General features: G+C 42.9%; 7 protein-coding genes and 1 long non-coding RNA gene across 28 annotated transcripts; 3 read left to right on the plus strand and 5 right to left on the minus strand.

Annotated features, from left to right (window-relative positions):
• Positions 1-3,028: 3,028 nt before the first annotated feature.
• LOC134164369 (uncharacterized) lies at positions 3,029-5,209 on the minus strand. The gene is made up of 2 exons (XR_009965118.1): positions 5,087-5,209; positions 3,029-4,622 (listed from the first exon to the last, which is right to left on the minus strand). It is a non-coding gene; the product is annotated as an uncharacterized LOC134164369 (long non-coding RNA).
• A 1,252-nt stretch (positions 5,210-6,461) lies between these two features.
• LOC134164409 (uncharacterized) lies at positions 6,462-9,716 on the minus strand. The gene is made up of 3 exons (XM_062620110.1): positions 9,684-9,716; positions 7,256-8,238; positions 6,462-7,018 (listed from the first exon to the last, which is right to left on the minus strand). The coding sequence occupies exons 1-2, from the start codon at positions 9,714-9,716 to the stop codon at positions 7,528-7,530; spliced, it is 744 nt and encodes a 247-aa protein (XP_062476094.1). The 3' UTR covers positions 6,462-7,018; positions 7,256-7,527.
• NADK (NAD kinase) lies at positions 7,693-28,045 on the plus strand. 6 transcript variants are annotated; one of them, XM_062620002.1, is made up of 12 exons: positions 7,693-7,833; positions 11,795-12,008; positions 15,741-15,824; positions 18,765-18,894; positions 19,425-19,533; positions 19,769-19,854; positions 20,143-20,245; positions 21,015-21,166; positions 21,690-21,789; positions 22,313-22,470; positions 23,644-23,726; positions 24,766-28,045. In XM_062620002.1, exons 2-12 carry the CDS (start codon positions 11,836-11,838, stop codon positions 24,911-24,913), a joined length of 1,326 nt encoding a protein of 441 aa, XP_062475986.1. In that variant the 5' UTR covers positions 7,693-7,833; positions 11,795-11,835; the 3' UTR covers positions 24,914-28,045. The 6 variants fall into 6 exon arrangements, with proteins under 6 accessions (XP_062475986.1, XP_062475988.1, XP_062475987.1 ...); XM_062620004.1 differs by lacking the exon at positions 7,693-7,833 and adding an exon at positions 8,074-8,270; XM_062620003.1 differs by lacking the exon at positions 7,693-7,833 and adding an exon at positions 10,370-10,392.
• A 1,457-nt stretch (positions 28,046-29,502) lies between these two features.
• Positions 29,503-40,469, minus strand: LOC134164368 (uncharacterized). Of its 3 annotated transcripts, none has more exons than XM_062620013.1 (9): positions 40,187-40,461; positions 39,473-39,545; positions 38,812-38,965; positions 35,844-35,989; positions 35,409-35,585; positions 35,150-35,263; positions 32,505-32,591; positions 30,775-30,922; positions 29,503-30,347 (listed from the first exon to the last, which is right to left on the minus strand). In XM_062620013.1, exons 1-9 carry the CDS (start codon positions 40,372-40,374, stop codon positions 30,316-30,318), a joined length of 1,119 nt encoding a protein of 372 aa, XP_062475997.1. In that variant the 5' UTR covers positions 40,375-40,461; the 3' UTR covers positions 29,503-30,315. The 3 variants fall into 3 exon arrangements, with proteins under 3 accessions (XP_062475997.1, XP_062475998.1, XP_062475999.1); XM_062620014.1 differs by having other exon boundaries at positions 39,839-40,329; XM_062620015.1 differs by lacking the exon at positions 35,409-35,585 and having other exon boundaries at positions 40,187-40,469.
• Positions 39,705-48,899, plus strand: SLC35E2B (solute carrier family 35 member E2B). Of its 4 annotated transcripts, none has more exons than XM_062620010.1 (10): positions 39,705-39,874; positions 41,230-41,455; positions 43,018-43,546; positions 43,886-44,021; positions 44,164-44,291; positions 44,760-44,880; positions 45,205-45,258; positions 45,863-45,935; positions 46,113-46,258; positions 46,887-48,899. In XM_062620010.1, the coding sequence occupies exons 3-10, from the start codon at positions 43,222-43,224 to the stop codon at positions 47,131-47,133; spliced, it is 1,230 nt and encodes a 409-aa protein (XP_062475994.1). In that variant the 5' UTR covers positions 39,705-39,874; positions 41,230-41,455; positions 43,018-43,221; the 3' UTR covers positions 47,134-48,899. The 4 variants fall into 4 exon arrangements, with proteins under 4 accessions (XP_062475994.1, XP_062475995.1, XP_062475996.1 ...); XM_062620011.1 differs by having other exon boundaries at positions 41,237-41,455; XM_062620012.1 differs by having other exon boundaries at positions 39,705-39,868; positions 42,030-43,546.
• A 1,097-nt stretch (positions 48,900-49,996) lies between these two features.
• LOC134164374 (cyclin-dependent kinase 11B) lies at positions 49,997-64,738 on the plus strand. 7 transcript variants are annotated; one of them, XM_062620024.1, is made up of 20 exons: positions 49,997-50,007; positions 50,544-50,678; positions 50,823-50,938; positions 51,467-51,591; positions 52,184-52,322; positions 52,881-53,011; positions 54,197-54,319; positions 55,453-55,551; positions 55,662-55,790; positions 56,514-56,579; positions 56,922-57,097; positions 57,799-57,889; positions 59,193-59,314; positions 59,619-59,724; positions 60,249-60,370; positions 61,235-61,342; positions 62,104-62,220; positions 62,498-62,646; positions 63,804-63,993; positions 64,282-64,738. In XM_062620024.1, exons 2-20 carry the CDS (start codon positions 50,568-50,570, stop codon positions 64,372-64,374), a joined length of 2,313 nt encoding a protein of 770 aa, XP_062476008.1. In that variant the 5' UTR covers positions 49,997-50,007; positions 50,544-50,567; the 3' UTR covers positions 64,375-64,738. The 7 variants fall into 7 exon arrangements, with proteins under 7 accessions (XP_062476008.1, XP_062476010.1, XP_062476009.1 ...); XM_062620026.1 differs by having other exon boundaries at positions 56,928-57,097; XM_062620025.1 differs by having other exon boundaries at positions 55,456-55,551.
• Positions 64,739-65,127: 389 nt separating this feature from the next.
• MMP23B (matrix metallopeptidase 23B) lies at positions 65,128-83,210 on the minus strand. Of its 3 annotated transcripts, XM_062620033.1 has the most exons (9): positions 81,741-81,791; positions 76,848-78,840; positions 73,828-73,973; positions 72,515-72,654; positions 70,927-71,094; positions 68,919-69,083; positions 68,194-68,304; positions 67,523-67,649; positions 65,128-66,897 (listed from the first exon to the last, which is right to left on the minus strand). In XM_062620033.1, the coding sequence occupies exons 2-9, from the start codon at positions 77,016-77,018 to the stop codon at positions 66,723-66,725; spliced, it is 1,203 nt and encodes a 400-aa protein (XP_062476017.1). In that variant the 5' UTR covers positions 77,019-78,840; positions 81,741-81,791; the 3' UTR covers positions 65,128-66,722. The 3 variants fall into 3 exon arrangements, with proteins under 3 accessions (XP_062476017.1, XP_062476018.1, XP_062476016.1); XM_062620034.1 differs by lacking the exon at positions 76,848-78,840 and having other exon boundaries at positions 81,741-83,210; XM_062620032.1 differs by lacking the exon at positions 81,741-81,791 and having other exon boundaries at positions 76,848-80,152.
• A 111-nt stretch (positions 83,211-83,321) lies between these two features.
• Positions 83,322-120,022, minus strand: MIB2 (MIB E3 ubiquitin protein ligase 2). Of its 3 annotated transcripts, none has more exons than XM_062620022.1 (20): positions 119,889-120,022; positions 119,333-119,451; positions 109,178-109,465; positions 108,572-108,743; positions 102,390-102,496; positions 99,979-100,173; positions 99,055-99,197; positions 97,267-97,374; positions 95,950-96,054; positions 95,055-95,217; positions 94,061-94,194; positions 92,011-92,159; positions 91,243-91,399; positions 90,387-90,541; positions 89,686-89,812; positions 89,348-89,578; positions 87,811-87,989; positions 86,664-86,848; positions 85,931-85,996; positions 83,322-84,519 (listed from the first exon to the last, which is right to left on the minus strand). In XM_062620022.1, the coding sequence occupies exons 3-20, from the start codon at positions 109,422-109,424 to the stop codon at positions 84,278-84,280; spliced, it is 2,865 nt and encodes a 954-aa protein (XP_062476006.1). In that variant the 5' UTR covers positions 109,425-109,465; positions 119,333-119,451; positions 119,889-120,022; the 3' UTR covers positions 83,322-84,277. The 3 variants fall into 3 exon arrangements, with proteins under 3 accessions (XP_062476006.1, XP_062476005.1, XP_062476007.1); XM_062620021.1 differs by having other exon boundaries at positions 109,178-109,526; XM_062620023.1 differs by lacking the exon at positions 95,950-96,054 and having other exon boundaries at positions 109,178-109,526.
• Positions 120,023-127,065: the final 7,043 nt, after the last annotated feature.

The following is a 127,065-nucleotide window of genomic DNA, read 5'->3' on the forward strand; positions in this document are numbered from 1 at the left end:
TGGGGGACGGGAAGCTTCAAGCCCCCGGTGCAGCCGCTCCCGGTCTGCTGGAGGCGGGGCGGGTCACGGCAGCCCCAGGGAGTTACCTGGGAGCCGGCAGGAGGGAAGAGGGGAAGGAGGCGGCACCCCCCAGCGCTGCCCCTGAGCCTGCCCTGGCCGTGCTCACCGTGTGCAGCAGCCGCAGCTCCTGTATCCCGTGTTCTCCCCCTACTTCCCAGGAGCCTTTTCCTTTGCTCCAGGCCTCCCCCAACCCCCGAGGTGATGGCAGCGAGGTGTCTGAGGCCCCAGTGGGAAAGGGCCTCTGGCCAGAGGTAATGTGCACTAATAGTGGTCACTGCTTCTTCCCTTCTCCCAGAGGCCACGCAGAGATCGTGGGTGTCCGTTCCAGGATGCTGTTGGCTGCGCCCACCTCAGGCGCACATGGGCCCTCCCTTCCTAGCCTCACTCTGCTTATGATGTGGTGGCAGAGGGAGCACTCACTGGCTGCGGATGGGAGCTGTTGGGGCTGAAGCTGGAGAGGCCAAAGGAAGGTAAAGAAATTGGACGCTATCCATCTGGCAGCACCCTACTGCTGCAGGCAAGACAGAACCTGTGTCTCTGGGTGTGGAAGGATCCCTCCCCATAGCTCAGAGTAGGCCGGAGCGCTGAGGGGTGTGTATGTGTTGCCTACGGCCATGCGGGACATGCAGGCGTGTCTGGGAAGAGCTGTGGGACACCCGTGTATCCTCTTAGGTGGAGGACAGCACAGTGACAGAAGCCATAGGAGAGCTTTGAGAACTGACTGCTTAGAGCTTACCCTTTAGGAACAGGATCCATTGGTGAAACAGTCTGCAAGCAGTTCTGATTCATTTCCTACCCTTTCCAGAATGGCGCCCTGCCCTACTGCTGACTGCAGTCAAGAGAACTGTGATCCCCACAGGAAGCATGTGCATTAAGAACCATTCACAGGAGTGCCGTGCATTATTTAGGAACTTTACCTGCATGACTGATCGCCTGCAGACTCTTCAGCTGCTGGGAACTGAAGATTATGCTATATGCAAACACTAAATACCCCCTTTCTAGGCTTGTATGACACTTGGGGTCTCGCTTCTGACCTTACAGTCATAACTGTGTAATTAACTATCATGTTACTTCAGTAGTTTGATTTCAGGTCGCATGTTGAAATTTGAAACGTTGGTTTCAATGTGATGTTCGACAGAATGTGCATGAATTTCATGCTGTATTTCATGAAATGGAACAAATATAAGAGATGCCAGGGCATGACCCCCTGAGCTTCCTCAGAAGCTTTTTAGCTATGAATTTTGATGACCTAAAATATTACTTGCAGGGAACTGTCTGGGAGAAACACCAAAATGAGTTACTTCTGGCTGATGGCCAGCCTGCTGTCACAGGCTGTGTAAGCAGCATTACTGAGCTTGGTTAAAAAGTTCACCTTTTGTGCTTGAACCCTTTTGAGCGGTTCAGTTAAGGACTTTGCAGCATCCCACAGACGCTAGAGGGCACTGCTGCAGCTTTTAAAGCAGCTGTTCCCTGGATTCTGGGGTTTAATGCTCCCTGCTCCCCTCTGTGCAGGCTCTGGAGCAGGGTGGATAGGAACAGCAGCAAATGCACCTTCTGCCACTACCTTTGTCACAGACTTGCTTGGATACTCCTAGGGGCAAAGACAGCTGCTTCTGTCCTCAAGTGACAGTCCCACATCACAGTGTATAGAATCCCAGACTGGTTTGTGTTGGAAGGGACCTTAAAGCTCACCCAGGTCCAACCCCCTGCCATGGGCAGGGACACTTTCCACCAGAGCAGGTTGCTCCAAGCCCCTGTGTCCAGCCTGGCCTTGAACACTGTCAGGGATGGGGCAGCCACAGCTTCGTAGCCTGTTAAGAACATAACTTATGGATAGAGTAAAAGGTAAAGAGTTCAGAATGTATCAAGGAGGTTTTGCATTAGAATAGCTTTAATGTAAAAGTCAGGAGTAGCACTGGACTAAGTAGCCTTAAGTTGCTGTAGTGTTTCTACCATTAGCAAACCTAAAGAACTGTTTTGGTAGATGTCTGCTAGATGTGACATGGATAGACTTGCTCCTGCCTTGGGGCAGACAAATGTATGGCCTGTTGAGGTATCACCAAGTCCTGTTTTCCTGTTGTTAGGAGTTGTTTAGTAATAGACTTAAAAGCATTATGTTGCTTACCTGGTTACTGAGATGTTTTGTGGATGACCAATTTGCCGTTTCGAAATAGGTGAATACTTGAGACAAAACAGGAAGTGAAAAAGTAATTTGGGGTCAGCCATGCTTACTGGGCATCTCTGAACGTTAGTGAGGATCACTGCCAGAACTGGAGATGCTGGAAGGCTTGTCCTCTAGCAGTAGAGGAAGAAATCAGCAAACAGGAAACTAAGATGTGTCTTGAAAAGAAAACGCAGTCTTTAAAAAGAAAACACTTATCTTTAAGGAAAAGATAGTTACCTGGTGGAAGAAGGTGGAGCCATAGGGCTGGTGGGAGATGGCAATATGCATGGATGATATCTTGATGGTTTTTTAAATATATATAGCTGCCTGACCACAGAATTGTGAAACTCATGTGTGAATGAAGAAGGAAGGTAAACCGGTGCCTAAGGGTAGCTAGTTAGTAATCATGAGACATGAATATGCTTCATTCTGGTACTTTTTCTAGAGAAAATGTCTCAGGGAAAGAATGGGTTTCACTGGGGTCCACAGTCGCTGTAAGCCTCTGCCTGAGGTGGAAGGACCAGTAAGTTCACTCAAGCTATTGTAAGTGCAGGTGCAGATCTCCTGAGTGTGGCATTCTTTGATCTGAAAAATTACCTTCCTCTTTTCTATGAAGGATCATTTAACTATAGTGTAGGCTGTTATTTCAATATGGGGTGTTTGCACAAAAGAAAATATACCTCCCAAAGGAAAAGGGTATCTTCATCACCTTTCTTTGGCTTTCTGTGAACTAGAACAAAGGTTCTGAATGGGAAGGTTTTCAAATGCATCTGTGATCTGAGCATCTGCAAAACACAAGCTGAATACATGAAAAGGAGAACATTAATAATGCTGGGGTATAGAGAATTCTGATGCAAATGAAGCAGCAGTTGGCAGAGACTAGTGTCATTTCTGGTTTTGACAGTTAGAAGGGTGTGATGTAAGGCTTATATTCTGACTTAATACAATCATACATTGAAGCTTTTGGACTCCAGACTGGTTTCCTCTTCATTTGTGTTGTACTGATCACATCAGCTGGTTTTATATGTTTCTGCTGTCTGGAATATATTTAAGTTTTCCCTTTGCATACAGTTTTGCAAGCATTAACTCTGTCTCTGCAAGTCCAGGTTGTGCTGGCATCAACCCTAGATTGGCTCACATCTTGGTGAAATTACCTTCCTCAGCAAATCAGCATCCAGACACTTTGTTTTGAAGTTCTTCTATCAAGATTTTAGGTTTATCAACACACAAAAAAAAACCCCAAAAAATCCCAAAGAACCCAACAACCAAAAAACAAGTGTCATGGTGATAACAAGTCACTTCCTTGTGCTATTAGATAATTCCTAGGACAGCACAAACCTAAAGGTCAGAGGAACAAAGAGCCTCAATTACAAGAAAAAAAAAGAGGAAGAGTAACTTTTTAATCTAGGGACTGATTTGTGTTGTTTTGGTTTTAACAGTGTTTAATACAAGAGTACACTGTCTGATAAGCCAACCATTGCAAAGGAGTGCTGACTTCCAGGGACTTTAGAACTACATAGTAAGATGATGTGAGTACCTTTGCTGATGGTGGACATGAAAGCTCTTGGACTTGCAACTGGGCTGGAAGGACATTTTTCTTCATGAGCAAGCTGCACATTGGCTCCCTTCTGACTTCCAGAGCAGAAATGTGTTAACTCACGATGAGTTAACAATCACCATCTGCATCGAAGTCATGATTGTGTGTGTTTGCACACATATCATATGACTACTTGGTGCTTACTGCAATCACCTGGGATGTGATAAGGTTTTGTTGTGGTAATCTAGGTAGAAGAATGAGTTTTCCATCTACATTGGAACAAGAGCATGGTATTTCATACCTGTACAACACTTAAGCAGGAAAAGCCTGCAGTGATAATTCTTTCACTTGTTAACCCTTGCTAGTGACAAGAACAGGGTTTGGCCACTTTACTTTCCATGTCACTTGTTCAACTTGTGCCTCCTGCTATTTAAAATCATTCTGTGGCTGCATAACAGTCTTTAGATGTCAATGTGATTTATAATACAAGATAACAAACAGGAATCAAATGTAAAGGAACCATCTTACTGTTTCTTTGCTGCTGCTCATCAAACTGTTTTCAAAGTTTGGGCAGTTCTGAAAGCTTGTGACCCAACTTCCTCCTTTATTGCAACAGGGTGTTCATGTTACTCATTTGACTTGGGTGGCTTCTGGCAAGTAAAGGACTAGGAACAACCAGCTCCCCCATTATCAAGAGCCAACTAGCAGCTAAAGTTGCAATTTCAATATCTTTTAACTGTTTGTTATGGTGATGAGGTGTGTTCCCATGTTAGCCTAGGGGATACAAATAAAGCAGATTCCTTTAAACACTGAGAGAACGAGAATTCTATAAGGCTGGATTCTGACATCTCTTCTATGTTCCTGTCATAAATCATAGAATAGTTAGGGTTGGAAAGGACCTCAATATTGTATAGTTCCAACCCCCCTCTCATGGGCAGGGAAACCCCCCATATATTCCAGTGTTGGACCATAAATGCTGGACAGTGCTGCAGCAGTGTCCTTCTAATTCCTCTGGAGTAACTGGAGCAACTAGAAGCTTTTAAATGTTCCAATTCATAAAGCTGCTTTCTTAAAAATAATCAATGTCTCCTGTGAATCAAGGTCTTTCCTAAAAAGAATCACCAGGTTTCCTGTGAACAGTAAAATAGTGTAATAAATAGACCTGTTTTTTAATTCTTATTTGTATTAGGGTAGCAACTGGAAATGCATAAAATAAGGACTGTGTGTGCTCCTTGCGTGTGTGCCAAGAGGCATTTCCTGTATCACTCCTGTGTAGTGAGATCACAGTATTGACAAGATTGATAGAAGTAAGTAATTATTTTTACCTGTTTTGAAGGCAGATAAACAGAATCCCTTAGTCATGCAAGGAGAGACAGGAACATCTCCCAGAACACCCCAAGCTGTATCCCAAGCTATTCTCCTTAGGTCTGTCTCTTCTCCGAATTCTGCTATGAGATAGGAGGTAAATCCTGGGAGCTACTCCTTGATACAGACAGTTGGTATTACTCTTCACATGTTAGATTTCTCCAAAATCTCCCCACTCCCTATTACCTAAGATTTCTTTACTGGCTTCCAATAGCTTTCAATCATCATCTGACATTATCAAAGAAGATCTGTATTGTCAAGTGGATTGAGTGTGGGGCTACATGCCAACATTCCTGATGGCTTATCTCAGCTGTGCCCAGCACAAATTCCTTAACCCTTGTGCAAGTCAGTTAATCCAGTTCAGTCTTTAAAATTGGGATAATGATATTTATGTAACGACTAGAGATGTTTGTAATTGGCCCGAATAATGCAATGCTATAGCATATATTTCTCTGCCTTTATGTCAGTGGCTTTGTAGTTTGTGGCCATTGATAAATAGCTCATTCGTCATGCTCATGTGCCACCATTTTGACAAGAATTTAACCTCTGTGTTCCATTTTTACTCCTTGTGATTCCTCAGGAATTCTGAATCACCACAGATTGAAAGGAAGTTTGAGAGGTAAGAACTATGTTCATCAACCTTCTTAGGTGCTAATAGAGACAATCTGATAATTGTTTCCTGTTCAACGGAAATACCTTCTGCTGAATAGGCTTGAGTTGTAGATGGAGGCTGAGCAGAGCCTCTCTCTATCAGGCCCCAGTCTTCTGTCCAACTGGTCAAACAAACAACGTTTTTATAGTTATCTTTTTTATTAATCTAAAGCCAGTCAAATTATATTTCACAAAACTGAGAGCCTTAGTAGAAAAATGCAGTGTGGTTTTTATGCTTATTTTTCAGTGTTTCTGCCAACATTTCTCTTTATTTTTGTCCAGTGTCTTCCCTGAAAGAAAGGCAGCACAACCTGGGATAGAGTGCTGAGCTACACTGTTCTGATCATGCTGTTAAGGAGAACATGCTCAAAAGCAATTTAAGACTCCTCTCTTTCTCATGGCACTTCAGTTTGTGGAGGACAGAAGAGATGTTACCAGTCTGCCTCTTACATTTGTCCACACCAGCAAACAGAACTTCCAAGGTCACTGCTGAACCTGGACAGCTCAGATTTGCTGTTATAACTGTAGCTCTTTTATAAATAGGATAGGCTCAGCTGATTAGTAGCCTTATCTCCACTGATTAATGAGGATAAGTGTTCATTATGTCACAGTTCATGCCTCTTGCAAAATGTTAAGCAACTGCATGAAGTTTCTGTGTGTGGGAAAAAAACCCTCCCATAACAGCCAATATACATCCTTCAGGAAAATGGCTTTGGTGGTGATTTCTCACTTTCATCTTAATGAATTTGGAAAAATCCATCCCAAGAGCCAACTCGAATGAAAATTTACTCTTTGGTTAGCTTCTGTAGTCAGTAATTGGGTATGGACAGTTAACACAGGCACTGTGTTCCTCTTTGCTGGAACATGTTTTACTGCAGCTCTTAAGATGAGTGCTTTGAATCTGTAAAACTTACTGCTATATTCCTTCCTCATGTTGTGTTGTCCCTTTATGGTTTGAGTATCACTTTCAGCACGTGAAAGCCATTTGAGTCTCCAGGATATCATTAACTGCAAAAACCTGTGTATTGTTTCCTTAATTCCTTGTAGACCGGGCTTTTAGCACTGTCTGGAAGGAGGATTAAAGAGAAACTGGGACTGAAAATACTTCAGTTAGAAAGTGGTGTAGCATTGCTACGGTATTTCCCCACATGTAGCAACTGCTTCCTCTTTTTCAGGTTTGTCGTGTCATTTATTGACTGTCACTTCTTGGCAGCTCCCCAGTTTCCTGAAAACATGAATTTCTACATAAAGGAAGAAGGAAAAAAAAAATAATCCCAAATTGCCACACTGTCAAATGGTGTGACTTGTTCTCACTTTGTGGGTTTCTCCTGATCTACAATCCAGCGAGCTACACATGTATGATCTCTTTAAAGTGCTATTGGTTGAAAACGTAATTGAGAAATTAGAAAACCTGAGTGGATTTGGTACCTGTGCAGGATTTTTTTCTTGTTGGCATCTATATCGGGCCCTCAGCCTACCTCTGCTGAAGTTTGTGACAAGTTCTTGGTGATTTCGAGATCCAGTGACTGCTCGGCCTTGAGTGTGTTTGAGGCCGGTGCATCCGCTTCTCCTCAGCAAGACCACCACCCGTCAGTGCTGTTACGGTGCATTTTGTGTTGGATGTTTGAGGGGGGTTGCCCTTTTCTTCGCGTTTCTTGCTCCTTTTATTGCGATTTTCTGCTGAGCTCTAATTCTAGCCCCACATAATTTATAATTAAAAGTAAAAGCAGAGGGGAAAGGAGAACCCGCCTCACACAAACCCCTCGCCACAAGCATCACGCATGCGCAGCTGCTCGCTCGTACCCTCCGCGCTGCGCAGGGGCGGGCCGCCGGTCCGCGAGCAGCGCTGTGGCGCATGCGCATTGCCCCGCCTGCGGGCCCGACGCTGCCGAGGAGGCGGGGAGAGGACGATGGAGGCGCGCAGGGTCCGCCGGCCCCGCTCACTGCCCACGAGCCGCCGCGGCCGCCGCCACCAGCACGGTCGGGGCCGACTCGCCGGCCTCTGAGAGGGCAGCAGGGGGACGCTCCGCCGGGCCGGGCAGCAGCCGAGGGCGCGGTGAGTTCGGCGCGCAGGGCGGGGTGTTGCGCTGAAGGGGCAGCCCCCGGAGAAGCCCGGCCGGGCCAAGCGGCCTCCAGCTGGGGCTTGGCCGCTGCGTGTCCCCCGGTTCGTGTCCCCGCGGGGGGCGGCGCGGCGACGGCCGGTCCCTGGAGCCAGCGCGGGCGGGCGGGAGCTGCGGCGGTCCTGTGGCCGGTGATAGCCGGAGAGCTGCTGCTGCCGGTGTCTCGCTTGCAGCCCCGGGAGGAGGCTGCAGCGGGACTGTACCCTCCGTGCCGCTGTTACCGTGAGCGGCGAGCAGCCCTGAGCTGGGACACGTTCCCGAAAGGGTAAAGCGTCAAACCGCGTAGTGTCTGCCCCGCGGTCTTTGGTCACACATGAGGTGTGTGCGTTCCGGCTCCTCGCCTGTTTAACACACGCACATTGCTGGCTACGGGGTGAGTTTCGGGGAATTAAAGCTTATTCTTTGGTATTGTCGGTGCGTGTGTTGGTGTTTGAAGCGGCAGGGCTAACAAATGATCTTGTTTTCCCCGGGTATTGAACACGTGATGGTCATACTGCCCGGTTTTTAGTAGAAATAGCACTGGAGTATGTCATCAAAAAACACGCTGCTAAATTTCAGCCGCTGTCAGACCGCTGCACTTCAATAGGGAGCGTTACTTTGCCGGTTTTCCTGTGCGCACACTGGAATATGAAGTTATAAACTACACCAAAAAGGAAGTTTTGCCTACCCGCTTGCAGTTGTTTCTTCTTTTGGGGGTGAGAAGGGGGGGGAGGTTAGTGCCTTAGGGGTGGAGTTACAGGCAGATAACCTCTATTGGAGTTCTTTCTGCAGCAGAATACAATAATAAAGAAACTTCTCCGCAGAATTAAGTGATGAAGCAAACAGGGATCTGTAGTAATAGGGCATGTGGTTTCATTTCTGGATATAACATTGTTCTCTTATGCCCTAACACAAGGTTGATAAATAATGTACAAAAGGGGAAGTGCTGAATGGTTGGTATAATTCCTAAGAAACTAGAACTGCTGCAGTCCTGAAGATGCGTAAAAAGTGATGTGAGCATCATATAAGAGAGAAGAAGAGTTTTTGACATGTGAGCACACATACCTCTTACCACCTGCGTGTGGATTATGTGTATATGGAAGCTTAGCAGAATTGTTCCAGATTTCCTTTGTACTTAACACTTGCAGCTGACCTGGAGAGCGATTCCTTAATGACAGTTGAGCAGTGAAGTAAAGCCTGGGGGATGTTACGGTGCTGTCTCCTTTTACATAAAGATGGTTTGATGAAAGCTCTGTGAGGTTCATTTATAATGACAGAGAAGTTGAAGGTGGGAAACTGCAGTGAAAGGTTGGGTATCTGGCTACTTTATGTCACTATCACAGACATTTAATGCTAAATGTTAATGCTTCCTCAGTTGTCCTTTGTCCTGTAATGCTGAACATCTAAGTCCTTTTATTTTGTTCTTTAGATTTTGGACATGATTTAGACCAGAGCAGCCTTTTTGCTAGTTTGTTGACATGTGCTTAAAGTTTTTGGATCCAATCCTGGGAGCTGTTCAGTGATAGCTTTGTCCTTATGTCAAGTCTGCTTATTTAATAAAGGTCTTGTGAGGGAATGTTAATAAAACAATTGTAGTTAAAACATCCTGAATTGGAAGGAATTACATAGAAAGAATATCAAGTTCTTAGGTTGTATTTAGTAGGTTTGTACACCTCCTTACTTCCAGTTTTGTGCTAATCTGATTTTCTTTATGGACAGCATCTGTCAGGTTAACATACTTCAAAGTCACCTGGAAACGTACCTTATTTATTGCTTACTGTATAAATTATTGTTCTCTGCACCTCACAGTTATGGTGATGATGTGGAACAGGACACACATGCATCAGCTGTTAAGTTACTGAGCACCAATTCTCCATAAACTGCATTCACAGACGTTGTATTTCCCTATACTTGGTTAATGGTTGTAATTTTTATTTTCCTAGGCCCAGATCAAGCTCTCAGTGTTAGGATATAAAGGAATGAGGTGTTCATAACCTGTGGGGTGGTAAAGCAAAGGCAAATTACGTAGTGTGGACTTGCGCATTTTTGTGTGTGCTCATTTTGCTGTGCAGATTTAGTGCAGAAATAATTACTTGTAATTCTGACTTTAGTGAGTGGATGCCTAGTGTGCACATGTGTATGTGGATACATGAATATCCTTGAGAAACATGCAGGTTGGGATAGAGAGGAGGTGATGAGAGATTGCTCACTACTTATTGTCACCTTCAATACTTCTGAAACGCTTTAGCAGCAGTCTAACTTGATATAGATAAACCCAACTGTTTTGTATGATTTTCTAGGGTAGTTCTGTGAGGATGGGGTTTCTTTTGGAAATACCCAGTTTCTAAGTCTTGTTCAAGTTTCTAGGCTTGTTCAGGCCTGTTTGGGACCTGTGAAGTAAAAAAGGTGGGCTAATTTAGATTATGATTTAAAGAACAGAGTAAGAACTTTCTTCATACGCACACAGATGCTGAAAGACCCTTTCTGTTCAGCGATACTGAATATCTCATTTTAAAGTGACTTCTTTTCTGAAGCTCAGTTACCTAAACATCTTGTTTTGTGTAGCTGGTTCAGAAACAACCAGCCAGAGATCCATTCCTGAAGCTTGGTGAGGTTGTGATAAAAGGTAATTCAAATTAAAATCTACTAAAGATAACTTGCGTTGTTTGAGTCAGAGTTTAGTCTGTTTCACATCTGTGCCTGCCCCATCAGGGTAATTGTGTGCATAAATCAACTAACTGGCACAAAATTTATACTGAGCTTAAAGTAGTCTAAAAATGGAGTTAGATTTTTCAAATTTTAATTGTAAAAATACCCATCAATGTGTTGAAATGACCGTTTCCCAAGTAACGGGCAGGAGCAATGAGTGATCAACAGCTACACATTGATATCTTTACAAGTGCAGGAGCTTACAAATTATTAATGGATGCCAGTAATTGTACCTCTTTGTAGTGGTGTTCTCTCAGGGTAAGTGTAATCGACAGTAGGAGCAAAAGTATTTTTTAATTTGGTTAGGTGGTGGTTCTGTCTAATTTAGTAATGAGTCAGTGCTCATTCTGAAATTACAGCTTCACTTCATTGATGCTTTTGTTATCTGGAAGCTGGGATGCTGTGAAACATGAAACTTGTGAAATTGTGGCCATTATCATCCTCTGGTAACTTTACACCCAAATATCTTTTGGGGGATAGTTAAATAACTTTTGGGGAGGATGGTTAGTTAAAGTTTGGGGTTTGGGGTTTTTTACGTTGCAAAATTGCTGTCTAGCCAGCTGTTTATCTTTTATTTGTGCTGCTCATTCATGGAAGTGAAATCCTTCACATTTGTCCTTCTTTCATTGTATTTGTTTTGGACCATCTCCCCAGTTTGTCCCAGATAGTGTAAGAACTTTGGTGTCGTTCTCCAACTTGTTTTGGCCTCTGGTCAGCATGGAAATAACTTATATTTCTGAAGAACTAAAGGTTATTAAGGTTATCTCTGTTGCATTATTTTTTGCTTACTTTGACAGGGTTTTTTCTGCTATAGCTTAGGGTATTGTAGTTTTATTTGTTGAAGATATATATCATGTAATAGGAGACTAGCTTTTCCTAAGTCTTAATTCCTTGTCAAATACTTAAAGCTTTCCTTCCTCTTCAGTATCTAAAATAAATTTATCTTATCCCATTTGTAACTGGAGATGTGAATCTGTGCTGGTCTTGAAACAGCTTTGTTTTGAGCCTCTTAAGAATCTGAGAACATGTGTTTTAATTCCCATTGCTTCAGATTACCTTGAAGAACTTCTCAATTGCCCAGATCCTTTTGAGAAGTTTTTATCCAAGTGTATAAACTCAGTGTTTAATACTTACTGTATTAGTTTTGCTAATACTGAGGGGTTTTTTCTCTTTCCTCCCTGTCCCCTTTCTCCTGGTGTTTTTCCACAGGAATTGAATTTCTCTCTCACTGAGGTTACTTCACTTCCAGTATGGAGATGAATCGAGAAAAACTGTGTACCAGTAAGGCTGATGTGAGCTCAGAGTCTGCTTATCATTGCTCAACGTGTCACGATGATGAGGAGTGGAGCAACACGAGCCGAGGACGAGCCAAGTCACGAAGTTTGTCTGCTTCACCAGCCTTGGGAAGCACCAAAGAATTCCGGTATGGCTCCTGGCTCTTCCTTTTGTTGCTCCCTTTAAGAAAAATGACAAAACAACTACAGTCTGGGAGCTGTAGCAAGTGATAATGAAATAAAAATAGTGTTTTGTTGTAATACGTAGAGAGGGAGATGATCAGTGAACCGTCCTGTTGTGGGCCAAGCTGTGGAAAGAACTTGATTTTCTGTAGTAATGACCATGTAGGTGATCAGTTCTAAACTGATGTTCATGTAAATAAGCTCTGGCTGCTTCTGGCCTGTCTCTTGTTTCAGTGTTTCTTGGAAGATCTTAAATTGCTTTTTCTAGATACTTCAGCAACGTTCTCCATGTGCATATACAGCTTCAGCAAGACAGCACGTTACTGATTTGCTTTGTATATGCCATTTAAAGGCTGTCTGAGCCTGGATTCAATAAAGTGTTTGCATTTCGAAATGGGTATGTGAAATGTAATAGATCTTTTTGTTTTGAAGACAAACTGTACATAAAACTGTTATTTGTAGTGTCCTGTATTGATAGCATTTCCTAGTAAGGAGGTTAGTTAAGAAAGTATGGGTTTATTTCCAGCTAGGGGAAGTTCTTAAAGTTTAAAAGCTTTGAAAGTTACTGTTTATGCGCAGATGAACACAAAATACTAATTCTAAATTTGAGGAACCCACTGTGGCCAAGTACTTCCAGGGTTTGGGGGTAGATTTGAACTTTAAATACTGTGATATTTGTCATATTTCAGCCTAGCTTCAGAAGTCTTTAAGTACCTTCCAGAAAGAACATACAAATGCATCTGTACTGAGCTATGTTAACTCATAGATCGATAGTAGCTCAGGTCACAAGAAAGAACAGTTTTGTCCTTTGTTCCAGATCTTTAATTAGTAGGGAGCACTTTACCACTTGCTCAACAAGTTGCTTTTAAGGGATTCTTAAAATGCACTTCAGAAGGTTGTTAGTCCAGAATGAAGGCAGGAAATTAATGGTGGGGGGTAGACGAAGAGCAGACCTGTAATCAAAATGCCATGGCTGTCAAAAGAGGTATCTGTGGAGTTCATAGCCTCAAAGAAGAACCAGTCAACAGTAGAGATGCTTCTGCAGACTTCTACTAACGCTCTAGCACTGCGTATTAAAAACTTCTGTGAGTATTTGGGTTATATGATAACATGGGGCAGCACAAAGTAAGTTTGAGCTTGCAGATTGTTTGTTTCACAGCAGTGAGAAATGCCCATTTTTACTTTGAGCCAAATTTCTAATCTATTTGCAAGGCTCTTGTCATGTGGACGGCTTGCATGGAACTTTAGATTTTGTGATCTTTGGACCTATTGCAGATACTGAATAACACGGTGTGGTAGCAGCCTGTCATGATCTGTGGGAAGTGTTAGCAGAATTTTACCTTACTTACAGTGAGGTCAGAATTTACGGACGAAATCATGGAGGAGTTACTCCACAGATGAAATTCTCTTCCAGAGTTACTGCTTTGCTGGTAGGAATGCTCTTGCAAGGCAGAGCATACATGGGTGAGGCTGAAGATCATAGGGGAAAGCTTTACGGTGAAGGGAGGCATAAAAGCGTTTATCTGAAGAGGCTAAAAGGTTAGGGAAATTCTTATCGTTGTATGTAGTTCAGAAAGTCAGTGTACTTGAATGCTTTTGGAAATGCTCACAGAGGATTGTGCTCTGATTGTACTGTTCTAGCTACTATGTTGTGTGCCATAGTCAATATGTAAGGCTTTAGGTTGAAAGTGTGCTGTAAAACCGGTGATTTTTACCTAATCAACTTAAACCTCCAAGAATGTAGACTTCAGACAGCCTGTGTAAAAGTCCATGTTGGCTAAATTTTTGTGTATTATTATCTTCTACCTCAATAACTGCTTTTTCTCTTGTGCACTAGAAATGGTCTTTGTAGATCTTACCCATTGTGGGTTTGAATTAGGGTTATTGTTTACAAGGTTATTTTCTTTTTCCATTAAGCTGCTGTGCATTCATTCACTAGCTGCCTTCAATTCAGTGCAGAATTGTCACAAGACGTTTTGCAGGATGTCAGAAAATGAGCTCAGGCTTGCTGTGTAATATTCAGGTTGAAGTAGTTGCCTGTCTGCTTTGAACTGACACATATATTTACCTAAAAGATGTGTAAGTTCCAGTGCGTCGCTGCTTATTCTTAGCAAAGGCAGTCTTATAACAAGTAACTTTAAATCCTGTTCACTCATTTTGCCTTCTGTTGATTGAATAGTGCATAAACTGAATACTAATAAAACCAGGTAAAATCTTAATGAAAATATATGCCAGTTATTAATTAGAACTTGCAAAGAAATGTTGGAATGTCATGAATGTCATGTGCCTATTTTAGGTAATGGTTGGACTTAAAAATGGAAAACAGTATATGTGAAAAACAAAAATCACTTCTGTGTGTTAGATATAGGAAATTAAACACTCATTTTCATTACTGGAATTCAACTCTTACGTGTATTTTACTAGACATAGAACAAAGATGTTGCTGTTACTCCTTAATTATATTTTTTTTAATCTGTCATCTGGTTTTGACGTTTATTAGATTTCTGAGGGTTTTTTTAGTACTAAAAGTGAATCTTGAGGCTGGTCTGAGTTATTTTATGATACACACAATAGAAGGCAGTGCAGGAATGATTTGTTACCACCAAGCAATAGGTTATTTTCCAATTCCTGTGTTAATTGAATTAAGCACAGGAAAGGCATATTTCCTCCTTCCTTTTAACTGGATAATTCTAATAGCATTTACCTAGTATTTCAACAGTTCCATGACTTGAGCAAGTTTTACTCCTGCTTACAGATTGGCTGGAGGAGGTGGGAGGGAAGTAAGGCGGAACAGTTCTGACTTGCTCCAGATAATCTCATTCTAGGGCTAGGAGTAATCCTGTGTTCTGGCTGGGATTTATGTTTGGGGATAAATGACATTTCAGAGCTCCTGTTTATTTGAAGACCAAGATCGTGTTAGATAAATAAATGATAAAAGTTAGCATTTTTTCCTGTCTGTTCAAAACTAAGGCCTGGAGCTGCAGATGCATATCTCCATATACCTTAGAATTGAAGGATATGCATTTTATTAAGTGCAAAGATTTAAACAACCAGAAAAAGCATGTACATGATCAGGACACCATTAGTGTGACTGGCTAAAACATCTGAAGGAGTTGTTTTGCTTTTGGAGATTGTAAATGCTTGGCAAGACTTACACTGGGAAACCTAATTTATCTACATGTTTTTGTGGTCTCTGAGAGATGCATGTACTGTTCTGTACTGAGTGTCCAGAAGAGCTGAAACTAAATAGAACCTTGACATGAATTTGCAGAACCAACTCGAGAAAACTTGACCATACCTTCTCTGAGGCTGTGATGCTTCCTTTGTGCAAAGTGAAGATGAAACAAATACAAGAATATGCCTGGAACTAATATTTAGGAAGTGATTACTCAGTCTGTGGAGGGGGTGTAAACTGTGGGGCTTCAATTAAATTCACTCTCAAGGAGTAGGAATGGGAGGTAAATGTTAGATTTGAAATGTGTGAGTTATTATGTGTAAAATTACCTTGCCTGGTCAACCACAAATGTAGGTTTAAGATGTGCTTAGCCCTATATTGCTTAATGTGGCTTTTTTCAAAGAAGTTGGAGATTTCAAAGAAGTTGGAGGATTTGGCTTGGTGACTGGGGAGCTAATTATACCCAGTTTGCCATCACATTTCTTTTACTTACTGATTATCTTTTTTGCATATGTATCTGCAGGAGAACACGTTCCTTGCACGGACCATGCCCAGTGACCACATTTGGACCAAAGGCCTGTATGCTGCAAAATCCTAAAACGATTATGTAAGTAATCAAATGAATGGCCTCATGCTTATTCTGTGTGAAAGAGAAAAGCTTGCTTTTACACTATTCACCCCCTAATTAGCATGTTTGTGTTTTACCTGTTTTCATGTTGCTTGATTGCCAGCTGGATTGCATTGCCAAAATTGGCAGTTTATCACACATTGACCCTTTAACAAGTCAGTCTAAGAGCAGAATGGGTAGCACTGCTAACTGTACTCTCAAGTAACACCCCGTTAGATCTGCGTTAGCTTCATCTGCTGGCTGAAAAGTATAATAAAGGTTTGAATATCATCGGGTACTTTTCCTCCCAAGGGATGATGGGACATAAGCAGTGTTTCTCTGTATGGATTTGTAGTGGTTTTGCCAGCTGGAATATTTCCTGCAGGGTAACAGACATAAAAGGAAATTAATTTTGCTGGTTTTACATTACTAATTCATGTGGTGTTCTTATGCCCACTGTTCTACCTAAACAGTATCTCTATTTTGGAAGAAAAAATAATAACCATTTCACACACAAGCACTGCAGGGCATGTGAATAGTGCTGGTAGTTTGAATTTGTGTATTCGAGCTATGGCACTTTTGCCATATGAATATCGTCAAGGTAAGTTTGCCTTTAGACTGCTGATAAATTTAATGTGAGAATAAGGGTTGCTTTCTGCTTGGCAGGCATATAAACATTTTAATCTTGTAGTTGGGTGGCATAAAAGTGTTGCTTTTTACACCATGTATTTATAGTTAATAAATGGTGTCTTGGTCAGGTGAGATATGTCGGGTTTCTACAGATTGAGCAAGTTAGTGGTCCCTACTAGGATGTATTTCATTGTTCTTCCAGTTAAATACAAAGTATTTAAGTATCTATTTGCCTAAATCCTTACCTAGCTGGTAGCAGTCTTCCTCCAAACAGGTTGGTGGTAGCCCAGCTTTTCCTCTGAAGGTGTGGCAGAAATCATGCAGTGTGAAGTAACTCTGGGCTTCCTCGTTCTTTCTGTCTGTTCTGAAGTCAGGGCTTGGAGTGCTGCGGTTCATCTGAAACCCCAGCTTGCCTCACGCGTTCGCCCGTCTGATTCCATGTGGATGCTCCTCCCCACAGGGTGGGTCAGGCTGGTACAATAAAATGATAGTATCAAGATCAGTTGAGCGCAGAGGCTGCGAGCAGTACTCGTGCACACTCCCTGCCAGGGAAAGGACTACTTAAGCAGTGTTCAGAAGCTTAAGCTGGGGAGTAGAGGATGATCTCAGATCACTGAAGGAAAGAATTGCTTGAAGACCAAGTTGTGAATTATTCTTACCACAGCTAAGGGCTTTTTTCTTGTGGCTTCTAAAAGCTTTTTGTTTGGGTTTTTATTCTCTACAGACAGTAATATTATTAAACTCTCTTCACTGGAGAGATATTTTTTAATAGAAAATTCAGGTTTTATGTACAGGTGTAAGTTAGTGAAGGTCTTGATGTCTCTTTTAAGGTCTCGATGATTGTATTGAAAAGCCTGCTTTCAGAAGATTGTTCTGTAGGATGACCAGGTGAATTGAATGACTAGCCAGTGAAAACAGAGTCAAGTGCTTGTGTTCTTGAGGAGGGGGGAGGTCAAATGCCTGTTTTTAAGTTCTTCCTGGAAATGGAATTTTTCTTATGAAATCTTGCCTCTGAAGATCTGTAATAAACATTTTATACAGGATTTTCCTGTAGGGCCTCACAACTTTTTATTGGGAATGACTGAAATATTTAACTAGGAAGAAAAAAGATTTTCAGAGAGAAATGTTTCCTTCTGAGGTAGCACTTTATTAATACGTGAAAAGCCTTTTTTTTTCTTTCCTTGGAGCTGTTACATTTGCCTAACTCCTGGAAGGAAACATGAAGATCTTAAAGCATGTTATGAATAATCTTTCATTTAGTAGAACTACGGGGAATTGGTAAGTACAGTTGGAGTAGGCAGAGTGTTCTGTTTGAACGGAGAGGTAGCATTGTTCCATAGTAAATGTTATTGGTAGTAACTACTTCATTAGCCTGCAGTTTCTGCTGTATTTATATGTAGAATATAGGAGGTTTGGAAACTAAAATGAACTGTTTTTTCCATCTCTGGCATCATCATCTGTTTTATTTTAACCCTTGCAGTGCAAAATCCAAATCTCTGTAAATTTGCCTTTCTCAGCATTTAAACTAGTGTGCTTTGCTTTTATGGGCTGTATCTGCACTGTGTAGAAAATGGTGGGATGCTTGTTATACGTGAGATACAACTGTGAAATTAGGTAGCTTAGAAATAGATACCAAAAAAAAAGGGAAAATACAGCAGGGTATTCCTAAAGCAACTAAGTGTGTTATAGAACAACTTGAGGGTGCTGTTACTGAACTCTTTTGAAAGCTGCAAAATTACTTGTTTAGTTCTTGAGCTTCTCAAGTCTTAGAAAGCTGTCTGACAACAGGCAGACAGTAGCCTTAAAATACTTTTTAAAGTTAATTATTTATTTTTTAAAACATTTAAAGTAGTTGTTGTGCTACTTTAAGCGGATAAACTCCTTTTGGGATCAGTACTAAAATCTTCATTGTTTGCCCTTCTCCTGTGTTAGTTGGGAAAATCTGTAGAATTTGGGTCTACATGTACAGGCTTCAAAAGGCATTGAGAAGACTGTGAAGATCCAAGAGCTTTTGTAGTGCTTCTGTTAACAGCCCTTTTTGCATGTGCTGTTAGCATGGTAGCAGTTACCAGAATGGACACCTTAATACTGTGTTACTGTCTTAACAAAGTAAAGCATTGATTGGTTTCATGGGGGAAGAAACATCATTACAATGATTACTGCATTCAGATGCTTATTGCATACAAGCTACTGCATTCTTCTTTCTGTCCTAGGACTGCAGGCAATTAGACTGAAAGAGAGATTCTTAACAGACCAGAATGTTGTCAAAGCAAACTGTAGTAACATTGTCTTTATTTTTCTGTTCTCTAGGCACATTCAGGATCCAGCAAGCCAGCGGTTGACATGGAACAAACCTCCCAAGAGCGTCCTTGTTATTAAAAAGATCCGTGATGCCAGTCTGCTGCAGCCTTTTAAAGAGCTTTGTGTATATCTTACTGAGGTAATAAAATGTAAATTCCATTTTTGCTGTACTTTAAAGCCTAAACTGGTTTCAGTTACTGATTTTGTTGAATATGGAATGAACAGAATTGCACGGTACAAACAATCTTTATACTCACTCGCACTGAAAGTAGTAAAACTTGTTTCAGAGTTTAAGATCAATACTTAAGTACTTTAGGTAAAGAGCTTAAGGGGGAAAAAAAAGTAAAGTAAAAACTTTCCTTCGTTCTATTTTCAGTTCTGAGTTGCAGGGAAAGGGATATAAAAAGCTTAATCCTTTAAGCCCTGAACAAACATAGCAACGTTACTGTATCATGTAATCTGTGTTCCAAAGTTTAATTAGGTGATTTGTGTGCTGCAAAACTCTCATTAGAATTGACCACTCATTAGAAATAAAACCCCAACCAGCAGATGCAGACCTCTCCTGTCAAATATTATTTATATGTTTGAAACTAATGGAAATTACAGGGAGAGTCAAAATATTTTATCATTTTAAGAGGTTATTAACAAGCTTCTTTTACTTTTCTTAAGGAGAACAATATGATAGTGTATGTAGAAAAAAAAGTATTGGAAGACCCTGCTATAGCTAATGATGAGAATTTTGGACCAGTGAAGAAGAAATTTTGCACCTTCAGAGAAGGTATAGTAATGATTTCTTGAAAGTAGAGCTGAAGTATGGTGCTTATTTGTCTTTATTTCCTTACTGGTTGGGTTAAGTTTGTTAAACTGAAGTGTCTTGCGGTCTGCTATTATTAGTTTCAGTTGGGTTTTTTTATACTTGAGTGAATGTTGGCATGCTGCACTTAATTTATGGTAGGAAATTACGACTGTTGATAAAACTTAATTAAGAACTTGGATTTCAATGTTGCTTCTAGATTATGATGATATCTCCAATCAGATAGACTTTATCATATGCCTGGGAGGAGATGGGACCTTGCTTTACGCTTCTTCACTTTTCCAGGTTAGTCTTTTTGGGAAATAGACTTAAAGATCTCTTTTCTTCTTGAAGTATTTGAAAGTTGTTGGGGTTTTTGTTTGGGGATTTTTTTGAGTTCGGATTTGTCCCTTGCTATTCATTCCGTTTTTTAATCAAGCCTGGTTTACCCTATATATTCTGAAAATAATATATGTACTGTGTTGTTTCTATTATGCACAGTTGAAGTTACATCGATAGAATATTAACAGGCAATTAGTTGAAGTATGAAATGCTTTTATTCAGAGGCTTTTAAATTCTTTTCTTTATTGATAGGGTAGTGTACCTCCAGTTATGGCTTTTCATCTGGGATCCCTTGGATTTCTTACTCCATTTAATTTTGAGAATTTTCAGTCCCAAGTCACTCAGGTTATAGAAGGTAAATTGAAGGGGACAAGTTGTGGTGTTTGTTTGTTATGTTTTCTGGAGCTTTTCCCAAGGCTAGTAAATTTTCTTAACTAACTCATTTAGGTTGTCCCATAAGACTGAATCTCAAGAAATATATATTAAACTGACAGAAGTATTGCATTGACTTATCCAGTGCTGCTTTCCATACTATTCTGTAATGGAAAATGGCTAAGAAATTACTTTGTTGTTTGTGGGGGAAATGAGTATAAGGTAGTGCAGAACTTACCTTAAATTGCAGCTAAACATACAAATAGAGGATAACTATGAAGTCTGTTCACTGAGAAGTGGGGCAAATAAAATACTTGAGTCAAAAAATACTTCATTTCTTCAATACTGAGTTGAATCCAAACTGGGTTCCTGAGAAGAGATAGAAAATTCTCACATTGCTAGAATATTGTCTTTTAATAGGTATTGTTAATGCATTTTCTTTAAGCTTAGCTTTTGTCTTGGTGAAGGTCATGTAAGCTTAACATTGTTTTCCAATCTTGATCGTGTCCACATAAAACTTTCAAGAGGAAAGGGAAGAAAGACTTGAGTTCAAATTTGACGTTCATTCTGTTCATTAATACTAAAAAATAGTTTAGAGCTTTAACCAAGTGTAGACAATTATCTTGCAAATGAAACTGGGAATGTTGGGCAATGGGTGATGGCATTTCATACAGTTTGTTAGTCATTACAGGGTTATATTTATTGTACCAGCCTATTGGTTTTGTGTACTTTTTCCTCTCTTTCACTTCTAGGCAATGCAGCCCTTGTTCTACGAAGCAGGCTGAAAGTGAAAGTAGTTAAAGAGCACAGAGAGAAAATGACAGTACAAAATGGCATAGAAGAAAATGGAGTAGTGTCTACAAATATAGAGAAAGAAGTGGGCAAGCAAGTTATGCAATATCAGGTCAGAGGGGAAAACAGGCAAAAGAACTAATGAAGTGTTTGTAAATTGCTTTGTACTTGTTTTATTACAGCCTTCTCCCTTTCAATAATTTACTTACATTAGCTCAGTGGTGTTGGACTGATCCATGTTGCTCTGATTCAAAATATGGGCACTAAATAATGAGGAAGTGGTGTACATTGCTACTTTCTGCAGTCATAAGCGCTAATATTGTATTTTCCTGGAGTAATACTTTCCTTCTATTTTGTAAACAAAGTAGGAGTTCTAAAATGGGATATTCTAAAGATTTGTGTAGGTGGAAAGAAAAACCCTGCACATTGTTGGTAACCAGCTTCTGGAAATAAATCTTGACATCTAAAAACTTCAGCTGGCACTTGATAAGGCAGAGGTGTAAAGAGAGTCTAATTTGGCAAGGACTAAATCAGCATGATTCTTTCAAAGATCTGGAAAGCATGTTTCAGTTTGTTATTTTTTATATTGCCAAGTCAGCAATAATGGACTGGTGTAATGTTTGATGTCATGGCAGGTCCTAAATGAAGTTGTAGTGGATCGTGGTCCTTCATCTTACCTTTCCAACGTAGATGTCTTTCTTGATGGGCACCTGATAACAACAGTGCAAGGAGATGGTGAGTCTGCTTCTTGAGTTAAATTGCTTAACAGTTCATGTGTGGACTGTTGCTATTTTACTGGAGGATTTTCTCACATGGAAACAAAGTCTGAAGCTTCAGTTCTCTGGTGACAGAAATCAGTGTGCAATGAATAGGTGTGTGTATTCACTGGTAGCATTCCACAACGAAGTGTTGTAAGCTTTGTTTATGGACTTGTGAAGGCAAGCAACAGTTTAATGAAATACAAAATCTGTTCTTTAGAACTCTTACCCTGAAAGCAAATGAATGTCACTGTTACAAAGTTACGTAACCTGAGATCTAGATGTTTATGCAACTTATATGAAGCCATAGAACCAACCTGCTTTGTCGGGATTAGAGGAGAGCTGCTGACTTTTTGAATGTTAGGCTGCAATTCTCCTGTGAAATACAAGTTGATATGTTCTGTGCTTCTTTTTCATAACAGTGCTATTTCTTAGTTATCTTCCAAAGTAACACATTGATTGTAATGCTGATCTAAGTGAAATTTTTGCTCCTTTCACAGGAGTCATTGTCTCCACGCCGACTGGTAGCACTGCGTACGCAGCTGCAGCAGGAGCTTCTATGATTCATCCCAATGTTCCTGCAATAATGATCACCCCGATCTGCCCTCACTCATTGTCTTTCAGACCTATTGTTGTTCCTGCTGGAGTGGAACTCAAGGTTAGCTTCTGTTACGTTATGTCTCTTCCTAAGTTAAAAACTTCTGTAATAACTGCATGAACCAGGCCAAAGCAGAAGAGGTCAGGAAATGCCGTGTATCTCCCACATTCTTTCATTTGTAGGAGGATCAGATCAAGTCTGGTTGAAGAATGCATCTTTGTTTAAAACAATATACCCACTAGCAGAATACTTCACACTGCTTCCTACTGGACTGCAGTTGTGTAACATTCTGCAAAATGGGAGTGCATACGTTAGCATGCTGACCGTAAAAATTTTATGTCATTTCAGCTAACGTGTATGTAAATGAGCATTTAAGGGAATGAAGATTTCTACTTTCATGGCTAAACCAGCAAATATTGCAGATTTTGAGTATATTGGTAGAGTTATCTGTAATTGATTAATTATTTTTAATGCTGTCTTGCAGAAAAAAAGGCATATATTACCTGAATATGAAATGGACTTAATGTGTGTTTTTAACAAATACCTATGTGTAAGAAAGAAACCTTTGCTGCTGCTTGGATCTGTTACAAGCCTTCAGTCAACTTAAATAGTTGGAAGAGAGGTAGTGTGCTTAGAAGCACTCCTCTAGGGATATTAGAAGATTAGCATTAAGAAACAAGTGTGCACTGGGGCTTTACAACATAAATCAACTGTTTATTCATGGCACTGCTCTGTCTGCAATTACTTTCATGTCAGTGGGTGATACTGGCCCATATTAGTCAATTCTTTTCTCTTCCTGGGCATGTATATTAAATATGAGCAAAACTTCCTGAATTTGGCAGGTTTGGATTCATTATGGACTAAACTGTATTTTTCTGGATTAACCTTCTTATTTTTGTTGAAAGAGATGCTAAATTATCTCGTGCAACTGCATTAAAGTGTGCACTGGTTATAACTGAAAGGTTTTTCTGGTTTATGACCTTGTACTTATAAAAGGAGGTTTATTGCATGTAGAAAACTTATGTATATATATACCAAACATAAAATGAAGATTTAGAACTTGTGTGGCATGTCACTGTACATTTATTATGGACAGATTACCAATATCAGTGCAACTGTAATGTTATGGAGAGTCAGTTCTCCACTGAAGAGAGAGGATGGTGGAGCTTTTTGTTCCTTGCCCCTGAAAAATAGGGTTTGGACCTGAAGTTTAGTTCTTTTTCTCTTTTTCAGATTATGCTCTCCCCAGATGCCAGGAATACAGCGTGGGTTTCATTTGATGGAAGGAAGAGGCAGGAAATATGCCATGGAGACAGGTCAGGCTTTTTTTTTTTTTTTTGATTGTAGCATTTCTCTAGAAGTATATAAAATAATGATTCATGCACTTCTCTCATTGCCTAACATGTCAAAAGTGTTGCTGACAGTGAAGAAACAAGCTTTTATAAACCCTAACACCTCTTACAGCAGAAACCGCACGAAAAGTATTTCATTTCTAACAAATTTTTTAGATCTGCCTATGAAAGCAAGTGAAGTGTTAAGATAAAAGCACATAAACATTGCGTGCTTAGCAAGGAAGATGACATGTCTTCAGAATATTCTGTATACTTAACATGAGGTGTAAACCAACAGGAGTTGCATTGTAAGCAGTGGCTCTGAATAATGCCACATGGCTTGAACTGTGTGAACTTAGTGAATGGTTGTGGTCACTTGGGATGCTATTGCCTTGAGTGAGCAGAATGCAGTGGGTGACGTTTCCTCAGTTTTTATGTGCAAAATATGGTGGCTTATCCTAATAGGAGGTGATTTAGGGCAACTGAGTTGTGATGTAGACTTGCTGTTCAGGATGACTTGTTGTTCTTGGTCCATACAAGTTGCTAGAAAGGAAAATGTATAGCTGGCGTGACACCCCATCTTGAGCTGTTTGTATTTCCTCTGATGTTGAAAGACCTATAGATCAGGAGACTAGAAACGATTTAAACATGAGCTCTGTCCCTTTGGTAGGTGTTAGACTTCATGCTGTTGCTTTTAGTGGAAACGTAAAGGCTGTGGTGGCAACATACATTTTTCCTTTGTCCCTGTATTGTTGGTGTAAAGACCAGCAAGAGACTGCAGGATGTCATGGAGTGGGTTCAGTATTCTCACTGTGTGAAAGAATGCTGTCCACGGTGCATCTGTTAACCATTTTAAGCTCTTTAGATGAGGCTGCAGGCTTAGTTATTGCTTGATTATGGAAACTTGCTGCTTTACCAACTTGGCTGAGCCTAGCACTGTGTTAGCTAGTGACTTGAAGATTATTTTTTGAACAAATGCTATTGATTGCCCTTGACTGACTGGGGTGTTCCTGTGTTGTTGCAGTATTAGCATCACTACCTCTTGCTATCCCCTTCCTTCGATCTGTTTCCGAGATCCTGTGAGCGACTGGTTTGAAAGCTTGGCTGAGTGTTTACACTGGAATGTTCGGAAGAAGCAAAATAACTTTGCTGTTGAAGAAGAAGAATTTTGAGTGTCTACATCTAACAAGACTCATGGGAATGGAAAGTGGCAGTATCCCTTCTATATGCTTGGATCTTAAAGTTTTTGCCTAACAAGTGTGGTCACCATCTCAGACATATATAGTGATTATAGTTTATATTGGTCTAATCTGCTGATGGCTGGAAATTATTGTGCTACTCCTGTCCACCAAGAGTAGAAATGGAAGAAATTAGGCTCTGATTGTTGTAATCCAGTGTGAATTTCCTTCAAATGAGCAATCTGAAGATTGATTCTTTCTGATTGGTATTGACAACTGCATCTGTAGATTTGATTGTAACCTGTAACTTACCAGTAACATGGTAGGTTGAATGTAGATACATAATAGAAAAGTGGCAGTAGAAAAGTGGCATTAAAATACTCTGTTTCATTTGGTACATTCATAATTCTATTTAAGAGTGCTATGCATATAAAGGCTCTAAGAAATTTTCTTGAAGAGAAAAAAGAAACTCCTCTTTGTTAGCTTAAATACATCTTGCCCAGAACAGCTCCCCATCAACACAGTGCTTAAAATACTTTCTCCTTACCTGCAAATGTGACACACTGTGAAGAAACACCCATGAAGAATGCTTTTTTTTATTAATAGATGGAATTAGTTAAGTAAAAAAAAAAAGTATTTTTTTTTTAATATATATACATATGTGTTTCTTCCATTTGAACAGAGTGTGACCCTGGGCTGCCCACAAATAGCATGGGCAAGCATTAGTGTGAGCTGAGTTGATGATTACAGTGATCTCCATTTCTGTAGCTGAGCTAGTTTATAGCTCTGCAGTTCCTGTTGGTGGGAATCATCAATGTGTTGGTTTTTCTTAACGTTGTTTGATTCTCTGGAATACATAGCAGCATCAGAGACTATAAAATCACAAAACCCCAATTCTCCAAATGTTCAAGAAGAATCTGGACTTCAATTACTACTATGTTATCTGGTTTCACTACTGTCTTAAATAAAGAGTATCCTATACTAGGCCCTGAATGCCCTCAACTTCCATAGATACCTTCCAGCTCTTGGTGCTGAGTAATAGAGAAAGGGATGCTGCATTGATAGGCAGGTAGATAAATGAGAGGACACATTCCCAGTAGAGTAGCAACGGTGCCTTCAGCACACTCAAGATATTCGAAGTCTCGTATTTACTTTTATAAGATGCTTTCAAATGTTTCTAACTTCTCCATGTACATATTTTATTGTATGTGCTTTTATGAAAGAAAAAACCCAACAAAAAATCTAGTTGGGAATAAAGGGTTTGTACTGTACTATAACTGAAAAACATCAAACCCAACTATAATGTTTACATTTATGTTCTCTGTTGGTGGAGTCTTATGATCATACTATTCAAACTTCAGCATTTTCAACGTCTTGCTGCATTGGTCATTAAAGGAATGGACATTATCTGTTAAATCTAAGCCTGTGGCATGATACTGTGGAGGAATTAATTTACTGATTAAGGTGGGATTTCCTTGAAAGTGGAGTGAGAACTTTTCATGATTGTCTTACGTTGTTCATGTGGTCCAAAGTGGTAATGGGAAATGTATTCATTTCCAAACTCTGCCTAACCTGCTGTCCTCTGATGGTTTAAATAATGTCTCTTCCATTTTGGATGCTGCCCCAGTTTGTCTGATTTTGCTAAATCCAGGTGAGAGCACTTTTCCATAAAAGAGAAACAAAACTCTCCATTAACGATACAAATCACAATGAAAAATATGTTAATATAAATGAATACTCAGTTTGTAAATTTTGTAAAATAGAATATTGGTTTGATTGGGTCTAAATAGATGAATTCTGTGCTATCTTGGAAGAATATCCAGATAGCTTTTGGGATTTCTCTTTCACTTGAATCTGCAGTCATTGTTTTATCACTGTTTTGAAGCTGCTTACGGGTTTCCTAGGTGAAGTATTCAGTTACTAAATAACTGTTTACTTTTTGAACTATAGAAGTGTCAGACTTTTTGCTTTGAAACTATTTTATTTAAACATGCAATAATTGAGAAAAGGAACAGGGTATGGTGGCTAGGTAGAGGTATTGTTAAGTGGGATAGCAGGCACGCTAGGAAGTGGAAATCATTTTGCGGAGGTGAGGCGAAATGGTTAATGAGCCTTATCTAGTATTTTTTTAAAGATAAAATTATATTCAGCACTTTTTATTTATGCTTTTTATAATAGTAAAGCTATTATTGACTAAATTGCCGAACTTTGATTTTCAGAGTGCATACTTCATGAAATCTGTAATCACAACTTACCTAACTATTTTCTCTAGATTAGATCTAGATTAGGAGTTGTCTTTAAATTTATCGTGTACTGCAATTGCATCACTGGCTTTGAGGCTTCTGCAGTTTTGCTTGTACAACTCTTCCTGCTCGATAGCAATGTTATTTGGATCATTGATCCGCCAAGCAGAGAGCTACAGTCGCCCACTAAAGGAAAGAAAGTCACATGATGACTTTAGTCTTTGCTTTTTCTTCAAAAAGCTGTGTTGATTCTAATTGTACTAGCTGCTTTATATCAAAACACAACCCAAATTGTGTTAATACATTACAGATTTATCTAACTAACTGTACAAAGTCCCTTTTTGAGGCCTTTAATCTGCAAACCAGCAGCTCACAAGCAGGCTAGTGGGGTTTAAACAGCACCCAAGTTGTGCATATTGAACTGCTTAAAGTGTGAGTAACGTCTGTGCAAACCACAGCACAACCAGGAAAAAAAACAGCTGTAATGCAGACTTGGTTATATTGGCAATAAAAGCTCATTTTGCAGATGTAGCTTACTCAAAGTAACTTGTTTAAACTGTACTGGTAACATAGGGTTTGCTGATTAAGAGCTGTGTTTCTAAAGGTTTGTAAATGTCACTATACCTGCAAATCCTTTCCAGTCTACAAAGGGTCAAAGTGGAAGCTGGGAAAATAATTTGGGGTTTCTTCCCTTTAAGAAGTTATTCTCTACTAGAGAGTTTCAGAAGTTACTAACAACTGATGTAGTGTGGAATAAAGCAGTGTACTGAATTTTTAAGAGGTAAAATTCCTGTTACATATTGTTAATGCTTTGAAAACTTGTTTTAAATATTGTTGAAAACAAATATTTTTCAATCCTTTCAATAAAATCTTTTTGTAAAGTTGGATTTGTAAAGCAGCACTTTGACTGTTGAGAGTGTAAAATGAGGGAATTACTTGCTTGGAAGGGAAACGTGGGGGGGGGTGGTACATTGCCTCGGGGGAGAGGAGCTTTTGTTTTCTAGGAATACACCTAAGGCTTTTTGAATGTTCATGTCTGATACCAGTCTTTTCTCCAAAGTTTCAAAATAAAAGCTGGATTTGCTGTGCCAGCTAACCCAAATCTTCTGTATAACCAGCTGGGCTACCCTAACTGCTTGTTTGAAGGCCCAAGAGCAGAAAAAAGAGGAAAGAAAGAGGTAAGGGCGGTAATCTGCAATAATCTTTTGAATATTTGGATGCCCAGTATTTTAAGATTGAAACCAGAATTTAAATGCCCACTGTAACCCTTGCCTCTGCACATTGTGACCAAGTTCTAGACACTTCTTCCATGAAACTTCTGGCTAACGATTGTGATTGAGTCTTCTTATGAGTCTTCTGATTTTCTTAATAGAAAATGTGAAGTTGGTTGCTTGAACCAGTTGCTTTAATGACTGTGTACATCTAGCATTAGAGTGGCTGAACAAAAAATCAAGTGCTTTAATTCAGAGTAGGCCAAAGATACTGTGTGCATGTTGTGTATCAGGAAGCTTTAACAGATTGAGCCTAGTAGCTCTTATCTGCAGAAGTGTTAAAGTCAGGACCTTGTGAAAAGAACAGGCAGATTTCCACAGGAACTAAACAAGGCTTTAGTCAGGAGTAAGAATACTTCTCTGTGAAGATAGGAAGGTTAATTCTTCAAGATGTAACAATCCATTTCTGCTTTTGAGGAGATAAATGTTTGAATGTAATCTCAACCTTCTTCCTTTTAATGATTGTTTCTGACATCTCTTTACTATGAAGATAAAAAGCGTAGCACAACCTTGCTTTCTTCAGCTAATTTTGGCTAAATACAGGCTTACTACAAGATCAAAGTGTTCCCTTACTGGTCCTGCTCTAGGGAAGACACGTTTGCTTGCTTTGGACAAGGACTGACTATACTTTTAATTGCATTCCTTCATTTCAGTAACAATTCATAGTCACATTTTGATTTGTGGAATGAAGTCACAGTCATTAGCTGGTGCTCTGGTGCTTTCTTTTGACATCAGCAGTGTGCAGCCTGACCATAGACATTTAACCTCTTCACACCTCCACTGTGCTCTCTATAAAGTAGATCTGTTTCAGGTTTAGAGACACGGATGAGAAAAATACTTTCTTAATAGAAATTTTGAGATAATCCTTGTAAATTTCCTTAATAAACTGCAATCAACTATTTGAACTACTTTTTGCAGTGTACAGGTATCTGCAAAGTAAAGCTGTATGTGAAGAGGAATGTGATGGCAGTGTTCAATGTCAATTGCTGTTCCATCCTCTTCCACACCCAGTTTGTAAAGAGGCTTCCCACTGAACTCACGCTGTTGATAGGAGATACAATTATCCATGTGCAAACTGTGCTTATACTTTATTAAAAAATAGACAGCCAGTAAGTAGCTAAAGGTTCAAATGAATAAAATACCAAACTTTTAAATTACAATATTAAAGGCTTATTTTAACAGTCACAGTGGTGAACGAAATGGCACGTTGGTTAGATACACTATAGGGAGGCATGAGATTACATTGGGTAGTTTTCAGGTGTAACTGGTATTTAAGAAAAATAAGTTAAGTATTCTGAAGTCAGATGAGGAAGAAGAGCCCCAGCCATTCTGTTGGGGTTAAGCCATCACACAACTGTGGAGTCAGGGAATACAGCTGCCACCAAAGCAGCTTTGGGGCTTGACTTCTGCTCAGCAACAGATCTGAGGTAAGAAATGATGGTAGGATGATCCACTTCCAGACTCAGGTCTGTTAGATGGTGTGCAAATTATTTTCATTATGTTTGTGTATATCCAGAAAACAGCATTTATATTAACATCAGTCTCTACTCACATGCATGTTGTGAACCTCCTGTGGTTACAAAGCAACGTCAGGAAAACAAGGAGTGAAAGATGCATTGTCCTGTCAGCAGAACTCGCTGAATTGAGAGGATTAGTGTTAATTTCCCGAGAGCACTTTGCTTTTTAAACTAAGTTACCAGCTGCACTGTTAAAGTTCCATAGCACAATATGAACCAAGAAATGTATAGACATTTTTCTGAGCAACTTCCTCTATCTCTGTGAAAGAGACCCATTGTCTTACATCCCAAATGCAAGTACTTGATCAGACCTTCCCCTGTGATTTCACTCTGTAAGAGCTGCAGATAGGACACAAGGGGGATGCTCAGGAGTCGATCCTTCCATAGGAAGAAAACACTGTGGGAAGAAGGAAGATCAGTCAAGAACCAGTGCCTAGCAGCATTTATGTCCTTCATGTAAAAGGTTTGTGTAGTTTAATAGTGGATTTCTAGGTCACTTTACTATCTCTCTTTTCATTATTGTAAGGCAGTTAATTTTACAGCGTTATAAAGAAGAAAAATTATATATATCTTACATAGAAGAGATTTTTCCACACAGGTCTTTTTTTCCTGGTTAGCAGCAGTTCTTGCATAGGTTGACTATACCAGTTTTCTTCAGGGAGAAATCACATATATTTCATCCAAGCTTCTGAACTTTGTCACACCAGTAAATTTTAAGGCTGCACTAGTAACTGATATTAGGGATCTGCCTTGTTGCGATTATTTTCCTGGCTCAACAAGCTCTACTTAATCTTCATAGTGAAGTGAAACTTTTAAGTACTTACTTCTTTCTCTCAGCCCCTGCCCAAAGCTGCGGTAGACATGAACCAATGCCCAAAACAAAACGGATTTTATTGCAACAGAAATGAAAGAGCCGATAATGAAAGCAGCTTCTAGGGTGTAAGAATTCCCTTTGCCCCACTCTCTTATCACCTGCAGGAAAACAGAGACATACAGTAGTTAACACCTAGTGCCACAAAACCTTGAAGCCATAAAATGTGATCAACCCTAAATCTGTGAAAGGAGTCACTAGATAGTATCTGGGCAGGGGGGGAAACCCAATCACTTTTAAACCATCTTGCTTTCCTGATGACATGATTCCCTGGCTGCAAACCGGCAGGCTAAATGCATTATACCTCTGCATCACTGAAGTCATATGAAACAGTATTGTGCCCAGATTGAACAAGCAATTAAACTGGAGATAAAGAAACCAGACTTCGTCTTACATCTCAGTTTGTTTCTGCTGTAAAATACAGAATGGAGTTATGTTCCCTGGCTGTCATTGTACTATTATTGTCATGTGTGTCTGGGGTGGAAAGCTTCATGATCCCGTTTTCATTCCCTGCTGGCCTGATTACTGTGCTTATGATGTTAGTAATTGCCTCACCTGTGATCCAACACAGAGAAAATGGCAAATTTTAATTAAAAGCAACAATATTTATATCCTGCAGCTATCTGCTGCATTGAAGAAGGATCACTGCTCCAACAGGGTTAGTGATTATCAGGATGAGATTTTAAAAAAAACCCAGTTCTGACTCCTTTGATCTGTTAGCAAACCTAACAGTGTACCCCAAATCAAGATGCTAAAATAACTGGGTTTGGAGAAGTGACTATATTACAGATCTAGCACAGAGAAGTATTGCATTGCATGTCCATGTCCTCATTTGCTGGTCACTCTTGTGTGTTCATTATCATGCAAAAAAGGAAGGAGACTGAGCTACTTTCAAGTTGTTATGTTATTCTTACATCAGAAGCCATCCTCTGTACTTTTCTTCCTAACTGCAGTACATATATAGCCATCAAAGACAGAGTGTGGTCCTTTTGTGCTTTGCTAGATCAAACAGGCGCATGAGTAATTGGAAGAGCCTGATTTGACTACATCCTTCAATAAATAAAACCCCAAGGACTGGATGGACTTTTATCAGTATCTGGAGATTATTTCTGTGAAGAATGAAAAACATTGGCTCCTCTCAGCACTCAAATCCTTGCCATAATGAACAATCTGCCTTGTCCTTGCCCTTTTTCCTTACCTCCTTTCCTATGTGCTGTGGGAGGTGCTGGGGTGTCCTAATGATAAGTGCTTTATCACTAATACAGTGCCAAAAAAATGCCTAACACTGGAGTTTGTTTGGCTTACACTGTCTTTTGTTTTGGCTACAATCAGGATGGAGAACTGGAGATGCTGCCTAAGAAATTCTTTCAAATATAATGACTTGAGGCCCTGCAGATGGTCAGATGCTCTGGCACCACTTCAGACCTCTTGTGAAGGAGAGGAGGCGTTTTTTAGGAGCTATGTATCTTCTACTGGAAGATTTTGTGGTATCTTTCCCTAATCATTCTGGACACTTTGCCAGTTGCAGAGACTTCCAGAGCCTCTCCCTCTGACTAATCTGTTCAAGAGCACTTTGGCCTGGTTCCTGTGTTGAAAAGTTGATCCTGAAGAGGTAGAACATGCAGTAATGAAGAGGCCTGAGCCTTGCTTCTCATTATTGAGCAAGTAAGTTGGATGAATTACCGTGTAAAGCAGGTAGATGAGAAAAGCTACTTCAGGTATGTTCTGAGTCAGAAAAATCCACACTAGAGGCTTCAGTTCTTTTAAAATCTGTAAAATAAGATGAGGTACATACAGGTTTATAACTTGCTATATGCTCTATAAGGCTACATATAGTTGATTTTTCAATAGCATTTGAAGTGTTGGTCTAGCTGAGCTCTCAGTTACAACTTTGCTCTCCACTTGCCTTCTCTACCTATGTTTGCAGCAGGAAATGTGGTCTCTGTTTTCCACTGATGTACTCTTTATTTGGATTTGCTCAGACTTCAACAAACTAACATTTTCATAGCTAACAGACTGAAAGTCCTCTATGACTTTTTTCTCCACCTTTGTTTCTACCACAGAGAAGTCACTGAGAACCAAATGTGGGAGAAGCAAGAGGATTTAACTGTCAGGAAAACTTTGTTTCACAACAAAGCTTGGGACCTTCCTGCAGGTAGCAGCTTGCAGCTCTCCTAAACTGGAAGGGCAAGTCTGAACAAAGGAAAGAAAACCAGCTGAGTCACTGGGAATGAAAGCAGTGACAGCACCACTGCTATAAGATTTGATGTATCTGATCAATCACAGATTCCCCCCTAGACCAGTACAGATTCTTCTGCAATGGTCAAGATGCAAACGTCTACAAAAGCATCAAGGGAATTATCCCTCCCATAAAGAAGTTTGTTCTCTGCCACCTCTACTACTATTTCCCATTTTCTGTGGTACTGCATAGTGCTCCTCTTAGGATAAGACCAAAAGGGAAAGTAAAAAAAAGGCTGAGAAACAAGAGGAGGAAAGAGAGAATTAGTAATTAATAGGAGAAGAAAGAGAAATAATGGAGATAGGAAAATCCACTAACGTAAATGGGCAAGCACATACATAAATAGAATTAAAAATATTAAATAATCCACTTGTGAAATGGCATCAACCCAGAAATCAGGGCACATGAGGTTTAGCTCTGCTTTCAGGTACTGCAGGTACCAGAAACAACTGGGTATGAGGCATTCCCAGGTTTTCCCTTCTGTTATGCTTATATTTTCTGGTGGATTATGTATATGTCCATAACTTTCTTACCCAATAACCTCACAGCAGGTGCAGCTTCTGAGAGCACCAAAATAGACCACAATGTGTGTTTCTTTACTGCTGCATCACCTGCAAGGAGCTAATTGTGGAAAACTTGTCTGAACAGGGTAAGGAAAAGGAGTTCTTATTGTCACCCCTCTGTCAAGCTGTCTACATTCTCTAGTCTGAGACAGAATCTTTTTTACCTTGGCTGCTAAGCTACTAGACTTTCATGAAAGTCATGAAGTTGCTGCTGCCCTGCGGCGCTGCCACTAATTTAATGCTGTATTTAATAATTATGCACTTCCTATTTCTAATTAGACATGAAGCTGTTAACTTCTTCCAGAAGATAAATGAGTAATGTACCTAGACAGGGTAAAAAGTAGCTTTCAAGTGGTTCTAACATGGGCAGTTTTGAGCAAAGGGCAAGAACATGTACTTATGCCTAGGACATTTACTACTTGAACTATTAAGAAATATGTTTCCTATTGCATAAGGAATATCTAATATGTTAAAACAGAAGACTACGTAACTAAAGCACCTCTTTCTTTAAAGAAAGTGTCTCTTTTAATACCTAAAAGCAAATCAAGGCAAAGCAAAGAGTTTGTGAATAGCAACTGGTCAGATCAACTTTGTTTCTGATGGTGGAAAAAAAGTAGCTGAAAGGTTTACATTTTAATCCTAGCAGGAAAATAGACCTGGTTCTGATTCCTCCCTTCTTTCCACACATGCTACAATTTAACTGAAAGCAAAGCTCCAGTACTTCACAAAAGTATACAAGGAGCCTAACGTTACCAACGTATTTGAAAAGCTCAGTGCTTGGTACTATCTCCATTTTTAGCAAGAAAAGCCATCAAAGTCAGCAATTTACCTGAATGGTTAAAGCAAATACTCCAGGAGCCTAAAACAAACCAACAAACCCCCAGTCCCCCTAAACTCCTTCCTGGTAATAAAAGACTGACATATCTGATGTACTTTGCCCCTGCTTCTGCAATCACTCTTGGAACAGAGTTCTCAAGGTATCAGAGGAAGTTGTCTGACTGGCAGAAGAAATCCTTATGTTAACCTGAAAACTGTCACTGACCTTGAAAGAAGCTGCCCCAGTAAAAGACCACTCATCTTTTTGATCAGGTTTCCTAAGGATGTAAGGCCTGTGCAGTCTCACTGTGTCTGTATATCCATCTTCTTAACAACTTGGAGGAGTGTTGGCAGTTTCACCTAATCTTGTCAGACAGGTAGAAATATTGAAGACACTGTGATCCCACAGGTTTCATTAAAGTAGGTGATCAAGGACTGAGAATAAAACAATGTCCCTGAGAAAGGAATGATGACAGTGTGATCTTTCAGCCTGTATGCTTACGTGAGAGAAACAGATTTATAAGAAACCTGACTTCATTATTGTTGGTGCTCTTGTTTTCTGCTGGGATCCATTCTGCAGCCCTTCCAGTTAGCAGTGTTATGTAGAATGGGATGGCTGTGCCTTCCCAGCCTGTGATAATTGCTCAGGGTGTAGCAGTCTCAGGAGCTGACTGTTGACTTGCTAGTGTTGCTGTTAGCTTAACACTTACTGCGATGATGCTGATGGACACCTTCAGGCAGGCCCAAAGAACCCCTGTTGCTGAGATGATGTTATGTAGAAGGGTGATCTCATGCAGGCTTATCAGAAGAACACACAAGCAGAGCTGAAGGAGAAGAGGCAAGGATTTGGTAAAATTACTGGTTTGAGACCATACAGCCCACCAAAAAATATCTGACACAAACTAGGCAGTCTTAAGATATTCTCAACAGGAGAGAAAAGAAGAGAACCCGGGGGAGAGAGATCTGTACCTGTGCCTGAAGATCAAAGGTCAACATAGAAAAGCAGAGGTTCATCATGAAGTATTGTGACTGTAGGCTTTCTAGAGCACCCCCTACTCGAAAGGCCATCATGCTTTGACTCTGGATGAGGATGATGGCACAGATCACATCAAAGGAGCCAACCAGGAGGATCAGAATGAAGCGGGCCTTATGGGAGAGACAAATAAGGATGTGACTGGCCATGCAGTGAGTAAATTATTTGACATTTATGCTACTTTCAGATACTGTCATAAAGAAGCCCATAGAATAGATCAGAGAAACAGAGTTGCAATTGTGGGAGTGCACATTTTGTTACTCAGTGATAGGAATAATTCAGCCTGATTTTTGTATTATCAGGTATCTCGCTTTTCTAAGATTTTCAAACCCAGAAAGTGGAGAAAAGTTAATTGAAAGAAGGAGACTAACCAGGAGTTTTGGCTTTTGCTCAGCAGAGAGAACTGTGAAGTTGACAATGGACCGAAACATCACTAGCAGGATGGAAAGAACAAAGACGATGAGCTCCTGGCGATTCTCCTGCAGGATTCCTCTAGTCACATAGTATACACAGAACACTGGGAAGAAGAAAGGGCAGTAGTTACCAGGTGAACACAGACTGCACGTGGTGCAATTTTTCAATGTGCTCAATCCAGATGACAAAATGGAAGTATTAAAACTGTAACTTGGGCTTCTCAGGCAAGAGTGTCATTATTCTTACCAAGGAGCCTGAATCACATATTTAAAATGAGGACTCCCCTGTGTTTAGCATGCAAAAAAAGCCATCTGTGCTATCCAAACTGGCAGCTATGGGATGTTACTCTTAATACTCTATTGAACATTGTGTTGAATAGTGTATTTGAATTAAATGAAGCAACAGCATTTTTATTAAGAACTGTAATTGCATAATCCTCCCAGTGAGAGTAATTCAAGTGACTAACAAGCAATTTATTACTCATACACGTACCTTTACAGCATTGTTTGTGTGGTTCTGACCACTGTAAATGGCTTGTGTGTTGAATTGAACTTAAACTGGATTCTTAACAGTGTATTTCTATTGTGGAAGTTTTGAAACACCCCACCTGCAAGCTATAGTCCAGAAAAGAACTGGTTCAGGAAAGTTCTGAGTTATGTTTTTGTAAAATACATTGCTATCATTGCTGAAGTCCACATTGTTTTGAGAAAGCTTAAATAAGGAAAAGGCTTTCCTTTCATAAAAGCAGGAATCAGTTCTTTGTTCTTATCTAGGATGCTCCTGCAAACACTAGTTAATTCTTACCGTAAAGAAAGTAACAATAGATTTATTTTTTCCACAGGGTTACTTCCTTAATTCTACACATCAATTTCCTTTTGCTAGGCTGGGACAAAGTATTGTAGAGGTTTTCAAGGTAACATCATAATGTCAGTCTCTCTAAACAAACCTTCCAGTGAAAGAACTTCCTTTTGGGTTCTTTTCACTTTTATTAGCAGCAATTGAGAAAACTGCAAATGATTGGGAAATCATAAAGCGAATCATGGGATTTTTTGGCATGCTTATGACTTCAGGAAGATTTAAGTCAATATTCCATTGTTTTGCAAATTCAGCTCCTAAATCAGAGGAAGACTGTACAAGTAATTGGAAAATTCAACTTTTAATGAGCATTAAGTTTTTTTAAAGACAGCAAATGCACATTTCTGAAGTCAAGGACATCCCCTTGGGTTTAGTAAGTGAACAGTTTTCAACAAATTAAATCCCAAACCCTCTTTAAAGTAAATATCTCAAGTGGTAAATCCAAGAAACAGCCAGGGCCTCTATTTTTCCTTAAAGAGCTATCATCAGTTCTGTCAGTCTGTCTGCCCCACAGAAAACATGGGGTTTGCATGCTTATGGAGGTTAACTTACACATCTCAAAATCTCAAGGTAGGGAAATCATAGTTTTAACATGTTCAATGAATGATATTATCTTTACTGACTAAAATGTTGAAACAACTTCAGTTTACATTAAAGCTTTGAAATCTGAAGCAGTGTGTTAAAAACACACATTAAATCTTTTTCCTGATTTAAACCAGAGGTTTGTGAGAGGGGTGCATGTCCTCCTGCCTGTGCATTGCAGCATAAAATACCAATCAGTGGAAGGTAGGAGGGGGAAAAACAGACTAGCAAGCATGCTTTCAACTTGCCCATTTATAACATCACAGGATTCATCTGGTTTATTACAAAGGTTCTTCATTTTCCTTTGAAGCCCAAAACAGTGGTTGCTAACAAAACCAGCATGTGAGAGGGGAAGCACCAATGCTCTGTTCTAATGTAGCAATTTGTGTTGGTAGGCTGAGTCCTGTGTGAAAAGCTGTTAATCAAAATGGTGTTTTAGGATAAAAGTATTGTTTGGATGTGGCTAATTACAGAATCTAGAACAAATCTATTGTCTTTGTTCCCTCTGGATGAAAGCTGGGAAGCAATGACTGATGATGATGAGTGTGCCCTGCTCCTTCCTACACTCCCAGTGTAGGAAGTACTCCCACAGTCTATTCTTTTCTACACTGTTTTGGCCAGCAAGCCAACAGCCAAGAACTCCTAAAGCCATTGAAGAAGACTCCCAAAAATACTTATAGATGTACTTATTTTAGTGTTAAGTTTCATTTCTACTTAATGCAAATGGAGCCAGGAATATGAACATCCGTTTCTATTGAAGCTCTAATGGGAAATACCGAAGGAAGTTTGGCTTTTGTTTCCAGTGGGACAATAATGATCAGACAAAAAGAGTGCTTTAAAAAACCAAGGTCCTTATTCTCTTTTATTGAAATACTTCAGGTGAAGCGACATCCTTGCAGGAACTTAACGCAGAGAGATGCCTTGATGTTTTCTTTTTCAGATCAAGCTATGTATGTTTGGTTTCTTGCCATTTAAGAAGGTGCCGTGAAGCTAACTACAACTCAGTATAAGCATGGCTCATGTTGGAAGATGTATGCTCTATGACAAGCCTTGGAGCTTGAATATCTCTGAATTCCCCAGCATATTATGGCACAGACATTAAGATGGAAAATGGTAAACTCTGAACATTCAGTATGTTTTACGTGAAGTGTCAGTGGTCTGAAAGCAAAATCATTGCCACATCTGCCTGAGGAAAGGCCAATGAGAAAGCAAATTATAGGAGAGCTTCCTAAAACCTGAGTATCTCTTCATACTATTCACACATGAATCTACTGTGAATGACACCACATCTATTAATGGTCCTTTCACTAAAATACCACTGGGAAAAGCCACAGTGGGAAAAGCATCTAGCTTCTTAGCACTGAGCTATAGAAGATTCTATGTGGAATGCATCAGGGCAAATGGACTGAGATAAGAAACTTCAGTTGCTTAGTTACTACCCTGGGGGAAAATGTATTTGTTTTAAAATACAAACAGTGTGTTTCTTACCAACTCCAATTAACTGAATAAGAGAAATGGTGAAATCTTCCTCAGTCTGTCGAACAAGTGTCTCTATGGTTAGCCCTATGACACTCAGCAGAGACAAGATAGTGACACAGAAGTAGATCTTCACAGGAAATGAGAGCTCTGAACAAGGCTTTATCTGTAAAGGAAGAACATTCTTAAACATGTAATGCAGTACAAACTAGTGGCTGTTCCTAAAAAGATGGCACCAGGTCAGCAATGCCTGCTTCGCTTCCATGTGGGATTGGCAGTGACAGGAAAAAGGCACTGGAGTTGCTGGGAGCTTGGGCTGAGTTCCCGCTCCATTGGGATCATGCAGCATTGGATGGCCCTGCTTTTCATGGACATCAGGAATGCTGCTTTCTGCATATGCAGGAGCTTTTGATGAGTTGCGTGTTGGCTACTGGAACCCACAGGTTTATCGTCATTGTTAAACAGGTTTATTTAAGTAAAACCAGCTGGTTTTGAGAACACGGCAGTGCTCGAGTCACTGCACGGTCAGACCGAGGCACCAACAGCCCCGTGCCTGTTTGATAACACAGTTTTAACGGGCATCAACCCCGTTTGCCCTCACGTCCCCGACTTCTTTCGGACTCTCAGGTTGCCTTTACCGGGGAAAGCAGTCACCGCGGGACGGTGTACTCACTGGGCCACAGGGCGTGGGGATGAGCTGCCGGTGCCGGGGGGTGAGGTTCGGCTGGGGGGCGGCTGCGCTGCCGCTGCAAAGGAGAGAAAATGGGAACGGGAATGGGAATGGGAAAGGGAATAGGAACGGGAACGATCACCGGAACCGCCCGCCCCGCCGGCAGGGACCACTTGCGCCCTCACAAGTGGGCCGTACCAACCGGAGGAGGGGGCGGAGAAGCAGCCCAGGCCCCTCCCCTCTCCGGCCCACGCCCTCCCGGGTAACGGGGCGGGAGAGAGCCGAGAGCCACCCTCCCCTCAGCGCTTGGTTCCGCCCGGCCTCCCCTCCCGCCGCCGCCGATGGCGCTCCGCGAGCTCCCGCCGCTACCTGTCCTCGGCGCCCTCCATGGCCGCTCCGGTAACGGTAACGGGACCTACATGGCTGCGGCGGCCAAGCGCGGGTTCCGGGCAGCGCCTGCACTTCCGGGGCAGGCCGGGCGAGCGCGGGACGTCACTTCCCCGTCCCGGGTAGCGGGATGCGCCGCTCCGTTGTGCCCCACGCTTCGGAGCCCTCCTCGGGCGGAGCGGCCGCGTCAGGGGCAGGCGGGCCGGTGCTTCTCGTCCGGCTCGGTGTGAGGGGCAGGCCTCGAGTGAAGCGCCTGGCGGAGCCGTGTGTGGGCTCAAGCGGCTGCCCCCGGAGCTGCGTCCCCTGTAACCTCCCTTCCTTTGTGCTTACTGTTCTTTTGTGGTGGTTTTCTCCCCAAAATGGCGCCCCGTTGTCCGCACGTCGCGACAGGGCAACAAACGGGTGCTGTGACAAAGGGGCCCGGGCCCCGGCTCCGCTCCCGGCGAAGGGCGGCCGCCGGCGAGGCGCTTTGCCCGCCGGGGGCTGTTGGCTCCCGGGAGCGCGCCCGCTCCATCCATCACCCATCCCCGCAGCTCGGCCCTGGGGGCGCTGCGCGGCGGAGGCGCTGCCCGAGGCTGGGGGAGCTCCGCCCGGTGCGACCGGGAGCGCCGGGGCTTTGGCAGCGGGAGGGAGCGCCGGGGCCGGGCTGTGCTGCAGGGGGAGATCCGCCCGCCCGGAGGAGGTGGGCGGGGATCGGTGCTGCTTCATGCAAAGGAGGTGCGCTCTGCAGAGGAAAGTCGGGTGTGAAGGTCGAGGTACAGCGCCGCTCCCGGGACGGGATCTGAACCTCCGTGAAGCCGCTCTCCCATTCGGGATGCTCGGCCGATCCCCAAGGCTGCGGGATGCGGAACACCCGCGGGTCTGCCCGGTACCCGGTCCGGTGAGGGCAGGGAAGGGTTTAGGACTGACTGGAAGTACAGCTGGACTGCGAGAAATACTGGGCTATTTCCATCTTATTTATCACTTTAAGATCTGTTGTAGTGACAAGATAATGGGGAATGGCATTAAACTGACAGAGGGGAGATTTAGATTAGTTATTAGGAAGAAGCTCTTCCCTGTGAGGGTGCTGAGGCGCTGGCACAGGGTGCCCAGAGAAGCTGTGGCTGCCCCATCCCTGGCAGTGTTCAAGGCCAGGTTGGACACGGGGGCTTGGAGCAAGCTGCTCCAGTGGAAGGGGTCCCTGCCCGTGGCAGGGGTTGGGAATGGAGGAGCCTCTTAATTTTCGATAATTTCTTTTAAAACAGGGTTAAAAATTGACATGTGTCAGTGATAATCACATTGACGCAATTCAATATTGAGTTGGGTTTATCTCTTGCCAAGCTTATTCTCTGTATTTTTCCACCTTTAACGCAACATTCTTATTGCTAACATAGTTAAAAGTTGGAGAAGATACAAGGAAGAGTGCAAAACACGCTGCACGCTGTTCTTCTGAGCTGCAAGACTGATTCTATGTGTCATCCAGGAACCAACCACTGCCACGTTTTCGTCTATTGGTAAACATCAGCTGCGGGTTGGTCTTAAGGGAGGATGACGGAATTGGTTCCAGATGGAGAACTCTTTCAGCTCATTTAAGATCTTCCAGTTGATGTCAGACAGCAGGTCAGTAATTTAAGTGTGTAGTGTTGTTCTTTTTTGCTGTTGTGCTTCCTGCCATGTGTGGTATCAGTGCTATCAAATGCGATGCCAGTGCTGCTGAGGGTGGGAGTTTCATTGTGCATAAGTGCTTTTGGTTTTAATTGAGTAGCAGAAACAGAAAAAGTATTACAAAGTTGTGATAACTGTTCTGAATGTGGAGGGCTTTTAATACAAGTATATGGTTTTAACATGAGTGTGTCAGAGGGGCTTGTGCCTCAGCATGCTGCTGGCTTGATTTCCTGGTAAAATGGCAAGAAATTAAGGGGAGGGGGTGGAAACCTTCTGTGCATGGCTGGAATACCAGAAACAGAACCAGAGGGATGGAAAATTTCAGTGTAAAGTAGCTGCTGTTTAGGAAATCAAAAGTGAAGCACTATGTTTAACTCTTTAGGACATATTTATGATTTATTTCGAGATGCTATATCCTGTTCACATGCTGACAAAATCAGCAGCAGCTCTCGCTATAGCTCTTGGTTTTTTGCTTGCCATTGATTATTTCTTGTGCTGCCACTGTTATGATGCTATGATCTCATTTCAGGCAGGTTTTTCCAGACGTCCAGTGATCCCCCTCCAGTGATTACTTTTTAACTGCATAACATTCTCCATCTTGTTTATCCAGCAAATTTCCTTCTGGATAAAAGTATTTCAAGTGTAGTTTCTCCTAGTGTGTGTTTGTTGAGGAGCAGAAGAGGTCCTGTCCATCCATTCTCATCTGACTCGTCCTGTTTTCTTCTGCTCTGAAAACACAGACTGCAAAATAGGAAGCAGGAAAGCCAATGGTGTGTTTTAGTGTTGTAGATAAGCTGCTCACATGCAATTTCTTTCTTTCTTAATATGGACTTTGAATCTGTTAGCATTATGATACCAACTAACATTACATGACTTAAGAGTAAAGGTCACTGTACATTTTTGTTAGTCCCTGTACTCTTCTACTGTAACTGGTCATACTTCAGGTAATTTACAAAAGGAGAAACCCATGGTTGCAAGTGATTTGATGCCTTTTCCTGTCAGATCTTTTAAAAAGGCTTTAAGAATTATTGCGAATACTAATATTGAATTGCAAGCTCACATTTACCAGGATAACTGTGGTTAGGATTACTAGAACTTACAGTCCTTGATTATTGACTCCAGTTGATAACAGGTCAGTTAGTGCTAAGGGAACAGGCTCCTGCCCAGATCTTCTGGGCTGTGAAGATTTTTCTTGTAAGAAGACCTTAGACTGAGATCAAAGAAACTGTAGAATCTTGAAGAGGAGCTCATTGTAATTGAAAAGGCTGTGTTGACATGTGAGCTCTTCTGTGTTTGTGCATGCTGTTTTAGATCTCCCTTATCTAAGTTCGTGCTTAGTCTTGGGATCATATTAGGAGTGCAAACTCCAGTGTGACAGACAAGCTACTGAAGTCTTTTTTTAGCTTTTGTAAACTGCAGGTGAAATGTGGTATCTTTGCTGCATCAGGGATTTCAGATGTCACTATGTTCAGAGCTACATGCTTTTTTACTTCTTTCTCTATTTTTTTTCATTCTAGGCAGAAAAAATGGAATAGACCACACAAAGCAGGAGGTGAAGCTCATCTTTATGCAAGATGTAATTTGGAGGACCAAGTACACTTCTTCAGGCCATGGGAGACGAAACACTGAGCACATGATAGTTTTGTTTCATCCAAGTGCCGTTCTGTGCTAAGTCAATGTTGGTTTGTGTTAAGGACAAGTACTGATTTCTTCAGGTCAGCATGTCGACTGTGACAAGTGCTCAGACACCAGAGGAACCCAATCCTCCCCCCCTTGAAGAAAAACCAAAGGGAAAATCACTATTTCATTTGGGTTCACTCTTTGCTAACAGGAGTGAGAAGTTTGTAATTGCTAGGAGTGACAGTGTGCCAGAGGAGAACGTGCTGAAAATAACCATCACAGAGACCACGGTCATTGAGTCGGACTTGGGCATCTGGAATTCTCATGCTCTCATCTACCTCACTTTGTGGTTTTTCTTCAGCTTTTGCACCCTTTTTCTTAACAAATACATCCTTTCATTACTGGAAGGAGAGCCCAGCATGCTAGGTAACCAGATCTCTGTTACACTTTAATTCCAGTAAGATGTTTGACAATACCACTTCCTCCAATATAAAATTGACAGACAAAATGGTTCAACTGAAGTGAAAAAGACCTAGTTAGGAGGTTTGGGTTGGATCTCGGGGCTGGGAACTCAAGAGTTGTGATCTCAGCCTGTGAAGGGGAATCTGACACTGTCCTTTCCTCCGCTTCCTGAAAGGTGGTGTCTGAGAGCTAAGAGCCATAGAGCAAAATGCACTTCTTTTTCTGTGTTGGAGGGTAGTGTGGGTTTTCACAGAAAATAAAATCGTGTGATTTATGCTGTTTTTCCCTCTCATCTTTCTTTAGGTGCTGTTCAGATGCTTTCAACCACCTTCATCGGCTGTATCAAAATGTTTGTTCCATGCTGCTTATATCAACACAAAACACGCATCTCTTATCCACCCAATTTCATCATGATAATGCTGTTTGTTGGATTAATGAGGTAAGTGGGTAAATAATTGCTAGAGATCATTCTTCTGAACCTAAAGAAATTATAATGCAATTCTTTTTTTATTCTAGATGTCAAAGAGTAGCTCTTAAAGCATTGTTCTTTCTGCTTCATTTCCTGTGGTGTTCCACTGCAGATTTGCAACAGTTGTCTTGGGTCTTGTCAGCTTGAAGAATGTGGCAGTTTCATTTGCAGAAACTGTGAAAAGCTCTGCACCTATTTTTACTGTTATCATGTCTCGGATGATACTGGGGGAATACACTGGTGAGTACTTCACATTGAGATGTGATTTCCACTTGCACTCTCATGCTCTTTGCTTGAAGAGATTTTGCATCTTACAAGATGTAAGCCATAGAAGTAATACAGAAGCCACGTATAGATTGCTTTGTGATGCAAATGGCAGAAGGCTGGAATGAGCCAGAGGAAGAAGAGTTAATTCAGTCACAGAATAAGCAGGGAGATTATATTCTTTTCCTGTCATTTGGTGAAAAAAGATCCTTTTCTTTCTCCAAGGGAGATTTATCAGTAAGCACATGTCCCATATTGTTTGCAAGAGCACCCTGCTCTTGGCTAAGATCTCTGTGCTTTAAAATTCAGTCACATAAGTTGCTCGCTCTTTCAACTAAAGAAATTAAGGTGGAATTTAAGCTTTCAAAAAACTACAGTATGTGGTACCTGTAACTGGAGGTACAGGAATTAAACTCAGATTTCAATTTTTCCTTTCCCTTGCAGGATTGCTGGTTAATCTCTCCCTGATTCCTGTTATGGGTGGGCTAGCTCTGTGTACAGCTACTGAAATCAGTTTCAACATTCTAGGTTTCTCGGCAGCTTTATCTACTAACATCATGGACTGGTAAGGCAGTGACAGTTTCACAATGTAGAATAAAAGATATTTTTTAGATAGAAGACAGTTGTTGCTTGTAGTTGGGTTTGTACACTACCTTAAAGTGATGGTATTTAAAGTTATTTTAACAGAAGATAGAGTTTCTCTATCATATCTGCTAGCGTTAATGCGATTAAAAAATAGTTCAACTCTTAGTTTAAAGGAGTTAGACCAAACTTCTTTCTGTAGTTGTATAATGTGTGGCAAACTTATCTACCCATCTATGGGAAACAGCTTTCTGATTATTTGTCCTAGCTAAAATACAGGTAAATGGTGTTTGTTTGTGTTTTCCAGTTTGCAGAACGTCTTTTCCAAAAAACTACTCAGTGGAGATAAATACAGATTTTCGTAAGTATTAAAAATATTTCAGGGTTGCTTATAGATGGAATCTGGGCTGCGTAAGAAACCATGTCTTTATGATTATGGTGCACCAAGATTTTCTTAGACTGTTTACTTAGATCATTTTATCAGGGAAAGAAAACTCCCCTATCCTCAGATCCCACTGCAGCAGGTTTGAGTTTCATAGCTGACTAAAACTCTTAGCATACCCACAGTGAGTTATCTTTGCACAGAAATAACTCAGTACTCTGTTACCGTAAACCATCCGTTAATGTTTTTAGGCATGTAGAAATGATCTTAAGAACTCACTTCATGTTTTAACTATGAGCCAGGGGTCAAAAACTTGTGGTAACATACACCTATAGCTGTGTGCATGTACTTTAACACAGGATAAAGTGCTAGTCTTGGTCTGGAAGGCCTGTGCCTTTTATCTTCATCTCGGCCAACACAAAAAGCAAAACACTATCTTTGCAGGAGACTGCTAAATTGATTATCCCCAAAGCTTGGTAAATGGCATTTATTACTTTTGATACCTGTAAATACAATAATGATGCAGCTTTCTTCAGCTCTAAGAAAAAGGAAGCATTTAATCATTGTTTCTTTCCCTTTGCAGAGCCCCAGAGCTTCAGTTCTACACAAGTGCTGCTGCAGTGGTTATGCTTATTCCAGCCTGGATATTTTTCATGGTAACATAGATTTACGTTTTCTTTTTTTACTTGTGAGCAGAATGTGCAACTGGGGTTAGGTTTTGTTTTGCTGATATTTAACTGTAAAACTCTCTGCTTATAATGAGTTGAATGGGAAATCACTTTTAGATTTGCTTATAAACTAAACTCTTGAATACCTCTTTTTTTGTTGTTCAGGATGTGCCTGTGATTGGGAAAAGTGGGAGGAGTTTCAGCTACAACCAAGATATTGTCATACTTCTCTTAATAGACGGAGTCTTGTTCCACCTACAAAGTGTTACAGCCTATGCCCTGATGGGAAAAATTTCTCCTGTGACTTTCAGGTAAAACTGTTCCTGTGTCAGGAACACTGTTTTATTTTCTCTTTTTCTTGCTTAGTATTGCTCTTGAAAACTAGGCAGTAAAAGTATTGTGCAAAGAAAGAAATAATGGAAATGCATAAATGCATCAAGTGAAGAAGAAAACTTTCCACATCTGGATGGGAATTGTGATTTGCTCCCAGTGATTTGAGCACTGTGATTTGCTCCCTCACTGTGAGGAGAGCAGCATTTGAGCCATGCTGTTTTGCTTATGGAACAGGGATATTCTATTCAGGTTTAACAGCCATTCCTTAAAGCTGGTTAATGAGGAACACTAGATCCAACATTGAAGCTGCCATTTGCTTCAGTACAGAATGTGAGCAATTACTTCTGTCTCCATATTTTCTGAAGCATGACACATCTCAAGCTGTATTTACTGAATGATGTGTAATTTAAAGGCAGCTTCCACCTACATTGTCAGATATCAGCACCTTTTTTAGGCTGTTGCACAATTCTGATTCAATAATTGCTCTTCTGTATGGCTAGCCCTAGGGCATCTGGGGTAATCCTGGTCCTAAACTCTGAAAGTCTTAAACTTGTATGTGGGATATGAGAGCTTTCTTTGGCCTTAATTTCTATTTTCCTTTTCTAGTGTTGCCAGTACTGTGAAGCATGCACTGTCGATCTGGCTAAGTATTATTGTGTTTGGTAACAAAATCACAAGCCTCTCAGCCATTGGGACTGTCCTAGTGATAATTGGAGTTCTACTATATAACAAGGCAAAGCAGCATCAGCAAGAGACTATACACAGCCTGGCAGCTGCAGCCCCCCAGTCTGCACAAAGTACAGCTGAAGATACTGAGCCACTGATTTCCAAGGATTTGGAACCGTATGATTAATGTGGCCATTCATTCTTCCAACCTAGCATAGCTCAGAAGAAGGAACTCTTCCTGAAAGTGGTTGTTTCTTCAACTGTTGATGCTGATTCAGTACCTTTGAGTTCATGGCAGGTCAAGTCTGGGACTTGAAGCAGAGAGAAAACAATGGGAAGAATCCAGTAAGCCTGGATATACCGAGAAACTGGTGGACCAAACAGAGGACCTAATGTCATATAACGTGGTAAATGTGGGCTTTATTGTCTGTCTTTGGCTGCAAGTAACATACAAGCCTGTATTAAAGAAAGAACTTCAGTGTCTTGTGGGAAAACCATTCCTTTCTCCCTCCCCATCAAAATACTGTGAAAACATAGACCCATCACTGTAATTTACTTACTTGCAGTGGAATGAGATTGATACATAACTGATATTCGTAGTTGGGTGTTACTCTGTGTTGCCTGCACCCTCCATCATTTGTGTGTATCGTAGAGCTGGAAGAAGGAAGCTCCTACTCTCCCCACAAGTGACTTATTCTGGTATGTGTTTAGTTGAAGGGAACTCTAGCAATGAGTCCATGCCCCAAGGCAGTGACGAGCAGCTATTTCTGACCACAAAGCTAGGAATGAAAAGTGATTTTTCTACTGAACTATAGCATGGAAATATTGCATCCTGGTTGCATTGACAATATTGAAATGCAAGTGTACACACCTGTACCTACACTGTATAAATGGAGTGTGGAATTCACCATCTGCAGTTGCTTAGAGGTAAAAAACACTGAAAAACTGTGGTGACAAAGGAAGCAGGATCTCTGTATTTCCATAAGAAACCATTTTACTATTTTAATTTCTTGTATTTTATTGTGTATTTCTGTTATGAGGAAATATTTTGGTATTATTTCTAAAAGTGCAACAAAATGCTGCCTTTTAGAAACTCAGGGTTATAATTGTGACCTGTGTGCAAATTGTTTCTGTCATTTCTGCTTATGTAAAGAAGCTCAGAGCTATCTGTGACACAGATGGAAGAGAGGTCACTAAAGGGAGGAACATTAACCATAAACTGAGGCTGATCTTAGTTTCTACTGCTCTTAAGTTTTCTTTCTGAAGGAAATTCTGTTTTGTGGTAGATGGAAGATTAAAGGTTAACTTTTCATTTAAAAAAACCTTAAGTATTAGAAATTAGTTTTGGTAAAAAAAAAAAGGCACAAAACCATTCAAATGGACTTTTTGGTGACAAAACTAACAACTAAAATGACCTGGTTCTTAGTAATTGCCACTCTTCTGACCGCTGCGTGGAGTTAGAAGCAAGGATAAAGTGGTCTTTATGGGAAAAAGAGTTTCTCATGGAAGTTACCACTGGAGTTCCTGCAAAGTCTTTAGCTCAAGCTTAACATTTCCACATTGTTTGTTGTAGCAAGCTGTTCCTGCAGGAGCAGAAATGTGTTCCTAGAGAGCCTCTGAAGAAGCCTGTCTTCAATATTGTGTGCTTGTTTTGTCTTAGCCTACTTCAGGTCACGTTCCTAGAGGTGACTGGCTGCCTGGGGCATATCCCTGGAGATTTAAGCGGGAGTGAGATGTCAGATGTTTTTCATCACTGTGTATGTGATGTCTGTGGATATTTTGTTTCTTTCTCTTCCTATCCCTTCAGTAAAAGCCGTGGAGCTCTGTGGTTTGTCTTGTAGTTATGCTTTCAAAACTCTCACTGTAGTTGGCAGAAAACAGAGGGGTTTGCATCAGATTCCTCCTCTTGCTGAAATTAAAATAGAGGTGGTTTCCGGGTTGCCCTGCTCCATTCTCATGTGAACACCTTCACCAATGGATGGAGCTTCATTTTGAAAGCTCACAGGCTTTTGCCTTTCCTATTGTGGAGAACTTTGTGTGACCCTAACAGCTGAGAGGATTTTAACTTGTTATTTCTGACACGTGTCCAAGCTATTAGTGGCTGGTTGAGCCCCACCTGTTGTGGCAGCACAGTAATCCTCTTTCACATGGAGTTTGTTTGCACAGGGTTGATCTTGTGTACTTTTGTATGCAGTATCGTTGGTCTTTATTCGATTAAACAAACCAACCTCTTTATTGTCTGCCCTTTCCTTGCTCCAGTCATATGAGGAATTTCTCTGTTGTTGTTCGTGTTGGGTAAATGAGGGTTTCTGTTCTTTGTATTACACCCCAGGTACCGGCCTGCCCGTTGCTGTGCACCACGGCAGCAGTGCTGCCCGATTTCTTCGGGAAAACAGTCTCTTGGAATGCTCTTGGGATTCTTTCAGTGTCCTTTCCTGCAGCCTCGCCCCGCCACCCGAGCCCGGAGCCGCAGCTCTCTGGGTTATTCGCTTTGCATTTGTCACGTGCATTCTCACAGGAACAGCGCCTCTTCCTTAAAGAATTCCCGAAGAATTCCTCGCTGAGCGGCAGCCTTGCAAATGTACAGCGACTTGCAGCAGGCAGCGCTTCTGAAACGGCAGCGCTTCCCCGTGATGAAGCAGCTGTGCGTGACGGCCCTTCCTAGGGCATGTTGTGTTGTAACCTCTGGTCACCGTTCACGATAAGCGTGTCCATGGAGTTCATTCAGTTCTGATTTTCCTGTCTCGGAGTCGCCCTTCTCCTACTGACTGTAAAGTGTCCCTCGTGGCCCCTCACTTGTGCTGCCATTCCGTGACCGCTGGAATCCTGCGTTATTCAGATGAGTTAATAAACGTTAACCCCGGGCTCTCCCCGCGCTTACACGGGTGCTCCTAGGGCTGTGCCGGCGGCTCCCCGCCGCCCGGGTCCGTGTGCTCGGGCCGCGGCCGATAGCTTCTTAATTACGGCACCGGCTCATCCGGCGCCGCACGTCATCAGCCCGCTCCGGCGGGCGGAAGTGACGTACTTGCCCGGCGCTGCCAAGTCGAAGGCTCCGGTAGCGGTGAGTGGGCCCGGCTGCTCCTGCCTCCGGGCGGCGGGGCCCGGCCTGACCCTGAGCAGCACCGGGGCTGGGCGGGAGCGGGGTGGGGAGGGTCGGGTCCCACAGGTGAAATCGCCTCTTTGAGGCGGAAGCGGTGGTGGAGCCGTAGGGGCCGCGTTATCTCCGCGGCCGTTGCCTGTGGGCAGGCTCCGAACCGGGCGGAACGGCGTCTGCGGGGGGGGGTGTTGTGTCCGTGCAGCAGCCGTACGGGCCGGTGCCTGCCGCTGCGTCCCCGTCGGTGGGGAAACGCCGGAGCCTGCTCGTAAACGGCGTTTGGGGTTTACTCGCGCTGTCCCGTGCTCATAGCGAGGGTGGTGTGAGCTGCCGGGGGTAAAGCGTCTCTTGTGGTTCAGGCGAAGTCCTGCTTCACTTCCCTCGAATCAAGTGTATTCATAGCTGAACTTCCCTGCGTACGAAAAGCCAGTGTAAAACTGACGTAGCTGTGTCGGACCGTGTGGTTTGGGTAGGTTTTATTGACGTTGTTCTCTTTTCCAGAGGTTTTTTTTTTGTTTTGAACTCCAATGGGTGATGAAAAGGATTCTTGGAAAGTGAAAACTTTAGATGAAATTCTTCAGGAAAAAAAACGAAGGAAGGAGCAAGAGGAGAAGGCAGAGATCAAGCGCATGAAAAACGTAAGCTGCCCTTTGGTGTGTTTCTGATGAAACTTGAGTTTCATTCCACGTCTGTATCCTCATGTCCTCATGAGAACAGGGCTGCTGAGTGTTTGCTTAATTAATTGCATTTTGGTTTCCCCCTTTCTTGTTCTCCCGTGGCAGTCAGATGATAGGGACTCAAAGCGGGATTCTCTCGAAGAGGGGGAGTTGAGGGATCACCGCATGGAAATAACCATCAGAAACTCACCTTACAGGAGGGAGGACTCTATGGAAGACAGGTAAGGAAGAGCATCACCTCGTTGTCTTAGGAAGAGTTACTGAATTTAACCTTAGGAAAGATGAGAAGAGGGTTTAAAAATATCCAAAGGGAACAAGTTTAAGTTCTTTAGCAATGCAGATGTGCCATGTGCTGCTTCTAGAACATGGCAGGATGTCTTTTGAGGTACTGATTAAGGTTTAATGGTGTATTGTGTTCCAGTTTGGGGCCGCTGCCTAGTAATATTTCACTTAAATAAAACTTAAGTTAGACCAGGCCTGCTAAGTTCTCTTCAGTGCTTAATTCATCCCCAGTTGCTTGTGTATTTAGAATGTGCTTATCTTAATAGCTTAACTTCTCCTCTACGTGACTGTGATTCTCTCTAATGTACTGTTAATGCCTTGGTTCAATGGCAGTATGGAAATAATATAAATTAGTAAAACAGGGAAAAATGCATTCTTTTCAAAATGGAGAAGAGAGGAACTGACCCACGCTGTGCTTGATGGTCCATGAAACCTTCCTGAGTTTGTTACATTGTCTTGTGTTTCAGAGGGGAGGAAGACGATTCCTTGGCTATAAAACCACCGCAGCAAATGTCACGGAAAGAAAAAACCCATCATAGAAAAGATGAGAAGAGGAAAGAGAAACGCAGGCATCGCAGTCACTCAGCAGAAGGTTCTTATTCCTGCTTTTGGATAACATTCCTGGTAGCTTCCTGAAGTGAAGCCAAACAGGGACTCTGTTGGCAGTAAATAACAGTGACTGCAAACCAAAGGAAACCTGACAGTGGATAAGACAGAGGAGTTTAAACTTGTATTATTTCCTTGGTTCTGTTTAATGCCCTTATGGGAGTGACAGGGGTTTGTGTGTGTTTGAGAGGACAGAAATCACTTTGGGATAGGGACGTTGAGTCTACTTTTACTCGCTGAAGTCTGTTAAGCTTCCTTCTTGGTTTCACTGAGTGAGTGAGCTGAGGTATGATCTTTCTACCTGACTGTAACAGAGAAAACGCTCTTTCTGGGAACATCCCTGTTGTATTCCTCTTATTAACGGCCTTTTCCTATTTCAATGTCAGTATTTGTGCAAGATCTGCCAGTCTTTAAATTTTCCAACACCCTTTCAGATGAGGTTTTTTGTATTAAGAAAATAGCAGAGAACATGACAAGAGGTTACCATAAGCTTCATCCTTTCTAGTTTTGCTTTCTAAAAATAGGAGCACTCAATATTTTGAATAGTAACACTCCAAAATTCATTTTTGTTTGTTTAGGGAAACATGCCAGAGTGAAAGAGAAAGAACGGGAACATGAGCGTAGGAAGAGACATAGAGAAGAGCAGGATAAAGCCCGTCGTGAATGGGAAAGACAGAAACGGAGAGAAATGGCAAGGGAGCATTCCAGGAGGGAGAGGTACATCCATCCCTCCCTGCCCTGTGACAAAGCAGCAGAGATGAACAGCTTCCTTCTCTTAATCTGTCTCTAACCTTTCCTTGTTCTGAAATGACAAGTTCAGAGCAAAAGCTTGTAAGCTCTGGTGCCAGTGCCATGTTCTTTGAATGTGTTGCCTAATGACAATGTGTTCTTGGCTTTAATGACCTTTGTAAGTGGCTTCATTACAGCAGGTGAATTCATTGCCAGTGGTGAATTTGTAGGTGAACTCATTGCCAGTGTTCTACTGTAATGAAAAAAGTGTGAACCAGGGGATTTATTGACAGAACTTGCTGAAGTTCTCTGTAAACCCTGGGAAAGTGCAGAAGCTTTTGTGTTAGAGTTCATGGACTTTGTCTTTGAAATGCTGTGTTTAAAGCGTCAGCTGAAAAGCTGTGTGTCATTTTGACTGACACACAGTCAGTGGTGTTGTTGCTAATGGAATCAGATGGCCCTGTAGTTTCTTATAGCAAGAAAGTTTTCCTTGGTAAGCTGAGTTGTTAGTGAGCTGTAGTGTAACAGCAGATAACTGTGTTCTAGAGATCGCCTGGAGCAACTTGAGAGGGAACGAGAGAGAAAAATCCGAGAGCAGCAGAAGGAACAAAGGGAGCAAAAGGAACGGGAAAGGCGAGCTGAAGAGAGACGTAAGGAACGGGAAGCCAGGAGAGAAGGTAAGTGTCTGTATTAATGTTGTTTGGGCTTAATATCTGCTGATACGGTGGGGAATGGAGGTGTAGAAAACATCTTTTACTTAGATGAGTGCCAGAGTAAAGAAAGAATATTAAAGTGGAGGGGGACCTTCTGTGTTGGAGGGGAAAAAAACCCAATCTGTTAAGTTGTACAGTATCATATGCCTTAAATGTCACCACATAACGATCAGTCAGTGAGTCTTTGCCACTCTTTTGGCCTGGCTTCCTATGGAAACAAGCTTTAATTGACATTGTCTCTGTGTGTGTGTGTGTGTGTGTGTGTGTATGTATGTATGTATGTGTGTTCATCACAATCCCAGTTGCTTCTGAACTCTTTGGCTGACTCTAACCCAGTCTGACAGAGACTGAAGTCTCAAAAGTAAGTGTTTTAAGGATTTGGGGGAATAAATTGCAAAGGGAGGGAGAGAGATCATGTAAGTACTCCAGCCATGAAAATGGCTGCGGTGGGAGTCAAGTGGGAAAGATCTGATAACTGAGCAATTTAAATCAACTTCTGTGCACGAGCCTCACACAGAGGATACTTGCAGTCTAAGTTCAGATACTTTCTGGTTAAAGGATCTCTGTTTGTTCCAGCTTTTAGAGGTAAAAATCAGTGCCCATTCCCGTGATCGAGTGACAGAGACTGTTCAAGTGGAGCAGACAAAGCCATATTATTGCTGCTATTTCTCATTCAGCTCATACCAAACAGTGCTTTGTGCTTGGTATTTGCACTGGTACTGCTCAATCTACCTGGCCTTTCATTTTAGTTATTTTTATGGCTCTAAATGTTCTGTCAGCTCCTTCTAAACCTGGTTTTATTCTTTTATGCATTTTCCTCGTCTCTCTTACGCATTTTCACATCTCTCTTTGGCCTGATGGCTTAGTTTCAGGGTGTTTACTGTGTAATATGTAGGGCATCTTGCTTCTGTTTCCCAAGCATGGCAGCACCTTTCTCTAAGTAGTACAAACCCCTGGATTTTTGTGCATGAGGTAAATCATAGTCCTTTACTCTGCTGGATCTAGTTAGGCTCCACTTCCACACCTCTCCATTACCCTTTAGTTGTAAGGAAGAACCTAAAGGGTGCAAAGCAGGAGGTTGTGGCAGACAGAAACATTGTGCTTAGGGCAGGGAGATGTAACCCTTTCTTCCGGTTTTGTTTTCACTAGTTTCTGCACACCATAGAACAGTGAGGGAAGAATATGGAGACAAAGTAAAAATGAGACCCTGGAGTCGCAGCCCATTACGACAGCAGAGAGACAAGCTTGAGCAAGGAGATAGCAGGAAACCAGGTAGCATTTGCCACTTTGTAATGTCTTTGCTGGGGGCTAGGAGGTGTAGTGTTTAATTTCTAGCAGTAAACACACATCCCTGGTACTCTGCTGGAAGTGTTGTCCACTGCATTGGTGGCAAAACTCTGGACTACTCATAAACATGCACTGCCTTCTAAAGCAATGCTGGGTTTGCAGGTAAATATGCAGGGGACAAATGGAATGAATCTTTCCTTAAGTAACAGAAGTAGTAGTGTAAAAAGTTTCCAAGTGAGTTACTTTGTTCAGTGCTGAAAGAAGCAGCTGACTGAATTTCTAAACGTTGTAGTTGGATTCCCTTGCAGGTGAAAGGGATTTACACAGCTCCAGTTGGGTTGTTGTTAGGAACTAAGCTACCTAAAAAAGTTACCTTACTGGGATCAATAGAGTTTAAGCATCACTGATATTGTCATCTTGTAGAACACAATAAGTGTTTAAGGCAGTATTCTGGTGAGATGGGGAATTTTGTTTTCTAAGCCAGAAAATGGTCCTTCCCATGCCTAGGAGGTCCTGACTGTGAGTAGAGAACTTGCATGATTGACAGTGAAGTGTCTTTGGTTAAAGAGGAAAAGCTCTGTGTCTGCCCTCTTCATGTGTGTAGCTGCAAAACTAAGTGTAACTGTTTCAGTGCAGCTGATTGCAGTTCCAGGTGGAGGCAGAGGCAGCAAGCCCTTGGAAGCTGCTGTCTAATCGATCAAGTTATTCACGCGTCCTATTTCATGGTGATCCAGAGGGACTGCATTAGAATAGTAAGCACTGATAGAAGGGCTCTGTGTACACACGTTAGTGAGACTGTGTTGTGGTGATACTCGTTATCATATTACTTTTTAATTTACTTTTTATTTTTTAATCGGTCTCATTGGAGCTTTGGCATATATCCTATTTAAAATCCCCAAAGGGCAATATTCCATGGTTTTGGCTGTTGGTTCTGCTCTGCTGCAATTCATAAAAGCTGTTTGTCTTCTGAGCAGAGTGTGGAACCTTTTTAGCACTCTGTATGTCCAATACGGCACCTTCAGCACCACAGAAAGTAAAGCAGTTATGTGGGTGTTCAGAATCTTGTCAGTAGAAGTGATCCTCAGTCTCCACCCTGTTCTTAATTTTTGTGCTCTCAGCAGTAAAAGAAGAGAAACCAGAAGAGAGAGATCCTCTTTCAGACTTGCAAGACATCAGCGACAGTGAGAGGAAAACCAGCTCAGCTGAGTCTTCATCAGGTGATGAAATGCAACTTAGTAGCAGTAATTAATTGCACCGTTGTCTGGTGAGGAAGCTCTGTGCTAGTGTGTGCGCCTGCTTAGTTTTGTGTTTCATCATCCCTGAACAGAATCTGGATCAGGCTCAGAAGAAGAGGAGGAAGAGTCTAGCAGTGAAGGCTCTGAGGAAGAGGGAGAAGAAGAGGAGGAGGAAGAGGAGACAGGAAGCAATTCTGAGGAAGTGTCCGAGCAGTCAGCTGGTGAGTTAGTATGAGACAGGTCCTAGAATGGTGTGTTATGATTTTGTTTCTCTGCTGTATTGTTTTATTTGACCATTTCCCTTCTCTCCTAGCCTAGGATAGGCTGAGATCTCACAGGTCAAGATAACTAAAAAGAAAAAAAAGCCATTCTCGTCTTCGTCAATGGTGTTAGGCTACACTTTAAGTAATTTTATAACACAACCATTACTCTATAGAGAGCAAGTCTACGCTTATTTGGGGGGTGGTGAAATACAAGTGTCTCTTGTCATTCTGAATTATTTTCTGTTGCAAATCCCACTTTGTTTTTGTTTTCCTGCCAGTACCAGTAAATGAACATAAAAGGTTTCGTAACAAAGTCTATTTACAGCCATTCTTGAAATTGATCAGTAAAGGCACAGAATTATGCTCTAATGGCTGGTATTTTTCTTTAAATTCAGTTACAGTTCATAAGCAAATATTCATCAGTTTCCTAACTTTATTCACCTGCCCCCTTCCCAAATCCCCAGATAATTGGCAAGAATTGTATTCCCCGTTGGAAGCCCAAAGGTGCAGTTTTCTTGAGTTAGGGGAAGCATTTAAGGGAAACAGAAGTATAAGGCCACTTACCAGATAGTGAAGAAGGTGAAGGCCTGGTGAGTTATAAAACTTTTCAGTAGTGATCTGCCTTACAAGGAACCTCAGAAGTGTTGAGTTTATTCAGTGGAACTTGTTTATGTTTTGCAGAAGAGGTGAGCGAAGAAGAAATGAGTGAAGAGGAGGAACGGGAGAATGGAAACCACATCCCAGTTGGTACAATGCAAACACTGAATATTTAAAGATGGGTTGGGCTGAATTTTTGCAGCCATAGAAATCTTTCTACAAGTACTGAAAAATACTTTGAATGTATTTCTTGCTGCAGTTTTGCCATCATTCCAAAGTTGTATGTACATGACTGTAAACGAGTTCTTAAAAGCATCGCCTCTGCAAAGAGGGGAAATCTGGCTTCTTATTGATCTTTATTACAGGAGCTTAAGTTGCATAAGTTGCACACCTGTACCTTGTAACCAGAGTTTTACTATCTTTAATTGTCTAAGGCTGAGCTTAATTGTCCCAAGGGCTCCCTCTTTCCAGAACTGATTCTGACCTTTAAAGTTACAGAGTCGAGATTTGACCGAGATTCAGCAGGAAGCGAAGCAGAAGAGGAGGAAGTAGGGGAGGGAACCCCCCAGTCCAATGCAATGACAGAAGGAGACTATGTTCCTGACTCACCAGCTTCCTCCCCCATTGAACTGAAACAAGAGCTGCCCAAGTATCTTCCTGCACTTCAGGTAGAGAATTGTTTGAAGGATGCTTGAAAATACCATAAACAAATGGATTTCTCTAGCTGCTTTAACAGCATAAACACCTTTGTGCCTGAGATAGTTTATGGGCAGAATGTGCTTTAGTGATTGAACATCACAAAATACACATTTCTGTGTGAAATATTGCTGTTTTTTGACAAGGTAAAAATGTGATTACTCTCTTAGATATTGCTAAGAATGTGATAATACATTTGATACTGTGCTATCTTGGTAGTGCTCTCTGAAAATAGATACCTGTGAGAGGTTCTGTTAATGTGAATAGAAACTGATGGGTGGTTGTTCTTTTTTGTAGATAACAGCTGAGTGTAGAAATAGGAAGAGAAAGCATGTTTTTATTATGTGAAAGGTGTCAGGCTGAGGTACCGAGCTGCTGCCTTTGCCATTGTGGCAGCTTCTTTGTGGCAGTTTAGTCTCTGCAAAAAGGGAATGAGTGATGAGTTAATGAAATGATTTCATTAATGTACTAAAACACAGACTCCATCTGGGATTCCTTAAGACATTAAAGCATTTCTTAAGACAAGTAAAAATTAACCTCAGAGACACCTTTCTCCTGTGGCATAGCCACATTGTTGGATTATCTTGGTAGGTGTTGAAGTTTACTATATGTTGTCTTAAAACACCCAGGCAGATGCTGGAGGAGTAAGTGGTGTCCATCTGTCTGTTTTCAGGGATGTCGTAGCGTGGAGGAGTTTCAGTGTTTGAACAGGATCGAAGAAGGAACGTATGGTGTGGTGTACAGAGCAAAAGACAAGAAGACCGGTTAGTACAAGAGGTCTCCAGTTGTTTTCTTCATGGTATTTAGGACTGCAAGTTAGTTCTGCATTTTTCACTGATGAACAAAATATGTCTGTAAGACTTTCTTCTTTATCAGGAATAATCTAGGCTTCTTAATAGGATGTGGACTTTGACACACAGGCTTCACTAGCAGCTCTTTGAGTTCAGAAGTGATCTCTGTGTTGGCCGTTGTGGGGTAGGACACTTTCTGGCTCCAAAGGCAGTTATTTCTGGATTGGGATCTGCTCTAGATAGTCACCTGGTTGGAATCTTTGATAATTTGCTCTAAGTATTCCACCAGGAGTCACTGTGAGCGCAGCTATGGATTAGAGAAGTGATGAAAGCAGTGAGGATACACTGCAGTGTTCTGTTGTAGAAAGAAATTTCACTCTTTTCAGTTTTAAAGCTCCTTCTCAACCACTTTTTGTATATACAAGTTGATTTCTATCTTTTAAAACTCAATCTCTTTGCTTATCAGGTTTGTAGAGGCAAATGCCTTATAATATCTGCAGTTTTAAATAGAGTTGGCAGGATGGTAAAGAGAGTTGTGCAAACAACTATGTCCCAAAGCAGGCCTAGACAGAAATTAGGGTTATTGTCGGGTTTGAATTGACAAGCTGTGATTCTGGTGGGAGGTTTAATTGAATTCTGGATGCCTTGGTGGTTCTGTTTGTTTTAGAATAACAGGACCATTTGGTTTCTTCTGGGGAGTGGAGGCACACAGCTGGCACTGTGGTTTCTCTGGGTTTACTTGTTTACTGGACAGCTCCCATGAGCTTGTTTTTCTTCTCCCTCTCTGACTTAAGGTCTGCTCCAAGACTAACACAAGCATTATTCTCCACAGTATCATGCAAAAAGCAGATGTATTTAAGTAATGCACTTCAGTAATGTTTTGAGTAGCACCTTTCGAGTTGGGTCTTTAAACAGAGATGAACTGTATTTGAGGCATTTGTGTCTGCTCTGTCCTTCCCAGCTATGGTGAGGAGTTTAGATATACTTTTAGTTCCTTTCCTAGTGAATTATATTGGAATACACTAAAATGCATTGGTTGTGTTGCTGGTTTGGATTTTATTCTTTAAACTTGGCAATCTTTTGGTGGTTGTGTTGTGGGGTTTTTTTTGCTTTTACTTTGCTAATGTGAGACTGACTGCTTCTTGGTTCAACATTATGTCTTGACTTAATGGTTTTCATTCAAATCAACTTAGTGACAGAGCACTGTGGGACCTTATAATGTGTGTTTATTAGCTGTGTGATGGGAGATCTGCAGTTAATTCTGTTTCCTTTGTAGATGAGATTGTGGCTCTGAAGCGACTGAAGATGGAAAAGGAGAAGGAAGGCTTTCCCATTACTTCTCTGAGAGAAATAAACACTATTCTGAAAGCACAGCATCTAAATATTGTCACTGTCAGAGTAAGGCTCAAATCTTCTATTTCAAAAGTAGTTTTGTTCTTGGCTTTTAAAATGCCCTATAAAGAAGGTAGCATCCATAGCAGAGCTTGTTTCTGTAAACAACTGTATACTGTCCATAAAACTATATAGACATGACTCTACGTAATCTGAGGTTTAGCAAAAATGAGTTGGGTTTTTGTGATTTTTCTCTGGATTTCCCCAATGGCAGCTCCATTTATCCTCCTGCCAGTAAATCTCTAAACCTCATTTTTGCATGCTTTAAAATCCTATGTGCTTGTTTTGATCCTTTGTTCCTGTGTTACAGGAAATTGTCGTAGGCAGCAATATGGATAAAATCTACATTGTAATGAACTACGTAGAGCATGATCTCAAGAGTCTTATGGAAACCATGAAGCAACCATTCCTACCAGGTACTGTTTGCCATAGTCTCCTATAATTCTCAGAACTGGAAAACTGGCCAACACAAACCTCAGTGTCCTTGGGCTGTACTGACATCAGTGAACTAGCTTTGTACAGTGACGTGTATTGCCTTGGAATGTCCTATGAGTGCTCTTTGGAACAGAGATTTTTTGTTGCTTTTTCTCTGTTCAGTCTGATTTTACCCACACAAGATAGGGTTGTAGGTGGGGAGTGCTGATACTCATAGTGACACTTGGCTAATCAATCTAGTTTGCTTAGGGTGGAGGTTCAGATGTGAAATCAAGGGAGTTTCCCTGTGCTAAACTGGAAAAGAACACTGAGGTTTAAATTTGGCCACTTCCTGTGTTTTTGAGGCATTGATTTCTGAGCATTGTTTGGAGCATTCCAGTTACCCAGATGAATTCTGCTTTATTGGCAGCTCTCTGGGTTTAACTGCTCTTGTTCTGTGACATACTCTTACGGTGCAGTTTATACTGTGCTTTTAAATGCATTTGGCTTCGTTTCACCATTTCAGGTGAAGTGAAAACCCTGATGATTCAGTTGCTGCGAGGAGTCAAGCATCTGCATGACAACTGGATACTTCACCGGGACCTGAAAACTTCCAACCTGTTGCTCAGTCATTCAGGCATTTTAAAAGTAAGAATTACATGAGATCCCCCAGAATTACACTGCATTAGAGCTAGGTCAGCAGCTGGGCAGGATGTTTTGCATTAATCTGTAGGGTGTTTGAGGTGTAAAACATACGGTTGTGAAGAAGTGAACTTTGCTATTGAAGAGACTGCTTTGCTGCAGCTGTAAGATCTGTGCTGAGATGTGACCAATAAGGATGGCCTAGTGAATACTGAACTCTTTGTAGTGTGATCTATAAAGATCTATAGTGTCTCATCTTGGTGATGCAGCACATGTGTGACAATGTCATTTTCTGTATCAGCATCACAGTGTTTGGGGTTGCTCTTTTCAGCTTGAGGGATTGGAAGGCTTAAAAAAGAATCTAAGTCTCTGTAGTAGTGCTGAATGGTGCAGTTACTGGTGGAGATGGAGATTCTAAACCTTCACTGACTCACAAAAATCTAAGAGAAAAGCAGTACTAAGATGAGGACATAACATTTCAATTTTTGCATCTGAGTTCTAGATGCCAGTTGTATATTGCCATTATTTACATCTTGCAGTTAAGCCTTTCCCTTTCTCAGGAAAACTGGACTTTGAATTTTTCCCTTGCTTGCAAAATTGAAGTTGGCATCTGTTGTTGGTTTTGGCTTTGTTCTCGCCCTCCCATACAACCTTTCTGTTGAGATGATCAATAACAGGAGCTCTTGCTTGGCCTCAGGCAGGGAAAAATGTTTTTTCCCCAGCAGTGGAAAAAGACAAGGAAGGGCCATAAGAAACAGCACATTCTGTGTGGCTGTTTCTGGAGGCTGGAAGCTCTGCAAGAGCCAACATGGCCAGCACAAGCTGGCACTGGAATGCTGGAAATGTTACTGATCACCAGTTTTCATTTAGGTTGGAGATTTTGGACTAGCCCGAGAATATGGATCTCCATTGAAGCCCTACACACCAGTGGTTGTGACACTTTGGTACAGGGCTCCGGAGTTGTTGCTTGGAGCAAAGGTATGTTTCTCCTTGTTCCTCTGGCTGCTAAAGGAATGACTCTTCAGACCATGTAATTTATGAACAAAGTATAAGTATGCTCAGTGCTTTATATTGATTTAGAGGTGGAAATTCTGAAACTGCAGTATTATTTTTCCTAATAACACAGCTAAAAGGCTTCCATCTTCCATAGGCAGAAGGTGGGTGGGTGACAGATGAAATTCTCTCTCTTAGAGTGCTGATGTGGTGGTACTGGACTGGTGCAAACTGTCCCTGGCAGCCTGGGCAGCTGGATTTGTATTTTTAATGCTAGTGTATAAATTGTGACACTGGAGAGCAGAACAAGGCAACAACATTCTGGCAATGTTCCCTACTGATTACCTGTTTTATAATGGAAATCCAGATGAAATCTATGGGGCTTCAGTGACAAGAACTGTTCCAGGAAAAAATACTGCCCTGTGCTGTCTTACAAGGATGACTTTAATAGAAATTGTTATATTTAAGAGATGTACCATGGCGACCAGGCTTTTCCCATAACCTGAGATTGCTGTTGGGGCAAAATAAGGGCTAAAGATCTCTGCAAGAGAGTGCAAGTTAGAGTGTTTTGTTGGTTGTGATGCTCTGTGTGTGAGTGCAAAAGAAAGGCAGCATTGTGGAGACCTGTGTTTCATCCTGAAGTGTTTGTATACATGGGTATTACTCATAATTCACAGTAATTTTGACTTTCAGATACAGAGATCTGTGCCTTGGGGGTGGGAATGTCATATATCCCTTCTTTTCAGGAGTATTCAACAGCGATAGACATGTGGTCAGTGGGGTGTATATTTGGAGAGCTCTTAACGCAGAAACCCCTGTTTCCAGGGAAGTCAGAGATCGACCAGATTAACAAAGTTTTTAAGGTAAGGTTTTTAACACCAGTGGGTTCCGACTGACTGGGTCGGAGACAGGTACATGAGAGTAGTAAGATATAAAAAGTGCTTATTGCTCTTTTTAGATTCAACCTTAATGAAAGACTCTTTACTCTGATTCTTGTTTCACAGTACACACAGTCAGACCATGGTTTTTGGTTTGCTTTGTTTTCTCTGAATATGTAACCAACTCCTGTAACTACATAATGAGTAAATAGAAGAGTTTCCCTCTAGAATGAGTTTATTAAAGAGGTGTCTTAATTTGCAGGATCTGGGTACTCCAAGTGAAAAAATCTGGCCTGGTTACAATGAGCTGCCAGCAGTCAAGAAGATGACATTCACCGAGTATCCCTACAACAACCTGCGCAAGAGATTTGGAGCCCTCCTCTCTGATCAGGGGTTTGATCTGATGAACAAGTAAGTAAGTGCTTCATTGCATCACTGGGAATTGTACTCACATGCTACGACAGTGATAGAAAGTGATTCATAGTGAAACATGGTATTTCAGTGCATCTGACCTTGTCAAAACATGCTGATGCTGCTGAAGTTTGTCTGAGACATCCCTTGCAGTGCTATTCCTCACTCTCTCTCTCACAGCAGCTTTATTCAGTGTACCATGCTCTTAACACCTGCTGTTAAATCTCAGTCCAAGATTATTCTTGTACATCTATATCCTAGAAGAACAGAAAAATGTTTTAGGAGTAGTTTTAGTTCATTCATGTCATGTTTAATTACATGGTGAGTCTGCTGTTATGGACTTTGTTAAAACAATTCAGTTGTTTAAACAACTGTTCCAATTTCCAATTACAATTGGAAAAAGAGGAAAAAAACCCAGTACATTCAGAAATTTAACAAAATTTCCTAATTCTATTATAGAATTCTATTATTTTGATTAGGATTTAGGATATAATTATTTATGCTAGAATTATTCTAATTCTATCCTAATTCTATTATAGAATTAGGAAATAGCAATTTTGTTTTTTTTCCTACATGTTCACAAATTAATGAGTTCCAGCACATCTGATACTCTGGCAGCTCTTTCATCTAACTCTACTGGTGTATTCTGATTGCATTTCAGTTTTTCTTTACAAGGTTGACAGTGGCTTGTGAGATTTTTATTCTCCCCTAATATTCCCTTTAAATGTCACGACATGAAGTAAATGATTGTTTCAGATCTTAGAACTTTATTAAAAAAATAAGAGGTTTTTCACTCTTCCCTGTTTTTAAGACTGAGGTTTTAAGGTTTTTGACTGAGTTGTGAATAATTTATTGGCAGTTAGATTTCTTTTCAGAAGGTCCAAGTCTTCTTAACAAAGACAGACATAGCCCTGTCATAACCAAAGCAATTAAGAAGTAGATGACACTGTCTTCATTATTTTGGATAAGAAAATAGTACTGATTTGGGTCTGGAATTTGCAGAAACACATAAGTGTAAAATATATTGCTGTGTGGAATGAATAGTAGAGTAAAACATGTTTCTGTATTGCAGGTGGTTTAAAATACTCAGTGTCCAGTTAAGTTAAACTGTGTTTCAATATTCTTCTTCCCTGATTGTCTTCCTACTTCATTCTCAGCTTTTTGACCTACTACCCAGCACGAAGAATTACTGCTGAGGATGGGCTGAAGCATGAGTATTTCCGGGAGACTCCGCTTCCCATCGACCCTTCCATGTTTCCTACCTGGCCAGCAAAAAGTGAACAGCAAAGGGTGAAACGTGGCACCAGCCCTCGACCACCTGAGGGAGGCCTTGGATACAGTCAGTTGGTGAGTACAGCAGCTGATACTGACTTAGAATCACGGAAAGGTTTGGGTCGGAAGGAACAGTAAAGATATCAACCCTCTGCTTGTGGACTTGTGATGTCCTTAGACGTGTGCAAATGCTGCTTTAGGAACAGTTCACATGACTTGTACTGGGCTGTGTGATGCCACTGGATCAAACATTTATTTCTCATCTCCTAAAGATACTTTGGGTTTTATTGTCACTGTTTAGATTTTGGGGTTGAAAAGGTAATAGACATTTACTGATAAATGAATTGTGCTTGGTTTTCACAGGGTGATGACGATCTGAAAGACACGGGTTTTCATCTGACCACCACCACTCAAGGAGCATCTGCTGCAGGACCTGGCTTCAGCCTCAAGTTTTAAACTCAGCGTGAAAAGAGGATTAAAAAACAAAGAAAAGAACCATTCATGTGAGTGGATTTCTGAGTGCCCCAGTTCAGTTCTTCACAGCAGGGAGACTAGATGTTTTTCATAGGGGAAAAGTCAAATGTCATCACAGATGCAAAGGCTCTTGCTGGGTGTGGAGTATGACTGCTGCATTCCATTAGAGGACTGGAATTAACCTGAAAAGCCAAGGATCATTACAAAATTTGACAAGGCAAAACTTGAAGTTCAATCCTGGAACAGTCTCTGGTTTATTTTTAAGTTTTGTTGGGTTTATTTTGTTGGGTTTTTGTTTTTTTTCCTTGTAAATTTGTAGAATTAAAATACATTTTTAATTGTTTAACAGTGGGAAAGAGTTCATTTCTTCACATGCAGCAAACTTGGATGGTGGTGGCATTAAGTCTTCTAGAACTATTGCAGCATATTGTCAGCCTGGGCAAACAACCCTTTCGTATGGTGTTTGGTGTTAGTAAATTGGAGGTGTCTGAATATAGTTCAGGACAAAAACTCCATTCCAGTTCTGAGGTCTCTTTCCTGTTAGGCTTTTGATACTCCTCCCTGGCTGTATTTTTGGGTGCTCTGCTGAGCTGACTGTGGTTTGTTGTGCTGTATCTATGTATTTACAGTGGTGCTGGTGCAAAAGGAATACGCTACTGGTTTGTAAATCAAAAAGATTTAATATGGAGACTTTGAAACTTTATTTTCTATAGGAAGTTCTTTTAAATACACCCCTTTTTCATAAAAAGAAGAGCTCAGCTTTCCTGACTGTATAATGCCATATTCCAGTCCTTTCTCCTGAGGAATCACGGTGGAGTATCACATCCTTTTGAGTCTCTGATTTACAATGCTGCTGGTCTTTTCTGGGAACAGGAAGATTTGGAAAATACTGAGGTATTTGTGCAATCAGAGCTAGGCACCAGTCCAATAAAAGGATTAATTTAAAATGTACTGAAACTGATAGAATGTTTATAATTTAAGAGGTTTTTCCTGGGTAAAGGCCTCGGAACTGGAATTTGGATGTACTAAAACTGTGGTAAATTTTGGAACTAGTTGGGTTTGTTTGGTCTGGGGTTTTTCTGTGGAGGAATGCAGAACTGTTTTTTCTTTAGGCCCAACTGGTTGTCTGGTATGGAAGGAAAACCAGATTATTACTGGTCTGTTAACTGAAATGTGCATGATTTTAGCAAGGTTTCCTCCTAGGTGGAGATCAGTAACACCTACTACGAAGCAGGGTGTTATTGCCCAGAGTACAGGAAAAGAGAACCCATGGGCTGTGCTAAGAGTGTGTATATTTTGTGTTTCAGGCTGTGCATCTTTCTTGCACTCTGTCAAGTTATTTATTTCCTTCCCAGCTTCCTTGGCATTGCTGCAGTTGGGGGAAAGGCTGAACCTAAGGAAAGAGCAATGCAGGTGCTTTAATCCTGCTAAATGTCATGACTGTCAGGGATTCCTTACTGTGAGGGAATGGTCCACCACTGTGGACATTGGAGTGCACTGGGTGTTGCCAGCCAATACTAACAAGATTTTCCTGTTGGATGTGGCACATTTAGTCCATGGTTTGGTGACTGGTGGAGGATAGTGATGGAAATTACTTATGGAAATTACCACATCTCTGTTGAAAGTGGCAAGAGGCTTATTGATCAGACACCTGAAGGATATGTTGGAGCTGCTGACAGAGGTAAACAGCCTCAGGGATGAGATTACATGAGTAATAAATACAAACCACAGGAAAGCGGGTGGAGGACAGGAAAGTGGGTGGAGGGACAAAAGGTGTTCTGTGGATACTGGAACTAAGCATGTCAATATGTGGAATGGCATCGTTAGAAAGGGTTTGGTGACAAATAAAAGAAAAGGTAATATTGGATCTTATACTTTTCCCAAGTTCTGCTATTGCTATGTACCAGGATCTAAAAAACAAAGGTCAGCAAAACACTTAGAGAGTGTAACTGGTTGTTTTCCTTCCACAATACCTCTGCCTCCATTGCAGCAGCTGGGCCAGCAATCCATCCATCCGTTCCTTTGATGAAGTGACATTCCTGTTTTCCAGCAGTCTGTGGAGTTCCACACTTCAACTGCAAAACCTGACACTTCATAAAAACCAACTCTTTTAATCCTCTGTACAGCACATACTTGATAAATCCTTTATCATTAAAAGTAATCTGGAAAAGTTTTACATTCCAGTGATCAAGTCTGAGTCCCTTTTGCCCAAGGTGTGGAAGCAGCTGATGTAGAATTTCAATTGCACAACTGGAGATTAAATATAAAATGCCAAAGGAACGCTCTGAATTTGAAACAGAACAAGCAGAAGGGAAGCTCTCAGTCCTCTGCTAATGCTTCAGTCTGATCCTCCAGGAATAAGTAGTCAAGATTCTTTCTTTTTTCTTTACTATACAAGTGTAAGTTCCTTCATTAATTGCATTTGCAATGATGCTCATGTGATCTTCATTTAAGGATAAGTAACCTGGATATGAGTATTCCAGAAGCTCCTTATCTTTATACCAGCTGTTGTAAGGAAAAGAATAGAAATTAAATTAAACTCCAGAATGCATTCTACCAGTTAATATGTGGGAGTGGTTCTTCTAGTATGTTTTGCTGGATAAGTAAGTGTACAGCAAAGATGGGACAAAACAAGGTCAAGTTAAAACAGGGCACTAAACTGAGTAATTCAGGAGCTTGAATCTTACTGAACCTTAATGGGAATTTGGGTCCTCAGGCTGAAGTAACCCATGGACTCTCAATTTTAGATACATCCAGAAATAACACAGTTGTTCGTCAGTAACCACTAACAAACTATTAACTGAAAGGGTAAATGTAAGACTCTTCCAAAATACAGGCCAGGGAATTTGAACTGATTTTAAGTATTACCTTTGTGCTACAGGTAAATTGGATTTTATCCTTTTTCAACCCAGCTCTGCTTTCAGACTTGATGCTTTGCAATGTTGGGATGGTATCTGTAAGCTCCCTTCTCACAGTGAGCCTCTCTACTCTAGTATCAGATGGGACAGTGACATGCTCTAGAAGATAAACTCTGCTCTTATTTACATGGTTTTGCTATCCTTCCTCCTCATTTTTGGTATGTAAACTGTAAAGCTTCCTAAAGGACTAGAGGAAATGACAGAGCACTTACTAAACTTTGCCTTTCTTATGAATGATCTTCTGTCCACAGCGGAAAGTGACGTTCCTGCCTTCAGAAACAGTCTTGGTTTTTGTCCTTGGTGGGGGCAGAGTTGGGGGGACTGTTGGAAATGGGAATTCTGTCCATCAGAGATGAGAGAAAGAAATGGTAAAAGTCAGCATATCTCCTGGCTGAGCTCCTGGCATTCCAAAACACAGAGTTATGTTACTACCTAAGGCACCATAAAAGTATCAATTTATATATATTTATACATATAATTCCTACTGAGCAGTTCTTGGGCAGACATGTAACATATCCATGTGCAAAGGTAACAGTTGTGGGGCATGTAAAGTGACAGAGGTAGACAAAAATCAACTTGCCCATGGAAGCGTGTACATTCAGTGTATGAACAGTTCTCTAGAATATATGGCTTGTAATTATATGACTGCATCTTTAGTATTAGTCTGGTCTAAAGTAATACCTCTGTCCTGGAGAAAGCAGTACTAGTTACATGATCCATCTTCTTAAGGTGTGTAGGTATTACCTGAAGCTGAATTGCCCAGATGCGCTCTGAGCCCATGTGGAATTAAGATCCTGCCCATCCCTTCAGCAGACACCACTTAACTTCTACGTCCTCCCTTTGTGCAAGCCCCACCAAGAAGAGCAGAAGACAAGTGCCATACCATAGCAGAAGTCACAAGTAGATGGACAGTGCTTTTTCATCAGCTTCCTGCGCTTCTCACAGAATCCTTTTTGTGCCCACGATGGGCACATAAATAATCTGTCTTTACATCCTGAAAGAGGAGGAGACAAGGCATTGGAGAGACTAGGGTAGACTCTTCCTTCTGAGAAACAAATGGACATTTCACCTAAATCAGATTGTTCAAGGTAAATGGTAGAGCTGGGACAGGAAAGCATCGAAACCAAGAGTACAGTAATATGAATACAATAACTAGATAAAGCAGGGTGCCATTATGGTATGCATAACAGTCTCAATATTGAGCAGTAGCATCAGTGGTTCAAGAGTATCCATTTCTACATCCTACACCAGCTAATGTTTGAAGAGTAACAGGCAAATGTCAGAGCTTGAGAGAAGCTTGGCCACAGCCTGGTTGGTTACAGATAGTTTTATCATCTTGTATTAATAAATCTAAGTCCAACCAAAAGAGCACAGAGAGTGGACTGAAACTTCCTGTCCATCACATTTGGAGTGAGCGGTGCTGGAAACAAGCACTACACCTCCTTTTAGCTTTGCATAAAAAGAACTAGGATAGTTCCTGCTTGCTGGCTTAAGGCCTAGTCCCGCCAAATGCTGAGGGTCTAACAACATGAGAGCTCCACAGGATGCAGCTGACATCAGACAAACCTTTACACAGCACAGCCTAGAGCAGAACCCTGCTTTGCTTACCGTAAAGCCTGTGAATTCCCCAAACTTCATCCTGAGAGATGGTCTTTTTCCCAGTCAGCGTGGCGTTGATGTGCATGAGGGCATTGGGGTTCAGGGAGTGCATGAGACCCAAGGCATGTCCTATTTCATGTGCTGCTACATGCACCAGATCTGTAAGCCAAACACCTGGAAGAGACATGGCAAACCAGCTGTCAGTGTGTGCTGAAGTACATTTGCCAGTCCTGCTGTAGGACCAGAGGAAGTATTTTAGACTAGAACCATAAAGTCTTATCAAAGGTCACCCAAGTTTCATCATCTCTGTAGCTGTTTGGGTGCAAGCAGAGGAGCCAATTACTTCCACATGCTTCTTATTTCAAACAGCAGGACAAAAAGCAACACTGCCAGACTACAGGAAAACTGCTCTGGACGACCCATGTCTGATACGAAAGCAAGTGGCCTGTGTAACACTAAACTCTTGTCAGCTTTCTGCTAACTTTGCTGTTAACTGGAAGTGGCTGTTAGGGAATGAGATTCTTAGCTGGAATATTCCAGTCTGAAGGAGCCTTCAATTGACCTCTGTATGCCCCATAGCTTGTGGGTCAAACTCGAGTTTCGCAGTAGCAGCTTGAAGCCTGTTTCCAGCAGAGAGGGCTCTTAACTGAAGGATGACTCACAAGAGGTGCTATTGCTGACATCTGTCTTGGTATCTTGCACAATTACAGGCCATGAGAATCTCACATGATTCCGATGTTAAATCGGACTGCTTATGGAAAGAAATCATCTGGAAGGGGCAGCTTGCACATGTAAATTATCAGTGCATTAAATAGGAATCCCCCGTGGGTGGATTTTTTTTAGGGCTTAAATACTTCTACTAAATCTCTTTGACGTGACTTAGAAGAGCAATGATTTTGTTCTGCTTTGTTCCCATCCTCCTTTATGCATGAAAGTACCTAATTCAGTTTGGAAAGAGAATCAGTCATTGTAAACAAGTAGCAAGGTCTCACACTGGCCTTCTGAAGTCAGGAGCAGTGTTAGTGTTTCACAGAGGTGACCGAATTGCAAGTGAATCAACTGCATGACCACCTCTATGTAAAATGAATGGAGTTACACTGCCACAAGAGAGAGGATTCTGATTAATTTTATAACCCTAGTAAAACTTGCCTGAGAATGACGTTTTGCAGGGATCTGTGCTTGTTTCAAGCAGCTGCTGGCAGAGCAACACAGCCTAGGGAAACACACTGTCCCCTGATAACTGTAACTTCAAGGCACAGGTTTGTTACCAGACAAGCTCCCTGATTTTTATTACCCCTGACAAACACCGATTGCCGCTTGATACAATGAGCAGACTTCTGGAGTCTGATGGAGAAGGACATAGTTTCAAAGCTCAGTACTTATAATACCTGATCTAATCAGTTCTTTTCTTAACAGACACTGACATTTTCTGCTTTAAAAAATCATCTCCTAGGTCTTTGTCCCTAGATCTTACCTGGAAAAGAAGGACAGGAGAAGTCCCTCTATGCCACCTAAAATCTCCTCTCTGTTGAAAAGCAGAATATCTTCCTTTCAAACAAGGTACTGAGTTGGCTGTACAGTATGAACTTCATTTGCTAGTTAGCCAGGACCATCTGCTTTTCATTTAGAGTTAGTTTTGATACTGCTTAAAAAAATAATCAAGAAGAAAATAACCCACCAAGCTGTGACACAGACTCCAAGATGTCTATAGAGCCAGGAGAACTGCAATGCAACAGCCACGCCAGCCAGCTGAAGTAATAGAACACGGTGCTTTCTCAGAGATGGGCCTGCCTGAGCAGAAGCCAGATGTCATGATTATTGAGTCCCCTAAACTACTCAGAAACAGCACTGCCACCAGACATGGACCCCTACAGGAGTTCAATCACAGAGACAACTTCCAAAACTACAGAAAATCACAACTCTTTCTGCTGTGTCTTTCCCAGATCAGGTAAAGCCCAGAACAAGAACTCATCTAAATCCTATAGGCATTCATTATGTGCTCCAAGACATGTGTTACCTTTTTTCCAGCTGAAGCGGGTGTTCCCCAATATCCAGTATTCATGGTCATCAAAGTGGATTTCCCCGTTGGGTGGGAAGAAGGCATGGGCAAGCTCCCCTGTTGTGCCATCAAAGCAGTGGTGAATGAGAGACTCCAGACAGTCCGTGTGGTTGATAGAGTAGAAGCCTGTGAAAGATGATGATTTAGTGTATTTAGCAGGGTAAGCCCAGCAGGATACAACATCTGTAAACCTGTGGTTTACTAAAAATCCCAAGCTGATATCCTGTATGTTTTCCAACCTACGGAGCCACAAAGGGAAAAATAAGTGCAAGCCGTTGTCATTGCTATGTGATGCAAACCGTACTCAGTCCTGTGAGACCCCAGACGTAGCTTTCCAGTGGTCACAAATGAGTCTACTTTTCCAAAAGGAACATTGAGCTCTTTTTTGCAACATCACTTGGAATTATTTTTCATTTGAAGAGGAGTTGGACAGCAAGATGACAACCCCAGGGTGGAACCGTTCCCCTTTTACATGTAGATAAATAGACAGCCATAGAGCCATAGCTGCTTCCCATCTTTTTGCTAGCATTGTGATAGCATCACAGTGTACCATGCATCCACTGGGTTTTGGCCACCTGGACTCACACGTGGCAACAGGACAGGCCCCTGCGAAGGCAAATCACATGTCTGAGGAGCATCACACAACATGAGAGTGAAGAGTGCGTTGCAAAACGACAGTAGATGTGCTGGTTCTGTTAGTGCTGCTGCCATCTGCACAGGAAATCATCATTTCACACAGACCATAAATCCAGCAAGAATTTACATCTGGGGTTGAGACTGAGCAGATAATACCTCAGCACTAACCTTTTCCTAGGCCCGAGAAACTTGGAAGTAACTACTGGATAGCAACACAGGGGAGAAGGAAGGGTTTAGATTAGATCTAAATTAGGTGTTAGCTAAAAATTCTTCCCTGTGAGGGTGCTGAGGCGCTGGCACAGGGTGCCCAGAGAAGCTGTGGCTGCCCCATCCCTGGCAGTGCTCAAGGCCAGGTTGGACACAGGGGCTTGGAGCAACCTGCTCCAGTGGAAGGGGTTCCTGCCCATGGCAGGGGGTTGGAACTGGATGAGCTTTAAAGTCCCCTTGAACCCAAACCAGGCTGGGATTCTGTAACAGAAAAAAAATGGTGCTTCAATAAGAGCAACAAAAGGGAGACTGAAGCTATAAAGAAGCTGGAATCCATCACCTGTTCTTTGGCTCTGTGCAACCCTGCATATGTCATTCACCTTTCAGTACTCAGTTTCCTCACCTGTGGGATAGAGATAAACCTGTCCCAGTGGCAGATTCTGAGAATTTTTAATGCTTGTCAAACACCTACAGCTTCCTGACTGCAGAAAAGTGTTAATTCTGATACTAACATTTACTCAGAGCAACTGAAAGCAGCTGCTCTACCTGACTGAGGGCAAATGATGCCCCAAACCTTATCCAAGTGGCCCTGCTGAATCCACACAGCAAAGACAGACCATCTCCCGCCTCCAAACTTCTGGTTTATGTACTGAAACCCTACAATCCCTGATGGAGTTAACACAGTGTCCCCACCCAGCCTTACCTATTTTCAAGTCACTCTCCACGTGGCGTGGCACTTCTCTGAAGCTGAAGGGTGAAACTTCACTCCACATGCGGAAAGCAGCCGCCAGTCCCCTGCGTGTGTCCCTGGCGTTTATGAGGTTTCTTGGGAAGGACAGGATTCTGTAGGGACACACAACAGCTTCAGGGAAGTGCTCTTTTCAAACAGCAGCAGAAGGCTCTCAAGGCAATCGGACAACCAAGCCTTTATATTCACTCTAATAGGTTCAAAACAGAAGTATCTTGAACTCAATACTAAGAGGATTTAATAACCCCCCACAAGGACTAATATATTAGTGATACTCTTTCATATCACATGCTCTGGCCTACAGCTTTTGGCCCTCCTCAAGATCATCATTTTAGATTAGATTCTTCTGGAAAACTATCCTACCATCTCCAGTCTGTTGTGCAGTGCTGCTAGAAGAGGAAACAACTGCATGTCAGCAGCAGGGAACTCCTGTTCGTAACACTCAAACTACAATGAGTGCCATGTATGTGCACACGCTGAATTGTTAACACACTCAGGCAGAATATCAAAGGTCTGGTAGTGAAATATGTTACTTTCTTTGAGAAAAATTGGGAGAAAGACTCAAGAAAGGTTTTGCTTAGGCCACAGGTATAGCTACAGCTGAACCGTAAGAATACTACTGGTGCAGGGTGGCAGAACCCCTGTTTGTACCATGGAAACATACAGATGGCTCCTAGAAACTTACCTTGTCCCCAGTGAAGATCTGCATTCAGGAAACTGCCTGAAGTGTAGCAATTGGGAAAAGCTGTGTATATTCTGCTATCCCCTCTGGTTGTGTTTTAGCTATGCTCTTTATGTTCTCCCTTCGGCCCAGCACATCCTAAAGGGAGCAGAAGGTTTTGTATCAAGCCAGGCTGTTAATGAGTGTAAACCTGGACAATTCAGATGGGATGAGTGTAAAGGGAGATATATTCTCTGCTCGTTGTGAAGGAGTTGGGTTCACGCCAACCACTTGTTCTTTGTCTTAAGAGGGAAAACTAACCCCTGCTGTCCACAGGAAGGTCAACATGTCCTGATCAGCGCTGCAGCATAGAATCATAGAATGATTCTAGCTTCTAGCATAGTGACAATGCTTCATGTGTTCCACAGCTGAAGTAAGACGTGTAGCATTTGAAATTATTCCTACTTGAGAGTGGCTTTAGCAACAACCCATTCACTAGCAAATGGATTAGCAGTACTCGTCTGGTTAATATTTACACCCATGGCAGGAGAACTCAAGACCCCAGCATTGCTTAGTGCTATCTCTTAGTGCTAATACAAATCCATACTTATATGTCAAGTTGAAGTGGTCCCATTTCAAGTGTCCTGGGGTGATCGTGTATCGTTTTCTCCGTGCTGGAGGCCGAGGAGGGAAAGCTGCACTGTACAAAGCAGAGGCGCTCACTCCATGAAGCCCAGGTGATATGGCATCTTCCTTAAAAGACAAAACAGGAGGACTGAGCAGTTTAAAAGAGAATAGGTATGGGGTATGTGGAGGCTGGGGAGAACTGGTACTCCCTTAAGGGTGTCCAGGGGACAAGACCAGTGCAGCAGCTGGTAGTGCTGTGCAAAGTGTGCCTGTGCAAAGTGTGCTGAACAAAACCAAGGCAGGAGAGACAGACAGAAACGAGGCCTCAGTAGGTTTCTGGCCACAGCCAGTGCTGCAGCTCTTCCTGGAAAGTTTTCATTTCCTCTTCACTTTGCTATTGCTCTCCAGCTTCACCACAGGAAAAAATGAAATACTGGATAAATGAGGAAAACAGGCAACTCTTTGTGCAGAGAGCTCTTCATAGAGCTACACTGGGGATCTGAAATGCTTTCAAAGTAAATAGGAAACCTGGAAACCCTGGAGTGCATTTAAAGCCATCATACAGTAAAAGCCATCAAATTTCATGACACGTCCAACTCAAGCTATAAAAGCCTTTTTGCCCTGAGTAATGGAGGTAAAAGAATGGGACCCAACATTGTTCTCTGGAAGCCTACCTGCTCTGCCTCCCCTCTTTAGGTCTAAGACACTGAGCATCTCCAAGTCATCGCTGCTCCAGAGGCACCAAGACACTTACTGATAGGTACAGTGGCAACATTACAAAAGCTGCACCAGTACGTGTTTGTTCAGCCTCACAGCATTCTACAGAAAGCAAGAGCTGTCTTTGTGTTACTCATGGAAGAGCTGAGGCTCTGAGAGTCAAAACAGCATCTCGCTGGCCTCACAGCAAGCCAATGGCAAGAAAAGACAAGGAGCCCAAAGCAGCAGCTGCCAGGTACTGCTCAAATCACCAGCACCTCTGTGACTACAGCTAGTCATCACTGGCAACAGCCTGAGGGACTCTAACAGGCCACCAGGCTCCTTTGCTCCCATCTGTGAGCTGCATTAGTTTCTACCTTATTCTCATCTCAGTGTCTTTCTTTTTTAGGACAGTCTTGGTTTTTCTTCCAGCTCAAGCTGTGATTTTGACTCACAACGTGAAGTCAGCGGAGCCCTGGAACATGAGGAATGCAAACACCGTAGAGCATCACCTATGAAACAGAGATGTTACTTAATCCCTTGACTTCTAAGTTGCAAGCTTTTGGCAGGGTATTAGATCACACTTGTGGGAGCCTTCAGATGCCAATCTGCTCTTGAAAGAACACACAGGATCACTTTTCCCTTTTACCACTTTGCTGTATTAAGGGATCTGGCTGAGGAACACATACTTGTAGGTTTGCTTAGCTCAAGGCCTGGCCCCTTCTTCACCAAGGCACACATACATGAAGATGAACTGGCTGCTGCCTCTTTCCCTCCACTTCAGTGGCTTTTTACCTCTGATTCTACTCTATGACTATCATTTTGCCTTGATATGAAAGGAAAATTGTGCAGCACAGGCAAGGTGGTGAAGGATCAGCTAGTCTGTGTCTCAGTGATCGACTGGAGCTGTAAGAGAAGCCATTGACCTTAAAACCCTGAGGCTGTAAGTGCTGAAAAAGTGCAGGAGAGAAAGTCATGTGTCCCTCAAATACAGACCAAAGTAAGGGTGACTCAGGGCCAAGAGCAATCACTGCAACCTGTATCTGACCGGGTCACTGGATCAAGACGGTTGAGTTCCCTTGCTCAAACATTCTGTTGTTCTCTAGCCTTTGTTCTACCTCCCACTGGTGCAAAAGGATGCTTTTAATTAAGGAAGTCTTGCAAACTGAATTGGGAAGGAGGGGAGAACCACACATGCTACAGCTCAGACGGAGGATTCGCACAGAAATGGGATGACCTGGTTAAAAATTTCAGTGTAATTTGGATCAAAAGGATCTGCCTGGATGCCAAAGAACCAAGATTATGGCAATACTGGAGAAGAGGTCAGCTGCTCTGAGCTGGAAACTCATGTGACTGTGGGTTAAGGTCTCAAACATTCACAAAGCTTAGAAGGTACTCAACCACTGCAATAAACGCCAACATATATAAAGGCAGACACTGGCCAACATCCCTGCTCTACACTATTCACCCTGTGCAGTCAGACCTCCAATAATTTACTTCACGGAGTTGTGATGAATGCAATTCATTCTCTTCTCCTCCCCGAGTCATAGAGTTCCACTCAAACTAAGCAGTAACGTAACTGACTTAGCACCAGTTAGTAAGAGTCCTGAGCATACAATGCAAACCAGGGGTGCTGTTGCCAGGATCTTCACAGACACCAACAGCAGGAGAGGATGTGAGCACCTAAAGACTGGGCTTAGGTTTTTTTTAATTAAAGGTAAAATTAAGCTAAAAGCAGAAGTTAAGATCAGCTTCTGAGAGTCCCAGAGCCCTACCACAGCTCCTCCTGAATCCCAACCAGTCTGTCCTGCAATATCTTGCTAAAGATGGACCTTGACAGAAAGTTAGTATCAGTTAATGGTCTCTGTAGGTTCAGTGTTAACTCCCAGTTTAGATCTTACAGCATGAGTCCTGCCTCTGGAGTTCCTAGGAACTGCTGCTGCAGACATCGGAATACATGCATGCCACATCACACCAGGCTGGGGAAGCAGAGGTACTCGGAAGAATAGCCAGAGCTCTGAGGAAAAATATCTCAAATCTTTTGTGCATTCACTGTTTGGCTGCCTGCAACCTGCACACACACTTCTAATGACCTGGTTCTGTTTAGATGCATAATTACCTTTTAGGATCCTTTGCAAAAAGGGACTCAAACAGCCACAAACAGACCTGTTGCCTTTAGAGCTATTTATATAGTGTTTAGATTGCTTCCTGAATGTATCCATCTTCTAAAAGAATACACATGCACATACGTTTGATATCCCCACTCCCCTTTCAAGCATTTGAGAATCAGATCCTTTCTCCTACCTGACTTTCCTGAAGTGCAGCTCCAGCTGGATCTCCCACAGTAGCCAGCAAAGCCACCACCGGGAATATGCATAAAAATCCCACCATGGTTCTACAGCCATTACTCTTTTTCTTGTCAACCAAGAGGAAGCTCTTCCTTCTGTTTGCAGAAAGCTCTTCTACTTGATCCATGTATTTCCTGAATGCTTCTTAGAGGGAGATGTGACAGATACTAAGACATTCTCTTCACAGAATGCATTGGTAATCCTCTTGCATTTGGAGCGTTTGTGAGCAGCCCTGCAGTGACTGTCAAAGCTGTGCAGAAGCACTGGAGTTCCAATAAGCTTTAAAAAAATTAAGAAAGAAGAGAGTAGCCTTTACATTAAGCTTCTTTCCAATGTGCCAAAGATTCTCTCAGCCTCTGCCAAGTGGAATCATGTTACTGCAGCTGAAAGTTGGGCTGGCGGAGGAGAAGCAGCAAAGTGAAACAAGCTGGGATGGATGTGAACTCTTTTAACTGACTGTAATCAACAGAGGACAAATGTGCAGTTACCAGCTTTATGTAATGAAAAGAATTGGGGGAGGGGGTAGAAAAAGGAATCCAGAAGCCAGCATCACGCCCCTGGAATGTTGCATTAGGGATGCTTAACGCTAGAAGAGCTGTCATTAGTCAAGGGCTGTCTTCTGGAGGGAAATGAAAAATGAGATGCTGTGAAGGAGCAGGGAGGGCTTCTCTGCTTAGGACATTCTGCTCAGGGAGTTTACAAACTCAGATAAAAGTAAACATCAGCTCCAGCTTCCATGAGGCTTACAGGCTGAGAGAGTTGTACTTGTTCAGCCTGGAGAAAAGGCGGCTCCAGGGAGACCTTCTTAACAGCCCCCAATACCTAAAGGGGCCGACAAGAAATCTGGACAGGGACTTGGTACAAGGGCATGTAGTGACAAAGGGGAATGGCTTTAAACTGAATGATGAGAGAGATTCCCTCAGTTCAGGACTTCTTACAAAGCTTACTCAGCACTTGTCAGGTTTTCAGAAACAGCATCATTTTTCTGTCTGGATGCTCGGTGCTCCTGAGGGGGGGCTGCTCTCAGCTGAGCATTCAGGCAGAGGAAAAGGAACTGTGCAATCTCCTGGTTTCACAAGCAAGTGGCAGGGAAGAAGTAGCTCTGTTGCCAGCCACTGTAAAACATTCCTAGGGGGTATCTGAAGCATCTGGGAGGTTTCAGAAAATTCCTGCACTGTTAACAATGGAAAATGGGTTAATTTGATTTGTTTCCCCTAGTACATAACCAAGCTTGCAACGTTTTGTTGAGAAATTGGTAACACCACCAATCCTAAACTTACCCATGTCTCAAGTCCCCTGAACAAGTTTGTCAGTCTCTGATGAGTGCAGCTGCTAAAGGTGAGCCCACCAAGCTCTTTCCCATGAGTTACTGAAGTATTCTGAATGGTGAAAAGGACAATACTGTACATCATCTATTTACCTTCTGGTGCCACATGTGATGGGTGAATGGGAATCTTTAGCTTAGAAATGATTCATAGCCTCTGTGACACATTTAGGATGCTGCTTTCCAATCAAGGTATCAAGCAGAGGAAGCAGGTTAGACCTTGATGGATCAGAGTGCTGGGTTTCTTGGAAAGCACATAGTTTGCTTTCCCCCCATAAACTGGGAATGCACTGTGCCCATCCACATAGAAATTCAGCGCCTCTGCATCCAACTTCACCAAACCCCTGGCTGCTGAATGCCTCTAGAACTTTAAAAACTGAAGCCAAGTATTTGCTCAGAAACCAGCTCAGCAGTAAGGCCAAGATAAACCTCAGTTATCGTGGCAATGAGAGTCAGATGAGGAAAGCTCTTATGCTGAGGTATTCAGAACTTACAGATGCAACTTTGGGGAGCTAAGGGAGACACATGAACTCGATGCTGTGCACAGTAACAATGCTTCTGATAAAGTCTCTGTGCATGTGGATTCCTTGGTGTACAAGCTCTGGCCAGAATCCTCAGCGACGTGCTGCTGATAAAAAGCAGAATTTCAGGATTACACCTAGTTCATGAATACCGTGGTTGTTAAGTTTCAAGCACAGCTCTTTTCCATAGATAGTTTAAGGATTACTAGGACCAGAGTGCACATCTGTTGACACTTCACCCCTTTCCTCTGCCCTGGGTTAAGGATCTCATGGCTTTCCCAAGAGATACTTGAGCTTAAAGGACTCTCAGATGCAGCCACCAGTGGCCTCAAATCTAGAGCACTTATCAGAATTTAAGCCTCTCTCAGATGCTTCAGACATCTCCCAGGAGGACACTGCTGCCCTGTGCCAAGGGCAGGTAGTTAGTCAGAACCCTAAATTCATTTCATCCTTGTCTTTTCCAAGAGCTGACAATACCCTCCATGAGGGCCTGAAGGCACTGCTTTTACACAAGGGCAGAGAACTGCTGCTGTGACTTCAGAGTTCTGATGGCTTTTAGAGGTCTCAGGTTCTCAAGTGCGGGTATTTGGTTTGGACTCCAGGCGAGAACTGTCATCCTGACTATATTTGGACAGAAAAACATTCCTGGCTTGGGTTTCTGCACAGTGTCTAAAAGCAGTGGAACACATTACACTTTGAGGGAATCCATATGGTGTAATGGGGAACAGGAAAGGAAGGCAGGGTGCAGAACTGACTTTGCTTTGTCTTCATGCTGTTAGCAGCAGTGACCAGGACCTGGATATCATCTGTAGGGAGCTGGGATTTTCTAAGCAGTCAGGGAGGCATATCCTGAAATCTCTCTGCATGCAATAAACATCACATGAAAAAACAGACTTTAACCAGCTGTCAGAAGGGAATGAATGCTACATAATGCTGCATAAAACCTACAATGGTCAACTAGAGACTATGGGGAACATAAAGCATTGGATCATTTGCACAACACAATACGTTTTCCTTGTTAAATCACCTCAGTCTTGTTTTGCTCCTTTCAATCTTAGTTGCTGAAATGTTTAAAGGGGGGCTGCTGTATAAGACACAACATATGGCTCCATTCCCAAGGGTAAGCTTTAGCTCAAAAATTAAGTACTTTCCCCCTTCCATGGTTTATTCTTAGCATTCCTCTCCTTCCCTATATTCAGCATTACTAACAGTAAATGTTATTTTCAGCACTGTTTCTAAATATCTCTGCTGTGTTTGAGTTAGAGAGCAGAGTTAGCCCTGGTGCAGCAGGTCAGGAAGCACACAGGCACTGCATTGCTCAAGTTCCCCAAACACCACAAGAACAATCTATTACAACATATATACTCATGCTAAGAGGTGCTACACAGAGAACAACCATTAGTGCTACAACTGCAGCTGTCTGACTGTCTAAAATCAATACCTCGCCTCCCATGATACCTCTTTATCCATGGATTGAGTGTGTATTGTTCAGCATTGGAACAAATTGCTCCCATTAGCTTCCCCTGTTGTGAAGTGGGCATTCTCTGTGGAGGTGGGAAGTCAGGGAAAGAAGAAAGACCTAATATCTCATGGCTCAAGGCACGAACATCAGCATTTCATCTCTAGGGCACCAGTCCAAATACAGGCCACAGGCAGGGGAGGGAGAGTGCAAGCAGCTGAATGTGATTTACCACATATTGGCTCCTTGGTGGCCCATGTGAAAAGAATTAGCAAATCCTCATATAGCTCTTTATTTTAAAAGCACTTACATATTTATCCTCCATCTCACAACTTGGGGGAAAAAAAAAGCCCACAAGAACCCAACATTCCTGCATGGTTCCTGTGGGAACAGCGGTTAAAGCTTGTATTTTCTACAGTGGGTCATGGACTAAAAAGGATTGTATCTGCTGTAGCAGGGAGCAGCATTCCCCAGGGAGCCACAAGAAGAGTGCTCTTCAGCCCCCAAGCATTCTCCCACTTTCTATCATGCAGCCCCTCGTGATCAGCATCTGCTGGTGTTCCTAGAAAAATCTATGGTCTGCTGAATAGCAAAGGAGCTGCAAACAAGGGCTAGCTCCAGCTGGCAAAGAAAACGGAATATTTTGCTTAACTGTCAGTTTGGAGCTGCAGCTCACACAAATGCCTGTACTAGCCTGACCCTGTGTTACCAAAGAGACATGGGCTTGACCCCACTCTGAAGCTCAGTCATGGCCACGTAGCGAGTAGAGTTTCAGGAATTAAATGAGGGAGAATTTTTTCTCAGCTCTCCTCAGGAGGAAGAATTGCTTCCCTGGGTGGGAATATCTTTGCTGTTGCTTTTTGGTGGGCTCCCTTAATGATTTGTAATTCATGTGTGGATGCACCAATCCTCCCGAAACCCTGGGAGCAGCAGGGACTAGTGGGAACATAATCAAAGGAGAGATGGGTTCTTTTCCTGACTGCCTTTCAACAAGCCATCTCTCTCCCTCTACTCCCTCAGTCTCATGCTGACTGTAAAACAGAGTTTTGGCCACACTTCCAAAGGAAGTGCTTTAGAAACCCTGGTTCTGAGCATGAGTTGAGCTGCTGTCTCATAGCTAAAGTTTTAACCAGAAAGACTAAGCAAGAGCTTCCCCTTCCAAAACCACTGCTGTACACTGCTGCAAGGAACAGAGCTGCATTTCAGGAGATGGGAGAAGTCCCAGTGATAACAAGGAACTCCCCAGCTCATTTGCAGAAGACCTGTCAGTCTCATTTGTGAGAGACCAACTGTTAAGAAACATCAGGCAGAAAGCTACTGGCTATCCACAGACCAGATTACCCAGGAACCAAACAAATTAGCAAGTAGGCAAAGCTAATCACTGCACCCACTGTGGCACTTCACTGGCCACAAGTCACCCCCTGATCCTGGCTCTCCACATAAACAGGCTTATCAGGAAAGATAAAACAGCAGATCCTTCTTTATTTCCCCAGAGCCTCAGACTCCCATGGAGGTGATCCTGTCATGGACTTGTCAAAAACATACCTGGCACATATGGACATCTGCTTGCCTTCTGTTATCTCTTGTTCCTGTGGCTCCACTGACCATCTTGCTTCACTGTTGTGGTGCAGCAATTCCCTTCTTCTTACTAGGAAAATGAATGGGTTAAAATAGTGCTTAACAGCTCAATGCTTGCTCCTCAAAAGCAATCAGAGCAGGCACAGGGAAATGAAAGAACATATTCCCAACCCACACTCTATGTTTACAAACCATTTCTGTAGGGCTTCAGCACGTATGTTACACTGTGCAAAACCCCATCGTGACTTTGGCCATACAGTGAATTTCAGAGATGAAAATAAGATCAGGAGATACTGAAATGGAACTTGCCTTACAACATTAAACTGGGACGACCTCTTGGTTCCCTACAAGAATCTCTTCATTAGCCAGAGGGGGAAAAAAAGCCTCCATTTTCTGCAACAGCTGCACAGCTTGGAAGTCGAAAGTTGGTCTTCGTACAACTTCTTTCCTTTAGGGAGAACAATCACTTGGAAGCTTCCCTTCATTTAGTAGCCAAAGAAATCATTAAAACCAAATGAAGCAGATGCTCCCTGTTGGTTTTTCCTGAATAAACTGACACCTTAGGCAGATCTAAAGGGATGAGAATAACAAAACTGGTACTGAACAGTTTGGCACCCCTGTCCCTTCTTCCCCAAGTGCCAGCACACATACACATTTAACACACATGATGAAGCACTGATCAGTTTTACCTTTAGTAAACTGCTTCTGGATTTGATGTAGAGCCTTGGGAGAGAACTGCATTTCAAAAAGAATGCTTAGCATTAACACATTAGATGGGGTGATCTATAATTTGGAAAACTACTGACTAGCAACAAATAGTGGTTAAAGCAGCTCTTACAGTATTTGTCTATTGCTGCCCTACAACAAACATTCTGGGTAAATATCTGCTTTATTCCAGAGGAATTTACACCACCAAGAACTTCTAGGATATAAGTATTTGCCCCTCTGATAATGGATTAGATGCCTCAGCCTTGCACCTTTTGAAAACAGCCTTTGCACAGTAGAGTTAAACACTTGGTTGGGTTGTATTTAACACCCATGTAACCTAAAGCTGATTTCAGAATTAGCTTTAGTAACAATCAGAGATGCAGATAAAGACTTAAATCTGATCTATTTTCATAGCTCAAAAAATCCACTGAAATTAAACAGCCTCAGGTGAGATGTTGACAAAGATTATCTATAGGAGTCAAGGGCTGTGACACAAAACTATACCAAGGGACTATGAAGTTGCAAAAAATACTCCTGTAACTCCCATATATTCCACAAAGTTAAACATTTCTTTAAAAGATTTGCCACCTCTTTGCTAATGAACAAAGACAGGAGAGAAATCCAATGGTTTGTTTTAAACATTGCTTGCAATATGTAACAAACAGTATGCTTAACTGTGTCCTTAAAGATGTTCACCACACACAAACACCTATGTATGTACACACACAGCACACTAGCCCTACGGGTTGCCTCTTCCACCAACACATTACAGGATGGATTCAGTGGATAATATTCTTTCAGCCACACAGTTGGAAAACACAATAGAGCTGGATCCATATCTCAGCTGCTGTTTGTACATTCATTTTAATGCTCAGGAAAATATAGATCTTATTTTATTAAGTTTTGCTGCAAAACCAAGAAACAAAAATGAAATCCCTTTTTCTCAGGTCTTAATTATTACTATTTATTTTCTTTACACTTTGATTGGAGTATTTAACACCTGCCTTTGGCATTATGGATAGAAAGCTCAGGAGTCTCTGAACACATGGTTGTGCCAAAAGAAAAACTAAAAATGGAAGAAGAGTGTCACTTAGAGGTTAGAAATATTTGTTGTAACAACATATTTTCTCCAATCAGTGTTCACTACTTTATCTCTAAGGCACACACTCTGTCTTTAGGACCTCATTACATCCAAGATCTTGCAGAGCCCATACGCAGTAGTGCAGAGAGCATGCTGTCCTAGGACATTACCCCCCTACCACTGACAGGCATCTGGCAGAACTGATGCCATGACTATCTCTGGTATCTCCTCACGTGAAGTGCAAGGGTATGCTTTGCCATTGCCTGCCAAGGTATAAGGTACATCCTTCTACAGCATCTCCCTTTGGAGCAGTGCAAGGCTGACACTGCAGGGCACTCAACACGATGCAGTCACTGGAGCTGGATGCCACTGAAAAGATCTGCATATGGAAGTCTAGTTGCATCCAGTCTGGAAGTCTCTTACATCTTCAGTAAGCAGGCCAGTGTCCTTTACTTCAGGTCTCTGTGATGGATCAGCAGCACAGGGTGAGGGGGCTGCCTGCCCTCAAGCACCGCTCCTTGACTTTTTGACATTACATGTAAAGGGGATTCCTTCTACCTCCACCCAAGTACCATCACTTCTTGGCTTCCCTCTCTTTCAGGATGGCTTTCCAGGTAGCCAAACACATCAGCCTGACTAGCATTTCTCTTCTAAAACGCAAACAAAAAGGAAGGAAAGGAGGGAGGTGGGGATGGGAAGGGAAGCAAGCGTATCCTTAGACAAAGATCTGAATTCTTTCCCGGATAGCCTGCCTGCAGATGGGGCAGACAGTAAGGGCTGTGCTGCAGTCTGGGCAAGAGCCATGTCCACACTGGAAGACCAGTTTGATTTGGTCATCGATGCAAATGGGGCAGGTGATGCGCTCTTCCATCTGCCGGTAGCGGTTCTGCAGCTCCTCCATGAGCTTCCTCTGATCTGTGGATTCAGAGCTGGGGCTGCACTCCACCTCAGTGCTGTCTGCAGGGGTGGAGAGCAGGAAGAGAGTTAGTCCCTGTCTGCTCTGCCTCATGCAGCGTCTCTTTAGTGAGACTGCCCTTCAAAAGCAGCAACTACTTCAGACTAAACTCTCTTCACTGAGCCTTATTCAGAGATTCCTCAAGTAATAAGCCTGAGATGATGCTTTCTACAGACTGTCGAGTGTTGCTTTTGTCCATTTAGATGCTCAGCTGGTTTGTGTGTGTGTGCTTTACTTTGTGTTCCTTGAAGAAGTTCTCTGAAGTGTCCTGCCTTCCAGAATATGCTGTGCTACCTGCAAGTCAAAACACTCAAAGCTGGTTGAAATGCTGTGCCATACTAGCCCAGGAATCCTGACAGTGCTGTGAGTACTATGTGTTCTCAACCTCCTCTTCACAGTTAGGATTCAAATTTCTGGTTGAGTCTTTCAGGACATACATGGTAAAACAAGAAGAAACTATTTTACATCACTTGCACTGACTTCTGTGTATTCTCATTTGGAATTCCCACCATTACCTTGTTGCCAGTCTGTAGCCAAGACAAATGCTTCTGCCTACTGTCAGGTAAACTTCCTAATTTTTTGCATTATGGAGTTCCAAAGAGGATTTCTGGTTTTGTCAGGTGTGTATGTCCAACGCCATCAGACAGATCCTTGCTTCCCCTATGCTTCTGTACAGGTATCAGGTCACAAGACTGCAGCCTGACTCCAACAAAGGAGTCCACAATACTAAGCCATGAGCAGCAGGACATGTAATTCATTTCCACATGCACTTAATCCAAGAGCAACCTCAGCTAGAAAGAGATCAGCTCTCATAGCTCCTATAGAAAAGAGCTTCAGTGGGCAACACACATTAATTCTAAGGCAAGTGCAAGCCTGCTTCTACCTCCTGACATTGCTCATTCTGGACACTGACTAATGTGGATAGAAAACAAGCTGTTTAAAACCAGGCTAAAGAGCTTTATGAAAACAATCTAGACTAGTGATTCCTGGCTAGCTGGTTAATGCCAGCCCTGCACAGGCACTGCAATTTCAGCCAAGGGAGAAAAGCAAGGCTTTCACAAGATGTAGTTTTTCCTTTCTCATAAATTTTCACTGTTTAATCACCAGCTGTGAAAATGGTTACACTGACACATGGAGAACCTCATATTTGCTTTCAGTACACAAAATAAGCCAGGTACAGGACAAGCTTCCTCAAATACCCTGTCTATGCAGCTTGAGCTTGGTCCATGACATCTGAATCTACCTCTTCCTCTCTAAAGGTGGTCAATGCAACAGACACAAAAAAAAAACCCCAAACTAAAACCAACCAAACTCTTTCCTTATGCTTATGTCACTGGAAACACTGATGTTGCTCAAACTAACACTGTACAGCACCCTTCCCATAGCACTTGACAGTAGGAACAGCAAACATACCTTGTTTCAGTTTTTTGGTTATTGTCACTTGACATTTGATGCACTTCTTCATTCTCCTGGAGCATTCTACCATGAATGATACAAGAAGAGATTGCAATTAAGCCCACTGATGCCAGACTCAAGAGGAAGACAACAAACTCAAGAATATCACCTTTGAACAACCTAAGACCTCCCTGGATGATGAAGAGATTGTTTCTGCATAGAAGTGAGGACACTACCTTCTTTTTGAGCTATGTCCTAGTCTCTTGGTTTAGTCTTTCCTACACTAGTAGCAAATACAACACCTTTATGTCCTCAATGCTCTGTGCTACTGCAAGTGTTGCACTGTGAATCAAAACAGCCCTTTGCTCTGAAGAAAGAAGATGCAGCTCTGGCACAGAATCCTTACCAAATTCTCTGTGAGGGCCTTGCAAGATAACAAACTTGCTGACATGTTTGAGCAGGCTACCATTAAAACAACTGAAATGCAAACCAGTAACAAAAGCCAAAGAAGACTGACTGAAATCCTTCTCAGGAGGCTTTTGATGGATAAAGCACTGCCAGCTAGAGCTGAAACATCTGGCTTGCCATCTGAATTATCCAGGGCATCTGTAAGCACAAGTAAAGCTGCCTGAGGTAGTCAGAACACCCTGCTTTTCATAGATAGCTTTGGACATCTTAGATAAGATGGTGGCACCGAAATCACGCTGAGGTTGTTTCAGGACACAAACAGCACAATAGGCTCGTGACTTACCTTCACACACAATACTGTGCTGGCATGGGAAGAAGTGGATGAGCAAGGCCAGCTCTGAGCAGACCAGGCACTCTGTGGGGACCGCCACACTCGAGACACTAAGGTTGGTCATTGTGTTAGGGGTGGTGTGCACACGGCGAAGGCTGCAGGTGATGGCTGAGCTCTCTGAAGAAACCTGCTGTTCCCTGCAATCATGAACACAGAATAAGACTTGAGCCACGTATTCCAGGTCCTCCTTCAGCAATCACATAACACTGTACTGATCCCTGGAAAGCACTGCATGGAGAGCAGAAGATGCTCGGGTAGCAAAGACTTGTGAACCTTCACTGCTCTGGTGGGACCAACTCAGCCTCTAGCAGCTGGGATTCTGACTGGATCTATCTAAAAAGAAAGGAAGGAGCAGGGATGACTGATACTTACACAAGTTGAAACTGCGTTTTTGGAGGGGTGGTTTTGGGTCGTTTGATACAAAGTCAGTAAGTTTTGGGGGGAGGGAAATCTACTGTCCAGCTTCCTACCAAAGTGGCAGTAGGTCCCTCCAGCAGTAATGTAACTGTGGGTCTGTGCCCTCAGATCAAACAGAACTCTGCTTTCATGTTTGCAAAGTCAAAATCCAAACAAATGTTTCTCACAACCAGAGATAAAGCCAGCTCTGACTTGTTGCTCTCCCTTGGGCATTTTCTCAGCAATCTCTTTATCAGTTGAAAAACAAGCATTTATCCAGCTCTGAAACGAACTCTGTGGATTTTGGTGCCACTCTTTTGTCACACCTCCTCTCTGTTTAGACTTTACTGCAGAATCCAGTGAAAGTAAAACAGAACCCAGAATTACTCTGCAAGAAGCTGCTCTTGGCTTCAGTGGCCCGTCTTCTCAGGGCTCTCTGTAAGTTTAGAGGCCAAGTCTGCACCGAGCAGTATTAATCTGCTTTTCCCAACTCTTTCAAATGGCATTATGCAGCCTTAAATAACCCCTGGTCAGTAACCAGCTCCAGATGACACAGGAGGTGCCCAGACTGACATCCAAAGTGATTCCAAGGTGCTTCATCCCTCCTGGAACAACAGCTGCATGAGTGACACCCCCGTGCTGTGGGAGTACTCTGTATTTGCAAGGAACTATCTGTAGCCAGTTTCCAGAGGACACGGTTTACCTGAATTTCTGTGAGAAGTCTTTGACAATCTGGACAATCCTTCCATCTGTGATGAGGTCTAATGGAGCCTTTCCCCTGTGGTTTGCATAATTTATATCTGCTCCTTCTTGTGCTAAGTAACACGCAATTGCAGTTCCAACGTTCAGTTCCACATTTCCAAGGAAGCCAGAAGCCTGCAGCTAAAAGATGTGGAGAAACATTTTCTGTTAATAGAAGTTTCTGTTATGGGCTTTGATCTGTATCAGATTCTAAACAACGTCTTAATCCTGGTACTTACAATTTGAAAAGGCATGTTAGCATTCTTCTTTAACACACAAAAAGATCCTTCAGCATGTAAATAGCAGATTAAAATCTTGCATTCAGGACCAAAAGTGCCTAAGACTGGTCCTAACTTGTGCCAATCATTACTAATCACAGTCATAGGTATTCACTTCTTCAGGCAGTGAAAAGGAAGGACACTGAAGATACCACAGGACTTCCCAATAGAGGAACAGCTGGTGTATGAAGCCCTAAGGGACAGCTAGTTAAAAAGCTAAGTTTGTGTATATTATCCAAACTACTCTGATGTTAACAAACATCTTCCATTGACTTAAAAGCCCAAGGCATGTAGATCAGGGTAAGCAAAATCAGACTGGAAAGAGCAGAATGGATGAGCTTTTCAAGCACCAACATGTAAAAATAGGACCAGGTAGTTTGGCACAGAGCATGCCGCCCTTCAGAATGGATCAGAATTTATTCTGATCAGTTCAAAATGCAATAAAATCTATGCCAGGTTTTCCAGTGTGCTAAATCGTCCCTACATGGAATCATTCTCACTCCATCCATAAAGTATAACCAGTGTTCGCATTCCTGGTTTGCACTGGTGTGTGCACATGTTGGTATTTACATGGATGGCAGAGTCCACTTTGAACATCTAATTTCTTTGCCAAAAAGTCAAAGTAACCTTCCAGTCCTTGGCATATCAGGCACTGATTTCTAGATCTAAGGCATTTCCTGAAAGGCCATATGTATCCATGAATACAGAGCAACATAGTGAAATCCCCTTCAGGCTTTATAGCAATGTTCAGCCTGATGTGTCTCACCTCTCACATTCTGCTCTACATCTGTAGATAACTGGGGTGCTCGTGGTTAACTCTCCTCATATTTTCCGTACCATCAGACAGAAATGAATTGCTGTGGTTCTGGGGCATGAATTAAACCCAAGACTCTTGGCTCTGCAACTGGATTCATGACCTTTCCCATGTCAAGAAAGAAGCACACAATGCTAATAAAAAATATCAGGGGAGACAGTATGAATTGCTGTCTGACTATGTGAAGTTTCATGCTATAAATTCAAGCATACCCTCAGAGGCCTCAGAAGCATCTGTTCTTGCTTTCCAACAAGCAAAAAGGTTTGTTTCCATGCTCCCCATCTGGATTGGCTTTACACTATTTTCCTGCCTTCCTTTGCCCCCTTAGATCCCGCTATCTGCTGTCATTCTAACATCAAGTGTTTTCCTGCCCTTGGCGTTGGAATTTCTCCTACTCCCAAGCTCACCTTGGAAAGGAGGGTTAGCCCCATCTCCCCTTCCTGCTTCTCCATCATGATGGACATAAGCTGCTGCCGTTCCAAGGCGATGTGCATGGCTGTGTCTCCGTCCTCATCTTCTGCATTGACATCACTGCCTTCACTGACCAGGAGCTGCACCATCCCTACGTGCCCCTGGATGACAGCCAAGTGCAGCGGGGTCTGGTTACGGTTGTTCTTGAGGTTGACATCACAGCGACCCTTGAAGAGAAGAATTACATCAGTGAGCTGTTACTGCCGATTTTGGCTGAAGAGCAGCCCTGTTATAGTGGTTTGGGTCCCCCTGTGGTGGTGATTGAGGTTTTTACCTCTTTAATGAGAATTTCTGCCACTTCTTTGTGATTATTGAGAGCAGCAAGGTGCAGGGCAGTGAAACCATCTTCCTTCTTGGAGTCAACCAGCTGCCGAGCTCTTGCTAGGATCTTCTTTATGGCTCTAGAGTGTTGGAGTTTAACAGAGACAGAGGAGTTATTTTATCAGGCCTGCCTCTTCTCAGTAGTTATGAATGGTCATGTTTTAACAGGCAGCACGATGAGCTGGCACACAACAGAGCACTCTATCTCTCAGATTGAATTGCAAGAATAAAACAAAAGCCCTCAGTTATAATTTAATAACGTAGGGTAAACTCAAACTACTATGAAAATAACAAGCACATTTGTCCTTGGAAGAATTCCCAATGCTCTCAGACACAGTCTTTTCAAGTACTGTTTACTACAGACCTTACGCTGTCCTCTCATGTGTGAACACAGACATCTAAGAAGACAGAAGCAGAGAGATTTCTTAGCCAAGCTAAGGAGGTATGAGAAAGGTGGGATGGGGAAAACAGGCAGCAGCTTCCTGTAAATGCATGAAGGAGGGCAACGGCTATACCTAACCATACCTAAACCAAGGAAAGTATAACCAGCCATAGCCTTTCTAGCTCTCTAGAACTGTATCTGCTCCCCTCTTGCTGTTGAGACAGGAAGCAGGAGTTAACATCTGTAAAAGCAGTAAAAATGAAGTCACTTACAGCTTGTTGCCCTTCAGAGCAGAATAGTGGAGCAGGTTGAAGCCTTGACAGTTCTGGACAGTGAAGTCTATGTTGGGTACTTCAGTGAGAATCTCAATAACAACTCTGTAATCTGCAGTGATAGCATAATGCAGGGGGGTGTCTCCCTGGGAATCCTATACAAGGATATCAATGTAGAATATCAATGCAGAATATATGTTACCTACCTCAGAATATCAAATCAAACAGCTCGCCCTGAGAGACAGTTCAAGACAAGAAAATCTATAGTGTCACCAGGTCACATCAACTCTAGATCAAACATCCAGATGCCACTGGCATCCATGGCAGTTGCAGAGTCTTTTGAAACCATTTCCCCCAGGGCTTGAAACCAGCTGCTGAGTTGTTAACATTCCTAACTAGCTTAGGGACTGACCCAGCACAGTCCAATCCCACCATCCTACGAGAACACCCTAGAAAATGGGCTGGCTCCAATTCCCCATCACTGCCCTTTAACTTCCTAAATGCCAGGCTTAAAAATCTCACCACTCCTCACTGCTGGGAATAAGAGTGTTTCAGCAACACACATAGGTCAGCTCTCACTAGAAGCCTGAGTCCAGTACAACAGTGCTACTGAATTGAACTGAGCAGGCTGATGAGGATGAAGGAGCAGACCCAAACCTGAATTTTCAGAGTACTGAAGTTGGAGGAATATTTCCTCTGTGCAATGCACAGTAGTGCATTTTAAGGGAATGACTTTCAAATTACATAAAGCAGCAAACAGTGTAAGACATAAAAAAACCACCCTGCAGCCTCAAAAAAAACCCCAAACCACCCCAAACACACACACATCCCAAATCCCACAAAACCCCAAACTTACTGGGAGGTTGACATCACAGTTGAGCTCACAGAGGGTCCGTACCACCTCTATGAATCCCTGACTGACAGCAACATACAACGCTGTGCACTTTGAGTTGTTCAGCAGGTCTGGACTGGCTCCTTTACCAATAAGCACACGGGCAACCTCAGCTTGGTTTCTGATTTAAAAGCAAGGAATAAAGCAGATTCGATTCAAGCCTATGCAGACATTAAGTTCTTCCTTCTTGCAAGTCAAGAGAACTTCTTGCATTTTGTATCCTCTTGACCTCATCTCACTTCCTCTTAGCAATAAAAAAACCCCAAACCACATACCAAAACCTTCCTAATCTGTACTCAAGAACCTGCTCTCTCTTCACTCTAAATCAACAAGAACCTCCTGCTCTTAATGATGAATTCTTCTCTGTGACACAATTCATCTTGCTCTGGAAGACATACAGACTTTCTGTAACTGCAGTCCCAACCAACCAAACCACCCTCCCAAACCCCTGGAGAAATCTGATCATCAAAACCTTATCATTTATTCTAATTCCACCCCCCCACCCCAAATTCCTAACATGGAAACCAACCCAGCTGTGGAGGTTAAATTAGTGCACTAAGAAACATACCTGTGGCCCTGAAGCTCCAAGGCCAATTTTTAACATAAGGAAAATCAGAGAAAAGCCTCCATCAGCCACACATCCTTCAAAACAGACTGCCCATTTATATCTAGAAATGCCCTTTTGCAGCCCTTCAGGTCTTGTATTAGACAGCAAGAGGAAAAATACCCTACCCAAAAGCTGCATAGTGCAATGCCGTATCCCCCTCTTCATCCCTTAGGTTGACACTGGCATGTGCTTGCAGCAAAATCTTCACAACATCCAGATGCCCCTGATAAGAGGCAATCTGCAGGGCAGTTCTACCTTGGTTCTTTGCATCCACCTACAGGAAGGGCAGAGATACAGCAAACAGCTTGGGTTAGGAAAGACCTGGCCTTGTGTTCAGGCCTTAGCTCTGTTCTAGAGCAGTCCTAACAGGATGGAAGTCACTACCTGTGGAACAACTGAAGGCTCAGAAGTGCTTAATAGTATCTGTGCCCTGTTGGCTCCACTTTAGGTCCATCAATGACAAGGCTGACCTTGTCCCAGAATACTTCTAAAGGAGGACAACACACGTAGCCAAGAAGGGAGAAGCAAGCAAACAGAGCTGGAAGCCAGGGCTCTAATTGCAGCTCTGATGCCAATCCCTGTATGCCTGCAAGCAGAATACTCTTGACATCTCTGCCAACAGTTCCTTTCACAATAGGAAAATGTGTGAGGAGATCAAATTAGCTTTGCATATGGCTTTGAAGATGCCAAGTCCCCATTGTTTATGCTACTCCAGGTACTTTACAGAGCACAATGGCTGGAGGATACATCACAGCACTGAAGTGCTACAATGAGTTTTTGAGAATTAAAAGGACTGAAGAACAAAGAAAGGCTGCATAAAAGGCAAGAGGGGGGGAAAGAAGCTACTCAAATCAGTGGGAGGTTAAGGAGAAGAGATGAAGGAGGTAGCAAACCCTCAGCAAACTGGCAATGAAAACAATTTTTTTCCCCTGCAGCTGGTTCTGTGCAGCAGCCAGAAGAACAGAGAAAGCAACACTTTCCTTGCTTCACCCCAAATGATGGGGGGAGTCATTTAGGCAAGGAGGCATTAGAGGACACTGTGTCATTCTGCCATTTATGCAGACAATGCTGATAAGCTGGAAAGACCTTGGCAAGCAGTTCCAGCTAAGTGAGCCTTGAATCCAGGCTTCTGATGCTGTACATAACACTCTAATAGACATAATTTATCAACAGAAGTACTAGAACAGAAATAGAATAGAAATCTAATAAAAATAACTAGCAACATAATTGGTTTCTGACTCCTTGCACTCTTATCTGGGATACATCTGACAAGTGCAGGTATTTGTCTATTCCTCCCGTCTCCAGAGACCCCATTAACTTTGTAAATGAAGGACTATAATACACACCAGACAATGAAGGACTAAATCAGCTTCACAAGGGTCCCTTCAGAGTTGATTCTAGTTTTCCTGGTTCACACATCCAGCTGCTCTTGCCAGCCATGCAGACATAACCTCAACAAAACTTATGTTTTGGAACCAATGCTGAAATACTTTGTTCTCTGCTTCTCCTTTTTTAACCTGTTCATAAACCTGCACTGAAGGAGCCTGAACCTTCAAAGAGGCAGCTTGAAAGAGCAGTGATCTCAGTAGATGCGATCCTAACAGTCTGGCACTCTGCAAGCACATAAATTGTTCAGCACAAGTCAAGCCCAGTTCCCTGCTCCAGTCAGACATGAGATAAGATACTGCACAGACATGCACAGCATCAGGATCTGGGCAGCTTTTCTTTTTCCTGATTCCAACATACCATTCTGCAAGGGTCATCTAAGGACAGACACATTCAGCCAAACACAACCCGTGGCTTTCTCTTCAAACAGGCTGGATATTTGGACATCTTGCTACTGGTTTAATATAGATCAATACCTCTCCTCCCAATTCTAGAGGTGCAGCATCCATACAAGAAACCTGGGAAAAGCCAGCTTTGGAAACGTGTAGTAAGGACTTCACGCTAGTCAAGATTTAATGCCACAAACTGCTGCCACAAAATAGGCACATTTAACACATATTTAATCTTAAATCGCAGCAAAATAATTTTCCAGCTGTAAGGAGCCAACAGGCCTGAAAAAAAGTCTATTCTTTTTCTCCCATCCTTCCCCAGCTTGACTACAAGTTTTTATGACAGCATTTGAAAGAGGAGTAACAAAAAGTACCCATTCGGGGTGGCTTCAAAACTCACCTTGTCTGGGTATTTCTGCAGGAGCTCCCGAACTTTAGCTGCATTGTTGAGTGCTGCACAAATGACCAGGCAGCCTGCATGCTCTGATTCTGCCTTCTGGGACAACAGCTTCTCCAGTACAGTAATCAAAGTACCTGGTAGGAATGAGAAACAGCCACAGGTTAAGAGGACCAAAGAGCATATGTACAGTTGGCATACTACAGCTGAATAACCACAGTATTGGCCTGCTTTACCTGTAATACTTAGCTCACACATAGAGCTCTGCAAATCTGTAGCTTACACAGAACTTCTGCTTCACAAATCTGATGTTTCGAGATCATGCTACAGCAGATCGACACAGAACAACCACTACTAAAAGACAACTAATCTGAAGAGGAATGCATGGGTTTGGAAAGCATGCCATAAAGGGCCCATCTGAAAAGACCCTTAATAGAGTTCAACTGCTTGAGAGGACAGAGGTGTTACAGTCCTCCAGATAGAGCAAAGTTTAAAAGCTTGAGCTCATATGGAAGTTCTCCCTGAAGTCTAACTTAAGCAAACAGTTTAAGATCATATCTTATGAGCACATGTACAAAATCTCTCGACACATCATGCGTCCCAGATTCAATTTTGAAGTCGACTGGGCAAAATAATTGTTGGTTTGACAACACTTCCATACAAGGACCTGGGAAAAATCCACAGGCATTCAAGAACTGGTATATTCCTACAGGAAATGCAGCAGGATGGAAGAAGAAATTGGGACAGAGCAAGGCAGAAGCTAACACTGAACCTAGGGCCATGCTAGAGTTAGCATTTATGAGCCCCAAGTTTTGTATTTTGCTGCTGAGGCCAGCTTTACTTCCCCAGTAAGGCACTGCTTGGTTTTGAAGCTCTGTCTGAGGAAGGACAAGCAGCTGGAGTTTAACACTGTTCCAAAGAGTGCGGCTGTTGTTACAGTAGAGCAACCATCTCACAATCCCAGAGAGATCAGACATCTCTGTTCTCACTATCTCACTTTTTGACTCCTTTGCATTGTCCGTAGTCATGAGGTTTGCCTCCTCATCTCTCTGGTAGGCAGTCAGGCAAGCCGGGTTAAACGTCCAGGATTGCCCTCCAACTGACACTCGCAGATCTCCATCCCCATAGACTTTGATCACTTTGCCAATATGCCCAAGGGTCTGCAATGGAAAGAGAAATGATTTTTACAAGGTAAGATGCTGCAGGCTTTGCATCTCAAGAGCCAATGCAATGCTTCTAAGAGTGGCTTCGCAGGCGGCACTCCTGCTGTGTGAAAAGAAGCACTGAACAGTGACACACTCACAGACAGCTCCCAATTCAAGGACACCAGAGGGTTCTCAGGAGTTTCTCTATTACTGGTTTTACACAGGAAGGGTTTTCCAGACTCATCACAACCGTCTGGAGAAGGTGGTGAAACAACATGACATGGTCTGAGAAACCCTGAGAGAACTGATAGAACTGGAACTAGGAAAAGGTTCCTCTGTGCATTTAACTGCACCAGAGAACACCTGCATTCTGCTTTTTAGCCATATTGGTCTGATCAGGCCGTTTTTCCATTTGAATACTTTCCTGCCTTGTTCCAGAAAATTAGGTATGGTGTAAGAGGACTTTGGGTTTCACCTTGGTTAGTGAAGCTTCTTGTCTGACTTACTGGTAGCCAAATCCTTTGTCAGATTCCCCATTTCCCCTCTTTGCTTTGGATGCTGCAATAGGATTGCATTATTGCAGCAATAGCGCTAGGCAATGTTCATTTTGCAAGGCCTCAGCAGTCTGGAAAGGTCTGTGTGCTCACTGACCAGCAGGAACGCTGGAGGGCAATGCAAGCCCAGTCACTAATTCCTTGGGAAAACTCAGGAAGTTACTGGACTGTCCTGGAACTGGCGCGCACTCACAGGTGCCATTTCATCTGTCCACTCCCCATGACCAGGTTGGAATCGCTTCACTGTTTCCATATCATCTATCACTCGGACAACATCACCAACCCAAAAGGTGTTGAGCTACAAGAAAAAGAAAGTCATAAGCTTTTGGGGGATGAAGCCAGGAAAAAAAATAGCCATCAGCCACTACTCCACATCACCCCCACCCTCAGAAACCCAACCAAACAAGAAGCCCATTGACTCAAACACCAAGACATTACAAAACTTAAGCACAACTACCAAGAAATCTGTAAGCACTGCCCTACAAAGTAAATGTAGCTCCAGGACTGGGGTATTTTCTGTTTAAAGCCAAGTGCACATTTAAGTAGGGAAATAATCTGGGACAGAACTTTTTTGTTCTTTCCTTTCTTCATCATTTATAAAGAAAACCAGTATCAAGTGCATATGAAACTGTCCTCGCTATACCTGACTTGGCACAGGAGATTTTAATTCCCTTTAATAAGGAAGTTAAATCTGTTTATTATTAAGACAGAAAAGAGAAAACAGTTTGCCTGTACTGGTAATTTGGCAGATGCTCCCTCTGCTCACTCAGCTAAGAAGGGAGCACTGTCAAAACATACTTTTCAGAGCAGACTAATTTTGCACAAAACAGTCTGACACTGCATTTTCCATTGGTGTTGGGAGCTTTTAGCACTGTGATCTTGTTCAGGTCTTTCTGAACTCTCTCTTCCAGCAGCTGCTTCTATACCTATTAGCTCTGTTTCTAATCATCCATCTTTCAAGTCCTGAAACCTCTGGGGAAGGCCAAAACTACAAGCTTTAGAAATGCAGACACAAAATTAGAAGAGCTGGATTAAAAACTCAGGTCACCCAGAAGAATCAGAGAGAAGCGAGACAAAGAAAGATGTAAAAAGGAGCATAACATGAAGACACAGGAACAGGGAAGAAAATCAAATGGAAATGATGCAGAAGTAGATTCATCACAGATGACAGGTAGCTGCAGAAGGATGAGCTACTGTAGGTCTACTGGTACCACTCTTATCAAGGAAGCTGAAATCGAGAAATGGAATTTACCTTAAGAACTTACAACATTTCAAATGCAAAGGTTCATATAACTGGACAGCCTAATAGCCCAAGTCCAGTGTCTGCAATCATCTGTCTTAGCTCTGATGGCATGCAGGGAATTCTGCCTAGAACTACTTCTTTTAGAACACCAGTTTATTTCTTCAGCGCTTGCTAGGACACAATGTGTCTCAAACACAGCAAGTTAGATTGACAGCTTCTCTCTGAAGCATTCCCAGTTGTGGCCAAGCTCACCCATCAGGCACCTACCTTAGTGAGAGCTCCAGGATGGAAAGTCCAGCGCGTTTCACTGTTGAACTGGACTCTCACGTCCCCTCTGTCCGTGATTCTGTGCACAGTCCCTGTCTGGCCAATGAACTTTTGATGGGGAAAAAAAAAAGTAGGGGAAACCCCCTAAATAAATCACATTGTTTAACAGTGGGGAAAGCATAGATGGCTAAATCGCGCATCATTTCCAATTCACAGACTAACAGCTCTCCCAACCCTGCTGAAAATGAGATGCAGCCATTGTTTTTCTGCAAAAGGAGGGAAAGCTGCTTAAGAAGGCCCCTTAAAATAGCAGCACACTGGGGGAGTAGAGTGATAGGAATACAAAGTGTGAAAACCCTTGAAAATGCAGCACAAATTGTCCTCCTCTTTCCAAGTGACAAAGATGGGCAGAGATTACAACATTGTTCTGCAGTATAATACCAGCAAGGCATGCTTTGAGAGGAAAAAGAAGGGAGAGTGGCAGAAGAGACTACAGAAAACAAGGATAGTTGTGTAGTGCTGTATTCTATAGCTGTGATTCTGGCAGGTCCTGAGAGTACTGAAGGAGACAAAAAGTACCTATTTCTGAGATGACAGGCGAGTCCCTGCCTGCCAGGCTAGAAGAAGAGGCTGATGCTCAGTTAATAGATTTCCAGATTGAAACTGAAATGATAGAGTTTGTCTTGGTATTTTAAAGTCTGATTTCAAAAAGATTGCTCACCTACAGGGTGGGCTTGGATAGAATACATATAGAAGGTATCCTTATCATTTTACAGCATTGCTTCATGTATCAAGGCTTCAGACAGCTGCCTCAGAATCAGACCTGCAGGTTATTCATTTACTGAGTCAAGTGCAGCAGGCATTTGGGTCACTTGTGACTATGTATTTCCCTCTCTCTCCAAAAAGCCACTTTTATACAAGTTACTAATACAAGCTCAGAGACAGGTTTTATTACTGGACTGGTGAGTATCAAAACGTGATTTGATTTTGTCTTGCAAATCTACTATGTAACAGCAATAATGCCTTTTTCAATACGTGAAGGTAATTTGGGGCAGTATCTGAAGTCTATGAAAAGCAAAAAAATGTTGACTTATGGAGAAACAAAAAGCACAAACCTTTAAAATGGCAAATTTATTCATTTAGCTATTATTATTTCATCTAGATATAAGCACATCCCCAGTGTTCACAACCCTTTGAGATGCTCCACTACAGTAATAGGCATCATTTCTGTCTTTACTTCCTCTTCTTTTTAGATAACAGGTGACAACAGACTGATGGCTCTTCAAACTAAAGCCAAGGTAACAGGCCAAGCTCCAAGAACATTGTATGGGATGAGAAATTTTAGCCCTGGCCAAGGATAGAGCCCACTATTGACAAAACACATAACTTTCATTAGTAGTAATGCCAAAGCAGGGAATGGATCCAGAACTCCAAAGAAAAGATCCATGGCTCATTGAAAAACAAACAAACCAGCCCTTGCTTTTTTTATACTGGCTTCCAAGACTTTTGAGCAACTCTTCAGACCCTCATAGATTCTTAGGAATTAGAGACAGGGCTCCCCAGGGCAGTTCTCATACAACACAGATTTATCCGAGCCTAAAAATAAATCCAGCTCCAGTGTCCTATCACTAAAGGATTTGTGTTTGTGATTCAGTCAATACAATATAGATGTAGAAGGTAACAATTTACACAAAGATGTTCTGCTAACTTCCTAGCCAGTGCCTACGCACATAGGCTGAGATAGTGACTACTATACTACTGAGAGAACAGGAGCAAGCAGAAGCATACCTCAGCCATTTTAGGATTCCAGCCACCGTGGCCTTCCTGCATCTCCCGCAAGATGTCAATGTCCAGCAGGCACTTCACTTTGTCCCCGTGCTGGAAGGGATGCCTCTCTGTGCTCTCCTTCCGCTGCAGTTCAGCTGGCCTTCCTAAAGAGAAGGACAACACCATCCATAGAGATGAAGGATGCAATAACACACTTTATGTCTCATTGTAACAAGGGTTACAAACTAATAGTCTTAATTGGGGCAGAATGGCTGGGGGGCAACCTATGTAAAGAATTCAAGAAGATGTAGCTCTCACTAAACATTGACAGGGTTAAGGATGAGTTAGCTCTTACAATTTCGTCCCTTCTCAGAGAGAGGAATGCCTTTGAATGATGCCTCTCATGTCATGTCAGACATCAGTAGCTCTTCTTAGCAATCCAGTCACCCACACCAGTTGTTGAGCAGGCACACCCACACAGGACTCAAAGTTCTCTTCCACAGGCAGCCATATAGCCTGCTTCATCCTCCCAGTTTCCTGCATAGCAAGAGGCCATTCCACTGGAAATAGGCTCCCCATCCAACCCTTCCCTTCCCTCATGCTCTTGCCAAGCTGCTCAGGGAGAGAAAAGAATGAGAACGACCTAATTCTGCTGCAAACTCAAGAACAGACCTCCCTGTTTTCCCAGGGGAGCAAAAGATGGTCCCTACACCTCATTAAAAAAAAAATTACAACTAAATTACACCTTAGTAAAAAGAATCCAAAACCACAAGTAATTTCCTTGGTGTCATCAGAAAAATGTGATTGCAGCAAGTTTGCCCACACAGACATCACCTTTTCCCATTACTTTTCCTAACATCCCTGCTGGACAAGTATTTGGGAGCTCCTTTCTTAGAGATCTCCCTTTTGTCACCATTTCTCAACAAAAGACTTATCTCTACATACCTAATTTTGGGAGATGCTCTTTGTAGTAAAAGCCACCAGACGCCTCCACAGTACATTTCAGGTCCACTTTTCCCTTGTGTCCAACTCTGTAGACATTGGTGGTACCATCAGACCACGTTACGCTGGCCACGCTGCGCCCGGTCTCTACATCCCAACCACGAATATCAACCACTCGTCCAACTTTACCTTCTCCACCTGATGGAAAACGAGGGGGACAAAGTGTTCAGTTTGCATTTTCACTAAGACCAATACACAGAAACTCACCTGACACCAGGATTTTTACTGAAATGCAGCTTAATGAGATTTTTACCTTAACTAACTGAAAAAAAAAGGAAAAAACTGTCAGTTCTCCAAATATTCACCACAGAGGAGTAGGTACAGAGCCAGAAGTCAATAGCTGGGAAGACAGTATTCTGACAAAGAGGATGCCACCAGGAAGGATTTCTGTGGGGCCCTGTCCTGGGCCAGTTTTACGTATTAAACAGTAGCACACTGCTGCCTGAAGCAATGCCCTCCAGTCGAGTATTCATACAAATGAAAGGAGGAAACCACACAAAAAATACCCTCAAATTATTCAGCAACTTATACAACTTCCTCAAAGCTTGCATGATTCACCTGGATCTGCAGAAGGCACAAGAAATCTTAGTCACCTTTTTAATTAGGGAAATTACACCATGAGACAACTCGGTTTGACCAACGAGGCCAGAATCTCTGCATTAAACTCACTGAAAGCCAGCCAGCCATTTACTTAGGAATACAAGTATGGAAAAGGTGAATTCTGTGTAGGAACAGCCATCCCTCAGTGTACAGAAACACTGCCTAGCTAGACAACACAGAGTCATGGCACCACGCTGTGGCAAGAAAAAAACACAGCAGTGGTGTAAAATCCACCCAAAATCTTTAATCTCTCCCCAGCTGTGGCCAGGTGGAGGAACACCAAGTTTGTTCTGGTTCTTCTCTTTATCAGCCCAAGCAAGGAAGCGTACTACTGAACCATCCAGAACAGCAGGATGTATTTGTGAGAAGGTAAATGTGGCTGGGCATGGGGAGCATACATCCAATGTGCAGTTATTGACCAGGGGAAGGGACAATCTCTGGACAGTATCAAGGTTCAAGTATGGGAAAACACTCATCTTGCATCAACACTGTGTTCCTTTGACCATAATAACGTGGACAGGTTGTAGCAGATGGCTGTCCTCTCCCCACTCTTTCAGTCTGTAAGAAACCTGGTATGTGTCACTGGCCTCAAGTTAATGCTGACAGAAACTTCGCACCAAAATAACTTAAATGACCAAAGTGACACAAGAACTTATGTTTGTCTGTTGCAGCAGGGATTCAGACTGAAAAACAGCAAAAAGTAATCTCCTGCCTCACCCTGTTCAGATGCTTTTCTTTGAGAAGGTCACCAGCTTCCACTTCCACAGTGTCTGGACTTTGGGAAGTGGTAGTAAGGAAAAACATATGTTCAGTAAAAAAGTTGAAGTGGCTGAAAAGCAACACCATTTGATCAGATTTCTCCACTAGCTACTATTGCCCCTACCAAATACACAGTTTTACCAGGACCCTATCACAGAGTCTGTAAGGTTATTTATTACCAGTCTTACATGTTACCTCCTTAAATGGAAACAGAGTTGATGTGTTACTGCTACCAGGAAGCTAAGTTCAGAACAGCAAATGGCTGGGGATGGGAGCAGCTCCATCAAAGACAAAGCAGTGCTCATCAGAGACCAGCTGAGTGGCTGACCTTATGCTTCCTCACTTGTCTTGCACATATTAACTGCTTTCAGGTCACAATCATTGTAAGCAACACAAGTCTCAGACATGTAAATGTTGATCTCATCTCAAAAGGATGGATAAGCTGTACTGAGCATAAGCTTCTTTTGCTCTCATACCCTGCAAGTGTCCATATGCCCTGCACTGAACTCAGAGCTACAATAAATGGTGGAGTCAACACTGGAAACCTTTGGACTTACAATGTAATTATAAAGGGGAAAAAGAAGCTGTAAAAGGCTCTGGAATAGAAATGGACAGTAACATGTCCTTAACCCTGCAGCGCTACACAGAAATTGTTATCAGCGAGTTCAACTTAGTCATACCCCAAAAGCAGCTCTAGAAAAGGCATTTTTTTTCTTCTTGTATTTTCAGCCTGAAGTTACAATTCATACAGAAAGCAGAAACAATCCACCAGCAACCACAGCAGACAGTTCTTCATTAAAGCTCCAGGGGAAACACTCCTAGATCATTTCTCTTAACTGTTCTTAAAAGTGTGCAACTAAGGATATTCCAGAGAACTCCAAAGTTAAAATGGAGACCCTGCTCCTCCTGTGAATGGAAGCCTTTCCAGGAAAAGGTGGGACGCATACAGCTTATGTCACAAGTATGTTTTATAGGACACCTCAAAAGCAGCTTACCGTCCTGGTTACCCCACTCCCAGTCAGGGCCACGCACTACTTTAGCCCCCTGGAAAGTTCCTTTTAGTGTGATGCGAGTCAAATTCTGCCGAGGGCTCACAAGGACTCTGGAAAAACAAAGAGAAAACACATGAATTTATTGCTACTATTCCCACTTCATGAAGCTCTGTTCCAGCCAAGGCCTGTCGCGTGAGGACCAAGTGTACCACGCTTACACACAGAAAAACATGGCTTGAGCTCTGAAGAGCATGTAAGAAGTGAAAGAAAACCACAAAACACAGGATCTTTGATCCTAAAAGCTGGTCCCCCAGGAAGGTCAGAATATTCAGGGACTGTTCCACTGATGGCAGAAAGATAACTAACAAATAATAGAGTGCACTAAGGATGACACAGGTTTTATCTTCAAACGTTACCAAAAATTGTGAGATTCATGCTATAGAACTTAAAAAAGCTGTGTCTCTCCCAGCTGTGAGATGCAGGTATTTGGGGATGGAGGCTGCCATGAGGAACAGGCACACTTCAGTGACAGTCTGTGGAGACCAACACAATCGATACACAAGCAGCAGGACTGTGGTGGGATCTCTCTCTCACGCTGGTAGCCACCAGAATTGCATCTTGCTGACTCAGGAAGCTGAACACATACAACACCACCCAAGTCAATTAATACTGTCTCACACAATTAAAAAACAGAGCCTCCGAGAGGAAGAGAAAGAAAATCAGAGGAATAAGGAGAAAGTCATTTATCCAGGAAGTCTGACATCACTTCATAGAACAAAACTGGCACTCAGATGCCCTTGTATCCCATTGTTAAGTTGAATGCAACACATTTGGACATTACTAAGACGTACACAGCATGGAAGCATTAATGGCTTAGGCAGTCTCCTATTTGGTAAGGAGTTCAGCACATTTCATAACCTAACCCGCAGACTGCACAGCCCAGTTCACTGGCTGAAAAGCAGAGCAGATTAGAGCAGCAGTGTTGTGGCTAGACTGCTTCCAGGATAACAGAGACCTTTCTGTCTGCATCACAGACACACACACTGACCCAGATAAAGAACAAAGACAAGAAATACCTATGTGATAGTAAACAGGGGGTCTGATGTCCTGTTAAAGCAGCTTCCAATTCCCATAATGTTACAGCAGCTCCTCTGCTGGTTTTGTGCCTGCTGCTCCTAGTCCCTGTTCCCTAGCAGAAAGCTGTCTCATGAGACACCAAGCCACCAAATTCCTTATGGACCAATTTGTGTTGCTCACTCAGGTACAATCTACTTTGCCAGGTGACTGCAGAAGTACCACAATCCATACCCATAACCATGCACCTCCTCCTGACAGGCTCTTGGCAGCTCCCAGAGCAGACAGAGCAAACCCAAGCTCAGCAGCTGCTCCAGCCCAGGGAAGGGGAGGGGAAGCCTGACCTCAGAATGCTGTATTTATTTTCCATCTAATACCTAGAGAGAGAAGGTGGAGACTCAGAAGGATAAAAAGCTTATGCTTGAACTTACTGTTTACTTATCCATCAAATGCCTAAGTTTTTTACCTTCCTTAACTTGGGAACTGTGCTTTACAACCTAATGTATTTTTAAAGAGGGAGAGATTATTTACACATGCTCTTGTAATAGCTGAATGTTTGTTACCCAGAGTGTAGCTCAACAAGAGGAAGATGGAGACCATCTTCTGAATGACTGAGATTTTGTCTGTTTTAAACACCATCAAGGCTGGTGGCAGTTGTTCTGAAAGAAGATAATGAAAGAGGGCCAGGACAAAACTCAGCTAAAAAGAAACACTGATCAGCATTCATTTCATCACAGTGTCATCCCCTATAGACTTGCTACAAATCCCAGGATTTGTGTGCTACATCTGAAGCAACTCAGCTGCAACAGCCTATTTTCACAGTATTCTGCTGAATGCTTTTCTAGCAGTTTATCAAAGATGTCTCAGTGGAGCCCTGAGACAAAGTGATAAAAATACACTTCTCCAAACCCTACTCTCACAAGGGGTTTCAATGCAAAGATTTTCAGTGACAGTAAAATAAAGCAGCAAGATGCTTAAACTACAAAATAACCACCATTACTTACATTCCAGCATCATTTCTCTTTGTGTATGAATCATATAACAGCAGCAATCTCCCATCTCAACAGCTCTCACATTAACTTGCCACTTTGAGTGGAATTTGTGGGTAGAAACCAGGAAAACAAAGGTGCCCAGGTCAGAAAGCTGATCCTTAAAGAAGCATAAGAAACTCCATCTCCCATTCTACTTACATGCTGGAGGCAGCCCACTGTAAGTGCCTTCTTTCCCAAGCCTCACAAAAACATCAACCTTGTGTTGAACCACACACTGCTGACCAGCAACACCAAGGAATGATGAGAGAACCAAATGCCCTCAGCCAACACATCTTTGGTTTTCATCTAATTCAGCATGTTTTGTTCCAAATACTGGCTAACAACCAAAGTCACCAGCGTGTTGCAAAAATACCCTAGGGATAAACTTAAATCATTACAGCATTGCTTTTAATAACAACTTCAATTATGACAGCCAAAGTCTGCAGCCACTGCTGCCCTACAAATTCCAATGATATTAAATTACTATAGAGTGCAGAAAACACTTAGGAGCACGTGCTGGACAGAATGAAGCCATGTCTCTCCTCAGCATGCTGGGAATCACCCCATGGGGATATTCTGCCTGTGTTCAGATTTCACTAGGTGCTCACGTAGCCTTTCACATCACTGAGATCTGTGCTCCAGCCAGCTAGAAAAATAGCATCATCCATGCTTTACAGATATTGGGACCCAAAACGACTGATCTGGAGTTTAAAAGAGTTGTACAGCAACAATCTGAGGTCCTGCAGAAGGCAGAGCCTCTTCATACCACACACACCTAACATATTTTATAAGACAGAGATTTCCTCACTGCAGAAAAGTCTTATCTGAAGAAACAAGCACAACAAACAGGACTAGAAAGTCAAAGGGATGGTCACCCTGCAAGGTAGCAGCCTGTAAATACTGTGTCAGTCTCTTCAGAAAGGCACTGCTGTAACTAGAATCTCAGCTCATGGTGGGTACAAACTCCTGGAATATATAAAGATCTGCATATGCTACACCTCAAGCCAACACAATATCCTGCAGAAATTATGGGTATAACCAAGCTCAGCACTACAAGAGATTCTAGATTCTCTAATCCTCCTTAGCAAAGCTTTTACTGAAGCACTTCCAGCAAAGGATAAAGGAAGGAAATTCTGACAGATGGCAAGCGGATGCTGATTGCTCAAGTGTGAGCCAGACTAAGACAACGATGCTGGTAAGCGAGGGATCAGGATCGCAGGAACCTATTTCAGGAACTGGCTTTACCAAGAATTTCCACTGTCAATCCTATCCTTCCTTGCCCAGGCACAGCTCTTCACAAAACCTGCATGTTTGTAGCTTACACTGCAAGGCCTGAGCTGGGCTAAATGCTTGCTGTCTGTTTTGATAACCTCCAAAGCTAACCTGTGTCAGACTCAGTTTGGGAAAGCCACAATGGGCAAGATTTCAGACTAAATGTGTACGAAAGCACGTGTGTGTGTGCACTGAAGACTCAGCACCCTACTGCAGACAGAAGGTTCTCTCAACTATGCTCTCATGGAAGATTTCTCTTGCTTGACGTTTTGATCCAGAAAAGATAAAATATATCAATGAAATTTACTGTCTAATTCCACAAATCAAACAGAATATCCCAAACTAAATAAGGGAAGCCTAGTGTGGGGATATGCCCTAGTGTTCTCCAATCTATGTGGATTTTAAGGAGACATATTAGGTAACTTACTCAGTAAATCATGGTGGCTTTTTTAAGAAGTACGATTCTACTCATTCATTACTAAATTCATAAACTCATACTGATAAATTCCTTAACACTTACTGTGCTTTTCTTTCCCAAAAAGTTAGGAAAACAAGCACATCATCACACAAGACAGATTTGGTTCAGAATGTTACTCACCAACATTCCTTAGTCTAGCAACTTAAATGACACTGCATAAATAACACACGTTGAAGAGGCTACTACAGTACATAAACCTGCATCCTCTTTATTGCCTAGCAGTAAAACACCAGCAGTTATCACTCAACTACTATATTAGTTCAGGCTTATAGTAGAAGCCGTCACAGATGGCATGCTGCATTATTAAAGCTGCCTTGGATGGATCTGCATTGCACGTGCATACCTACATGGTATCATGTGTTTGTTCTTGTATCTTGACTTAGAAATCCTACTGGTAACTAGACTAGACAGAGCTAGTTTAAGAACTATGGCTGAAAATAACTGCAGACTCTGTTTTGAGTCCAGTATAAAACACAACACATACTGAGAAAATACTTGTGTTTCTTATGCTCGATTACACAGAATGTTTCCCTGTGTGCTTTGCTGGCTCCCCAAACTCCACTGTTCTCCAGAAACAGAACAGGACCTTTTCAAGTGTTAAGGTTGTGAATTATTGGTGAGGGAAGTCTAGAAAACAGCCTGGTAAAATGCACCACATCCCCTACTGAAATTCAACTTAGCATCATCCCTGAGAAGGGGAAGCATGCAAAATACCACTGCTGCTTTTGCACTTAAATATAATACTATTAAGATTTTGGATGACAGAAAGGTTATCTCAGATTTGACTGAGCGTGCCTGACTATTGCTGCCCTAACCCTGATAAGTTTTGCTTGGCACTCTGCTTACAGACATTGATTTACCTTCCAATTATTAAGTGTATATTTAGCAAACGGGTACACAACTGCCAAGAAAGGTCTTCAGTGAAATTGAGCAGTCCACCCTTTTAAACTAAGGATGAGAGCCTCTCCCAAAACAGCCATTAATTTCAAACCAAACAAGACCAATAAAACACGTCAGCAATTGGCAGATGTCAGGAAAAGATGCCCTTAAATGGTACAATATAAAAAACGCAGTACTTCCAAACTCACATTCAAACTCAGGTCACTGAAGACCTGAAATAGCCTTCAGGTAAAGGTGTCTTCAAAGCCTCTTTAGGAAACTGATTGGGAACCCTCTACAATGGCTGTCTGGGCTTAAGGCCACTTAAATCCCAGGATTAGTGAGCAGTCTTGAAAGCAACACACTGCTGCACTTGAGGCTCATTGTGAAGTGAAAGATACCCATTCCCTGCCAGAGAAAGGAGAGAATATGGAGACTCATCCTGTGTCACAGCCACTCAAACAACAGCAGCTAGCAACAAAATCTCAAGCAAACTCAAATCCACGCAGCAGTTACCATGTCTTTTTAAACACACAGCTTGTTTTTGGTCCTTGGGGAACTGCCAAAGGTTTTCTCTTCTGTTTTATTAAGCAAGAAAATTGAGATGGGTGATTTAAGTAATAGTCCTAGTGAGTCATAAGTATGCAATTTTTGTTCTCAAAAAAAGATGCTGCATTGCCTAAGGCAATGTATCTTTATAGCTCAGACCTCCGTTATTCCAAAGAAATCCTCTCTGTGGCATTGTTCAAAGGTGATCTCCTTCCATGCCCCTTGTTTCACTTCTTTCTAAAATCAGAACATTTTTATATCTATATGTATTATTTTTATATCTATACATGAAATCACAAAGCTCATTTCACAATAGGATCTGGCTTACTTGTCATATTAACAACACAAGCTCAAGAAACATCTTAATCCGGTGGATAAACATAAGGCTCAATGCTCAGAGGGGGCATTCTCTGGACAGCAACATCTATCCCTTTGCTAACACCAAGAATTGCGGCACAACCACACTGGCAAAACTGTTGTAATCAACTTCAGTGGGAGCATATGGGAAGAAAAACAGCTGCAAATCCAGCACCACTGTCTTTAGCAAAGTAATTACACTTTTCATTCTGCAGATGGATGCAATGCACAGTGATGCTCTCAAGGGGAGGGGTAGGAGGGAAGTAAAATATAAGAGACAGTGACAAGAGCTGATTTCCTATTACTTTTCCTAAAGGCAAGAGGATTACAAGAGTCACCTTCATATCTACCTTAGCAGGTGGAAATTAAACTGCTGCTTGAGACTGCTTTTCAGTTCTCCCTCAGGACAGGAGAATAGACTTCCATGTCTTGGCACATTACCAACCCCTGGGGCATACACACCCCATTTTGGAGACCACTATGACAGAACAGTGACCCACAGATCCCAACAGGATTAACTGGACTTCCCCTGCAGCATCACTTACGGTTGTGAGTGCGCTGTCTCATAGCGCTCGAAGGAGTGGGACAGATCATGCTTGTTGTTCATGTAACACTGTGTGCACAAGTCATAGTCAAAACACATTTTGCATTTCCACCGCATTCCCCGTATCCCACGCTTCTTGCAACAGTCACAGATGATGTTAGGGTGACGTACACCTAGGAGAACAAAAGATCCAGAGAAAACGGGCTGACCGGGCTCTTAAGAACTACATCAGCATGTTTTAAAGAAATAAAATCAAGCACTGAGCATTGAAGATGATGCAGCAACACAATATCAAGTGATGTGTAATATGAATTATCCATTTCCCAGCTTAATGGACTCTGATCCTAAAAGCCATGCCAGAATTCAACAGAATGACAGTCAGCAAAACCATAAGGCTCACAGACATAAAAGAGGAAAGAAAAGCCTTTGCATAGAGGCAAACAGGAATTTCATTGCATGAATTGGCTGAATGTACACTGCTGCTCAGCATCAACCCAAAGGCAGCTGTCAAAGGCTTAACATTCCAGCTAGCATGTGAGGCAGGCATATGCTAGAGGAGACGGGTTTACAGCACTAGTTTTGTGCTTCTTGTCTGTGCTATACTTACCTATTTGAGCGTTATCATACAGAAGAAGGTCGTAAGCCCCTTGGAATCCAGTCCGATAGTTGGTTCTGTTGCCTTGATCCCACTGCACAACCACAGTCTTGTCTGGAGTGGTTGGGCTGCCTGTCCGACCAATCTCAACCACAGTCCCAACATTCCCTTCTCCGTTGTCCTGGTTGCCCCACTTCCAGTCCACTCCACGAACTACCCGCATCCCAACCTGCATGCTGGCATAGGGGTCCACGTCCATCGATCTGCAGAGAGCCCTACAGTTCTTCCACGTAGAGGGTCCTGGAGACAGGCAGTATCATCAGCAACACAGTCAGCATCGCCAGCAGCATGGTCAGCACACCTAATAAGGTAACATAGAACTAAGTGACGCCGCTCAACACATCACATTTTCCCCACAATGACACGCCTACAGAAGAGGCCTGACCTGCTGAGCAGATAAATCTGTACTTTATCAAAACAGGGATCCTCACAGCTTTTGCAGATACACAAACCAGCAGACTTCCAAGGCACAGAAACATCTGTGTAACAGCCAGGAGACTTATTTCAGAGCACTGGGCATGAAAAAAGAGAACTGGGCAAGAAATCTTTACAGAACTCCAGTACCAGCCCTTGGTTTCAAATTCAGGAACATGTGCCCAGAGAAGCTGAGGCTGCCCCATCCCTGGCAGTGTTCAAGGCCAGGCTGGACCAGTGGAAGGTGTCCCTGCCCATGGCAGGGAGTTGGAACTGGATGAGCTTTAAGGTCCCTTCCAACCCAAACCAGTTCTGTGATTGTGTGCAACAGCTCCTAGGGACACAATGGCAACAGAAACAAAGGAGCACAGTAAATAAGAGTTGAAAGAAATGACCAGGAAAACACCAGCAGCGTGATTTTAGCAATGAAGTCAATACCAGTCTACTTTTCAGGAAGACTCTATATGCATCGCACCACATGATACTGCAGTGTTGAATTTCACTTGCCCAGAAAGTTAGTTCTGGGTTTGATTTTGGGATACAAGAAGTTTTAAAGGTGCATATGAAAAAAAAATGTTTGTTCTCCAAAAGTAACAGTAGTTTTAAAGTGCCAATGTCAGAGAAACGTCAATTTTTGCTCCTATTTATCAATGGCAGGAACAGGGAAGTGGAATCGCTTACCTGCAATAAGCATTGAAGATTTTGTGCTGGGATCATTAAAAGCTTGGAGTAGCCTTTACAGCTGTTGCCATGACAAGTGATAAATGAAGTGATAAATGAATACCACATGCATGCAGCATGTCCACAACTTTGAATTAAATCAGAGTTTCAAAGCCTGGTTTACCTCTTTTACCAGAACCAGACACAGTGTGGCTTTCAGTACGTAGGACCAAGCTGCTGGTTTGACTTCTGGAAAAATATACTGCAGCACCCCTTTATTTTTGGGCACCCATAACACGAAGAATTTTCTGCACATTTGAAAGAAAAAGACTCAACAGAATGCCAAAGCTCAAACAGTAGCGATTCCCAAGGTACAGCAAACTTCCCCAACTGCCCTGCCCCAGAGCAGGTTCAAACCAGGCTGACCAACCTGGCTTAGGTGACAAGCTAACAGGATGTGTACTCAGACCCAGCAACAGCAGCAGCTCTGTGCCATGTGATGTGTTTTTAGCACCACCACCTACCAATAAAGCAACTGAACCCACCGAGGCCTAAAAATAAGGATCTTTCTCCAGCCAAACATTCTCTTTTAAATGTATGGAGGAGTAACTGGATGCAAAATCAAGTTTCCAGCATGCAGAGAGAGCCTGATTTCTGTCCAGCTTTAGCATCTCTCTAGCTTCAGACTTTTCCTGCTACTCATCACTGCGACATCCAAACACCAGCCATATGAGAGCAACACCAAACCCAAATGTCTGTGTGAATTTCATGTCAGCTTCATTCTCATCATCACTAAAAATGCCTCAGGCAACACTTTAATTTAGGCTTCCTTTGTGGAGGTGGATGTGAAATTGCCAAGTTTAAGGTGCACCAGTGTTTGCTGTCTTTATGAAAGTAAAAAGAAAGAATATCCTTCTTCGAAGGCACTGCAGAGCCTAAGGAGTTGTACCATCCCCTCTTCCTTCAGATCAGAGACTAATAAAATGGGCAATTTATTGCTTTAACTGAGAGGCAGAACTGCTTTTTAAAACGCTGCTATCAACCAGTCAAGACAAAGCCACCGCAGAGAAAGCAAATGCAAACGTCCAGCAATACAAAGGTACATTTTCCACCCAAGAAGGCACCAAATGCAGCCTGCATTTCCACCTAATACGCAGGGGCGACATGTAACAAGAGCAAAGAACCATTCAACATCCTTACAGGATGAATTACAATGCTCATGCAGGCTGAACCTTGCCAGAGATCAGCGTTATTTACTTCCTAAGTGGGAATGTTTCACTCATTGAAGCAAACACTCCTCCCTCAATGTTTTCTGGGTCACAGAAAACTCCTTCTGGAGAAGGCGAGGTAGACTTGCCAGAAATGATTCACAGAGAAAATGTCAGTTTCCCATGGGATTTTAAAGTAACTAGGAACAAATAAACCATTATGACACCAGCGTATTTCTGAATCCTGACCTAACATTTTGACCCCATCAACCGTGACAAAGGAAAGAACAGCCCAAGTGTAACCTAGGAGCCCATTCTTAGGAAATCCCAGTAATATTTAACTGGAACAAAGGGAACATACTTTAGTACCTTCAGTTCACCCGTTAATTGCAATAATTACTGCCATTTTCTGCCAACATTCAAACTGCTGCTGGTAGACGGTGCTCTAGAGACAGCCAGGCATCTGGCTGGCAAGAGGCAAAGGTTGCTGCTGCACTGGATACACAGTAAACAGAACCAACCAGTGGTGCAAGCAGTGACAAAATCAGTGCATGTCATTTAGTTATCACATTATTTGAACAGTTCAATAAACAGAGGAAGATGCAGGTGATTTTCTTTTTTTTTTTTTTTTTTCAAGCAATGCTGTTTTTCTGTCTCTGAAAAGGAGCTCTGCAACATCCAACAACTACCAAAGAGCTCACGTTGTCTACTTACAGAAACACAGAACGGTTTGGGTTGGAAGGGACCTTAAAGCTCACCCAGTTCCAACCCCCTGCCATGGGGTTGCTAACCTTCCACTGGAGCAGGTTGCTCCAAGCCCCATCCAGCCTGGCCTTGAACACTGCCAGGGATTACTGCTTTCTTTCATCCTTTTACTCTTAGGTGGTTTTCCAAGGAATACAAAGCTCACAGAGGCTACAAACCCCTAAAACTGATACAATTCAACCCTCTGGATGCAGCCCTGGTACATACCCAGCCTTACCCTTCACCTTTCTTTCTTCTCAACAAACAGTAAGCTCCCAGGACAGCACAGCAGCAGACACACAAGTACTCTTACTAACAGGAGGCAGTGTCATTTCTCACAAGGAGACACCCAATTCCCACAAATACAGTCACTGTTAAGTGAAAACAGGCCAAAAAACCCAGCAAAGCACACAGTAAATAAACTTTTTTGACTTACCACCACACAAAGACCACTTTGTAGCTTTTGTACCCTCCTGGCTCCCAGGTGAGGCCAGGAGTTATCTTCACCTTTTATTGCTGCCTTCTGGAACTGCAATCCCAGAGGAGGCCCTGGCTGCCATCACACCTGAACTTGATGTACTCAACCTCCAGCTCCTGGTAGAGGCCCCATCTGGAGACTTTTGCCTATGCCCTGGCATTTTACCAACTCCACATCAGTTCAATGCCAAGCTCTACCACTTGCAAATCTCTCTCCTTTTGCCTTTCTACACAGCCCAAAAGTCCTCCAGTGGAAGTTCATATTCTAATTCGCTCCCATTTCTTCTGAACCAAGTTTGTCTATTCCTCAACTCAGTCTCTTACTTTAAACTAGCTCCCCCACCACTCAAAACCCTTGCCTTCATAGCAGGCCTCTTAAGGAGCTCCCTGGTAATAGTGCCTTCTATTACCTACACAGAAACCCCTACTAAACGAGAAAAAATTAACACATGATAAAGGAGTTTTTTGCTCTCAGAGCAGTTGTTTCAGTAAATTATTAATTCACAAACACGGAGCTTTCGTATTACCTCATAACACAGCACTAGTACAAGCCCCGCTTCTTGATGTGGAAAAACACAGAGTCAGGTCCATCTAGTTGTTCATTGCTCTCCAGATCTCATTCCACAGCCCTTGCTCATAAAAAGAGCAGCACAAGTCAGATCAGCCACTGGGACTGAAAGTCTGCAAAGGTCCCACTCTCCAGTCTGGAGAAGGCAGTTTCCAAGCTCAATCGTTCATGGCTAAAACAAGAAAGGCTTAAAAGCCCAGCCCCACTGCAAAGCCACAGTGCTGAACTACAAACTCCTCATTCCCAGCACTAGCAGATCCTCTAGGGTACAGGACTGACACTATCTTAGCTACCCTGTGACAAACTTAACCACTAGAAATTAGACTAAACCCATGAAATCCCTGCTCCTCTCAGCCCACGGAAGGATTTGCAGGGCTGACTCAATAGTTTAACATTCCACTGCGAAGCCACAAGGTCTCAATGATCCTTTGCTTCACTTTTTCTTGCGCTGTCAGGATTTCTGCTTAGTCTAAATTTTACGAGATGGCATCGTTGGCACAGAGCAGGAAAGAGCAGATGATGTTTCTGGGGCTTAAATATTGATAGCAGATAAATGAAGCCATTCTGCTGACAAATCACTCCCAGCAGCAAGAAAAATAGCAGTGGGGCAGCTGCCACTGTTAAAACCAATCAATCAAGAACAAGCCTGCATGAGGTTAAATCATTTCCATGCCCCAAACCTCACCTGCTCTCAGAGTATATTTAACTGTATTATATAAACAGAATAAAGCAGGTGATTAATATGCCTTTGCTCAGGGATTAATATCTTGTCATCTCAGCTTTGCTGTGTTAAGAGCCGGCACACATCCTGAAATACTGGGACAGAGAGTGAGCAAGTGCTAAAAATAACTAGCCAGGCACTCGGTGCCATTGAGTGCGTTTTACCTCTACAATCAACACTTGTCCTTTACAAATGCCAGCCCATTGATCTGTTTTGCCTGAACTGAATTTTACATTCAGCTCACACCGATTGTATTCTAGCACTGAGTTGTTATGGTGAGAGGGGAAGGCTGCCTTGCCTTTCAAGTTGCAGACTCTCAGGGGCTATCATGCTGGTTTAGTATTTATTCTTTCACCTTGTTAAAGGCTGAAGGCCTCAGAAGCTCCAGCAAATGTATTAATATTCAATACCATTAGATCTGTGCAAACCCTTCTGAGAAGCTTGACCCCACCATTCTGGCTCCCTAAAAAACGGCAGACAACCTCAGAATAGACCCTAAAGATGGAAGAAGTTAGAGAGAATTTACACACCTTACATTTTTGGGTTCCTAATGTGCAAGTAATCATCTGGACTGCAAGGAAGATGCACTAGGAAAAAAATGGCTCCATAGCCTAAGAAGGTCAGCATCCCATAATGCTTCCAAAGGTTGAGATGGTATTTAAAAAACTCTGCAGGTTTATCTTCTATCTTCCTTGTTACAAGATTTAAATGTCTTCAGTTTAAGTACAAACACTGGGGATGAGTATTCTTTGTGGTTATACCCGAACACTGTGAAGCCCTCTCTACTTCTGAGGTTAAACACACAGAAAGTACTGCCTACCCCTAGATCCAGGGGCACCACAACTGAACTCTCACCTAGAAGACACCTCTCCTTTATTTTGATCACAGATTGGATCCAGAAAACCCCACATCTTCAATATGGCTGAAGTCTCCTGAAAAATACTAATCACAAAACTTCCTCCAGTTGGGTACGAAGGCATACAAAAAGCTTTTAGTCTTCTAAAGCTATCTAACCAGAGCTGAGCTGGCCTTGAACCTTCAATTCCCACCTTACTCAAACTACAATCACCTGTGATGACAACAGACACAGAAGAGCAAACCTGTTCCAAAAACCAAGAACTCACCTGCATAGCCTCAATCCAAACTGGTTTTGTCACCAAGTTCTATAGACCAAAAAGGGATTTTTGTCAGCAGTGAGTAACAAAATAAGTTAAATAGAAAGTGACAGTATCAGGCACATGATCTACCAGGAGCAAAGACGCAGCACAGTATTTTTTATGAATCAGCCCCATGCTAACTAATGGACTAATAAACCCATGAAATAAACTGGATTGCAGAGTAGGTCAATATTTGCTTTAAACCATACAAATGCAAACACAACCTTTGGAAAACACCACCAGTAAGCCAAAAATAAAGAGCTGTCACAGGCTTCCAACGACAGAGGTTCTGGTATACTACAGCATGCTGGGTTTCACTGGGACAGTGTTAATTTTCTTCATAGTAGCTTGTACAGTGCTCTGGTTTGGATCTGTGACCAAAGCAGTGTTGACTGTTGATAACACACTCATGTTTTAGCTATTGCTGAACAGTGCTCAATTTGACCCTTCCAGTTCTCCTCCCTATGCCATGGGGTGGAAGTGAACAAGCAGCTGTGTGATACTTAGCTGCCCACCAGAGTTAACAACACAAAGAAAGGTGGGATAATTTCTGTCAGGTCAGGGATACCGAAAATTCAGATTTACAAGTCAACATCAGTCAAGCCCTACAAAAGAACAAGTTCCTTGTACCACCTTCTACTGAAGACAAAAGCTCCAGGCTTTAGATTGGCGAGATCAGCACTCATGTGCCCACTGCAGAATTAAGAGTAATTATAAGTGAAAGTTCACACTGGGCATGTGGTGGATCTTTCTCATTACATCCCACAAGATAATTGCTCATGATCCCAATGATATTTCCTTCTGGCTCTTGATGAACTGTGCTCTCTCCAGGAGGGAGAAAAACAGCTCCAGCCATTTGCTTTAATTGGACCTGACAGCTTGCAGATTGCTGCCTCAAGCCTTGAAAAGCTCAGCAGCTGGGACTGATGAGAATCCACTTTTTCCTCAACAGAGATTTCAGAGTTAAATTTACATTGCACTACAGTAAACACACACACACACACCCTGCCCCAAAACACACAAAACCACCAGGTGATGGTTTAAAAAAAAACAAACCCAAATGATTATTTGTTAAGACTGAATTAAGGTCTTTTTCACTTTACATGGAAAAAATGGTATTTTCACTTTCTCATACCCTTCATGGAATACCCCTGTGGCATAAGGAAAGCAAACAGAAACTTGCTAACGCTGTGTTAAATTGTGCTCTTAGACAATGCTCTAATATACCTCTGAGGCCAGACCAGAGCTGGTGGTATTGAACCCTAAGTAAAGCTCAGGTCCACATCCCTCACACCAGCTTTCAAATCCTATTTACCACGAAAATCTGGGATAAATCACTTAAACGTTTAAAATCCTCCAATCTAGTTACACAATTGCCTTGTCTGTCCAGAAAGGCAGTAAGTTTCCCTGCAAGTCATTCCAAATCAGAAGACTAACATCACTGCAGGAGTGAAAAAAAATCAAGAGGAATTAACACTAATGTCCTGTTGGTAGGCATGGGGTTGGGGAAAACAGTACGGTGGTTCTGTGATAGGCTGTTCATAGGAACTCACACAACAGGATTATAAATCATCTGAGTTAGGAACACAACTTCCTTCAACTTTTCAAAATGAAAAGTAGCTACTTCAGACTCTGGCATAAAGCAAGCTAGAGCATAAAACCTGCTGAATCTCCTTGATAGGTCATCCTATCAACTTTCAGATTCCCCTTCAGGCTTTCAGAATGGTCAACACCACACTCCTGTCAGTTTCCAGCATGGAACTTGCCCTTTCTGTGCTCTGAAAGCAGATCAAAAGGTTTAAGTCTAATCTAACCTGACATGCCTTTGGCTAGAGAGACATCAGCTATATAGGAGCAGAATGGAGCTCTGCTGTTGTTTTCCTCCCTGGTACTTAATGAAGGTTTGAGGGTCAGCATGCACACCAATTCACTTACGAGTCTGTACATTCTAGAAGCACAGATGTTATCTTTCAGCTCTGGATAGCAAGTAGAAGGTATCAACCCATGATCCAGCATGCATCCTTGCCTTTGTCTCCCTCTGAGCACACTATATTGCAACACCCTGGCCCCTCCATAAGTGCCCTTGATAAGCCATGAATCAGAATCCTTGAAAAACAATTGGGATTCAAATAGTCTGCTCCCAGCACTTTGCATTCTATTCCTGGATCCCTGGAAAACAGTAACCCAAAACGAAAAGGCATGATCAGCACAGTTGCAAGTGCTATGGTCACATTCAGTGTGACCCTGAATTCTGCCAGAGCCCAGGAGCAGTTCTGCATCAGAGATGATGAGCGAGGAGAACTGATTTGATGGGAACAGGCAGGCAGGGGCAACATGACCTAGGAGAGCTTAATTACCAAGTTGGAGAGAGCCTTCAACTTCAGAGAAACCGTATGAAACCAAGCAGATGCGTGAGCAGCCAATACTAATGCTATACAAAGACGAGGCAAGAGATGATGAGCTCTGAATAGCCCATGGTGGTCATGTAGCCACACACTTGTTGATCAAAGTAGCCATGAATATACTCCTTTCCAAGTAAAAATGGAAGGAGACAGTTTCCACCTCCACACCTGCAATATCTCCACAGTTCTTGCAACTTCCAAGACATTTGTCGAAGTTTTAGTGGTAAGAGGCTATGCATGGCCTCCCAATTCTCCCAAACAATCCCAGCAGTGGATCAGCTGCCACTGCCAACCAAAGCAGGAAAATAACAGGCTCTTTATACACTAATTGAGCACAGGATAGTCACAAAGCTTTAAACATGCACCCAAAATAAAAATTAAAACACACAAAGCTACAAGCACTATCATAATAAGCAGAGAATTAACCAAATATCATACAGGTATGAAGGTTCTTCTCATGTCAGTGGCTCACAGAGGTATGCTGTACAAAGAGAAGGGGATGGGAAACATCTTTACCCTTCTGAAGCCTAAAAAGAGAGGAATGATTCAAGAAAACATGTCCTTCCACCACAGGAACAGACACGAATAATATGGAAAACAGGCATAAGGTACTCAAGATACATCAGTGGTAGAGATGGGAGTACATGAGTTACCTGACACCCAATCTACTGTCTTGTTAGTCGGCTGAGTTAAGGAGGAACTTCTTGAAGGGAACCATCATGCACCAAATGGAAGTTAGCTTCTCCAGACACAAACCTAGACACCTATAACTCATTTTCAGCTTTGCTTTCTGCTCTGGGCAAGAGCTTCCCCAGCTCTGCCAAGGCTACTGAAGCTTTCTTTTTCTGATTTCTATTATCAACATGACACACAACATCATTCCAATTGTAACAGTGTGGGTAATTTACGGTAACTGCATCCCTTGAGAATTCACTTGTCTTCATCCTGAAACCATAGATGAAAAATTCAACAGGTAATCAAGTATGGAGGAAAGACCGAAGGATGCACAACTGCGTTGTTCTTCATAGGAAGCAGGTTTAAGAAACCAAGGACATGGCAAACAGATGATAAATACAAACTGTATCCCATTTGAGCCAAATAAACTCTTCCTATAGCAACAGAGAAGCGCAGAGGATGTAATGAGGCTCTTAGCCAAAAAAAGAGAGGGTTGAGTAGCAAAGCCAAGCCCAAGTGACCTCCATGAAGGTGAGCCAGAGCTCCCTTGCTTCGAACTGCGTCAGAAATTAGGATTTGCTATGTTGAGGAAGTAACCTCTGGAGTTGAGTGTCTGCAGGGAAATCAGAACAAGCGTGCACATTGCTTCCAGTGCGGCTGTACCACCCGCTCTAGGTTTAAGTCTGCCCCTTGTTTGACTGATTCTCAGTTCACAAAGATTGCTCTTGCACAGAAACACAGGAGAGAGAAAGCTGCATGTGCTTCAGTTCCCACTGGACCTGAGCACACACTCCAGTGATACAAAATGCCTGGCAGGAATCACTGCCAATGTTTCAGCACTCAGCTCTCACCTTAGAACGCAAGGACTGACCTGCAGTACCTGTTCCAGAACAGGAAGACAGGTTCCGTGTTTACACCCTCCTGGGCACCCAGCACTCGCCATCCAGAAGAACAAAACTGGAGCAGGACCAAGCAGACTCACCCTATTACAGCCTCAACCATGGCACCGAGAAAACCGGCCACTTCCAGCAGACTTACAGCTTAGCCCAAGGGAAGAAAAGGATAAAAGCCAGGCACTTACCTGACAGATATGAGGGAGAACGAATTTCGGACAACCCTTCACAAAGCCACTGTCCTTAGCCAAGGGCTCTGTTTGCTTCCTCCCCTCATTCATCCTCAGCACAGACCCGCTACAGTGGCCTAGGGAGAAAGGAAACACAAGCAGCGGCCCAGGTGAGCACCGCGGCTGCAGCCCACGGCCACCGGCTCCTTCCCTCCTCAAGCCCTCCGCCGGACGAAGACACGAACCCGGCACCAGACCCCACAGCCGCGGCTGCTCCGGCCCGGCCGCAGGCGCTTCCCCACCGCCGCCGGCAGCAGCAGCAGCGTCGGGGCCGCCCTTCTCCTTCCCCCCACGGCCCCGGGGGTATCGAACACCCCGGGCCCGGCGAAACCGCGACGCCCAGAGCCCCACCAAAGGGGCCGACAGACCCTCCGCTGCCGCCCGGGCCCTGAGGCGGCCCCGCGCCCGCTGAGGCGGCCCCGCGCCCGCTGAGGCGGCCCGCCCCGCGCTGCCGCTGCCCTGCCCCGGCCCGGCCCGGCCCGGCCCCACTCACGCCCGAGGAGCCCCCGCTTACCCCCGGGGAAGCGGCCGAGGAGCCGGGCCACGGCCGCCCGGCGCCCGCGGGTGTTGCAGCGGCTCCGCTCGACCCCGCTCCCCCGGGGCCGCCCGCGCGCGCCCCGCCCAGGCCTCCCGCAGCCCGGTGACAGCGGCGGGGCACGCTGGGAGACGTAGTCCTGGGCCTGCCCCGCTCCCCGCCCGCGGGGCGCCGCCGACTACAACTCCCGGGAGGCCCCAGCGGCGCGGCCCCGGCCGGGCTGTGCGCGGGGTCCGTGCTGCGGCTGCCGCACTCGTGGTGCCGAGGGGATGAACGTTTGGGAGCGGTGCTCAGCGTGAGGGTGCTGAGGCGCTGGCACAGGGTGCCCAGAGAAGCTGTGGCTGCCCCATCCCTGGCAGTGTTCAAGGCCAGGTTGGACACAGGGGCTTGGAGCAAGCTGCTCCAGTGGAAGGGGTCCCTGCCCGTGGCAGGGGTTGGAGCTGGAGGAGCTTTAAGGTCCCTTCCAACCCAAACCGTTCCATGGTTGATTCCTATTTCTTCTGTGCCGTTGAAAGCTGCTGGAATGAAGGCACTCCTTTTTAAACACTCAAGAGTTCTATTTTTGAGGTGATCTTAGGCTAATGTAGGGAGTTTCAGGAATGCACTGGAACTCCCTGCAAGGTGCTGTGTGTCTTTGCTCAGCAGGTAGACAGGAGGGCTTTGAAAGCCTCTGCAGGGTAAGGTCATAGCTCGGGTATTGCCTGCATAGGATCATTGGTGTGCAAATCTAACAGCATAAGGCAATACTGCTTTTATAATGAGTTTCTCCCCAGCGAGGCAGAGGCAGGTTAGGAGTTTGTATCGCTGTTCATGTGGCTCTGTTGTGTCTGGAAGGACACACTCTGCTGACTTTACCTTTGCTGAGGTCAGAGACACCTAAACCACGCTTATTACCCTTGCCTGGTCCATTCTGTTGCTCCGTGGCACATCAAGCGTGGCCCTGTTGAAGCTGAAGGACTGGAATTTTGGTTTACATGGAGTCTTTGCTAATGTAGACTGGCGAGGCAGAGCAAGGCTTAAAAGTGGCCTGTGTTGATAGCGAAGAACAGCGTTCACAGCAGCGAAATTGAGTAATGTGTTTATGGCAAGCCCCGGCAGCCTCAGAGTGCTAAGGCAACAGCACAGGACTTGCCAGCGTAAGACCCTGCGCTCACAACAGCAATATGGCAGCAAGGTCATACAAACCTCCCATGCCATCCCTGTTCCCACTGTCCCTTCGGGAATACTCTCCAGAGCCCTAGAGGAGGAAACAAAGACACCAAGCAGCAGAGTTGCCAAGGGCTTATGAAGGCTGAAGAGAGCAAAATTCTGCTTGCACTCGCCGTAACTTTTATCCGTACCGGGTACAAAGGATGTGTCCAAAACCACGTTTGTCGTTGTCACTTGATAAAAGCCAAATTGAACGACTCCATGCCCCTTGTCCTTTGTGTTGCACAAAAGCGATGTTGGCCAAACCACTCACACACACGCATCAGAGGGATTGGGAAAACATGGATGTGAAATGAGTGAACTGAATGCGCCCCGGTCCTGACCAGACCTGCAGTGCGTTTTACCCTTTGGCCAGAAGGTGGAGAATGAGCACTGTGAAGTGTTTGGGAATGTGGTAAGCGGATCTAAGCAGGCACTGATGCTTCCCCCTCTGCTTGCTTTTTGCCAGGCAGATTTATATGTTGGCATAAACATAGAAATACATTGGAGCCAGGGGAGTCCAGCCAACACGACTGTCTGAAAAGAGCCATTCACATTTAAAGTAGCTTCTGTTGTGCTCACTCAATAAATACCGAGATAACTTAGGCCTTACTTTTGCCAGTGCTTGTAAACGTGAACTTGCGTGCCCAGACCAAGTCATACAGCATCAGCAGCTGAGTCCATGGCCAACGTAAAAACTTCACTGTGATTATTCTGATGGGATTTTGCCTTTGTTTGAATGGAACTGCTTTGGGGAGGTGGTATTTTGGTTGTACTGAAGACCAAAGGCACTGCAAACAGCAGACTTCTCCGGTGTGTAAATAAGTGTGAGCTCCAACGAATCTTTTCTTGTGGGAAAACCTTTGTGACAAGGGATGAGCCATGCAGGGATGTATAACCCAAAGGCAGCCTGCGAGATGTAAGGAGTTTTCCTTTTGAGGCTTACAACTGCAAGGCAGATGTAGGAAGTGCTGCATCTTAGAGAAGGGAGGACTTGAGAGTACAAGAGAAGTGCCCTCATGCACAAGGCTGATACTGAGCAGAAAGAAAGAACCTGGTTTGTGTGCTTAGGGGGTACACCAAGAAGTAATGGGTCAAAATACAGTGATAAAAACTGAGGTTGGATGCTAAGAGAAGCAGGTTGTCCAAAACGTGTCTTTAGGTGATGTACAAATGGACACCTTCCCCAACAACTCTGTCCTGCAGTGCCTGTTTTGCATGCTTAATACAGGAATTTGTGTGTGGAAAGACTGTTCCTGAAGATTCTCTCCCTAAAAGCAAAGCCTGGAAGTAGCTTTCCCTGGCTCACACACTGCAGATGTGCACTGATGTTAGAGTTACACCTTGTGGCACTGCCTTCAGACGCAGTGACCTGGATACAACAGAAGGGATATGTGTGGCTTCCACTTTTTAGGGAAAACTGAACAGTGTTTCCAGCTCAGCTGAGTCTCAAAACAAGCAGAAAGTGACCTACATCCAATACCCAGCTTTGGGAATTACCTTTGAGGAAGTTCAGTTCCATATCTAGGTCTCCTCTGAAGCAAATGGAATCACAGCCTAATAGAATCCAAACCCGAGGGAATTCCTTTTTCTTCCTTTCCAACAATTTTTAGCACTGAAAAACAACTATCCTGGTTTTTAAATCCACATTTCTTGTTAGAAAAATGTATGATTCCAAGGTAAAGGAAACCTTGAATCCTTCAGATTATAACAACTGAACTGTCCCCTCATGTCTTGAGCCATTGGGCTTTCAGGAGCTGCTCTGAACAACAGGAGATGTGAAATAAGCCAGGGGTTGTGGCAAAGCTGCTGTGCCAGTTATCTAACAGATGTATACATTAAAAGGCCTGCGTCTGGGGGCACCATCTGCATCCGATAAACATGAAAGCAAATATTTAACTGATAAATAATAGCAAAGCACGAGTCCAGCTTTGTGTGATTCACAGTGGTGTGAGCCTGGTCACTTTGGAGTTCAGTGGAGTCTTTCCCCTGAGCCATTCGTGTGTGCCTGCACAGGCTCCTGAGTCACTCAGCTGCCAGTCCCTTGCCATCTTGCTCTTTGCAGTGTGATACAAAGTACTGGCGACAGCTTGGATCTTCATCCATCAATCGGAGATCTCAGGGGGAGCTTTAAAACACTTGCTAACAAACTTTGGCAAAGCATCTGCGGGATGGAGCCTGCCATCAATAAGGCAAATGGCAAATAAATACACTGGTGGCATGTATTCAGCCTGAGGGCTGCCAGAGGTGTCCAGAGGAGCACTGCTTTCTGCTTCTGCAGCAACCTCTTGTCTTGGTTTCATCTGTAAAATCAGATGAGTGGGATCTACCCTCTCATCCCATTCACTTCTGAGGGGCTGAATAGACTTGAGTAGAGGATTTTAATAGCGCCGCCCATAGGGAGCAATGGGACAGTAAACAGCACAAAGCAACCTCAGCCTTTCAGTCATCAAACGAAGGCCTTTTGGAAGTTGAGGTTTAAGGATCTTTGCAAACACTGGCTCCTGCAGCAAATGGAAGCCCAGAGCACGAAACCCTGTCCTCCGCAGGGAGCTTGATCAGCAGGGGCAGTACATCCTTGCTGTAGGACTGCCTGACTTTCCAAGGCTGTTGAGGAAGGAGACCTTGTAACGCTGAACATTTGCCACTTCTCTCTTTTTCCTACCAGATGAGTTCATTCTCCTCTTCCAACTGTGCATGGGGGGCAGCTGGTGCCCAGGCTGGGTTGCCATTGCTTTACAGGTATCTCTCTTCCCTATCCATATGCCTGGTGGGAGAATGCGAGATGCTGCGGTGAACCTTTGTGCTGAACTGGAGGTAGAGAGGCTGTGCCAGTGGGAGCCAGGGAGCAGGCAAATAAAGAGGGAAAATGGAAGTAACTGGCAGAGTTGCAGAGATAAAAGCTTAAATATCAACGTAATTGTCCTGTGCTATTCTCCTTGGGGTGTTCGACAGTGCACTGTAGAATGAAGTCAAACAGGCAGTGCACTAACCATCATTCTGTCATCATCTGGAGAAGAGAGGCTTGAATTGCTTTGCCCTAAAGGGGCTTTTTTTCTTGTCTAAATCCTATAAAGAGGGCCAGGAGAGTCACTTTCTATGAGGCTTCTTGTTTAGTGTTATGTAAGAAACAGAGTTTATGCTCCTTGAGGTTGGGTTTTGCAGGCAGTGCTGGCTGGAACAGGCATTTTTGTGCAAGAGCTGAGTGCCTATGTGCCAAATTGGCTGCTTGTGCTCACAGGCACAGCAGCTAGGAGAGTACCAGGCACTTCTGCAGGCTTTCTGTACAAATGGGGGCTCTGGTATGTGTGCAGGGGGGCAAATGAGCAGTAGTGCTTTTAGACTTCTGGGCTGGTCAGGCATGTGGAGCTGGAAATGGAGGCAGGTAACAGTCTTTTGTGTTTAAAGGTCTTTCTGTAATTAACTTAGTGTCAACTTGATCGTTGGCCATGCAGAGGCTTTTTGACAGGTTAATATAGAACAGGAGCTGATTTCCATCTTTATAGCTCTGGGTTGTTCTCCCTGTTGAATTCTTACTATTAAACATATCCATTCCATGCTCGCTGGAATACCTGGAAGGAGGATGCTGAGGGCAACTACCTTAGAAGGATTCCCAGGTAGCCAATCTGAGTGGTAGATGAGATACTCACGTCACTGTTCTGCAAACAGATGTGGACCTCAGAATCAATAGAGCATCTCTCTGGCAAAGCCATTTAGATTATGTTCCCGTTATCTCTGTGCAGGAGTGGTGGGACATTGACTGAAATTTGCAAAACCAAAGACATGATTCGGGAAAACCTATTGTGTTTTAAATCAACAATTTGGAGAATCTCAGCCTAAATCTGTATCCTGGCTGCTGATGGTCACAGCGAAGAGACAGTTGCAAAGCAGAGACGACGTAAGCTCTTGGCTTATGGGGGTATTAAAAACCAGATTGAAATCTCCCTGGCTGACGCCCAGTGTGCAGGGATGCCAGCTTAAGTTCCTCATAAATGATCTTTCCAGCTTGACACTCAGAATGCAGCATGGACATCTGGATAGCATAAAACCAAACTTCAAGTAAAACAAAAAAGCCCTGTGTCCCCACTGATTCCAAGAGAATGCTTGTGCAGGCATAAAAGCATCCCCTGGAAAAACACTGCAGCGTAGAAGTAGAAGAATCCACATCTCTCATCCCAAGATGCTGCATGGGGCAGATAACCCCTGTGGCACAAAGCATTTGGAGTTGGAATTGAAGAGAGATGCCACCTATGGTCAGTTTGTTCAGCTCAGGGCACTTCCCTGTATCCTCCTTAAGATACTTGTGCCTAGGGGTTGCGGACCTTTAGAGATGTGGGATGTGATTTGCTCAAGGAAGTACCCTCTGAGCTGGCTGATGTGACAACCCCTTCCCAGAAAGAATGCGTGGTTAAAGGAGAAACTTGCACAAGTGAATAGCAGGGAAATACCCAAACCAGGCCTTGCCAAATCAGCAGGATGCCCCCTTTTCTTCTGGGGCATAGAAATCCTTGGCAAAGAGAACTTCTGACCTGTCCCAGGCAGATATAGCTTAAAGATATGGGCATGAAGTATTGATACTGAAGTATTGAATACAAATTAGGCACAATAAAAATGAACTCTCTGAAGATGGGGTTTGTGCCATGGGTCTCAGAACAGACTTTAGTGGTGGGCCCCTTATATTGTTTTGATGTGGAAGGCCAGGACCAAAGTGGAGGGCTTTATCCCTGACTGCAGGGGAAGTGGGATCAGCTCTGTTTCCTGGGATCTCACTAGCAGGCCACATAACAGAAACCCTGGCAAAGCAAAGCAAGAAGCAAACCCTTTGGCTCTTTGCTGGGGCTGTGCTGTTCATCTGGCCCTAGATCTGGTGCAGAAGTATGGAGCTAAAGCTATAACTGAGTTTATTACAGCATAGAAAAGTGCTAGATTGCAGAATCTTTGTCAATCAGATCTCTCTCAGATAGGCATTCTCTAATTCAGGATTTTAACCTTTTCCAGAGTCAAAACCACAGAAATTCCCAGTATTTCTCAGGCAGGAACCAGCACATGAGGAAGTAATTAATGAGAGCAGGAGGGGAAAAAAGAATGTCCTGAATAGAGGCAAAACAGACTCAGAGTCCTCATCCCACAGGCTGCCTCCTCAGTCCTCGAGATGCAGACAAAAGACATTCCAGCTCCTGACAAACAGCCTGGAAAGATGCTGAAGCATCCAGCAATCCCCCAGGACATTTAGGTAAAGAAACAGTCGGGCAGTGAGGCCGATGCAGTGTCTGTGTCTGTAGGTGGAGTGTCTCTTGAACTGAGGATATGGGAATCAGCAACAAGATTATCCCTGTCTTACATGCAGTGGATCCACGGCAGACACAGGCTGCATGCAGCATCCCTTTAGTGTTATTCTGGCTTTCAGAAAGAGCAAAGCAGGGAGTCTGGAATAATCAGTTAATTCATTAAGGAAAATCTATAATGATTTCTGGAAGCTGTACTCGGAGCCAGGACCGGTGGCCAAATCACCCGGTTTCCAGTAGGCTGAGTCTCCCCCTTGTTCTGGCAGAGATCTCAAACAACATACCCAATCCACTTAAAAGGCTTGGGTTAAAACCGCCACCATAAAAACCTGAGTTACTTTGGATCCTTACAGGAATGCTGTGCCTCAGTTTTCCCATCAGAAAATGAGGGGGACAGGAACGCCATTCAGCTGTTTCCCAGCAGTACTGTGCAGCTGATTGGATTAACATTTATAAAGCCATGCATGATTCTTGGAGGGGAATTGCTGCTGAAGAATTAATTGTTATGATTTTTGCTTGCTCCCCAGATGCTTGAAATACAGAACTTGGCAGAATTCCGGAGGAAGTATCTCTGTGAGCACAGATAAGAGATGAGCCAACCTGACAGCCAGGCTGCTGGTGCAGGCACGATTCATTACAGATCTGGGATTCTTCCGTAGTAGATCTGAGCTCAGAGCATGAGC

This window comes from Pezoporus occidentalis, unplaced genomic scaffold, assembly GCF_034315485.1.
Source record: "Pezoporus occidentalis ecotype Australia unplaced genomic scaffold, CSIRO_AGI_Poc_V1 ctg219, whole genome shotgun sequence".
Lineage (NCBI taxonomy): Eukaryota > Metazoa > Chordata > Aves > Psittaciformes > Psittacidae > Pezoporus > Pezoporus occidentalis.

Excerpts from the sequence above, each read along its gene's own strand:
- LOC134164409 (XM_062620110.1), bottom strand. The coding sequence starts at position 9,716 with ATGTGTGTCCTGTTCCACATCATCACCATAACT. Across the intron at positions 8,239-9,683 it reads TCCACATCATCACCATAACT|GCGAGGAGCCGGAACGCACA; the intron begins GTGAGGTGCAGA and ends TGTGTTAAACAG.
- MIB2 (XM_062620022.1), bottom strand. The coding sequence starts at position 109,424 with ATGGACGTGGACCCCTATGCCAGCATGCAGGTTGGGATGCGGGTAGTT. Across the intron at positions 89,813-90,386 it reads GCTCTGAAGGGCAACAAGCT|AGCCATAAAGAAGATCCTAG; the intron begins GTAAGTGACTTC and ends CCAACACTCTAG. Across the intron at positions 85,997-86,663 it reads GCACAGTATTGTGTGTGAAG|AATGCTCCAGGAGAATGAAG; the intron begins GTAAGTCACGAG and ends CATTCATGGTAG.
- NADK (XM_062620002.1), top strand. The coding sequence starts at position 11,836 with ATGGAGATGAATCGAGAAAAACTGTGTACCAGTAAGGCTGATGTGAGC. Across the intron at positions 12,009-15,740 it reads GGAAGCACCAAAGAATTCCG|GAGAACACGTTCCTTGCACG; the intron begins GTATGGCTCCTG and ends ATGTATCTGCAG. Across the intron at positions 15,825-18,764 it reads CAAAATCCTAAAACGATTAT|GCACATTCAGGATCCAGCAA; the intron begins GTAAGTAATCAA and ends TCTGTTCTCTAG.
- LOC134164374 (XM_062620024.1), top strand. The coding sequence starts at position 50,568 with ATGGGTGATGAAAAGGATTCTTGGAAAGTGAAAACTTTAGATGAAATT. Across the intron at positions 54,320-55,452 it reads AGGAGATAGCAGGAAACCAG|CAGTAAAAGAAGAGAAACCA; the intron begins GTAGCATTTGCC and ends TTGTGCTCTCAG. Across the intron at positions 61,343-62,103 it reads AGTTGTTGCTTGGAGCAAAG|GAGTATTCAACAGCGATAGA; the intron begins GTATGTTTCTCC and ends CCTTCTTTTCAG.
- MMP23B (XM_062620033.1), bottom strand. The coding sequence starts at position 77,018 with ATGGATCAAGTAGAAGAGCTTTCTGCAAACAGAAGGAAGAGCTTCCTC. Across the intron at positions 72,655-73,827 it reads CACTTCAACTTGACATATAA|AATCCTGTCCTTCCCAAGAA; the intron begins GTATGGATTTGT and ends GTGTCCCTACAG. Across the intron at positions 71,095-72,514 it reads GGAGAGTGACTTGAAAATAG|GCTTCTACTCTATCAACCAC; the intron begins GTAAGGCTGGGT and ends CATCTTTCACAG.
- SLC35E2B (XM_062620010.1), top strand. The coding sequence starts at position 43,222 with ATGTCGACTGTGACAAGTGCTCAGACACCAGAGGAACCCAATCCTCCC. Across the intron at positions 44,022-44,163 it reads CTGTTTGTTGGATTAATGAG|ATTTGCAACAGTTGTCTTGG; the intron begins GTAAGTGGGTAA and ends GTTCCACTGCAG. Across the intron at positions 44,292-44,759 it reads GATACTGGGGGAATACACTG|GATTGCTGGTTAATCTCTCC; the intron begins GTGAGTACTTCA and ends TTTCCCTTGCAG.
- LOC134164368 (XM_062620013.1), bottom strand. The coding sequence starts at position 40,374 with ATGGATGGAGCGGGCGCGCTCCCGGGAGCCAACAGCCCCCGGCGGGCA. Across the intron at positions 39,546-40,186 it reads AAAACCACCACAAAAGAACA|CGGCAGCGCAGCCGCCCCCC; the intron begins GTAAGCACAAAG and ends TCTCCTTTGCAG. Across the intron at positions 32,592-35,149 it reads TGTCCATCAGCATCATCGCA|ATTTTAAAAGAACTGAAGCC; the intron begins GTAAGTGTTAAG and ends CTTATTTTACAG.